At 44.6% G+C, this 144,179-nt stretch overlaps 1 protein-coding gene across 2 annotated transcripts; it reads left to right on the top strand.

Annotated features, from left to right (window-relative positions):
• Positions 1 to 62,570: 62,570 nt before the first annotated feature.
• Positions 62,571 to 142,814, top strand: RFX4 (regulatory factor X4). Of its 2 annotated transcripts, XM_039230450.1 has the most exons (15): positions 62,571 to 62,688; positions 64,178 to 64,391; positions 66,272 to 66,349; positions 72,552 to 72,715; positions 92,235 to 92,335; positions 94,409 to 94,467; positions 98,229 to 98,373; positions 102,778 to 102,872; positions 103,287 to 103,404; positions 115,515 to 115,634; positions 115,978 to 116,139; positions 128,084 to 128,246; positions 130,238 to 130,376; positions 138,835 to 138,980; positions 142,301 to 142,814. In XM_039230450.1, the coding sequence occupies exons 1-15, from the start codon at positions 62,597 to 62,599 to the stop codon at positions 142,521 to 142,523; spliced, it is 2,019 nt and encodes a 672-aa protein (XP_039086381.1). In that variant the 5' UTR covers positions 62,571 to 62,596; the 3' UTR covers positions 142,524 to 142,814. The 2 variants fall into 2 exon arrangements, with proteins under 2 accessions (XP_039086381.1, XP_039086382.1); XM_039230451.1 differs by lacking the exon at positions 142,301 to 142,814 and having other exon boundaries at positions 138,835 to 140,430.
• Positions 142,815 to 144,179: the final 1,365 nt, after the last annotated feature.

The following is a 144,179-nucleotide window of genomic DNA, read 5'->3' as shown; positions in this document are numbered from 1 at the left end:
CCCTTTAAGGACCAACTGAAATGCCACCTCCTACGTGAAGGCCAAGATGGAAGCTCCCTTCTCTGTGATTCCGTGGCACCTTATTATAATTAGATACCCGCCGGCTTCCTGAGGTGTGTGCCCCAGTGAGAGCAAGCCGGCCTCAGGGGCAGACAGACCTGACCCGGCTCCGCCGCCACCTCACCGGCTGGCTTTACCCAGCTCCTCCGAGTCTCTGTTTCCTCCTCACGAATTGGAATCGGTCGAGTCTCTGCTTCAGAGTTGCCGTGAGGAGTAGAGAGGAGGCACGTGGAGCAGGGTGACTGATGTGGGGCAAGATGCTCGTTAAAGGCTGGATATCGCCATTACTGTCTGTCCTTGTTACGCGGCATGAGCGCCTGTGAGGCAGAGACCATGCTTTCCTCATCCGCCTGTGGCCCACAAAGCCAGGAATGCTACGTGCTGCTTCACCTGTAGTATTGCAGTTACTCTCTGGAGAACCTGGAAGGTAGGGCTTTTTTGGAAGGCTCAGGAATCGTTCTGACGTTACACAGCTAGTAAGTGGGACGGCTGGGATTTGAAATCCAGTTGTCTTAACTCCGAACTCCACATTCTTCCCAGCCTGCCTCTGTCTTCTTGTTCATCTGGTTGTGTCTCCCCCTTAGTTACTCCGTCAGCCACTGGGCCTTCTTGCCATCCCTTGACCGGTGATCTTGGGCCTTACCCTTTGTGGTTCCCCTCTCTGTGAGCCTTTGAAAGCCTTACTCCCTCACTGTACTAAGTCTCAGCTCAAATGCTGCCTCTTCTCAGAGGCCTTCCTGGGATGAGGATGCCTTATCCTTCATCCTGTCCTCTCATCCTGCTTTACTTCATTGTGACCCATTGTCACCAGCCGTGAGCCTGACACCATGCCAGGCTCTTGGGGACTAAACATGGAAAAGATAGACACGGTTGTTAGAACTTGTATTTTTAAGGTAGGGAAAATAAAGAATAAAACAAGAATACGTAAAGCAAGATATTTTTGGGTCCTGAGACCCTGGTCCACCAGAGATATCATGCTGTACTATATTGGCTCCCTGTTAAAATATATTTGTCGTCTTCTGTTACAACTCTACATCAAAGGCACTTGATAATTATTTGCAAAATGAATGGATGGATGGATAACCTAAACTTGAATGACTGGTCTGTGCCTAGTATGAGTTAGCGAATAGAGTAAGTGGAGGCTTTGAGGTTGAAAATCTGGGTTTAAATTCTGACTTTGATCCCTCTGACTATGTGTGAAATTGGCCAAACCACTGTCCTGGTCTAGACCCCAGTGTCCTTATGTATAAAGCGGGGTGACTTTCTGTCTCAAGAGATGGACTGTGAAGCTCAGATCAGTTTCTCATGTCAGTGTGCTCTGTAAACTTCAAGGATTAGCTGGCTTTGGACATCCGGCTTGGTTGGCTCCTCCTGCCAGACCGATACTGCTTGGACCCTGGGCATGCTAGGTCCCCGATGCAGATACTTCCTCAGTGTTCTTTGCTGCTGCACAGGGAACCAAGCTTTCTAGGAAATCCAATCTATAGTGGGGAGTCATGAAGATTGCCTTTAAGGAGTGCAGGGTAAACTCCCCCGAAAGTGAAAATCCACAAGGCATGATCGGTGGCGTCCTTCCTGCCTGTGATCCCAGATGAGTCATACGCAGTGATGCTTCACATCCCAGGAGCCAACACTCACAGCCATCGGTACATCCTGTTGGGCACTTAGAGCAAGTTTGGTCCTTACTAAAAGATCAGATGGTTTTTATGGATCAAGAGTGAGGCAGTTGGGAGCAGGGAGATTAGCCAAGTGTGAACAAGCCCTCCTTGTCCTGTGTCCCAGGACCGGGTGCCCATGCTGCTGTGCTGGTCACAGTGCCTTGGTTTAGAACTTCTGCTTCAAGCCTCAGTTTTCCTCTGTATAAATAGAGATATTAATACATACCACATACTATTGTTCTGAGATCCCTTTTAATTTAAACCATGTATGTGAAAATGCCCTGCAGAGTACGTAAGAGCTTAATGTTATTTTTCAGGAAAAAAGTAAGGCGTTCAACGACGCATATTTATTGTGCAATATCTACAGGGATAGGCACAGTGCCAGCTTCTGGATACAAGGTGGACAGAAAGGCCAGGGTCCTTGCGCTCATGAGTTTGGGTAGTAGCATGGGCCTCGCTTTCTAGATGGCAGCTGCAGGGTGGAAGCCAGTCTTCTTCATGTCTGTGTCACTCACAGAAGTGAGTGTATCACTCATAGAAGGCACAACCTAGACATTGGTTGAAATTTGCTTCCTGTATTTGGAAAATCACCTTTGATGTGTTGTATGATTTCATACCTTATCTGGTAAAAAACAAAAGATTAGGAAATTCTGTAGATATGTGGACGTGTCTGCTTATATGCTGTGCATTCTTTGATATCACGTGTGTCAATAATGTAACATTTATTGAGACCATCGTATAGGAAAAACCTCATACCAGGTGCTAGTGAGAGTCAAAAGAAATAGAGTAACATGGACTTCATTCTTAAGATATTTAAGACCTAAACAGAAGGGCCTGTTATGTATAACAAAGGCTGGCAAAGAAATATGTGAATGAATTTAGCAAAAATTGTAATATGGAAGTAGAGTGTTAGCAGAAGTTCAAATGCAAGGCACACTGATCAGTGGTACAGAATTGGTGTTGTGTGTTGGAGACCGTATGGAACATAGGAGGAGGAGAGCTCAGCCCACACTGGGAGAGAGCATACTGGTTATGATCTAAGTCTGAATGCCGGTCTGCATCTTACTAGCTGGGTGACTTTGGACAAGTCACTTAATCTTACTGAGCTTTAATTTTCTTAATACCACCTACCTCAAGGTTGTTTTGAGGATTAAGCATGATGGTATGTGTACTGTATTTGCATAATCCTTGGCCCATAAAGACCCAAGGGATGACAGCCTTTATTATTATTTTTAAATCACATAATCTACAAATAAATTAGTTAGACGAACACAGCACTTTATTAAAAATTCAGTATACCCGTCATTTGGTTTGAGTAACCCTTGATCTTTGCAAGACCAAAATACATTGTTAGTAGCTTTAAAGTATACAAATTTTACTTCATATTACATCTTTTTACCTAAAAAAAGGCCTTCCAATCATATGGAGCAGGCTGACTTAGGGGACATGAGTTGCAGATGCTGTTGCTGAGAGCCCCATGAAGGAAGAGGACAAAGGTCAGAGAGCACCTGTGGATCCAAGGCCTGTGACCTATTTAGATGTTTCACTTTTGTATGTGTGGTCTGGAATGTAAGACCTCTGAATGCTCTAAAAACTCTACATGTCCAGAACAGTAGAGGTGATGGCTCTGCCATATTATATTTGGCACTGCTCAGAATGTGGTCTGGACCCTCAGACTTCATCCTGGATGGCACATGTTCAAATGAATATTGGTTAACTAGAAGCCAGCCAGAGATGCAGGTGAACTAGATGGCAAAGAAGTGAGAACAGTTCTTCCAAGCAAGAGCAAAAACAAGTGAGGTATTTTGACCAGAAAAATGGAGCCATGGTGGCTGTCTTCTTATATCTGCCATGTGCATGACATGACAGACCACGTGTACTCTGTGTTTCCCCCTGGGAGAAGAGCGGGTTGGCAGAGGGGCTACAGGCATCAGCCATGATGTCAGGCCTGAGAGTGTGCAGTGGGTGGAGGAAAGGGTTATTTGGTGACATTTTTTCTCTGTTTCTTTCCTGGTACTTCTGGCCGTCTCTCTCTCCTCATAACCCTGCCCTCATCTCTCTCCAGTGTTGGGCAACATGGAGAGGCACAGCATCTGGAAAGTTCTTCCTTGGCTTGGGCTCTTGTGGCATAGTGTTGCACTGTCTTGACCGTTGGTGTTCAGAGCCAGCTCCCCTCCGGAATGTTACCAGGCGTTCTTCAGAGAGAGAGAGTCCCACCAGTAACTGGGGATTCTCACCTGCAGGAATAGGCCCTTCTGAGGACTCCAAATTTAACAGGCCTCACGTGGCACAGGCAAATGGGTGAGAGGGAGAGTGTTTCTCTTGGTTCCCTGTGTCTGCTGAATAGGGTGTGTGTGTGTGTGTGTGTGTGTGTACGTGCATGTGCATGCGTGTGCGAGTGTGTGCATGCCCGCATGCGTGTGAGAGTGACTAGATGTGAAAACCTCACTGGGAAGACCAGGGTTGGTCCAGAACAATAGCAGTTGCTTTTGGTGGTGTGATTTGGCAGAGGAAGGGGCTGCAGATTTCTGTAGCTGCCGTCCAAAACCAGCCACGGCTGTTGCCAAGGAAATTGTGCCAGAACTCGAGGGGAATAGAAGATCCGAGTGGAGATCTTCTGGGGACTCCTGAAAAGAATTCTGGAGATTTGTATCCAGATGCATCTTTGGATGCAACGTGATGACAGACACTCACCTAGCGCCATCCCAGCTTTGAAACCATCAGAAGCCATTTGCTTCTACGTTGCCCGGTTGGTGTATGGAAGGGGTGATGTTTTCAGATTTTGAATTTCTCTGCTGCTCAGTGTTTCCTTAGAAATGCCAGATTTCCATTTCTTCTGAACAAGCTGGCTCCCGCTCCTCCCCTTGGATTTTCCCCCTTACTTATTTACCATTTAGGGAGCAGCTTTTAAAAGAGCAGTTTGTGGGATGTAAAATATAAAACAACCCAACATGTCTCCCTCCTGTCCCTTCCAGCGCCGCCCCCACCCCCCACCCCCCTCGCCGTAGCTCACCTGTCAGCATCAGCTTGGCTACTTTTGCAAATATGTTCCCTAAGGTGTTAACTCATGATCTTGGCCTTGGCCTTTTGAACTGAGGAGGCACATTACTTAATCTAAGCTTCAGTTGCTTTCTAGGAAAAAATGGGAATGAACATCTTTTCCTCTGGGAGTGGTTGCGCGACTTCCACGGGGATAACATATGTAAAGAGCCTGGCATGGTAGAACAGGTGATCAGTAAATGCCAGCTCCTACATTATAAAGCCACCAATGGGAGACTGCGCCGTTCAGAAGCACATGGCCGTAGGTCTGGTCAGCTCCGCTCTAACACCACATAGGCATTCCTAAAACTCCTAACTGAGCTTGGGCGCTCTCTGCAAAACTGCACGATAAAAACCACAGCATTTACTAGAATAATAAACTAGGGGCATAACACTCAAAAATTTTGTCAGTGACACATTAAAAAAGTAGGAACCTAATGAAGATGATAGCACAGTTTTGCACATGTTAATGGCTAAGCGGTCCACAAATGCAATAAATATGGCACGTCACCTTGGAAAAGCCCTGAAGTTTGCTTTTGGAAGGGGATGTCAGGAAGGCTGCAACTTGTGAGTTACTATGAAGTGGTAAAACGTGGGTTCTCCAGGCAGGTGTGGCTCATAGCACATGTGGCAAACTAAAATAGCTGGTAGTTGGCTGAGGCGTGAGCGCATGTGGATTTTGCATATTCCTCTGGGCTTCCGTGCAGCTTTGTGTGGTTTTCTGCTTTCCCCTGATGCTTCTTAGGGAAGAAATTGAGCGTAAGCAAACACGAAGTTTGCTCTCTGCTCAGATCATTCCCCCGTGTATTACTTGTGCTGGAACACATTCAGATTTTCAAAACACGCATTCTAGCAGAACTGACTGTACTTAGCTGATGTTGTTGAATGAATGAATGAGTGAATGAATGAATGTAGCTAGTCCAGACAATGGAATAAGCATCACGCCACAATGTGGAAAGTACTTCTGTAGACTTTGGAATTAGATTAAAAGAACATAGTCTTAGGATTTTAAAAGTCCTACATAGCTATTGTAGAGTTTATAATATGACCTTCCCCAGTGGCTTTTCGGCCTGTGTTTGGAAGTGCACTTTCGGGGGTCCCCCGGGCAAGGGGAGTGAGCTACGAGGTTCCCTGCCCTCTTTCTCCGCTTCAACCAGAACCCTCAGGGTTTTATCTGCTTTCCTTTTATGTTTTTGTTCAAATAAAGGGTTCTGCTGCTAACTTGCCAATCTGCAAACCCCCACCAGTGATTTAGTTGACCAAGCTTTGCTTTACAAACAACCTCTCAGGAATGTATCTTCTTTGCAAAGAAAGATAATTGTCAATTGGTACTGTTGGGCTGTGAATACTCCAGAAGTAGTGGAATCTGACCGGGAAACACAGAAATACTGTGCTACTGTACTTCTACTTCTCCAGAAGTAGTAGAATCTGACCAGGAAATTCTCAAGTGGGCTTCAATCACCATTTTGTCTCCCAACTCCTCAGCCAAGGCTCATCAACAATGGTGACTGTGGAGCTTCATGGAAAGTCAGATTCCAGTCGGGGCCAGTCTCAGATGATCGCTGATGGGCAGTTAAACCTAATGTGTTTATGATGTTCTTGTCTCTTCACAAACACCAACAGCAATTCTGCAATTCTGTGATCTTCTTTCCCCTTTCTCTCTTTTTTTCTGTTTGTGTTTCTTTTTTGTTTTTTTGTTTTTTGTTTTTTTTTTAGAGAGCTGGATTGAAAGATGTCTCAATGAAAGTGAAAACAAACGTTATTCCAGCCACACATCTCTGGGGAATGTTTCTAATGATGAAAGTAAGTGCTCGAAACTCATTCTTCCACAATGTCCTAGACACTGCCAGTGTCCCCGTGGGAGGGATAGTGCTTCTCGAACGCTAGGCTGGGGCATGTCACCTGGAACGAGAGGCTCTGAAGCCATTTATGGAATACGTTAGGCCCTCCCTGGAATATTCTGTGGTAGGGAGTGCAGCGTAGTCAGGTAGTCATGGAAATGGGGCCACAGCAGACACTTGCTGTTTAAATGTCCATATTGTCTGAGTCCCCAGAGAGACCCCATTGCAGCGATGCTCCATCTGGGCAAAAGTGGACCCTGGGCAAAAGTGGACAACTCTCGGTGTCACTGTTGACATGGGATTAAAGTAGTGTGGCATGGCACTGTTGTTTCAGAGTCATGAATGTCCTTACTCTTTGAAAATAAAGATTTCTTCCAGGTCTTGGACTAGAGAATTGGAGTTAGTGGGAAGATATAAACTGCTGTGTTTACACTTTTCCCTGGGTTATGTTAGATTGGGGCTTCCGGATACCTCATATTAAGAGAGAAGACTAGCTGGGACTTGTATTTGCCCCCTAAACACTAAAAACGGGGGACAGCTCATTGTAAATATAATTTCCAGCAGGGACAGAGTGTCCTTCTCCCTTGGCTGGGAAAGTGCATCTCCTTAGTGCAGGTTTCTCAAAGCATGGCCTGGGGCCACCTGCTCCCTGAGTGTTGGCTAGACACTCTGAACAGCCACCTTCTTTTGGAGCCCCTTCCGCCATTGGCATTCTGTCATCACGATTTTGCTTCATTTTATAAAATTGAGATAAATTGAACATAAAGTACGTAAATCTTATGTGAATGGTCCCATGAATATCTTTTCCCCCATTTTGTCTCTAACCTAAGTAACCACCACCCAGAAGAGGTAGAATGTTTATAGCACCCTGGGAGGTTCCTTCATGTCTCATCCCTGTGAATAACTACTGTCCTAATTTTATCACCATGGTTTGCTTTTGCCTGTTTCTGAAACATTATATAAATGGACTTACAGAGTCTGCATTCGTTAGTCTGTAGCTCTTTTCATTCAGTGTCTGTGCAATATAGCCTTGATGTTCTACATAGTACTTTTTCATTGTTGTTTAGTATTCCATTGTATGTATATATCACAGTTTGCTCATCCATTTAAATGTTGATAGTATTTAAATTGTCTCAAGTTTTCTTTGAAAAATTATTTCTTAACATCTCTGAGCATTCTTTGTTTTGCTTTGCTAATATATGTATAACAGGATTGACCATTTTAACCATTTTAAGTGTACAGCTCGGTGGCATTAAGTACATTCACCTTGTGCAGCCATCACTGCCGTCCATCTCCAAAACTTTTTTCATCTTCCCAAATTGAAGGTTTAAAAATAACTCCCCATTCCCTCCCCCTCTAGTCCCTTGAAATTACTATTCTACTTTCTGCCTCTATGAATTTGACTGTATAAAATAGAGGGGTACCTGGGTGGCTCAGTCGGTTAAGCGCCCGACTTTGGCTCAGGTCACGATCTCACTGTTCATGAGTTTGAGTCCAACATGGGGCTCTGTGCTGATAGGTCAGAACCTGGAACCTGCTTCAGATTCTGTGTCTCTCATTCTCTCTGTCCCTCCCTTGCTTGCACTCTGTCTCTCTATCTCTCAAAAATAAACTTTAAAAAAAAAAAGCAATTAAAAAATAGAATCATGTAGTATTTGTTTTTTTGTAACTGGCTTATTTTACTTATTTCAGGCTTCATCCATACTGCAGCATGTATCAGGAATTTCCTTCCCTTTAAAGGCCGGATAACATTCCATTTTATGTATATTCCCCATTTGGTTTATCCATTCATAGACATTTGGGTTGTTTCCACCTTTTGGCTGTTGCAAATAATACTGCTATGAACATGGGTGTACAAATGTCTGTACAAATGGCTGCTTTCAGTCTTTTGAGTATATACCCAGGAGTAAATTGCTGGAAAATACGGTAATTCTATTTTTAGTATCTTGACTTATCACCATACTGCTTTCCACAGCAGCTGAACCATTTTGTATTACCATTAGAAATGCATAAACTTTCCAGTGTTTCCACATTCTTGGCAATATTTGTGATTTTCTGTGTTTTTTTTTTAAAAAATAATAACCATCCTAATGCATGTAAAGTGTCATCTCATAGTTTTGATTTGTATTTCCCTAGTGGTTAGTGATGTTGAGCATCTTTTCATGTGCTTATTAATCATTTGAATATCTTCTTTGGAGAAATGTCTGTTCAATCCTTTACCCATTTTTTATTTGAATTTTTTACTTTTTGTTGTTACTGAGTTGTTGGAGTTCTTTATATATTTTCCATATTAAACCCTTATCAGATACATGGTTTGCAAATATTTTCCTCCATTCCATGGTTGCCTTTTATTCTGTTGGTTGTGTAACATTGATGCACAGAATTCTTAATTTTGGTGTAGCCCAGCTTATCCAACTTTCTTTTGTTGCCTGTGCTATTGGTGTCAGATCCAAGAAATCATTGCCAAATCCAACACCAGGAAGCTTTTCCTGTATGAGAGTTTTATGGTTTTCTCTCTTATGTTTAGGTCTTTGATCTACTTTGAGTTAATTTTTGTATATGGCATAAGGTAAGGGTCCAAATTCTTTTTTTTTTTTGCATGTGAATATCCAGGTTTCCCAGCACCATTTGTTGAAAAGATTGTTCTTCATTGAATGGTCTTGACACCCTTGCTAAAAATCATTTAACCATATATGTGAGGCTCTCTTCCTGGTCTCTCTATTCTATTCTGTTGGTCTATATATGTTTATCTTTATGCCAGTACCACATTATTTTGATTACTGTAGTTTTGTATTAAGTTGCATGTGTATGTGTGTGTGATTTTCTTGCCTAATTGCTCTAAGTAGGCCTTCCAGGACTGTGTTAAATAGAAGTGGCAAAAGTGAGCATCTTTGTTTTGTTCTTGATCTTAGAGGAAAAGCTTTCAGTCTTACCATTAAATATGATGTTTACCATGAATTGTTCATATAGGCTTTTAGTGTATTAAACTAGTTTTCTTCTATTCCTATTTTGTTGAGTGTTTTTATTATGATGAGGTGTTAAATTCTGCCAAATGCTTGTTTTGTGTCCATTGAGATGATCATGTGGCTATCTTGTCAGCACAGTGTACTCCATTGATTGATTTTTCTATGTTGAACCATCCTTGCATTCAAGGAAAAAAAAACTGCAGCTGGTCATGGTGTACAATCCTTTGACACACTGTCGAATTCTGTTTGCTAGTATTTTGTTGAGGATTTTTGCATTAATATTCATAAGGGCTGTGAATCTGGAGTTTTCTTTTCTTGTAGTATCTTTGCCTGGCCTTGGTATGAGGATAATGCAGGCCTCATAGAATGAGTTTGGAAGTGTTCCCACCTCTTCCATGTTTTGGAAAAGCTTGAGAAGGATTGATAAACATTCCTGTAGATATCCTCTTTTGTGATTTGCCTGTTCACATCATTTGCCTGTTGGTTTCTTTTTAAGTTGTGCTGTTTGTCTTTTCCTTAATGATTTGTAAGAGTTGTTTCTATATTCTTAGAAGGAGATGTTTGTCAAAGAAAAGTATTGCAAACATCTCTCAGTTTGTTGTCTGCCTTTGTCTTTGTGGTATCTTTTGGTGAAAAGAAGTTCTTTGTTCGAATAACATCCAGTTTATCAGTGTTTTTCTTTTGTAGTTAGTGCTTTTTGTTTTGTATTAAGAAATCTTTGCCTACCCTGGGTCATTAAGATATTTTTTCATGTTATTAGCTAAAAGATTTATTGTTTTGCCTTTTATTTTTATGTTAGTGGTCCATCTGGAATTGTTGTATATGGTGTGAGGGAGGACTTCTTGTTTTATTTTTAATTTCTAACTGATAGAGCACCTTTTGTTGAAAAGCAAATCCTTTACCTGCTAGTCACAAATCAAAAGATTGTATACATGTGGATCTGTGTCTTGACCTTTGTTCTGAACCATTGGTCTGCTTTTCTATTTTGGTGTCATAAAATGTCTTCTTTAAGATTGTTTTGATTAACTTAAATTCTTAACATTTCCATTCAGATTTTAGAACCAGCTTTTCAGTTATTAACAAGAATCCTGCAGGGATTTTGACTGGGATCATACTGAATCTACCTACAATCAATTTGGGAAGAATTGGTACCTTACCAACATTAAATTTCCAGTCTATGTATGTGACCCTAGGCTTCCACATATTAAATGGGCTTTAATTTCTTGCAGTAGCAGTTTATAGATTATAGTGTTGAGGTTTTGCACATCTTTCATTAGATTTATTCCTAGATAATTGATGCTTTTCAGTGCTATTATAAATAGTAGTATTTAATTTTTTTCTAATTGTTAGTTGCTAGCATATGAAAATGCAGTTGATTTCTGAGATAATGTCTGTGTCCAGCCCCTTTACTAAATTTGCTTATTAATTATGAGTTTGCCTTAAAAAATGATTTCTGTGAACATAATCATGTCACCTGAGAAAAATGATAGTTTTCCATCTTCTTTTATAGTTTATATATATATATTTTTTCTGTGCTTTTAGAGATCTTACTGCAATGTTGAGTTGAAGTGGTGATAGTAGGCACCCTGTCTTGTTGCTGACCAAGGAGGAAAACGTTTCATGTTTCACCGTGGAGTGTGATGCTTACTGTGGATTTTTTTTTTCTTTTCAGGTATTCATGATCAAATCCCTGGTTTGCTGAAAGGTTTTTCTTGAATGGGAGTTGACCTTTATTAAATGTTTTTCTGCGTCTGTTGAGATGATCATATGTTTTTCTCTTTTATTCTATTGAGGTTGTAAATTACATGGATTGATTTTTGAGTTAGGCCAGTCTTGCATTCCTGGAATAAATGGCACTTGTTTGAAGTAATGTCTTTTTTATGTATTTCCGGGTTAGACTGACTACTGTTAAGAATTTTGGTATCTGTTATTCATAAGACTTTGTTGACTTCTGATTTTCCTTTCAGTGCCATGATTATACTTACATGCCTCCTAAAAAGAAGTGGGAAGTTTCTTCTTTTTTGTTTCTTCAGAAGAGTTTGTGTAAGATGGCATTATTTACTTCTTAGATTCTAGGAAGAACTCAACACCAAAGTTCTTTGGGCTTGGAGTTTTCTTTGAGGAAACTCAAAGTTTTCTCTGAGGATTATTCTATTTCTTGATTTGTTACTTTTAGCAAATTGTTATTTTTAAGGAATTCATTCCATCAAAATTTTCAAATTTATTTATATGACCTTGTTTAAACTTCCTTTTGTTTTTCTCATTTCTCACCCATAGTGATGTCCCCCTTTCATTTCTGATATTGGCAATTGATGTTCTCTCTGTTTCCTCAGTCAATCTTGCCGGAGTTTATTAATTTGATTAGTCTTTTCAAAGATCCAACTTTTGGCCTTGTTTTTTTTCAACTGACATCTTTTTTCTGTTTCTTTTATTTCTGCCTCTCTCCTGTGTATTGTTTTCCTTCCTTCTCTTTTCTTTGGGTTTAATTTTTTGTCTTTTTCTAGCTTTTGAGACAGACTTTTAGATCATTGATTTCAACCTTTTCTGAGATAGGCACTTAAAGTTACACATTTTCCTCTAAGCACTGCTTAGGTGCATCCCATAATTTTTCTGAGGTCACACTTTTGTTATCATTCAGTTAAACTCATGTTCTAATTTCTATTGTGATTTCTTCTTTTTATTCTTGGTTTATTTAGAAATCTACTGCTTATTTTTCCAAACATTTGGTTATTTCCTACTGGTTTCTATTGTAATTCCATTATGGTCAGAGAACATATTCTGCACAATTTCAATATTTGAAATTGTTGAGACTTAGTTTTTGTCCTGACAGATGGTTTATTTTGGCAAATGTCCACATATACTCGTAAAGAATGTGTATTCAATGGATACTGGATGAAGTCAATTAGATCAAGTAGTTAATGGTATATCTTTTTTCATCTTCCTGTTTCCAATCTTTCTGAATTCAGTATTAAGATTTTTAATATGAGTTTGAAAAAATCCTATCTGATAATCTGTATCTTAAATTGGAATATTTAGATCATTTAAATGTAACGCACTTAAATTAAATTACACTTTTGGGCTTAAATCAACAAACTTACTATTTAATTTTGGTTTGTCCCATCTGTCTTTATTTTTTTGTTCCTTCCTTTTTGCTTTTTTGACAGAGATGGTGCAGTTTAAAATTTCTTCTTCGTTGTTTTCCTCTGCTGATTTTCCAATGACATAGTCCTTGTGAGCGGCTGTCTTGGGGATTACAACGTACACCCCCCCTTTCACGTCTGCCCTACATCCCTCCTTCCCCAGTTTCAAGCCCAGGACACAAACACACTCCCCCTTAAACTCCATTTACCTCCCTCCTGCCCTCTGTACTGTTGCCTTAATGTATTTTATTTCTACCTGTTTTAAGCCCCATAAAACATTGTTATTGATTGTTGTTTTAAACAGTCAATATTTGTTTATTTTTATTTATTCACATATTTGCCCTTTCCAGGGCTGTTGATTTCTATCAGCAAGTCTGTGCTTCTACTGGGGATCATTTTTACTTTAAGACAAATAAACTCCTTTCATATTTTGTGTAGTACAGTGTCATGTAGTGTAGAGCATGAAAAATATCTTTATTTCACCTATGTGAAAGAAGTTTTTTAATGTTTATTCATTTTTGAGTGGCAGAAGGAGACAGAGCATGAGTGGGGAGGGACAGAGAGAGAGACACACACACACACAGAATTCAAAGCAGGCTCCAGCTGTTAGCACAGAGCCCAGTGCAGGGCTTGAACTCAAAATCCAAGAGATCATGACCTGAGCCGAAGTCAGATGCTTAACTGAATGAGCCACCCAGGCGCCCCAACCTGCTTTAGATAATGGGCATCCGGTCCATATTCAAGACAGGTGAAGGGAGAAAGGGTTGACACCAGTTAGCTTTCCTCTTATATGTCTTCCTCTTATTAGAAAACAGCAGAGGGGCACCTGGGTGACTCAGTTGGTTAAGTGTCTGACTTCAGCTCAGGTCATGATCTCAACGGTCTGTGGGTTCTGGCCCCATGTCAGGCTCTGTGATGACAGCTCAGAGCCTGGAGCCTGACATGTCTCCCTCTCTCTCTGTCCCTCCCCTGCTCACACTCTGTCTCTTTCTCAAAAATAAACATAAAAAAAAATTTTTTTTTAAAGAAAACAGAATCTTTCCCAAGAGCCCCCAGTAGACTTCCCTTATGTTGTTTATGTTAAGAATTCTACCATCTGTAGCTGAAAGGGAAGATAGGCAAGTGAATATTTGTCAGAGGAATAGAACAAAATATAAGTACTCTTAATGGTTGGACAACCCCAGGCCAAACTCAGCTTGGCTCCTGTTTTTATACAACCCAGGGTCTAAGATTTTTTTTATTTTTGTTTTGTTTTTAATTTTAAAGAGTGAAGAAAAAAATGAAGAAGAATATGTGACCAACATCATATACAGCCTCCAAAAGCCTAAAATGTTTACTGTCTAGCTCTTTACAGAAAAAGTTGCCAAACCTTGGCTTAGACAAATTAGGATTTTCCTCTGGGCTGTCACATCACTGCCCTGAATAAACCAGGGCTTTTATTAGCAAGCAGGAAAAAAAAAAAGAAAGAAAGAAAGAAAGAAAGACTGGCTATTGAGTGGCTAACTAAAGGGGCTGCCATAGAGTTTACCTGTGAGCCAGGCCAAGCGGGTAAAAATGCCTTCCCAGGGTCATGTGAGGAGAGGTTAACATTCCATCTGCAGACAAAGATTTTTTTCCTCTGGCCTGAGTGAGAGCTGGGTATAGTACTGAGAGTCCTGGTTAAAATGAGATGGAGTGGGAGAATAATTGATGTATTAGCCTAGAATAAAAAAGCTAAGGCTCAGAAAAGGGAAATTATTTGTTCAGAATCATATGTAAGTAGTGCTAGAATCAGAACTACTACCCACATCTTCTGATTTCTATGCAGTGCTCTGCCTATTATGCCCCTTTGATCAGGTCAGAAGACAGGGATTTAATTGATTAACAAGAGCTTCAGTGAGCATGAGGAGATGGGACATGAGACATTTTGATGGAATGCATTTGGGAAGAAAACCTTGGATCAGTGAGGTCAAGCCTTAAATGTCCAATGAGTGAGGGTCTGAACAGGAGTGGATGGGTTATTTACCATAATCGAGGTCTCATAAATGCTCATTTCCAACCAGAACAAATTGCATTTTCTCTCAGGCAGATGTCAGTAGATTGTCATGTTTCTGATGGCATGCTTACCAACCAAAGGGAAGACTTTGAATGTAAAGCATTATCAGGTCAGGACTGATTGGAACATGGTGTCCAGGGAGGAGAGCCCAGCAGTGTGGATTGAGCAGAATTGTACTTCCTGCAGAAGATTCCCTGAGCACCTACTACGTACAGGCACCTACTATGTACAGGACTATGTAGAAAACTCAAAAGTTACACAAGGAAGGAAAGAGCAGAAAGCTGATATGAAAATGCAAAATATATTAAATATTACTTATTATTTCCTAATATATTGCATATTATCATATTATATTTATTCAATACCAAATATATTCAGCATCAGGCAGTATGCTAGACATAATCACAGCCACAGTTTTCTTTAATTTTCTGGAAGGGAGGTATTTTTTTATCCTTAGTTTACAGATAAGGACACTGAGATTCAGAGGTTGTAGGATTTATTCAGGTGCCACAGCAAGGAAGTGGTAGAGTTAGACATGAATTTAGTGCTGTCTGATTTTACAGTGGTCTTTCTTCCTACCACATAAGCATTCTCTTCTGTGGATCTGTGCTCTCATGGAATTTTTAATCTAGAAGGGAAGCTCAGGCCCACTGTTGAATAATCATATGAGGCCATATGCAGTCAATTCCATTTGAATGATGCAAGGTGCCTCTACCTTGCCATACCAGGCATGCTCCTGGGTTCTGGCACAACCCCAGTGGAAGCTAGTTAGAAATGCAGAATCCCAGGCCTCCTCCAGACCCACTGAAGCACGCTCTGCATCTTAACATAACCCCCAGGCAGCTAAAATTCATGCTAAAGCTTGGGAGAGGTCACAGGCTGGACAGTGACTAGGGAAGGAATCTTGGAGGAGGTGGCCTTTGTGCTGCAACCTCCATGTGGGTCCTTTAAGTGGTGATGGTAAAGGGCTGGGAGGCAGAAAGCCACAAGGAAGATTTTGTACTTGGAGAGTTTTCCAGACTGGCTTGAGCAGAAGCTGAAGGATCATGAGCTATGAAGATCATGTTACTGAGGGACTTGAATTCCAGACAAGGGGTTTGGAGTCTGATGGCTATGGTGCCTGTGAAGGAGCTGGGTGGAGGAGTAACAAATCAAAGTGGCATTTTCAGAAGATTAATGTGGAGAGAGTCTGTGCAGGTGGATTAGAGCCCAGAGGACACTTCGGGGGCTTCCGCCTAGTCCAGGTTTGAAGGAAAGAGGCTGTAGTCCAGATAGTCCAGTGGGACCAAGAGAGTTGGAGAGATGAGGGCCATAGGATGGGTCCACATAGCCCAGTGAGATTCCTTGGGATTCCTGTTGCACTCCTTGGGAAACAGAGACAAGTTAAATGTGGCCCCGATGTGCCCAAGTCCTCTAGCCTTCAGGTCACTATTTCCTTAACATCCAAGTCAGTGACTCCAGCCTCCATCCTGTATCTTAGGTGGGAGTCCAGAGTGTGCCCTATATCTCTAGTGGTTACCAGACTGTGTATGCTGGGAAGGGGGGGGACTACGGAAAGGGGTTCTGTTTCTCCTGAGATAGTCCACATGGTGTCCTGTTCCCTACTCTCTCTTGGCCATTCCTACCAGCGGCCACTCTGTCTTGTCTGCTCATTCTGAATTCAGCCCTTCTGTTACCCTCCCCGGCCCCTCCCCGACTCATCAGGGCTCTTACCCACTGTCGGGTGATGGAGGATTTTTACAGCACAGGGAAGGGGAAAGTTGGAGTTCAGTGGCAAAAAATGACGTAGAACTTGGGTCTCTGTGGGTCCCAGCTTCATGTGACTCATCATTATCATTTTAAAATCTCATTGCATCTCCAGGCTGTGTGCGTGAAAGCCATGTATCTCCCTCACCCTACTCCACTCCTTGGCCAGGTCAGTGTATTTTCCAGTTTGGGATCTTGTGACCGACCTCCAATGGTGGGTTCCAGAGAAAAAGAAATGTAGCTAAACTTTTTCATGTGTCCACCGAATGGTGGATGAAAGCCCCCTGCCGACAGCAGAACGGTGTTCGACCATCCCAGAGCGAGGAGAAGGACTTGGAGTGGGAAGTCCGGGTCGGGGGCTTCCCCGCAAAGTCTTCCCGGGATGGCTTGCAACAGTCAGACTGCTCATATGGGGCAGTTTTAGTCTTAGCCTGGAACCACAGTGCAAGACTGCTGGCTGGTCATGAGGCCATGGTTAGAGACAACCCCCTAGACTCCTCCCCTTCCGCAGAGAGCCATTCTGCAGTCCCAGGCTGCCCTTCCTGTGTCCCTTGGAGTGTCTGTCTGTCCTCTCCTCTTGTGGAGAAGGCTCTAGTCTGTCCTCTGTGCTTGGAGCTCACTGCCAGGGCCTCTCGGCACCTCCACTCAGCCCCTCAATGGGCCGTGACTCCCTGAGGGGAAGAGAGCGTGTCTTTCTGATTGTGTGTCATTTAATATGATAGGGCCTGGCACATAGGAGGTGCACACTCTGTGTTTATTAGGTAAATGGATATTAGGAAAGCAAAATACTGTAAAGCCGTCACGTTCTAATAAAGACTGGTAATTTGCTTTCGGTTTCTGGCATTCCAGGATCACTTAACCAAGTATGAATAGATTCTTCCTTCAGATGCTCCCTCCCCAACAGAGGAGTTTTTAATTTGTTCAAACTTAGAGTATTTTGGAATAGATAATACATTCATATGGTTCAAAAATCACCAGTGCCTTCAAGGTACTCATTGAGAAGTCTGAGTCCCACCTCAGCTCCCTAGTGGTACGTGCATTTATTTATTGTGTATTCTTCCAGTACTTCTGGTGCCTTTTGTGCATTCTGCCAGTATTTTATTTCTTTATGCAAATAAAAATTCAAATACATGTTCTTTTTTTGCCACTTCTTTCATCAAAGATTTTATTTTTAAGTAATCTCTGCACCCAACATAGGGCTCAAACCTACAACCCAACACCAACAGTCACAAGCTCCACCAAGTGAGCCAGCCAGGCGCCCCCTTTCACGCCCACTTTCTAAGACAAAAAGGCAGCAGCCCTGATGCATTTTGTTGTGACTTGCTTTCTTCACTTAATACTACACCCCGGAATGCTCCAGAGAACGGCCTCATTCTTTTCTCACTTTCAGTCCTTTTTTTTTTTCAGAGTTGTGTAGCATTCTACTGTGAGGATGTAGCATAATTTAGCTAAGCAGGTGAGCTCTGGGCTGTTTCTGAACATTTACCATCCCAGAGAAGATGCGATGTGTGTGGTTGTTTTCCATGTGTCCCACTCGGAGCTGTAGGATCTGTCCCCAGACATGGGACTTCTGGCTACAGAGCATGTGGGATTTCAGTAGATTGGGTCAGATGACCTTCCACATGGGGAGGCACCATGTCACTCTCCTCCCCTCCCCCCGCAAGGTGGGAAGACACCTGCTTCCCACAGCCTCGCGCAGAGTTGTGTGGTCGCGGTTGGGATTTTTGCCAATCTGATTGAGAAATGGTGCTTCAGCGTAGTTTTCCTTTTCACTCATTGAAATTAATCATCTCTTCACATTTCAAGAACATTTGTACTTTTTTCCGTCAACTGTGTGTCATATGCTTTGCCTGGTTTTTATGTTTTGTTTTGTTTGTTTGTTTTTCCTCATGGGTCTTAGTCTTTCTCCTTCTGGTCTTATTGGCACTCTGTCTGGTGGTGGGGAGATGAGATCGTTGTCTGTGGTATGACTGCAGTTTTCCCAAGCATGGTATTATCTTTCTACTTAAGGTGTGGCTCCCCCACCCTCACCCCTATGTAGAAGCTTTGGATTTCTTATGTAGGAAATTTATTAACATTTCCTTTTATGGCTTTTGGGTTTTGTATCAGAGTTAGAAAGGCCTTTTCTTACTCCAGGGTTAGGAAGGAATTCACCCAGAGGAGGTAAAAGGAGGCAGGTGTGGGGCCCCCTCAGAGCAATGCCTGCCAACATCACAGTTTTGTTTGGGGCTTAGCCCTGTTCCCACGGGGAGAAGGGTTTGCTGCCAGGGGCTGATGCCCACTGCCAAAGGCCTGGGTCCAGGCACCCTGATCATCCGCTGGTGTCCTTTGCAGTGGCTGGGAAGAGGTTGGAGAAGGGGAAATGAAATGTTTGGCAGGCGCATGTTCGCAACAGGTGAGGTCTGGCCAGGTGCAGCCAGGTTAGCCTAATGAAAGGAAATAGAATTAGGACTTTGAAGTGAAACTTGAGAATTGCATAAACTTGAACCTTTCCTGGGATTTGAAAAGAAGTAATTAATTTAGAAATGTTCTCTCTTAATATTAAAGTCTGCCACACCGGCTTCAGGCAGGAAATACTCTAAAATAGATCCCCAAATATTGTGAATTAAGTCTGCAGATATTAGGCAGGTACTATGTTCTTTGCCATATTTAGTGCAGTACTAGAGGTTGGAAGAGAGACCGAGGCTCAAAATGTTTGGGTTCAGGAAGTTTGTGGGTCCTCTCCCAGCTCCCCCACTAGCTATGTGACCTCAGATTGCTTTCCACCTCTTTCTCTGAGCCTGTGTCTTTCTCTGTAAGTGGGGATAACACTAGTAATTAGACCTAAAGTTGATTAAGCACTAAGTATACATCAAGCACTATATTTGATGTTTCACATATTGTAAATCATTCACTTTCTTGGGCAGCTGTGAAAATTAAATGCGGTGAAGAGTGCCTGGCACATTATAGGTACTCATCGAGGGTTCTCTGGTAGAATGGGTAGGCTCAGAATTTAATTGTGGTATTATCTTGGTCATTCATCCATTCGTTCCACTAATACTTCTTTTTTTTTAAAAAAAAATTTATTTTATTAGAGAGCAGGGAAGACGGGCAGAGTGAGGGAAGGGGAGAGAGAGAATATTTTTTAAAAAATTTTAATGTTTATTTTTGAGAGAGAGAGAGAGAGAGACAGAGCATGAGCAGGGGAGGGGCAGAGAGAGAGGGAGACACAGAATCTGAAGCAGGCTCCAGGCTTTGAGCTATCAGCACAGAACCATGAGATCATGAACCATGAGATCGTGACGTGAGGTGAAGTCGGACACTTAACCAACTGAGCCACCCAGGAGCCCTGGGGGTGGGGGGCAGAGAGAGCAGAGAGAGAGAGAGAGAGAGAGAATCTTAATCAGGCTCCAAGCCTGATGCAAGGCTTGATCCTCTGACCCTGAGATTATGATCTGAGCTGAAATCGAGAGTGGGATGCTCAACCTACTGAGCCACCCAGGTGCCCCTCCACAAATACTTCTTGAGTCCCCACCTGTGTGGGTCCTGGAGCCACAGTGGTGAGGCAGTCTGTGCTCTACAGAGCTTATAGACTAGCAGGCAGACACACTGGTGGGCAAGCAGTGACCACACCCTGTGATGAGGACTTTCCTAGGGACCAGTCAGGGTGCAGTGGGAGCTCAGCGGAGGAGCAAAGAGCCCTGTCCCAGAGGCTGGGGTTGCCAAACGCAGCCCCAGGGAGAGGATGGAGTTCCAGGTGCCTGGCCTTTCCAGAAGAGTGACAACATTGTAGTAAAAGCGAATACATAAGTAGTATGTATCTTATGCCAGGAGTGGTTAATTAATCCTTACAGTATGTGCCTGATGCCATTATTACCCCTATTTTCAGATAAGGAAACTAAGGCACCCAAAGGTTGTTCGAAGTCGCACAGCTCGCAAGTGGTGGAGCCAGTGTTTGAGCCTGGAAATGTGGCCTCAGAGTTTCTGTCGGAAGGTAGCTCCAGGGAGGGGAACAGAGATGCTCGCCACTGGGAAACTGACTGAAATTCCCTGGAGCGTGTTTGGAGGCGCGACTGCGAAGTGAGAGCAGCACAGAGTGGCTAGTAGGCCAGGCAGCGTGCAGCGTCGCGCTGGGAGGGGTTAGGCAGACGGCTTTGGTGAGATGAACAGGGTGCGCATTGAGAATGGATGGTCCAGTGTGTGCTGTGAGTGCCTCCCGGAGTCTTGCTGGCTTGAAATTCTGCCTTATAGTGTGAATCTCATTCTGTTTGAGGCATTTTTGCCTGTTAAAAAGGAAAAGCATTTGGCAGAACCAGTCCCTAAAGTTTCTGTCAGCGATGGCTATTTCCTTCTGCCTAAAATGTGCTCTCCTTCAGATACCAGGTCTCAACTCACATCCCACATTTGGCGTGGCTGTAACATCCTGGACTTGCCCTTACATTCTATTTGCTGATAATTTGACTTTGATCTTAAAAGAGCAGAGACGGGGCATCTGGGTGGCTCAGCTGGCTAAGCATTCAGCTTTAGCTCAGGTCATGATCTTGTGGTTCATGAGTTAGAGCCCCACATTGGGCTCTGTGCTGACAGCTCAGAGCCTGGAGCCTGGTTCAGATTCTGTCTCTCTCCATCCCTCCCCTACTCCTGTGTCTCTCTGTCAAAAATAAGTAAACATTAAAAAAAATTTTTTTTTTAGAAGAACAGAGACCATATCTGTCTGGTCTCGCCCTTTAGCCCCTGGCCTAGGGCTGGAACCTAGCAGACAATCAGTATTTGATGAATGAATAAATGAGTAACCAGCACTTCTGGTGAATTAGGCCCGACAGCCGTCAAATAGGAAGAGCCTGGCTATGACACACACCTGCTTTGGGGAGAAAGAGTCTGGGCTTTGAGACCCTGGGCACAGAGTCACCAGGGGTGTAGCAGGGGCCCTGCAAGGGTGGAAGGCACCTGTTTAGTGACCAAGCTGGAGAGTCGAATTGGCTCCGGCACAGACCATTTGTTGTCCAGGAACCATCCGAAGCCACCACATGCTAAGCACGGATGGAAGTCCAGTCTCCACTCATTGGCTGCAGGGCCTGGTGCACGTTATTGAGACCCTCCAAAGTTCAGTTTCCTTCTTTATGAAACCAGACCTAAAACTTCTTCATGGCATCCTCAGGAGGAATCCAGTGAGAGAGCATATGAAAACCGACGCACAATGCCTGGCTTAAGTACTTGGCCAATAAATGCTATTATTGTCATGGTGGTATTCTTTTTTAATGTGTCTAGTTTTGAACATAGTATATTTAATTTTCAAACCGTCCTTGGGGTATAAGTTTTGACTCTCACGTTTAAGGTAAAGGACCCCCACGCCTTTAGTGGAGTAGCTGCTCAGGGTTCCAACCAGAGTTAAGGGGAAAGCTTCCACTCGAACCCCCGTCTGCCTTGCTCTCAAAGCCAGGTCTCTTTCCATTTGCTGGTACCAGAAATGGGCCATCACAGAGCTCCGCTGAGGAGAAACATCTGATACAATAGAGACAGGTATGACCTGAGTGAGGGCACGCTGGGATGGAGTCCCAGAACAAGGGGTTCTAGAGGCGCCATTGGCCAAGTGGGTGGTGTGCGTTCTCCCCTGTGCCCCAGGGTTTGTCCCCCAGGACTTCACATGCCGCTTCCTCTCCTGGAACGCCCCCTCCCTCCGTGTCCTCCTCTCTGCATCTGACCTGTCCTTGTAAAGGCAAAGGGGACAGGCTGCAAGCCAAAGTGAACTGTATGGCCCCCACTTGTTTTAAGCTCGGAGTGTGTGTGTCCCTGAGTGTGAAAGAGAACATTGAAAGCAGACTGGAGGTAAATAAGAGGAAAACAATAGTTCACTGTGTTGAGAGGGGCTTAGATGTCCAGAGACTTCTATTTTCTCTATATTTTCCAAAATCAAAAATGGACATGGATTACTTCTGCGAACAGAAAACAGAGTTATTTTAAAAACCCTGACTGTCTCTTCAAGGCGCAGCTCAAATACCACCTCCTGTTTGGAGCCGTGATGTCACCCAGTGTGTGTTTGCCTGGGCGGGGGTGGGAAGGACGTCCTCCATCCACGCATCTGTCTTTGCCTCTGGAAGTCTTTCCGAGCAGAAGCTCGACCTCCCTGGCCTGCTTCCCACAGTAGCCACGGCTGAACAGAACTGCTCTGGGCAACCCCCACCCCGGCTTCCAGAGAAGCCAAGGGTGGTCTTTGCCATGCAGCCCTGGAAATGAGATTTGGGAGCTCTTCACCTGTGTTGGGTTCATTTCACTAATTCCGCCAGCAGCCTTTCAAGGCAGGCGTGATTAATATCCTGAGTTTAAGAAACTGTCTTGAAGCTTAAACAGAGTTATTAGTTGTCAGAAGAGTCCCTTGCACCACACCCAACCCATGCTGTAGCCATCTTACTCCTGGGAGGGTGGCGTGAGCTTACAGGTCCCCATGTCTTGGTCTGTCCCATACCTTCTCTACCTTCTTTTCCCTTGGCTTGGTTCCCACGTCCTTGCCATCTGGTTCCCATCTCTGGCACACTCGGCGATGTAGCTCACTTATCACTGCTTTCTCTGGTAAGCCTTCCATGATGGGCTCTGCTTTTTCAGGCAGTCTGTGTCGGCGGGCTCTTCCTTGCCTACCCATGTTGTAGCATTTATCACTTCTCACTGAACTTGGCCTTTTCTCTCCACTATTTGTCTTTCTATTTCTCCAACCAGACTGAAGGACAGGAATTTAATTTCTTTATCCTCGGTGTGTCTAGCTGGCATAAATTAGCTATTCAGTAAATATTTTTTGAATTAATATAATCCTTTCACTGTCCCTATAAAATGACCATTTACAAATGAAGAAATGTGAAGCTCAAAGGTTGAAGGGTTTGCTCAGTCATGGCCAGTTAAGTTTTGGCATTGATTCTAGAACACAGGTCTTTTGATATCTAGTCCAGTTTGGCTGAAATGCTAAAATTTAAAGAAGCAGAGGAGGTGGAAGAGATTCTGCCAGTTCTAATGGGAATGGAAATGTTAATCATGTTCCAGCAGAAGCCAGGAGGTGTGTTTAGGCCATTTATGTACTTTTCCTTGTTTGAGAAGAAACTCAATTAATCCTGTTTTTCTTAACATAGTCTTTTATTTGTTTTCAGTTATTTGCTTAGTATCATTTCTAGGAGTTGGGTTATGAGGTCAAGTGACGGGACATTTTAGATGGCTCTCACTATTACCGCCAGTTTGCTTGCCAAAACTTTGTACCAGTTCACACTCCCTTTAGTAAAATATGTGACTGTCAGTTTTACCATTTACACACCAGCACTAGGGATTATCATTATTTAAAATTTTTGTTACTCTCAGACATGTAAAATTGTGCCTCGTTATTATTTTCTCCGTGTTTCTTTGTGAACAACTGAGTTCGCATATTTTTTTGGTGTGTCTGTATTCTTGTGAGACCCATGGGTTCGTGCTCCTTATTGTGCTATTTATTTTTTTTTTAAGATTGTTGAAGACATTTGTGGAAGGCAGACTCAACTGTTAAGTGCCAGATGGAAGGCACTAGTGAGAGGAAACACAAAGATGACTAAGATATCATCCCTGCCTTCTTAAGTAGGAGCTTCTTAAGTAGGATACTGAAGTTGGAGAGATGGATGTGGCTGTGTACAGAAATAACAATCCTGGTGGCTAAACTGTCCAACCGAGAGACAAGTAATGGGTTGTAGAAGAATAGTTGGGATCAGTGATGCCTGACTTGGAGAGTATCAGGGAAGGCTTCAAAGAAGTGGTGTCGTTTCTTCTACGCTGGAAAGGATGAGAAGCATTTAGAAGGAGCTCTAGGTTGACAAAGCACTGTGAGCAGGTGTTGAACCCATGATGTACTGGGACACTTTGTCCCTGAGAACAGTTGGTGTGAGTGTTTGTATCAGTTAGGATGGTTTTGGTGGTAGGGAAGAGAATATCCAATGAAAAGAGGTTTTATTAACTAAGGAAATTTTATCATCTGACAAAACAAAGAGGCAGCCATTTGGGGGGTCAGCTGATTGGGCACAACATGGCATTCAGAGCCCCCAGTCTTTCCTCCTTTCCTCTCTGCTACCTCAGTGTGGACAGACTTTATCCCCGGTTGAAAGCTTGCTGCCTCGCTCTCGTGTCAAAACCTGGACAGGCCAGATTCTCTCACCTATTTGCTTGCTTGCTTGCTTGCTTTTGCATAAAACAATAGATACTTGTTTTTTTTACAGCTTTGGAGGCCAGAAGTTCAAAACCAAGGCCTTCCATCTCTTTTTATTAGGGTAAAAATATCTTCCCCCAAAGCCCCCAGAGAGTGTCTGTGTAAGTCCGAAGGGCCAGCAAGCACCATGTCACCCGTCACACCTACCCCATCAGTGGCTTGCCGGTAGATAAAATTACCGTGGTAGATTGAAATTAATCAGGATTTCCCTCTCTAGGGTTTGAGAGGGAATCACCCCCCTTGGACACATGGTCCCCGCTAAATTGCAGTTCTGTTCAATAAGGAAGAAGCTGTATACATACACTTGTTGAATAAGTGACAGCAGTGTCTGCCATGGTGTTTATGAATACACATTTTATTTTATTTTTTTTATTTTTATTTTTTTATAAATTTTTTTAATGTTTTATTTATTTCTAGGAGAGAGAGAGAGAGAGAGAGAGACAGCTGAGCAGGGGAGGGTCAGAGAGAGAGGGAGTCACAGACTCTGAAACAGGCTTCAGGCTCTGAGCTGGCAGTCAGCACAGAGCCCAACGCGGGGCTCGAACCCACAAACTGCGAGATCATGACCTAAGCGAAAGTCGGACGCTTAACCGACTAAGCCACCCAGGCGCCCCAATGAATACACATTTTAATCGGAATTACACCAATCTTGATACATTTCATCAAGAAAATATTTTCTGAATTCAATTTTATTAAGCTAATTTATTTACTTCTTTTTTTTTCTACAAATAGTTTATTGTCAAGTTGGTTTCCATATAACACCCAGTGCTCATCCCCACAAGTGCCCCCCTCCGTGCCCATCCCCTCTCCCCACCAACATCCATCAGTCCTCAGTTTTTGTCAGCATTCAAGAGTCTCTCATGATTTGCCTCTCTCCCTTTCCCCCACCATTTCCCCCCTTCTTCCCCATGGTTCTCCGTTAACTTCCTCCTAATCCTCCTATATGTGCAAACATATGATACTTGTCCTTCTCTGCCTGACTTATTTCGCTCAGCATAACACCCTCAAGGTCCATCCATGTTGCTCCACATGGCCAGATTTCATTCTTTCTCATTGCCATGTAGTATTCCATTGTATCGATAAACCACAACTTCTTGATCCATTCGTCCGTTGATGGACACTTAGGCTCTTTCCATGTTTTGGCTATTGTTGAGAGTGCTGCTATGAACATTGGGGTACATGTGCTCCTTTGCTTCAGCATTTTTTTATCCCTTGGGTAAATTCCTAGCAGTGCTATTGCTGGGTCATAGGGGAGTTCTATTGTTAATTTTTTGAGGAACCTCCACACTGTTTTCCAGAGGGGCTGTACCAGTTTACATTCCCCCCAACAGTGTAGGAGGGTGCCCGTTTCTCCACATCCTCACCAGCATCTCGCGTTCTCTGATTTGCTCATTTTAGCTACTCTGACTGGCGTGAGGTGGTATCTGTGTGGTTTTGATTTGTGGTTCCGTGATGAAGAGGGGCGCTGAGCATCGTTCCGTGTGTCTGTTGGTCATCTGGATGTCCTCTTTGGAGAAGTGTCTGTTCATATCTTCTGCCCATTTCTTTACTGGGTTGTTTGTTTTTCGGGTGTGGAGTTTGGTGAGTTCCTTATAGATTTTGGATATTAACCCTTTATCTGATATGTCATTTGCAACTATCTTTTCCCATTCCGTTGGTTGCCTATTAGTATTTATTTTGAGAGAGTGGGAGAGTGTGAATGGGGGAGGGGCTAAAAAAGAGGGAGATAGAGAACCCGAAGCAGGTTCCACACAGTCAGCGTGGAGCCCGATGGGGGCTTGAACCCACAACCCTTGAGATCGTGACCTCAGCCGAAATCAAGAGTCAGAAGCTTAACTGACTGAGCCAACCAGGTGCCCCTAAGATAACTTATTTCAAAAAAATATTTTTTCCTACATCATATTTCATTTTCTTCCATGTTCATTTTTGTTTTACTTAAAATATTTTTATGGATATACAGATTCTTTTCCATATAAGTTTTACACCACAGATTTATTTCTTTGACCATTTGACATGTTCTTTGTAAATTTTGTTGGTTATACTTGTAGGTCTTGATGTGATTAATTTTCTCTTGAGATTGTTATGCATAGCGGTCTTCTTGGGTCAAACTCTGTGGATCAAGACTTTTTATGTTGACTATTTGTATTAATGATCTTTATTAGGAACTGGATGAGGCTAATTACATGTATTTCTCAGTTAATCCATGATGAAATTGTGAGTAGTTCTTCTTTGATTCTTAGTAGTACTTCAAAGATTGATGTATTGCTCAGATTGCTGTGTTGTAGAAATCAGCAAACCAGAACCTCACAGTCCAAATCTAGCCTGATGCCTGTTTTCATAGGGCTCTAAGTTAAGAATGGTTTTTACAGATGAGTATTTATAATCTGTTCAATGATAGAGATGTGAACTTTGAATTCCAGTTAAGAAAAATGTTGCCTCTTACCCCCAAACAGTTCCATTATTCTTATTAATAGACCTATATTACAAAAACTGTACTTAATTACTGTTATTACATTTTGAATTTCATCAATAAAAGTTTTGTGGAAATTTTTTTCTCTTGTTATATAAATACTACATAATATTTTTTTATTTTGTCTCTTGGTCCCTAAGCCCTAAAATATTTGCTATCTGGCTGGCCCTCTACAGGAAAGAATTGCCAATCTCTGCTCTGTTCTATTGCTATTCTAATTCTCCTGAACCCTTAAACTCCCCCTCCCTTACCCAACAATGCCTGTTCTCCGGCTGTTACCAGGAGCAAATGGTCAGTGAGGTCAGTATGTTCTTAGGGTCAGAATCTAGAGTCAGATGTCCGGCTACAGTTGGGAAAATAGCAAGTTGGGTGAATGCAGTCATAACGGCTCAGCGATAGAGACAGATCTTCAACTCTTAAAGTGTTACGTCAAATAAAAATGCAAAGTGATGTAAGAGTTTCCCTGTATAAGTCAGTTTCCCCTTTTTTTCTCATTCAAGAAGAAGTCTAACAAGTTGGAGAGGCCGAAGTATGGTCGCTTTCAAAAGCAATAATATTTGAGGGAACTTTGGGAGAGCTGCGAAGCCTTTTGCTTTTCCTACTGAAGGTAGCTCCTTTTTCTTTCCTTTAACAGATGAGGAAAAAGAAAACAATAGAGCATCCAAGCCCCACTCCACTCCTGCTACTCTGCAATGGTAAGTTCATTTTCAGCAAGTTCTCTCTTGATGGGGTGCTCACGTACCTGCAGCTTCCTGCTGGTAGAATAGAGCATCACTGGAAAGTTTGACATCAATGTGAGGACTTGACATCCAATTGCCTAATGTACAGTCGATTTAATTTGCAGCTGTGTGTAAAATACTCAGCTTAGGTCCAGCCTGGAGATTTGGATTTTCATATTTATTTTATTTGGGGGAAGGTATTGTTTTCCATCGTCAAGACCCTGGCAAGGACTAGATGCCACATGGGTGTTGTTAACTGACTTAATGGAATCCATTTTTACAATTAATAAGGATGCAGCAGATTACACACGTGTAGGTCTGTTCACCCCCTGCTGATGATCCCTTACTGAATTAATACTCAGTTGCAACTATACTACAATTATTTTAACACTAGTAACATTAACAAGCATTATCTCCTTTAGTGGCTTTACATTTACTATTTGGAATTCCTGGACTTGGTGAAATATTTAATGGATGTTGTGTAAGTGGTTGCTTTCATGTTTGAGGTTTCCAGGTGAATTTTCCTCTAAGAGCTTTACTTAGAAGTTATGTTGTAGCTTTGAGCACCAGAGCTGTCTACACTTGAGACTCATTCCTCAAAACTCCATGTCAGTTATTAGGGCTATGATTCCCCTGGCAGTGCAGCCCAGTAAACCTGAGGGGATTAAGGAAGGAAGGGGAGGGAAGGAGAAGTGGGGAGGGGAAGACCCTAAGAGCGATTGAATATGCCAGCCTCCATGCCAGGCACTTCAGGTGCCCTGAATTCTCATAATTCTCTGAAGTTGGCATCATTATGCCCGTTTCACAGATGAGGAAAATAAAGCTTAGACAGTTAAATCATTTGCCTGAATGTACACAGAGCCATGAAGTGGCACAGGCTGGGCCTCTTTAACTGCAAAGCCTCTGCTTTGGAAGAAAGAAAGAGAAGATTCAGGATGGATGGAGAGGAGAGAACAAATGAGAAAAGGGAGCAGATGGCTTTAAGGAGCAAATCACATTAGATTCTCCTGACTAATCCACGCACAGGTGAGAGGAAGGTGCATCGGGAGAAAGCATTCAGGAGCGTAACTCAATCTTCTTTAACCAGAGTCTCCACAGTCAGCTTGCCTCAAGGGCAGCAAAGGTTGTTTTCAAGAGCTTGATTTCCAGACTTTGGCTTGTTTCCATCATTTTGTCTCTATAGTCTTTTTCTCATTGCATTTGCTGCTTTTGTTTTCTTTAAAATTCGACTCTATATCCCTGGTCAAACCTGTGCCTGCACCCTTCTCCCCAAATCATGGTCACACAAATTTCCATAATGCCAGGACATCTAATGAGGCATCAATAGAAAGGACTTTTGGACATGAGAATTTCTAGAAATGCAAGGAATTGGCAGACACACTGACTTTAAAAACCCGAACACCTTGCACATTTCAGAATAAAAAATTTGAGAGTGAGTAGAAGAAAATCACCGTGTTCGTTCCTATTTTTCTGTGATTGTCTGATATCTGCCTGGAAACAGTGAGGTGATAGACCGTGCAGCTTAACCCCCAGCTGTGTAGCCTTGGGTGAGGTCTTTAACTTCTCTGTACCCCAGTCTCCTCAGCTGTAAAATGGGGACAGCAGTGGTATCTAACTCCTAGGGTAGTCGTTAAGAGGAGACTGAGGTAGGACAAAGAAAGTGCATGAAGCATCTGATGTAGAGCCAGTTACTCGGCATACCTTGCCTTCTGAGCCCCCCAGGGCATCCCAGAGCAGGGTTTCTCTCCTTCCTGATGTGTGTAGCCAGTTCACCCCTCCTGTACCTAACTCTGTACAGAATATCTTTTTCTACATAAAGAGTCGCATAGATCATTCCAGAAGAAATGTCATCGTCCAGTTCACAAAGCCAGGCAGGGGAGGGGATTTTTTTTTTTTAACTAAATTTGCTTTCAAGGCCAAATCAGATTCAAGAATTTGTAAATTTTTGTTTTATTAAATTATCAAAAGACATTAAGTTGTTCAAAGAACATCAACTTGTCCTCCAATCCCTTTATATGTATAAGATAGAATTTCAGCCACTGACTAATTCACGAAGTGTTGACTGGGCACCTACTCTGACTAATTCACGAAGCTCTTGGCTCTGAGAATGCAATGGTGAGTAAGCTAGACCAGGAGCGATGAGGGGGAAAGTTTTATAATATAAAAGTATCATATTAATGATAAATAAATAAGGAATGCATTAGATACTTACACGTGTTGTGCAGAGAGTTAGAGCTGGCTGACAGGGTAGTGTCTCAGAGGGTATTTTCAGGTGGAGTGGTGTGGGAAAGCTTCCCGGAGGAGGTGACATTTAAACGCACATTTGTATGACAAGAAACCTTCAACATGACCCTGTGAAAATCAGGGGCAGGGAACATTCTAGGCAGAGGAACCGTTTCTAAAAAGGCTGAACTATTGTAGGCTAGCCTTTCCCAGAGGCAGACTGAGCAGATATGGGTGTGCAGGTGGTTTATTCAGGTGTGTGTCCGATATCGGCACATGGGGGTGTCAGGGACACTGGGAGATGCAGAGGAGGTGCCCGCAGACAGGATGCTGCAGCAGAGTGTTCAGTAATCCCGTGTGTGTCTGTGTGTCTGTGTGTGTGTGTGTGTGTGTGTTGGGGGGAGGTTCTAAGGTCTGGTTGGCCCTTCAGAGAGACCAGAGTCTCTTGGGCACACACTGTAGCATCGGCCGCTCCCTCCAGGATGGGAGGCAGGCTGAGCTTGTTGGAGGAGCCCCAGAAGGTGGCCAGTGACAGGAGAATGATACAGATGAGGTGGGAGATGGAGGCAGAGGAGAAGGTCTGTGAAGAGCAGGGAAGAAGGAGGACTTTTCTCTCAAGAACAGAGTCATGCCTAAAACCATGATGGAGGACATGTGACCTCCTATATAAAGTTCCACGCAAGTAAAGTTTTTAGAATGTAGTTTTGGTGTAAATACTTTGTCTCTCAGGAGGAACTAGGTGTACCCCCCCCTCCCCTCCGCACACCATTTTGCAAGGGAAAGTGACATAAGTTATACCATGTCTCCCTTTTGCTCTGTTCACCGGCGAGTTCAGATGTTTATGCACTTTTCCATCTCTTGCTTTTGTTTGACTTTCTTCTTTTTTCTTTTGTTAGCCTCTTAGAAAAAGGCAAGATACAAACACATTCAATACATCCTTATTTTGTTTTTATTTTATTTTATTTACACAGTGATAGGTTTCCTCGCTTGAAAACTAAAACATCCTAGATAAGGCTATCGTCCGTTCTTTCTTGTAGTTTGGGGCTCCTGCTCCAGAGAGACCCTGTGACTGTGAGAAGTGTGTACATGTGTGCATTTACATGTCTTGCCTGTGCGTTTACACACATGTGTGCCAACAGAAGTTTCTGACGGGTGGAGTTTTAAGTTTGGGATTTTCTCCTTTCCAAGAGAAATGCAGATGTATTGCAGTCAGGACTGTCTAACAGCCCGCCACACTGTATTGACCCACGAGTTGCCCTTTCCTCACTGGAATGTCCTGAAGCCATACTCACCTTAGTCCATAAAGAACAGCCTCATTTTAACTGTTGTGCACGAGTCCACGTAAGACCACCACAGATCCATTTCACCACTTTCCTCCTGATGGACGTTTATGCCGTGTCCAAATCTCCTCTTTGCCCTTACGGACAAGGGCCGCAAAGAGCATCTTGCTACTCTGCCCCCGTGCACACCTGGGGGAGTGTTCTCTGTGTTGGCGTTGAGAAGAAGAAGAGCTGGGTGGCCGGAAAATATTAATGGGACTAGTATTTGCCCACTCAAATGGCTTTGCCATTTAGTATCTTCACCCACAGTATAAAATACTTTAAAAAAGGAGGGGGGACCCTAGCCCCACACCGCGGCACCTCATTCTCTGAGACACGTGCATCCTTCATGTTGTCCGCTTTCTGCAGTGGCATCATGTGGTCCCTCAGACAGAGGTCCCTCAGGGTGCAGAGGACACTTGTCCCCCGACAGTGCCGAGCTCTCCTGGGTCCCTTGGACCATTTTGGGAATTGGGCTCCTGGCTATTTGCACCTCCCTCCTCGCCACAAGCCCCCTCCCCATTGCCCCGGAGACCATCCCCACTCAAAACAGTGGCCGAGCCGCCTAAAATAATTGGGGCCACGTGACCTGGAGGCAGCTCCCAGCAGAAAACAGGCAAATATTGTCAAATGCCTTCTGCCAAACACTTTCTAGCATCCTCGGTCCCAAGGGTTAGTAAAGCCCAAGCCGCTGGGGACGGGGAGCGCTGCTGGAGTCCCGGCCACACAATAACCCCTGTTCAGGCTGAGGATTTTGGACTCGAAAGCGGCCTGTTCCAGCATCCTGGCCTGCTTGCTGCCAGCACATCCCCGCCTCTCCCACACCTCCCGTGTCGCCTGTGTCACTTCTGGCTCCCTGTACGCCAGTCGGGTGGAGGCATCTCCCCTTTCAGCAGTTTATGGGGTGTGGGGAGGATGGGGAGAGGAGAGTAGAAGACCAAATCGTCACTTTCTTGGGGGAGGCATTTTTTTTTCTTTCTTTCTTTCAAAAAAAATTAAAAGGAGGTCTTGGGTGATTGGTGACCTTTCAATCCTTCAAATTAGTATGAAACAAAAAAAATTTCGTGTTTCTCTTTAACATGTTCTTGGAGGCCGGGGGTTGAGAGCTGGGCTTCCAGAAGACGTGTGTTGAAGTTTCAGAACAGGTCACAGCAGCTCCTGGACCAGAGTCATGGAGTAGTCGGTACCCGATGTTTGGTACCCATCTCTGATTTGAGCCTTTATTTCAACAGTGACAGAACATTATTTGCTTCCATTATATGAGTTAGGCCACCTTGTTCCAGAAAGGGAGACTGAATATTTTTAGCACTGAAAACAGCCGGAGATGTCAGATAACGCCCGTAGGTGTGACCGGTGCCCTGGTAGAAACCCTACACCCCAGAGGCAGAAAGGTAACTGAGCAGGACAGCGGGAAGGGCGTGTCTCAAAGAATGAGATGCTAGGGTGTGGAGCTAGGATCCTATTCTTTTCTTAAAGTATTTTGTGCTGTGGCTGAGGTATAATACTAAGGTCTGATGGGAAAGCCATTTGACGGGGCAGTTTTGTAGTCCCACTAACATTTTGCCATGAACACCCAGAACTTCTTTTTTTTTAATTTTTTTATTTTTTTACAAAGAGTTTATTGTCAAATTAGTTACCACATAACACTCAGTGCTCATCCCCACGAGTGCCCTCCTCCATGCCCATCCCTCCTCCCCTCCACATCCATCAGTTCTCAGTTTTTGTCAGCATTCAAGAGTCTCTCATGGTTTGCCTCTCTCCCTTTCCCCCACCATTTCCCCCCTTCTTCTCCCCCTTGTTCCTCCATCAAGTTCCTCCTAATCCTCCTATACATGCAAACATATGATATTTGTCCTTCTCTGCCTGACTTCTTTCGCTCAGCATAACACCCTCAAGGTCCATCCATGTTGCTACACATGGCCAGATTTCATTCTTTCTCATTGCCATGTAGTATTCCATGGTATAGATAAACCACATCTTCTTGATCCATTCGTCCGTTGATGGACACTTAGGCTCCATGTTTTAGCTATTGTGGAGAGTGCTGCTGTGAACATTGGGGTACATGTGCCCCTATGCCTCAGCATTTCTGTATCCCTTGGGTAAATTCCTAGCAGTGCTATTGCTGGGTCATAGGGGAGTTCTTCTTGACACCAGTACAGAGAACACCCCCACAGGTGTGCAAGGGGGCGTGTGAGGATGTTCTTTGCGGTCTTGTTTGAATGGTGAAGTAGAGCTGAGTAGAGACGGGAAGGGATGGAAAGAGAATGTTGAGGAGGATGGTTTATGATAAAGAATGGTACTCAAATCACCCCAGCTGTCATTGGTAGCCACCAGAGCTCTGGGCTGCCGACCCCTGGCTCAGACAGAAGCATTGCTAACAGTCGAACTTGTGACACTGTGCTATTATCTAGAGCCTAGTTTTTGTCAAAAAAAAAAAAAAAAAAAGGAAGGGGGTGACTTTAACAAAAAAAAACTGAGCATAGGGATTCTGGAAGCTGGCTAATCCCAGGCCTTTCTGGGATACCAGCCCAGTAGCTTGTGGGCCAACCACAGGATATGGATTAGATGACTCCAGGTTCGGGTCCGCTTCCATCACCACAATGGCGGCACTAAATCCCCGATTCAGTCCATCGCTCCGCATCAGCCATACCTACAGGTGAAGCAGACGCCAGCGGCAAACTAGGCCAGGCGACTTCACCAGCCAAGCTCTTCGGCTCCTCCTGAAAACCCTGTCAAGTCGGCAGGACCGTCACCCCTGTTTAAAGAGGAAGAAACCAAGGCAGACAGCTGAACACAGCAGAGCATCACAGTCTCACTCCATCCGAGGGGAGATTGCCTGATTCCCAAGAAGGCCCTCAAAGGGGAGGGAGAGCCAGCTGAGGCTCTGGGAGAAAGAAATACCAGGTCCACCTGAACTCGTGTTTCTGGTTGGCGTGTCTACCCCGCAGCAAATCGTGGGCTTAAGGGCTGTTTAAATCAAAATGGATTGGTTTTGTTTCTTTATTTGTTTTGGCTCTTTATAGGTTCAGCCTCAGACCTAGCCAGAGCCAGTGCCCACCATTTCTTGTCCGGTGATGTTCTCTCCTTGGTTCCCATTTTCTTCTGATCAGTTGTCAGCTTCCTAAAGGCAACAGCAAGGATTGTATATTGTTGCTCACTGCTGTATTATGCAGTGCCCGGCACGCAGTAGGTGCTCAGTAAATGTGTGCTGGCTCACTGAACAAATGAATGTCAGTCCGTAGCACACAGTGAGAGCTGTAGGAGCCTCGTACCGGAGTTCATACTCCACACCTGGCTTTTCCCAGCAGAGTGGCTTTGGGCAAGTCGCTCTGCCTGGCCCTCCCTTTTCTTCCTCCAGGTCATGGAGATGATGTCTCCCATCTTGTGTGAGTAGTGATAGCCAATGTGAATATCCCTGGCACAGAAAAGATAAATCAAATATGTTCATAGTACTCAGGGGTTTTCTTCAATTATCCGGGTCTTAAGGTTAAAAAAAGAACTTTTCTGATCTGTGCAAAAGTCTGATCTGTACCAAAGTCTGGTCTGTGCAGGAGTCTGATCTGTGCAAAAATCTGCTTTCCTTCCTTCCCACCTCCTCCTCTCTTCCTTCTGCAGTGTTGACTGACTGTGTTCAAGGCACAGTACTAGGACGTGTGCTAACATAAATAGGGATACAGTTTGGTACCTGCCTTCAAAGGACTTTCAGTCTAAGAGGTAAAGTGTTACCGGGACGTTCCACAGTAACCTAGAATACTACTGACAGGTGCCCCTTATCCAGTGTCCCCTCTGCCAGCTAGAGGGCTGCAGGGTGTGCGTGGATTCTTGTTTAGTCCCCTCAGCAGCCTAGGGGGATGGGTATTAGGTATCCTTTGCATCATGTTCCCAATGAAGGAGGCAAGAATCTGAGGGTTCAAGCAATACATCCAAGCCTGTAGTGCCTTGCAGGTGGTGTGGGCAGGGTTTAACCTCAGTGACCCCTGTCTCTGAACCTAGTGCTGCTTCTCAACGGGGGCGGTTGGAGCCGCAGACAGATGTGAGGAGCTGTGGGAACCCCCAGCAAGTGGTGAGAGCTTTGGGGGCAGAGACTGCGCTTCCTGTCAAAACTTTCTCCGCAGACGCAACTCCGTGCCTGTGGGTGCCCATCGCAGCACTCTGCACGCTCTCGAGGGAATGAATCTGTGAATCTGGCAAGGATGAAGATCCAACTAAGAGGCCATTAACAGATGGGGCCAAGTGGGAATTAAACATAGTGTCAGGGGAGAGAAATTTGAGCTGAGCCTTAGAGGACAAGGCACAGCAGGAGGCTCACCTCCAGTGGTTGGAACATCCTGGGACATACTGGGTGGGGAGGGCGCGTGCAAGATCAATGGCCCGACTGACTGGAGAGAAGTGCATGTGTAGAGGAATGGGTCGAGAGAAGCCTGGAGAAATAGTCAGGGGTCAAATGGTGGGGGCGTTACATGCCACGGGAGGGAATTAGAACTTCTCCACAGAGGCAAAGGGGAGCCACTGATGGGTTTAGACTACTGTTCAGCCTCTGATTGCTTAGCAAGTTTGTTTTCACGTATTTTTCAATCTCTGGGACAACCTCAGAGACTATGTTCTGCAAAGATTTTAAAAATCCTGCTGTCTGATCTAGAAGAGAAAGCTTCTGTTGTAGACATGTCTGCAAAGACCCAGGAAGTGGAGATTCTGAACTGAAAGCTCATACGTACAGAGAAGAGGACAGGTTTCAAAGGAGAGCAGCGGGAACAATTCTGCTGGGCGCTGAAACATTTACTCTTCATTGTCAAGTGCTGATTCGGAGCTGCCTCCCTGCCCTGGGTTGCCACAGGCCAAAGCCTCGTGAGGAGATCTTTTTCAAAATGTATACCGCAGATAATGACTCCCGTTGGCTAGTAGACGGAGTTCATTATCTCCCCATAATAGGATAGGTTCAATTCGAATATGATCAAGTTATTAAACAGAAGATCAGAAAAATGGAAGACGTGGGGAATTTTTTGGTGGTCATTAAAAATATCCAGGTATAATGGAGTATTGTTCAGCATGTCAGACTAATGATGTCCTCTACAAGTGAGGAAGAGAAGGGGAAATTTCATCAGATATGAAGAGAAATAATTAACTGCCTTTCTTTCTGCCATGCCTTGGTCAGCGAAGCGGACATTCCAATTAGCAACTTCAGTACACACGCGGACCCTCTGGATTTTGTAAGGAGGTTTGCGGAAAGGTATCATGATGCTATTTCTGCAGAAACTCATCAAGCATCAAAGTTGTCCTTAATGCCAGTTACATCTATTCATTCGTAGAGCTTATTAAAATGCTTCATAGTCATAAGCCACCTAGATACCTTGAGGTGAAGAAGCTCTGGGAAGAGGAATAAATGTGGATGGAATTGTAGTTATTTAGAAGGCTCTGGCCTTTGGCAGGTAACTGCTTAATTAACTCAGCCTGTGTGAACTGTGACTTACACTCATCTGGATTCAGACACAGTTTGTTGCTGCTATGAGCTCATTTAATGGGATGTATTTAATGGGATTCTATTTTAATGCTGATACCTTGGCTGTACTTAGTGAGCAAACAAGCCACAAGAATATCAAATATAAACTCAGGCACAGGGGAGCTTAAGCAAAGTAGCGAATGGGAAGGGGAGCCAGGAATCTACCTGGGAGACTGTGCTCTGTAACACCACATTATTCCCGCCCTCCATAACTCCCTTGCAGTTCTTCACTGTGAGCAATGGTGCCTCCGGTCAGCCAGTCAGTCCAGTTAGGAACTGAAGAGCTTGCCCTGGTTGGTCCCGTCCATCTCACATTGGGCAGCGCGAGAAACAACACGCACTGAGTCTTATCTCTGCCCCCACGGCTGCTCCTCCAGTTCACACCCATCACTTCTTGCTTGAAGTCTTATAGTAGCTCCTAACTGGTCTCATTTGTTCATCCATTCGTTCAACAGATATGATTTAGTCAGTGATCATGTGCCAGGTCTCACTAGTCAGCCCTGCCCTCCTACCATAGAAGTGCCAGAATGACCTTCCCATAGAATCTGATCATGCTGCAGCCATGCCTAAGAAAACTTAACTGGCCCTCTACGGGTGACTGGGTGGCTCAGCCAGGTAAGTGTCCCACTCTTGGTTTTGGCTAAGGTCATGGTCTCATGGTTCATGGGTTCAAGCCCATGCTGACAGTGTAGAGACTGCTTGGGATCTTTCTCTCTTCCTCTCTTTCTGCCCCCCGCCCCCCAAATAAATGAACATTTAAAAGAAAACTTAACTGGCCCCCTAGGGGCACTGGGTGGCCCAGTTGGTTAAGTGTGCCACTCTTGGTTTCAGCTCAGGTCATGGTCTTATGGTTCATGGGTTCGAGTCCTACATCAAGCTCTGCGCTGACAGTAAGGAGTCTGTTTGGGATTCTTTCTCTCTGCACCTCCCCCACTCTTGGTTTCTGTCTTTCTCTCAGAATAAAGAAATAAACTTGAAAAAAAAGAAAAATGGCCCCCTATCATTTTAAAGGATCATATGCCTTTTGTAAGACGAACTCTGAATGGCTTGAAATGCATGCATATTGAATGTACCTAAGAATTTTTCTGGCCGAAGTTAATTTTGGGAAATGATTAGCAAGGATAAGCAAAAAGGGATACTTTCTCTCTCCCCATAGCTTGTCCTACACAAAGTTGCAGCCACCCAAGTTGTTCGTGTGTGTGTGTGTGTGTGTGTGTGTGTGTGTATTAGACTGGAAAATGTTCCACCATAGTCTACAGAGTTGAAATCAAAACTTTGAAAGAAATTGCTTTTTCTTTAAGTTTATTTATTTATTTTGGGGGCAGGGAGGGGCAGAGAGAGGGAGACAGAGAATCCCAAGCAAGCTCCTCACTGACAGTGTGGAGCCCAATATGGGGCTCGAACCCATGAACTGTGAGATCATGACCTGAGCTAAAGTCAAGAGTCAGACGCTTAACTGACTGAGCCACCCAGGCACCCTGAGAGGAAGCTGCTTAATGGGACTCTCAGTTGCCTAAGATGAAACCACGGTAACTTGGATGTCTCTTGTTTTTATTGTTAAATTCATTTACAATCAATTCGTTGTTGTCTAATAGAACATAGTGAACTTTAAATTCATCTTAGTGACTGTTGTTACCGATGACATTATTATCATTTCTACAGCATCCCAGAAACACTCTGGTCTTCCTGTCTCTCAGTCTTTACTTTTTCAGCTCGCTGAGTACTGCTCCATCGCCTCCCATCAGTAACACTTCTGTAGTAATTCTTGAACTCCGAGGGTTGCCAGACGTCTGTGCCAGGCCATATTCTCTTGTGGGCATTGAAAGATCCTCCATAGCCACTCCCCCTTTGATTCTTTAGAGGTTCCTTTGCAAGCCCTTTCTCCACTCAGACCATTGTCTCCATCACCCGAAGCACGTTGTCTCTCACCCTTGCTCTTCTCCTTGGCCTGGAATCCCCTCCATCTGCCATAGCAGGACACTGCAGTGGTTTAGAGGAAGACTCTCCCATTTACTGGCTGCACAGCTGTGGGCACATGAGCTCCACTCCCTGAGCCATAGAAACCTACCATTTGAGGTAGGTTTTATACCCATGTATCCAGTTTCCTCATTGGCTACAAGGGTATAAAACCTACCTTATATGGTTCTCACAAGGATGGAAGGAGATACCAGATACTCAGTGCCTCACACCTGCCTCGCAACCAATGCTAGCTGTCACAAAGTTCAACTCCCAGTTCATCCATGAAACCTTAATTACCTCTTCTCATCTACACAGGAATCTCTCTGTTCTCCCAGCTTTGACTGCTCTTGTAGTAGTTAATTTTTCATATTTTGATGGCATTATTCTTCCCAGATAGACTGCAAAGTGAACCAGCAGGGCACAGATCATACCTCACATAAACACAAGAAGCTACAGGATCCAGACAAGGAACAGAAACTAGATTAGGTGTCAGAAAAGTAGGGAGGAGTGAGAACTCTGGCCAACTTGAGGCCAGCACTTACCTCTGGCCAATTATTGTCATGCGGGAATAAGGTTCCAGCATTGCCAGATCTCAGCCTTTTCAAAAGAAGCCAGATTCTTATGTGAAATGTCCTGAATTTTAAAAATTGGGCCAACAGTGTTCAGGCCAAGCAAAGCATGTCTGTGAGACCCCAGTTTGTGAAAGCTCCCGTATTCAGATGGTCCATACAACTTTGTGCATAAGCTGGTTATTTGGACCTCTGAACTCACTTCTATAGAGACAGAGTGCTGTGAATGGCATTTAGGGGTCCAGGCTAAGCTGGAAGGCCTATTTCCATTCATACCAGACCTGAAGCTTAGGAGAGTCCCAAGAAATCTAATCTCAATGTGAAAGCATTTTCCCACAGGGAACCACATCTGGGGTTCTAATTTCCATGTAAGGGACATGTGTACTAGAACGTACGCCCTTACAGGACAGGGCCTTTGTTTTGCTCTGTGCTGTTTCCTTGCTGTCGGAAGCACTGGCTGGAATGCAATAAATATTTGTTGAATTTTAAAGATTACCTGTATCTTTATCCATCTTCCCCACCATCTAATCTGTTCCCTATGTGCAAACAAGGACTATCTTGCTCACCAAGTGCTCCCCAGCACTTGGCAGGTGGTAGGAGATCAGTAAATATTTGTTGAATGAATATATGACCGCAACAATCCCTCCACCAAACACGTATTGAGGACCTGCTGTGTGCAAAGGAATATGCTGGGCTTCAAGGATGCAGAAGTGACTCAGACACCATGCCAGTCTCAAGGAATTAGGTCACCCAGAAAGGATTGCATAAACTGCTTCCCGGAACCCTTCTAAAAACGGTCAAGAGTTACTCAGTGCTCTCCTTCCCAGAAGAGAGGGTCTAGGTGAGGTGATGAGACCACTCAGCATCAGGCTTCTTCAGTTATCTGGGCATGCCTAGGGTCATCTTCACTGGTAGGGTTCAATATTAAATGACTGAATTGATTTTCTTTCAACCACATGTTGGAATGAGCAGAGTGAGCACTGCCCTTTCAGTGGCCACCTCAGGAGGCCGGGTCCTCAGTCTGCTTCACAGTCACGGCAGGACTGGACCACTTCTTTGGCAAGTGCCCCTGAGAAGTTAGAAGCCATTTGAGGATATTTATTTCAATGCTCCAGAATCCTGCCTTATTCTTGTCTCTCTCCCCACCCCCCACCCCGCAACAAATGTTTGGGATGAAAGGGCTATTCCAGTCACTTTATCCTTCAAACTTGGTTCCAAATGACTTTGGGTTGTTTCCTAAAATCTGATTTGTGATCCAAAGAGAACCATCTTCTGTTCGTGAGTTAATTGGACAGCGTGTGCCCCAGGCTCTGAAAGTGGGCAGAGGCTCAAAGAGACGTCCCCAAATTGTCACGTGTCCCAGCATTTCTGTTGGAAGAAGCGTTAAACCTTCCAATGCGTCTAATCAAAAAGGAGGCAGGATTCTTTTTGATGCCCACACTCTGGTGTTTGGGTGAAAGAGGGGGGAAATAGGATAAACTGTATCTAGTTTGTTTTTATATCCCAAGATCTAGCACAGATTCGGGACCTATGGGCACCCCAAGATGTTTTATGGAGAGGATGATAAGTGTATGACGAGGAGGTATGTTTATCACGTGCCAGGCACCATGCCTGCACATGTCACACGTCCCATCTGATTGTCACAACAGCCTAGGAGGCCATCACAGCCAGCACCTCCAAAAGGAAACTGAGGCCTAAGGTGAAATAACTTGCTCAAGGTCACCAACCCAGCAAGTGACAACACTGGGATTTGAATCCCCATGGAAAGTCCCTACCCTATACCCTTAACCTAGAGTCATTAAGAAGGTGACAGGTACAGAATCGTAATTCCAGCACCACAGAGGTGATCCGGAGGAAACCAGGGGCTTCGGCTCCCACTGTGGTCCTAAAACCTCCTTTGAATCAGTGGATTACAGGCTTTCCCGCTGTCTGGTTTCTCCTTGGGCATTTGTTTCCCCAGGACCATCCCACCACACTGTTAGCAAAGATGCTCTGACACTGTGACACCTATTAGAAATGGCTACACAAGTGAGTGTGTGGTTCGAAGCTCAGCTGACTGGGGCACCTACAGGATCTTGTATATCATTTTGGGAGTTTTGGGGAAACTGATCCACCCAGAACATGGCCAGCCCAATGGCAACGTGGAAGAGAGGGACCGGGAATTTGAGCTGAAAGTGATCCGAGGTCACACCCACAGGGGCCAGAAGTCCCATCCTGCTGACCTAGCAACTCCAGTCATGACCGTGTTGCTTTGTCCTCTGGGGCCTCAGTTTCCCCATCTGTAGGAAGTGTTCTCTCCAAGCCCTCCTCTGGAGCCAGGCTAGAAAGAACATGCCCTTCTTGCTTGAGGCTTGCTCATTGGACATTCATTCCGCAGGCTGGAGGAGAACTATGAGATCGCCGAGGGGGTCTGCATCCCCCGCAGCGCCCTCTACATGCATTACCTGGACTTCTGCGAGAAGAATGACACCCAGCCTGTCAACGCGGCCAGCTTTGGAAAGGTGAGTCCAGCCTCCCCAGGCTTATTCCTTTCCTTCCCCTCTTCCCAGTAATTTATGCACAGTTCTTCATCATTTTGAGCACCTTAATTGCTTTTTTTTTAAGTTACCAAGATAAATACTTTGGTAACTTTGCTGTAAAAAGTTCAAAGGCTTATTGGCAAGGTAATACCAAGTCAAATACCGAAACAAAGTAATACCAAAGTATGAAAAATTCCAAAGGATTCAGACAGGTCATAAAGTGAAAAGCGAACACCTAACAGGACTTTCTTCAGTACTTAATTTGCAGGCAGTGACTTCTTTCCTTCCAAGAGGCAAACATGAGACTCCCAAGTGTGTTACATGTGTGTCAGTGAGTCTGGGGCAGGCAAACTGCTTGCTTCTGTGAGGTGAAAGCCTTGGAGAAACTGGAAAATAGCCTTATATCATTAGCTTAGAGATTTGACAGTCCTCTACTGGGGGTGATCCTATTTGCGACATTACAGCAGATTTGGCTGTTGTCTGTCTCTCTGTCTCATGATGAAAACGTATTCCTCACTTGGGACTATGCCCACAAAAACTCATTATCACTGATCATTCACATTTAACAGACCAAGGAAAGCTGTTGGAACACTGTTGTTGTTGTTTTTTAATGTTTATTTTTGAGATAGAGAGACAGAGAGAAGCAGAGTGTGAGCAGGAGAGGGTCAGAGAGAGAGGGAGACACAAAATCCAAAGGAGGCTCCAGGCTCCGAGCTATCAGCAAAGAGCCTGACGTGGAACTTGAACTCACGAACTGTGAGATTAGGCCCTGAGCCGAATTCGGACACTTAACCGACTGAGCCATCCAGGCGCCACAGAGCACTTTTTTAAAAGACTGATCATTTGTCTATTTGAGAGTTAAAAATATAGATTTTTACACCTGCCAAATACCCGATTTGATTTGAGACAGCACATCCAAACTCTTTCTCCTTAGATTAGCTTCTTTTAGCCGTGTATAGTTTTTACTGCATCCACCAACAAAAATTAGGCAATCTGGCATAAATAAGTCCATGTCTAAGTTTTGGGAATTCCCTTTTCCCAACAGATAAATCATCAGCAGGGAAAAGAGAAAAGAGAGCAGGTCAGGTCTGAGCCAACCCCCCTGGAGACTTTAAAACCGAGGGGCTGGGAATTGGCTCCACTCATAAGCGGAAAGATGCTGTGTGGTGACTTAGGGATAGTCATGTGTTTTTGTGATGCATTAATGCTGTGTTTCATACGTGAAAATAATTTTTGTAAAAGTCAGTGGAGAAACCACCTTTGCTGTTTCTTTTGTTCATGTCTTCAGGCCATCAGTGTTGGCCAAGATGGGCTGCACTGCATTCTGTGGAGACCCAGAAGGGAATCCAGTATGGGTCCCAAGCTCATGGTCTAGGGAGGGGGGCGGTGAGCCCCTTAGCAGGTGGGAGACGGAAGAGCACACCCGGAATCCAGGGGATACTGGAGCTTCGTCACATGTCTGGGGTCCTGGGACATTGACTCGCATTCACACTTCCTCAAAGCAGCTGCAGTGGAGAGTCCAGATAGGGCCTCAGATGGAGGGTCAGGTGGGGTGAAGCAAGAGATTAGTCTCCTGGACTAATCACTTAACTTCTCTGAACCTCAGCCCTCTCCACTGTGAACTGGGAATCAACCCCTCTCTTCCCCATGGGGAGGCTGCAGGATTCAAGGGAGAGGATTGTCAGTGGACGATGTGTGGTGTGTGTATGTTCCTGTCCGGCTCAGGCAAATGGCTTGGCTCCGTAATGAGAAAGCCTTGGAGCAAACAGGAAATGAATCTTAAGGTACTATTCCCTTGGTCGTCTGATAGGTCAGGTGCAGTGAAACCCACACGTTTCACTGCCATTGCAGCTGTCGTTATGAATTCCCCAGGAGCTGTTTGTGCACAGATTCTGGGGTGAGGGAAAGAAAAATAAAAACACAAATCCTCGCCATATCTAGAAATTCCAGTTTGCCCATATAAAGACCGTTTCTTCCCCTTTTCTCACTTCTGTAACCCTCTTGTCAACTCTGGGTTTCCTTGACCTTGTGATCTAGGTAAAATCGATTTAACTTGGCCCCTCCTCTCCACTCCCTAGGTGTTCGCATCCTCTGAGCCACCTTGACCTGAGACTCTTCCTTCTGTCTACACCACTTCTCTCTACTTGTGCTGTTCAGGATTTTAGCTGTGAGCCACATACGGTTGTTTAACTTAAACAGAATTAAAAATTCAGTTCCTCAGTCACATTAGCCATATTTCAGATGTTCACTGTCCATGTATCACTAGAGGCTCTCGTATTGGACAGTGCAGATAGAACATTTGCATCATCATAGAAAGTATTCTTGGACGGCCTTGTTCTGAACCACCATGAGCCAGGGATAAAACTCAGAGTCCTCTTTGATTTGCACAAGACAGGCCACGGAAAGCATCTGTGGCCCCAGTAGACTGAAGTTTGTAGGAGGGATTTACGTCCCAAACAGCATCTAATGGAACAGACATCCCCATCTCAGGGAGCACTCCCGCCTCCGTACCACACTGGGGGCTCCCTGGGCCTCCCCCTGCCGTTTTCCCACAGCTAGTCCCAGCCCCCTCTGCTCTGCCACCCCTTCCCTCCCCTTCTGCCACCTCCCACTGCTCAGCCCCCCATCCTCCTTGGGACAACCTCCACCAAATCACCTCTGTTCTCTGATCCTTGGTTCTGCTGACATCCGTGTCCACGGGTCTTTTACAATAATGTTTCCAAATGATAACTTTTGTAAGAATGATAGTGCCAGCTGCTTCCAAAATAGTCTTTAAAAAGAGACATCCACACTCAGACCAAAAGCAAGGACATACTCTAATGGTATTAAAAGCACAAATGCAAAAGCGCTTTGCCGGTACCTTGCCCTTGATTTCAAATGCACTGGAAACCGGGGCTGTCCTTCCAGCCACAGAGGACAGAAGGAGCCCGCTGAGGGTTTCCACACTGAGCTTGTTGAACTGAAATCCCGGCCATGCTCGCCCTTCCGAAGGGCTCCCAGCTGCAGCTGCCATCCACCCGGAGAGAAAGGCACCGGTTGTTCTGTGAAGCCTGGGGTGTAATTGTGAGCAGCCTTCTTTAGAGCAGATCCATCCGAACTTACTATTCATCTATGAACTTTTAACTCTGAGTAGGCAAGGTGCAATATTTCGGGTTCATTTTTAGAGAAAAATTTGACTGGTGGTAGTTACCCCCCCTGCCCCCGTCAGCCATCCCCACAAACCCCCCACTCACCTCCCCCGCTTGCAAGTGGGGTGAGGTGCAACAGGCATCAGCAGCGAGCCTCCCCACCCCCACCCCCGTGTTGCCTGGTGGGGATACCGTCCTTGATAAAGCGAGTGGACGGCAGCAATTGTTTGCTTCAGAGAAGGTTTGAAGGAGATCCTCTTTCCAGCACTGCAGCCAAGCCCCAGAAGCACTGGCTTCCAGTAAGACTGTATTGATTTTGGGTCCCAGAATTGATCCAGGCATCAAAGAGAACACTGAAGCTTCAAGCCGTACTGGGCTAGTGCCTGCTTGTCTGTTGGCTGGGGTAACGAAAGGTCACCCAGCTTGGAGTCACTTCACTTTCCTAAGCTCCTGTTTCCTTACCTCTAGCCGAGAATAATCCCTCACAAATGACTCTAGGGATAAAATGAGATAGTGCTTATGAGAGCATTTTTAACATTGTAAGGCATTCTACTAATGGAAGAAGCCACCATTATCCAAAACTGGCCTCACTGTATCCTGTCTCCTCTGTTTCCTACCATGCTTTATTTTTCTTTGTAGCACTTATAACTGTCTGAACTGTTACATATATGATATAACTAATATATTACATGTTATGTGTATAATTATCTATATGGCATCATTGCCTGTTATTCTACCACTTTATATTACAGATAATATTCATATGACATAATATATACACACATGTTAATCATATACGTATATACATATATGTTATTTGCTTGTGTTTCATTTGCCTCCTTCTCTAGAATGGAAGCTCTGTGAGGACTTTTTTTGCTCACTGTGCATCCCCAACTCCCATAATAGTGCCCTGCACATAATAGACTCTCAGATATTTATTGAAGATTAAATGACTTGTGTTGTTGCTATTTGCCAAGGACGCTGGAATCGTTTGACACACGTGAATGGTTTAGCCTGTATGATGCTCATATGAAACAGACATTGTATCCATTTTCCATTAGCCCATTTGCTGAGCAGGGATGAACTTGTCCAGGTGCCGATAGATACTGGTTGTATTTTCACTTACTCTGAAGGGCCACCTTCAAAGTCCTCTGCTCAACCTTCCTGCTCTGCCCTCTGATGACATCACAGGGAAGCCCCTCAGCATCCAGTCGTGTTCAGCTATCATATTGGTGTCAGTTGGAAGATTAACTCATTTTCAGCTATGAAAAAGTGCCGCTCGGCACAGTTTAAAATGTCCATCTCACATACAAGGCAGAGCCTCTCCCTTCCTGAGGCTCAGAATTTGCTCTGTCAAAGAGGGGCAGGGTGGACACTTCCTTCCTCTCTCTTTCTTCTGATTTCTCCAGGGCCAGAGCAGAGGGGCATCGAGGAGGCTGGGAGGCGGAGTCAGCGGGACCGTTTTGAGGGCTCCTCCTGCCAGCGCCCTCTGCTGGAATGGCCGTGCACCCGGCTGTGGGAAGGAGTCCAGTGGTGGGTTTGGGGGAGCCCTGTGGATCTGCATCCACAGTGGCTGAAGTGTTGGTCTCCGTCTGACCTTCCATCACCCATTCACAGGCTGCCCTTTCTTCTCCGCTGAGGATCCTCCATCTGGCTCCATTCTTGTGCTGTAGGATTTTGACCAGCTCCCTGCATACCTACTCCTACACCCTGATTCTCAGAGATGCCCAGATGAGCCCCCACAAATGTAACTGGTGTGTGGAACAGGCTGAACTCAGCAGTGTACACACAAAGAGTGACTTTGCTCATGTTACAGCCAAACCTCCTTCCGTGACCCCACCCCCCCATGGCTTCATGACGGGATTAATTGTTCTTTGGTTATTGATTATAAAAGCAAGCCACTTTTCAGTAAGTTAGACTGTCCTTTAGACATTAAAGTCCAGTCCAGGGCTCCAGTAGAAACCGGCAGCCTCACACCCGGAAACTCCTCCCAGACTCGCAGCTCAGCCCCGACCACGTGTGGCCTGAGGACCTGCAGTGGGGAAGCAGGGCTCCTCCCTGACCTTTTCCTTCTGCTGCTGGTGCTGGCAGGCTTGTCAGGTTGAGGGAAAAAAAAAAGTACTTCCAAAATGGTAACCCCCGTTCTCTAGTAAAAAGCAGTAAAATAAATTTTTAGAGAACAATGAATGGAACTGTAAATTGAAACAAACACAAAATCATGGGAATCAGAATTGGCCTACACGTGACATCATACCCAGATAAATTGTCCAAGCTTATTTTTTCTAATTTTTATTTATTTTTGAGAGAGAGAGAGAGAAAGGGAGAGAGGAAGAGGGTATTAGTGGGGGAGGGGCAGAGAGAGAGAGAGAGAGAGAGAGAGAGAGAGAGAGAGAATCTGAAGCAGGCTCCAGGTTCTAAGCTGTTAGCACAGAGTGGAGCTTAAACTCATTAACCGCGATATCATGACCTGAGCTGAAGTTGGACACTTAACTGACTGAGCCACCCAGGCGCCCCTAGATTGCCCAAGCTTATTAATAGACCATTCTTTTTAACAGATGTCAGAAAAGTTTTTATAAAATTAATTTAAAAAAGCAAACACCTAAGGCTTCCTATGACCTGGCACCGTTCTAAGCATTTTACATATATCCGCTTCCTCCAAACTACTCTATGAGGTAGGAACTATCGTTATCCCCATTTTATAGATGGGTAAACTGAGTCCCAGAGAGGTAAGGTAATTTGCCCAAGGCCACACAGCCAGTAAATGGATGTGAACCTGGGTATATGTGGAGAACAAAACAGTGGGCCTTTTGACCTTCGTGTGGTCATTAGCCATCACCTGGCAACCTGTTGGATGATGGAATCTGGGACTGAAGTCTCAGCCTCTCAGTCTCAGAGGCATGAGTGCTGGTCAGCACAGGTGAGAAGTGCACCCTCAAATCTTTGCCCACCCAGGTGTTCTGGGCACTGTGAACCCCACAGCCAGTATTTCCCATGCTGGTTCCCCCTCGACACTTGGGTTTGCCCGTTTATTAGATACTCATTTATCTCGATCTCTTGTGGCCCTAGCTCTGTGCTGGCAAATGGGAAGTGGGGTGAAGGAGACAGTCTGTCCTCGAGGGGAGCAGGCTGCAGAAGGGACCCGTGCCCACGAGAAACCACAGAACAAGATGGCAGATGTGCCCCTGAGCTGGAATAGCCATGACTGGAGGGACCCAGGGAGGAGACTGATGCCTCATTGGGGATGGGAGGCGGCCAGTGGCCTGAGATCCAGGTCAGTGTGGGAAGAGCCCCGGGGACGCAGTACTGTCCTCTCTAGACCTGCAGCCTTGTCAGATCCACGGAAGCTGAGGAAGGTGTTTTGATTTCACCGATACTTTTTTCTCCTGCGTCTCCACTGGTGTTTTTAGAAACTCTGAGAAAAAACTCTGCCTGCACAAAGATGGAGTATCTCTGTGTTTCGCAGCAATCTAAGCTCTTTCAGAGAGAAAACCTGGGCCTTAGATTTCTGAGCCAAGAGCACATCTCTGACTTACACCCGGAAGGCTTTCCACGTATCTGTCACGTGCATTGCAGAGGTGGCAAGGCAACACGTGTCCCCTTCAGCAGACCTTTATGAGGCTCCACCATGCATACAGGCCAGGAGTTTCCAGTAATGCCACGTTGCCCTTACTCTCTCTGTAACCATGGACAGGCCCCCTTCCCTCTCTGAACCTCAGTCCCTCCATCTGTCAAATGGGGAAGTCAGTTTACAAACATATGGGGATCTTTCCCACATTAGTTGGAAATACTTTTCAGTTAGAAGCTGTGATGGGCGGGAAGGGCAATTCTGTGCCAGGCCCTTTGCACACACGGTCTCATGTACTCCTCGCATAGCCTGTGAACTAGGTGCTTGCTTCGTTCCCTTTTAACAAGGGACAAAGATGAGATGGCCAACTCCATGGCTACTGGAACCTTCACTGCAAAGTTAATTCAGGGTGGAAATCAGAAGGTGGATCAGTTGGGAATTGCATTGTGGGGCTGTGGGTGAAAACTGCCCTCTCCAAACAGTGACTGAAATAAATGAGTGGTTTTACTATCCTTCACGTTAAGTGTAAAAGATGATAACCCAGCACCAGCATAATAGCCCTTTAAGAACACTGGGGACCTGGGCTCCTCTTCTGTCTGTGCCCTGCCATTTGTAGCAGATGCCTTCCAACTTCTACATCACCTCATGGTCCATAGTGGCTGCTGGACAACAAAGGTTTATATTCCAAGCAAGAAGTGGGAAAAAGGGGGTAAGAAGAGACAGGTCAAAACTCCAGCCAAATCGGCCATCTTCAAGGGCCTTCCAGAGGCCTGCCCAGAGATCTCCCCTACACTTCACTGACTGCCCTTGACTATCACAGAAGCAGGAAAATGTAGACCATCGCCTCCTGGAATAAAAAATTAGAGTTTGGTTAGCAAGGAAAAGGGCAAACAATGAACCATTTTATCTACACACGAGCATTTTATTTTTTTTATTTTTATTTTTTTTATTTTTATTTATTTCCAGGAGAGAGAGAGACAGCGTGAGCAGGGGAGGGTCAGAGAGAGAGGGAGTCACAGACTCTGAAATAGGCTCCAGACTCTGAGCTGGCAGTCAGCACAGAGCCCGACGCGGGGCTCGAACCCACGAACCGCGAGATCATGACCTAAGCGAAAGTCGGACGCTTAACCGACTAAGCCACCCAGGCGCCCCTACACACGAGCATTTTAGAAATCCATGTATTCTTTTTTTTTTTTTTTAAACGTTGAGCTATAATTGACATATAACATTGTATTCGTTTTAGGCATATGACATAATGGTTTGATATATGTGTATAATGCAAAACAACCACTAGATAAGTTTAGCGAATATCTGTTGCTACCTAGAGTTGCATTTTTTTTAGTTGCATGTTTAATTTTTCAGTTAGAAGAGTAGGAAAAGTCATTAATACATATCTGTTACTAACACCTCAATATAAAGGAGTTGAATCTATTTAAGGGACTTAGAGATTGGTTGGTGAGGCCTCATCATTTTTTAGAGCTGAGGAATTAAGGGAGGAATTGGATGGTTTCCCCCAGGTCACACATGGAGGGGTAGGACTGGGTGTAAGGGGTGGGGGAGCGCGGGACGCCCACTGTGGAGCAGGGACACCAGGAAGTGGCAGGGAGACCAGAGAAGGGGAGGCTGGGGTGACAGATGTATGAATTGAATGTACTTATATGCTGCCTTTTCCTCATGAGAACTTGAGGCAGTTGGGGCTGTGGGTTGCTCTTCCTTGAATGTTTGGCTCCTTCTTCACCGCCAGCCATGCTCAAGCAATGCCAAAAAATGCCAAGAGTGTTCTGGGGAACTGTGCTTTGGGCAGCTATGTATACCTGGAGTAGGAGCCAAAGATCCTTCTCGCTTTCTGTGGCTGCCCTCTTTCCTTGAGAGTCCTTACAGTCCCCTTGCTGACCCCGAGTCACGTGCAGGGCCGTGCAGGGGCGCGCAGGAAGGTAAAGGTGCTCTTGAGATGTCAGGATCCTTCCGGAGTGCTCTGTTTCCAATTTTCAGAGGAAAACATTGAGTCCCTTGATGGAGTTTCCTTCAACTTTGAATTCTTGCATGTGTTTTTCTTCACCTCGTGGGGCGTCCATATCAGAAGGTCTGCTTTCACATCTGACCCCATAGGGTGTGATTTCAGGGGTGTCTAAGTGTCATGCAGTGTACGAGCTCAGAAGTCAGACTGTCTGGGCTCGAGGCCCATCTCTACCAGTTACCAGCCAGGTGAGCTCAAATGATTTCTGAATCGCTCTGGGCCTCAGTTTCTTTGTCCAGAAAATGGGAACATGGCAGCAACCACATGAAGAGTTGTCATAATGGCTGTTGGCGGTGGGGGCGGGGTGCTCCCTCAGCTCAGTGCCTGGTAAATATAAACACTCCATGCACGTTAGCTGTGATTACGATTTCGGTTCACCATGGCAACATTCCGTGACTTTGATACATCATGTTTTTAATCTATCACCATGAACATCGATGTTTTAGCTCTTCCAGCTGCTCTTCCTTCTGAACAATTTTGAGAACAATTGTTCTAAAAATTTCCTGCCTCGCACACATGCTGCCATTACCACCCTCACCCGCTCCTGTTATCGCCTTCGGAGTTATTCCAGTCTTGACTTAACCTGTAGCTTATGTAACTCACCTCATTCCAGCTAAACCCGTGTGTGATGACTGCCTTTTCTTATACTCACACACGTGACCTAACATCTAGGCAGCCTAAGAACAAGACTGGGCTCACGTATGGGTTTGGGGCTTCTCGGAATTGTCATCCGTGGTACCTACCTCTCAAGGTGCCAGAGATTAGCTGTTCCCTTTGTGGCTCCGGGAGTTTTCACAGAAACTCCTTCATCAACCCATGCACACAATTTTGAAATTCCATTTCTGTCTCATCGCACTAGATAGGAATTTCTTGTAAATGTGTAAAATTTCTCTTGGGGTAATTTCCTGCGGACTCCCCAGCGCCTGGTGCCTAATAGGAGTTCCTGAAAACTGTTGAATGGCCAGAGGTGCATCAGGATAGCGTAATCGCTCCAGCAACGCCCTTTTCAAAAGGAAAGCAAGGAGGCAGGCTGTTTAAAAATCCTTATTGATGCTACCAGACTTAATTCTATTTTCTTCTCTGCTAAAGGGGTAACTTTCTTGTCAACAAAGTGAGTATGTGTCTCACTTTCACACTTGAAGTTGTGACAATTAGAATCCCTTTAACCAACCTCTTTCCCTAACCGTTTCTTTCTTGTGTTCCAAAGAACTGTATGTGTGTGTTTTCAAGAGAATGCACAGGACTTTTGCAATACATGGTTACAAAACCAGCTTGCCCTTATACTGAATTTCTCACGTCTTGCTGTTTGAAAAGCCCCTCATCTTTTCCCACACCCAAGAAAATCCTCTGAACTCAGATCCCAGCTCTTAGTTTTCAACTGTTCCGAGCGTACTTGACTCCTTACATACCTATGAGTTTGTCTCCTTCAAAGTGTGGGAGGATGTGCACTTATCCCATTACCTTGGAACTTCTTCTGGATCAGTCCTTTTTGGTGGCAAATTGTTGCCTCCTGAGGGTGCATTGAATTTTTGGAAACAACCGAAGCCTTTTTTCAGAGCCGTCCCCGATGACTGAGTTTGGAGATGAAGCTGGATCAAGATCGTTCAGTTGGAGGTCAGAATCAAACAAAGCCCATCTGTAAGAGTAACAAGATAGAGTGGCTTTCTGGAGTGGCTCTAAAGGTGTCCCTCGAGGCAACATCTAGAGAGGACATGAGGGGTTTCACACACCGTTTAGTGGACCCCTTGCTGGCTCCCGTGGGTACCAGCCAAAGTGAAGAACAGAAGAGACAGTCGAGCTGGAGTCTGTGAGTCTAAGGAGCCTTGAACAGACATAGATCCCTGTATCTCATCTGTGAAATGGGCATCACCATATTTTTTCCCTCCAGCACCCTTTATAGGATAAAATCAATGTTGCGTGTCAAACACCTCATCTAGTGCCTGGTTCTGGCTGATGTTCAGGGTGGAGGCACCCCTCTTTCCCTTCCTTCTCCTCGAAGGAGGCTGTGGTTTGAATATGCCATTTCAGAAACGTGTGCCTAAAACTCACATTTCTTAAAAGACTGCACCCACAAAATTATGTCAGGAGAGCCTACATGTGGAACTTCCTTCAGCCTGGAGCCACGTGTGGTTGACCGGGGAGAAGAGCAGACAGGAGAGATGGAGAGCCTGGCCACCACCACCTGGAAGAGATCGGCGGCTGCAGGGAGGGGAGTTGTGCAGAGCTGCTCTGCTTCCCACCCCTGGCCCCATGGAGCCCCCGGCCCTGGCTAACTCGGCTGAAAGGGAGAAGGGTGGGATTCCCGAGTAATTAAAGGGAATTTGGAAGGCTGGGATGTTGCGGAATGTTAGATCAGTAGCTAGAACAGCATGTGGTGTTCTTTAGGCAGGCTTCATTGAATCCATACAAAAAGAGAAAGAGGGGCTGCCTGCCGTCTGCTCATTTATCAAACAGCGAAACTCAGCTTTCACAGCTCCACAAAAGTGTTTGACTGTTTGCTGAGTCTTGCTGCAGAAATTAAAAGCTGAACAGCCTTAGTGGGGCTGAACCGACCCTGCATTTTGAGACTCCAACTAAATTGTGCTGGGCTTTCAGATTCCGGGACCAGCCGATTATTTGGTGACAAGAGAGAAGAATAATTTGTAATTTGCAGCCCGTAAGAAACACTTTAAAAAACAAAAAAAGAAAAAGCAGCAAACCCCCTTCCCACAGGTTTTTGTTGCGGCTGGAAGAGGGGGGTGCAATCCGTAACAGCTCTTTCTTTGCCCAGAGTGGGAAAAGTCTCGACCTCCGTTTGGGAGGAACGCGATGGGGTACGGCGGCATGGCCCACCCCCACCCCACCCCTCACCCCCAACTCACCAGACGTCCCTTCCTCTTAGTTCTCTATTTGAAATCACCTCTCTCGGAGGAGGAAGAGGAGAGGATTTGTCTTCCAAGATTTCTAGATAAAATATCTTTGCACAAAGAGAACTAAATATTCTAACTGCACAAATACTATTGCTTGGGAGACCAGAATTACCACAGCAGTCTGAAAAAAAAAAAAATGAGTTCAGTGAGGATCCCCTCTGCAAATCCGTCAAAGGATCTTACTAGAGGGTGCTAACTCTGTCCACGAAGGGAATGGGCTGCAAGAGTATGAGGGTGCTGGAGACAGACAGGGGTGTTAACACACGCGGCCCCTCTGCTCTGGCGCCCCCCCCCCCTGCCCCCGGGCCCCGGCAGCTGGTCACTGCCCTGTGCAGTCAGGAAAACGCGCTGAGGCAGAGCTCTTACTCTCCCAGGAGGCAGGGCTGGGCATCTGTTCCCTGCCTCCTTTGTCACCCCTGCAAGCCTGTGACATTAGCTGAGCAAGTGTTTTATCTGCATTTTGTAGACAAGAAACCTGATGCTCAAATAGAAGGTCTCTTTTGGTTCTTCAGTTTAGCACATTTTTTTTAAAGGTGATAATAGCCTTCTGCACTTCACGGAAAGCAATTGACGGTGTCTCTTACAAACCTTGAAATATTTCTCCCCTTTAATCAGGCAGCTCCACACTTGAGAAGCTATTATAAGGGGGGGAAAACCCAAAATATTGGCCAAAAAAAAATATATCAGGGCACCTGAATGGCTCGGTCAGTGAAGCGTCCGACTCTTGGTTTTGGCAGGTCATGATGTCATAGTTGGTGAGATCGAGCTCTGTATTAGGCTCTGTGCTGACAGCGTGGAGCTGGCTTGGGATTCTCTCTCTCTCTTCCTCTCTTTGCCCCTCCCCTGCTGTCTCTCTCTCAAAATAAATAAGTTAAATAAGTAAAAAAGAAAAATCATTATCCAAAAGGTACTGCTTATAGCATTATTTACATTAACACGATATTGGAAACAACTTCTGTGGCCTTATTCTTTGATTTATTGAATCAGTGGATTAAGGTACTGAGCCATAATGCCTCCTGCTTGGACTACTCAGTGGCCTTTTGATGGTCTCCCTGTTTCCACCCCTGCCCCCTGAGGTCATTTTTCCATCCAGAAGCCAGGGCTATCCTTTGGAAAGATGAGTCAGAGGGGCGCCTGGGTGGCTTAGTCGGTTAAGCGTCCGACTTTCGCTTAGGTCATGATCTCGTGGTTCGTGGGTTTGAGCCCCGCGTCGGGCTCTGTGCTGACTGCCAGCTCAGAGCCTGGAGCCTGCTTCAGAGTCTGGGTCTCCCTCTCTCTCTGACCCTCCCCTGCTCATGCTATCTCTCTCTCTCTCTCCTAGAAATTTGAAAAAAAAAAAAAAATATATATATATATATGTATACATATATATAAGGAAAGGTGAGTCAGACTCAGTCCCTACTTTCCTGCTTGGAGCCCTCTAAGGTTTCCCCATCTCATGCAGGGTAAAAGCAGAAGTGCTCACAAAGACCTACAAGGCCCCACATGAACTGTGCTCCATCACCCCCCCTCCCGGCCTCCTGACCTCCTCTCCTACTGCTCTCCTGAGCACTTACTGTGCTCCAGCCACACTGGCCTCCTTGTTCCTCCTGACACGCATCAAACAAGCTCCTACCCCCAAGGCCTTTGCACTGTCTATTCTCTGGGCTTGCACCCTTGCCCCATATCCATGAGGTTCATTCCCTCACTTCCCTCAGGTCACTACTCAAATGCCACTTGCCTCTTAGCCCTTATCACCCTAAAAAAAAAAAAACAACCCACCCCTACTCCTGCCTTCCCTATTGTGTTCACACTGCTCTTTTTGTTCCTCTCTGTAGCACTTACCTGATATAAGGTATACAGACATTTTAATTATTTATTAATATTTTATTTATCTTCTCTCACTAGATGTAAGTTTCCTAACCAAAGGCTGTTTCTGTTCAGCCCAGTGTTGTGTCCCTCAGTGCCTAGCAAGGTGTCTGACGTATGGGAGGAGCTCAGTAAACACCTGTCGTTGAGTGAATCCGAACTGTGTATCATCAGGCAACCTATGTGGCTGTTGGGGCTGCAGCTCAGTGTAGGCGGTGAGCAGGTACCCAGTCTTTCCAACGAGGAAATGGAGTGATCGTATTTGGATTGTAGAGAGGTGGCGCCAGCCCGACAGCAAGCCTGGAGGTGGGCAGCAGGTTAGGAGGGTGTGTCTGTGGTGCGGGTCAGGCCCCAGTAGGGGTAGAGCCCAGGTGGGGGACAGAGAGAAGTGGCTGGGCTCAGTGGGTGTCTTCGTCAGAATCAGTAGGACATGGGGATGTGCATGGTGGGGAAGAGAGAGCACAGTGTCTCCTGCTTCCGTCTTGGGTGCTTCAGTGGAGTGTGGTGCTGGCCACGGGAGGGTAAAACTGCACCTGTTGATTCACACATTATTCCAAAGGAATAAGTAAAACCCATCAACTATGGAGGAAATCATAGGATGGTTGGATGTGTGCATTTATAGGCCCCCTTCCACAGCCTGATAATTCCTCAAAGTCAGAGCACAGAGAATTACAAACACACTGATTGTATGTTTTATTGCCTCGCAGAGGTAGAACAGCTCCCGAAGGCTTTGTTTCCCTGAGGTTTTTAGAACATCCTTGACCAGAGTCTGTGGCACTGGTACCTAGCCTGGGGCCAGGGCGTTATGTAGGATGCCATTTGGATAAATACTTAGAAAGAGTCAGAACTTAATCCATTCCCTTAAGTCACATACAGATAAGGCTCAGCAACCCCGTACCCAAATGCTGCTTTTTAAAATTACCTACATATTGTTTGCAGGGAATAGGGAATGATTTATTCACTTTTTGAAAGAAAAGAAAAAGAAAAAGAGCCACTATAACATTCTGGAAGATTTTTTGGTGTTTCCTTCAAGGTTATAGTGAATGTCTTTTGTGAATTAGAAATATTTCTAATGAGAAAACCCTTTTCCATTTACAAAAAATGTGGCCCTTGTCACAAATGTTATACAAAAATGTTTTTGTCCTCATCACAATCCTACTACTGTAACAAGCATCCATTTTTACTTTTCCATGTTCCCTTTCCATTCCTATATTTGTAAAAAACAAATTATAAGCATAGTATCAACATAGTTTGAGGTACACTGTTTTATTTAACATTATGTCCCATAAATTTTCTGTGCGGTGACATAGTTTTTGTTACCGTCATTTTTAACACCCGCATAGTGGCCTGCTGGGTGTATATATAATCATTTATTTAGTCAGCTTCCTGTCACTGGACGCTTATGCTGTTTCCAATTTTTCTCTGTTATTAGCAGCGCTGCACATAGCTTCTTCACATTTCAGAGTATTTCCTTGGAATTCATAGATCAAAAAGTATGAATATTTTGTGGCCCGTGATGTGTATCATAGAAATGTTTGGGGAAGGGTAGTACTAATGATAAACAATGCCATCAGCAATCTATGGGACTCTCGTTTTTGCCCCACCTTTGACAGCACTCGATAGTATCACTTTCCAAATGTCTGCTAATATCAGAGCATTAAACAGGGTTCCTCACTGTCGTGCCTGTTGTATGGGAGCAACGTCCCAGACCACAATGAAGAAAAATCCCTGCTCTTCCTAGGAGCTAGGATATGTTTATCTTGTGGGTGCTGGGACTCTTGTGACTCTGTTGTATTGACTGGGCAGGAATCTCTGACACCAAATCATAACCCACTTTTAACCCGGGCTCCATCTTCATGCTTTCTATTATTTCCCCATGATCTGTGTTGGCGTATCTGTAGCCGTTCAGGACTGTACCATTGTGAAAAGCTGCTTCATGTCTTGGCTGTGAAATCAGCTCCGTGATGAAAGTCTGGAGGGTGTACTTGGCCGGAGGTGGTGAGGCCACGAAAACCGTGGTGTGCACCACGGGGCAGAGTGCTGTCGCCGACCCTGCTCAGACCCCACCCCACATATCACATTTTCTTCAGGTGGCAGAATTTTGAGAGGGATGTAGTCCAAGCGAGTACCCATGTCCTCAGCTCACGGGAGTTAGGGTGAAAGAAAGCAGGGCTGTGTCAGCTACAGAAAGATCTCAGAGAATTCTGAAACAATGCAGTTATCATTGGTGTGAGAGAACATTTTAGAAGGTCTTCTTTATTTCCCAAAGAGGTATTGTCATGTTATCTTATTAGATTTTCTAAACATCCTTGTAAGGAATGCATCTTTTCTACCCATTTTCAGATAAAGAAATGCCGTCCCATTATTTATACTGGAGGTAGCTTCCCAATGTACAGAAATGGTCAATCCTTACTTCACCCATTGCAGATTCTCTAATCGGTCCACTTCCTTCCATCCCACTGATGCCAATTTAGTTGAGGCCACCAGCACCTATCCCTCTAATCTGGGGACGAGTATATAATTTTTTAAAGAGGTTTATTCATTTTTGAGAGAGAGAGAGACAGAGCATGAGCAGGGGAGGGGCAGAGAGAGAGAGGGAGACACACAGTCCAAAGCAGGCTTTAGGCTCCGGCTGTCAGCACAGAGGCCAACACGGGGCGTGAACTCACAAACTGTGAGATCATGACTTGAGCTAAAGTCAAATGCTTAACCAACTGAGCCACCCAGGCGCCTGTGCAGATGAATATATAACCCCCCGAGTCCCCACATGTCAGACAGGTCAAACAGCACCTCCACGTTCAGGTAACTAACAGGGTCACAGTAAATGTCAGTTGAATGACCGATCAGTCAATGAGAATATCAATGTGGATGGGAGAGGGTGTGGATGGGCCAGGAGAGACTCAGCCCCATCTCTGAGAAGGCGCTGGATGTTCAAGCCTCGCCCATGGGAAGCCAGCAGTCGCATCTCATCTCACGAAGGGCCACTTGCAGGCGGGCTCTCCCTGGCCATGCCTACCCCCTTGGTGCTGCGCTAGAAGGGGAGGGGGCTGGAAGAATTTGCTGCGACTTAAGAGAAAGTCTAATGAAGTAAAATGGAATGAATTATCAGGACCATCAGTGGTAATAATGAGTAAAGTTTATTGAGCCCTTACTAAGCGTGAGGCATTGTTGCAAATTATCCACATACATTTACTTCTAGATTTTATAAGAATTCTCTAAGGTAGGGCTTATCATTCCCATTTAACAGATGAGGAAACTGAGCCATTTGAATGCCTAACTAAGGGTCCCCAGCTAACATGGCTAAGTTTGGATCTATCTAATCCAGGGCGCTGAGTTGCAAAGCCCTCATACAGCACCCCTGCATTATCCTGTCTGTCCACAAACATCATCTCTGCAGCACCAAGGATGAGGCCTGACGGTTGTGCCTTTATTTGGCCGACGGCCTCCCCTCCCAGGTTCCTTGCAAACCGCTGTGGATATCCTGGGCAGCATTGCCCACGAGTCAAAGATATACCCTCAGGGCAGAGGTCGGGCTTCATTCCTCCATTCTGCAACATAGGTTGAGCTCCTCGCCCGTGCCAAGCCCCGGGCCAGGTGCCTGTTCCCGGGAGCTCACACTGAGGTAGAGGAGACATCAAATAGGCAGCAGAGAGTAAGCAAATAAGGTAATTTCAGAGGGTGCGGAGTGAGAAGAAGATGATGGAAAGCAGGGCCACAGGATGGCAAAGGATTGCTTGTGCTACTCCCTGCTGGCTTGTCAGAGGAGGCCTCTGGGCAGAGGCCCGGATGTCGGATGTCGTAAGGAAAGGAGCCGATTCTGTGAGGTGATGAAGTTGCATTCCTGGCAGAGGGAGCTGCCCTCCAAAGGCCCCCAATGAGGAGCGAGCCTGGTGTTTTTCAGGAATAGTAAAAAAGAAGAAGAAGGAAAAAAAAAAAAAAAGCCAGCGTGGCTGGAGCCTGGTGACTAAGGGTGAGTCATAGGAGAGAAAGACCAGGCTCAGGGTGGGTCTTCATCCCAGGCGGTGGAGTCCATTGGAAGGCTCTAAGCAGGGGGTGGGGGGGACGCAACACGTTCTGGATCAGCTGGTACTCCCCCTACGTTGTGAGTGGGAGGGGGAAGCACAGAACGGCCAAGTGAGACCCCTTCAGAGTCCAGGGCCCCACAATCACTGACCTGCTCCCCTCCCAGCTCCCAACACCCATATCTTCTCCAGGGTCCAATGGCCCCTTAATGCCCTGTTGCAATCAAGGACGTGTGTGCTCTCCCTTTCTTTGGATTGCTGTTCATAAAGCTCAGTTGCTGTGCTCCTCACTTTTCCCAACAGGTAACCGATTCTTGTGTTGACTTACAGATCATAAGGCAGCAGTTTCCTCAGCTGACCACGAGAAGACTTGGGACCCGAGGGCAGTCCAAGTAAGCACCGGCAGCCACTCCTGCGGAGCACACGCCTCTGACACAGGCTCGGACCCCGGTCTTTTATCCTGAGCTCAGCTCATAGGCCTGGCGGGAAGTCTGTGCCTGGCACCGAAGAGCTTTAGACAAAGGGCCCCATCTCCCAGGGCCCCCGAGAGAGGCTGTCCAAAACCTAGAGCTGTCTGGCCCAGCTGTTTTAAGGAATCTGACTTAGTGCCCACCCTGCCTTTAGATGTTTTTGTCAAATGGTCTAGGGTATCACTTAAAAGAGCACTTTGTGGCTTCTTGGACAAGTTCCAGGTTGCTTGGATTGTTTCACTGAGTGAATTCTTTGCTCTGATAGTATCCATTGGGCTAGAGAAGCAACCTGTACCAATCCCTGTAAGATGGGGCGGAGAGGTCCGGCCGTGCCCTGGTACACAGGGTGCACTGCGTGCCAGCCAGCAGTCCTGGGGGCCAGCCAACCCATCCTTGCTTCACACTTTGTGTGTCAGATGCATGGCACTAGGCGTACGTCTCCTGTCCTCACAGAGCATATACTCTGGTGGGGAAGACAGATCAAAAAAAGGTAATCAGACTGTGACAAAGAGACTGGTCATAGAGAGTAACAGAAGGAGGGTCACCTAGTTTAGAAAGGGTAGCCCAGGAAGTCCTTCCTGGAGGAGTCCTGAGAAGTGAGAAGGATTTGTGGACTCCTTCTCTTAGGTGTGAGTTGGTGGGAAGGGAATCTCCATCTTCACTACACAAAATTCACTAAAATATGGATTATAAGACTTGCCTTAAAGGGTATTTCAAAAATCATTGGCCGTTAACAGGTGTTCTATGGCCACATAAGTTTGGGGAACACTGAGTTCAACAGATTCCTTCATGCAGGACTTCTCAGGACCTTTATTATGTTGATGCCCTTGGTGACTCCACTAGAGGGTGCCTTATTATGCAGCATTTCTAAACATTTTGACCACGTTGCATAGCAGATCAGCACATAGTGACAAAAAAATACAGACACTTAAACAAACAAACAACCATATAGGACTTGTAAAACTTGAAACTAAGGGTACTTCAAAAGCAGCAGGTTCCATGCTGTTACCTCACCCCCTTCTCCTGCCATCCCTGGGCAGCATTCTTCTTGTTTGTTTGTTTAATGTTTATTAATTTCAAAAGGGGGGAGGGGTGGAGAGAGAGGGAGGAGAATCCCAAGCTGGCCTGAGCTGTCAGCACAGAGCCATGATGCAGGGCTCCATCTCACACACTGTGAGATCATGACCTGAGACAAAATCAAGTCCGATGCTTGACTGATGGAGCTAACCCGGTGTCCACCCTGGGTAGCATTCTTTTTTTATTTTTTTATTTTTTTTAACATTTATTTATTTTGAGAGAGAGAGAGAGAGACAGAGCATGAGTGGGGGAGAGGCAGAGAGAAAGGGAGACACAGAATCCGAAGCAGGGTCCAGGCTCTGAGCTGCCAGCGCAGAGTTCTATGTGGGGTTCGAACCCATGAGTGAGATCATGACCTGAGCCGAAGTCAGACGCTCAACCGACTGAGCCACCCAGGCGCCCCAGTAGCATTCTTATCTTCCGAGGCTGGATTTAACTTTGGAGTCAAGTTAGGTAAAGAAAGTGGGTGATCACACTGGGAGAAACCCTTTTCGGTAAAGCTCTGAAAATAACGATACTCATTGTGTGTGTGGTTGGGGGGCTTAGGAGCTCTGGGGGCAATTTTCAAAGAAATTTACAGAAAATTTTGAACAGAGGACATTTTGGAATAAATTTCTAATAGTTTTCCAAGGTGACTGCATGGAAGAATAAACCTCGTCCATAAAGAAAAACTCTAGTTTATAACATTTAAAACTTAAAAATGAGGTGTCAGCTTAGTAAGAGTACAGAGTACAAAACCAGATGCTGCCTTACTTATTTGCTGGTAAGCACAGTGGCTGGTCCGCAGTGGGCCATTCAGTCCACACATTAAGTGGATGGTTGGAAGAGTGTTGAATGAACAGAAATGAGTGTGTCTTTGAAGAGATACATTGTTGCCCATCTCTAAAATAGAAGAGTAGAAATAGACTGTAGAAATACATAGTAGAGACAGGGAAGAAAGGATAGAACAGAAGTGTTTCCTATCCAACAGAAACTTGGAGAAAGTTTCCCTCTGTCTACATGTTTTTTTTAAAAATTTTATAATTTATTGTTTTTGTTTTTGTCTTCTTTAACCCAGAAGCTAGTGAATTTAGCAGTATCTTCTGTAAACATTTGGTGGTGTCAAATTCATTGTATCCACGCAGTCAGGAACCAGTTGAAAGGTGACAAGAAGGTTTAGTCTCCAACTTGACCTTCTAGAGAAAAATCTCTCAGCACATTCACCTTGACAGAATCCATCTGGGTGACTGTGGAGTGTGTTGACATGTCTATAGAACTGAAATAGAAAAACTGAGAAGTGATCAGAGCAGTAGCTTTGCTGCAGTTGCTGTTATCAGCAACATACACACATGCTCCAGGGAAAATTCAAGAAGTGGTCTAATCTGAATGTGTCATCACTATCTTGATCTTAAGATATTATCAAGGGGGAACTTTGTTAAGGTGAAGGAGGTGAATCCTAACTGCCTGGCCACCTGGAGGGCGCTCCTGGAGCAGCGGAACCTCCCCCTCCCCCGCCCAGAGGGCTTCTCTCCAGGACGGGGAGGCAGTTATAACAGTTGGGAAGTAGAAGGCGCAGAAGACAGAGAGCAGCTCAACACAAAGAAGAACTTTCTGATCACGATCCCGACCCAAAATGAACTGGGCTGCCATCGGAGAGCCTGAGTTCATCCCAGGAGGCATTCAGATAGAGGCGAGATGCCCACTAAGCAGAAATATCACAGAATGGTATCAGGAGTCAGGGGGTGGGGAGAAGGGGAGGTTATGTGTGCTCATCTCCCCTCCCCGGGCAGCCTCTCCTGTAACTCAGAATGCACCACCAACGACATCTCCACGAGCAGAAAAGAGTAATTAATGTGTTGTACAGGGTTTCTGAAAGCGAGGTCCATGAGTTACTTACATTAGTGTTGCTGTGCAGTCATAGAAATCTGGACATACTAAGTCAGAATCTTTGGGGGTGGAGCCCTGGAGTCGGTCTTTTAATGTTTTGTCGGTGATTCTTAGTAGTAGTAAAGTTTGAGAATCACTGGCTTAGTGGTTCAAGCACTTTAGAGGTTGAAGTCCTGCCTCCACTCACTGGGTGATCTTGGGTGTGTTACCTGGGCCTTCGTTTCCTAGTCTGCAAAATAGGGATAATAGTTAATTCCAGCCGTACAGGGGCTTTATGGGATTAAATAGGGTAATATGTGTAAAGCACTTTGTACCACACTGACTGCTGTGAGGAGCATTGATTTACAAGAGTAAATGATGACGGTCTCTCGAACCCCTGGGGATCATAGAGCCTCTCAGCTTATGCAGACGCTCGGCCTAATGGGCTTGTCAACCTTAAATTGATGTGCGTCTGACTGAACTTGTGGTGCTTGTGTCGGTGCTGATTCTTGGGCCCCAGTCCCACTTTCTGAATCAGTACGTGTAGGAAGGGAGAGCCTAGGAATCTGTATTTTTATTGAAGTTTTGGTCTTTTACATTCAGTGCCAACTGAGACACTGGGTCCGTCTTTTTATTTTTATTTATTTATTTATTTTAAAATGTTTTATCTATTTCCGAGAGAGAGACAGCATGAGCAGGGGAGGGTCAGAGAGAGAGGGAGACACAGAATCTGAAGCAGGCTCCAGGCTCTGAGCTGTCAGCACAGAGCCTGATGTGGGGCTCGAACCCACCAACTGTGAGATCATTACCTGAGCCGAAGTCGGACACTTAACTGACTGAGCCACTCAGGCGCCCCTGGGTCCGTGTTTTTAAAGAGACCGTTCTTTAAGGCTGCCATTTATTGATTAAGAAAACACGGGCCAAATGAGTTTTTGTCTCTGGTACAGTTGGCAGAAAAGTCTCCACAGAAAAGGACACTCAGGTTCTGTACTTCTGGGACCGCATTTGGGGCGAGATATAAGAGATTACATACAAATGGAAATTTTTTTCCTTCCCTTTTCTGCTTTGCAAAGTATTTGACTTAACATTTTCTGTAGGAGGCAATTTTGGTTATTTTTACCTGCCTGATTGATGGCTGCAACATGGAACTTTGGTTTAATTCTAGATTTCTGAGATGTCAAGTCTCACAGGAGAATTAACTCTTTTAGCCCAGGGAGGATGGGCCCAGCCATCGTTGGCCTTGGGCACCCCTGCCCAGGAAATGCCACCTGATAACAGTGCATATGGGTTTCTCTCTCTCTCTCTCTCTCTCTCTCTCTCTTCCCTCCCCCCACCCCCTCTGGCCCAGGTACCATTACTATGGCATCGCGGTGAAGGAAAGCTCCCAGTATTATGATGTGATGTATTCCAAGAAAGGAGCCGCCTGGGTGAGCGAGACGGGCAAGAAAGAAGTGAGCAAACAGACGGTGGCATATTCACCCCGGTCCAAACTTGGAACGTTGCTGCCAGAGTTTCCAAATGTCAAAGATCTAAATCTGCCAGCCAGTCTGCCTGAGGAGAAGGTGACCACATCTGAGGTGTTGCTGGGAGTGGGTGGCTTTCCCTTTCTCTCTCCTCTCACACAACGCACACAACCCCTCTCCCCCTCTTTCTCTCTTTTAGTGCAAAATGGTGAGTTTAAAAATATAAAGATAGAAATCTGAGTAAAACCATGGACTTTAGTTAATGATAATGTATCAGTATTTATCCATTAGTTGTGAGAAATGCACCATACTAATGTAAGATGTTATCAGTAGAGGTAAGCAGTGTGGAGCATATGGGAACTTCACCACACTTATCTTCAAAACTCTTCTATAAATTCAATAAATACTATCCTAAAATAAACAGTTTTATCTATCTACCCATCTAACCAGCCCACCTACCTATCTATAATGCTACACTGTCTCATTTCATGAAGGAAGGACTTCTTAGCTCTAGACTGTTTTGTTTTATTTTATTAATTTTTATTTAAAATTTTTTTTAAGGTTTATTTATTCTTGACAGAGTGAGAGTGTGTGTGTTAGCAGGGGAGAGTCAGAGAGAGGGGGAGACACAAAATCCAAAGCAGGCTGCAGGCTCTGAGCTGTCAGCACAAAGCCCGATGCGGGGATTGAACTCACCAGCCGTGAGATCATGACCTGAGCTGAAGTCAGACACATAGCCGACTGACCACCCAGGCACCCCTAGATTGTTTTTTTAAATATCTTTTTAAAGTATGTTTACTTATTTTTGAGGGTGGAGGAACACTTGAGCAGGAGAGGGGCAGAGAGAGGGTAGCAGAGTCTTCGAAGCGGGCTCCACGCTGATAGTAGCAAGCCCGATGTGGGGCTCAAACTCACGAACCATGAGATCATGACCTAAGCCAAAGTCGGACTCTTAAGCCACTGAGCCACCAAGGCGCCCCAGTTGTTACTTTATAGGAGAAAGTTTCCCATGTGCTACAGAGGATGTGGTGAAACCTTAGTCCAGTAGACAAAGAAGACTTTACAGGTACAGTGAATCAGATAGTTTGGGTCATAGGGTATTTGGAGGAAATTCTGACTTGCATCTCTAGGTCATCTATCTAGATGCAGCTGTTGAGCTCCTGCTGTCTACCTGTCACCCTCGGAGCTGGGATGCAGAGGGAGCAGAGAGGTGTCCTGCTCACAGAAATCTCACAGCCAAGGGGGGAGATGGATGCTTATGTAGAAGCAAACTAAGTGTATACAAAATGAATGCATGCCTGTGTTCTGAAACAAAAAGATTATCTGTAAATAATGCTTTAAATCTAAGAACCAGTAAGTATTTTTTTCTCAAAGTTGCTTTCTTTTTCCCTTCCTTTCAACAAACTTGCTATACTATAGCTTTAACATTCTTGGATAAATGGAGCTGGAGATGAAGTTCTTTTGCTGGACAGACTCCAGGAAATTTCTGAATGTCTTTTTGTGATTTTTGGCAAACACCTCTTCTTACAAGTAGTCACTGGGTTTTAACTTTTCAGTATCTTAGCTGATGAGGAGAATTTTATTAATATGCTCCACTGAACTCTGCTACATACCAGGCGCTGTACAAAGTGCTGGATACAGAAGCCTGAATAATAGGCCATTTTTAATTTTCCCAGAGCCCATAGTCTCAGGGGTGAAGAATGGGGGAGAGAGAAACCTGTACTTTCCTCTATAGCAAAGGACAGGTGCTCATTAGAGAAATGACAGGCAGTTGCCATGGGGGCACAGAGGAGGGGGCCCAGGGCCAGAGAGCACCACTGATGAAAGCTAGACTTACCTGAGTCTTACGGGATGAGTGAATGTGAAGTGAATTCCATCTCCTCAACAGGGAATAAATGACTTGAAAACTGAAATTCCAAAGGCAGCAGTCATGTGTATTAATTATGCTTTTATTATTGATCCTCCCCGACTCCCCACAGGTTTCTACCTTTATTATGATGTACAGAACACACTGTCAGAGAATACTGGACACTGTAATAAGAGCCAACTTTGATGAGGTAGGTCAACAAGCATTAAAATATTATAGTAGCCACAGCTCCTACCGCACTGGCTCCTACTAGGTGCCAGGCCTTGGGAAAAGCCCTGATGTGCATGAGCTCCCGTAACCTTTACAGTGATCCCAGGAAGCAGGCTCTGTTGTTACCCCATTTTGCAGACCTTCTGTGAGAACAAGCAGTTCTTGACCACACCAGTGAACTGCATCCTGTCCCACTGGCCTACGAGGAAGAGTTTGCAAGGATAACATATACCTCATATTGGAGATTTAGAGAAACTGAGGAAAGGCTTTCCTATATTTTGGATTTGATCTCTTCCTGGGGCCCCATTTGATTTTTGTTTTAAAATATTACAGTTAAAGAACAGGGAGGAGAAACGAGAAGGGATGAAGTACCCATTACGTAACCAGAGAGACAATACAATCTTCTTGCCTAAAATGCCATCCAACAGAGCCTTCCCGAGGGATGGCAAGAAGCCACACATTTCACCCCATAAACCTGAGGCCTTTCTGTTTACAGAAAATGCTTTTAGGCCAAGACAAAAACAAAAACAAAAACCCACATCTTGGCATAGGTTGTGACATTGCAAGAGAGAGAGGGCAGGGCAGGCTACAAAGGGGCTATAAAAAACCAGTAGCTATTGGTGGAAAAGATCCCAGAGGTTCCCCAGTGTGTGTGTTTCAGGGGCTGTGCACTGTGGGGGATGGAAGGGTAAAAACTGATGTGAGGCACAAAATGCTCTCTCCCGCGTCTTCCTTTGCCTTTCCGCCTCTGTCTCACAGCAGCGAACGTTTGTTGAGCACCCCGCTTACTTGAGTTCGCTCCCAGACTGTTCCCTCAGTAACCTGGGCAGTGGTGGTCTGGTCGCCCGCGTGCTGGCACTCTGCCCGCAGACAGAGCCCCGGGAGAGATAGCAGTGTGCTCGTGGGGAAGGACCACCCTTCCTGCTCCTGGCTTCTGTTCACGAGATTGTTCAAATCTCCCAATTCCTTTAGCAACCATTTAAGTGGATTTTTTTTTTTTTAAAGAAAGAAAAACCACTGGTTTCTCTCACGTTGTGGTTTGGCTATGTCTTACATCCCAGAGATCACTGACATGAGGCCAAATAAAGGTTCATGCTCAGTGAAGACGACCCTGGCTTCTATAACAAATAAGCCCAAGTCTTAATGCACGATCAGTATATTTCTCATTGATGTCATGACCCAGTGTGGATGCTCACAGGGGAAGGCTGGTTGCTGGGGGTTGTTCAGAGATCCAGGCTCCTTCCACCTTGTGGCCATACCTGCCCTAGAGCCTCGGCGTCCTCTTTGTTCAGTGGACGGACAGACGGTTGGAGAAGAGGAATACAGGGAAGACACACCCCCTCCTTAATCTTGTCATCCCAGAAATAAAATGCATTGCTTTTGCCCATATTCCATCGGCAAGAGCCGGTCTCATGGCCCCACCCTGATGCAAAAAGGATATCTGCCTCCTCACTGGGCAGCAGTTTGCTACCACGGAAGAGGAGCTCTGAGCTCTAGAGGCCAGCTGTCCCTCTCCGCCACACATCTAAGCACAGAACAAGTGACAGTCCTCCCTTACATTCATATGTACTTTATTCATCTCAAAACTCACTCTCATCATCTCATTATACTTAATTCCATTCATTAATCCCAACACTTATCAGGTGTCTAATGGTACCACTCAGTGCTATAGGTCTCAAGAATGGGGTGAGAAGTAAGACACAGCCTAAAGGCAGGGCTGGGGGGGGTGGGGTGGAGAAGGAATGTACACCAGAAATTAGGATGCAGAATATATGGTGAGGACTGAGTGCTCCTGTGGGGAAAGCACCAGACTCGGAGTCCAAGCTTTGCCAACAGAGCCTGTATTGTTTATTCTAGAGATAAAGATAAAAATATCATCCCTGCCTGTCTAATTCATAAGAGTATTAGGAGGAGGAGATGAGACAATGCCTAGCAAAAGCCCTTTGTAAACTATAACACAGGTCCTAAAAACGCTTGCTGTTAATGGATATGTCAACCAGAAAGTTCAAAGATTTGTCACACATTTGGTTAGGGCCAAAGTCATGGCTGCATCTTGTGTCACCAGACACCACTAGTCCAATGTTCTTTCCACTCCCTTGGCAGGGATATTTGGTGGCTGTTTTCAAAATGGCTAATGAAGATGTGGCTCATTCTACTCAACCACAGAAGAATGAAGGGGGGATATTACCCCTTTGAGGGGATGTGGCTTTCTCCCACAGCTGAGAAAAGTCATAAGTAAATGGATGATGTTGCAGCTGGCAGACCTTGACATTGTAGTTTGTTTCCAGTCCTCATGATCTTTAAGGGTTGAGGTTATAACTAATGCTGGCATCCCATTCTTAAATTTTCTTACTTGATTGCTGGTACATTGTTTCCTATCATCAAAGTGTAAGCCCTTTAGGGCAGTGACCTTGTCTGGCTTCTTTACTACACTATCCAGGTCAGCCATACTCTTCGGGTCCCAGTAAATATTTATTGGGTAGATGAGTGTATGGAAGGATGGATGGATGGATATATGGATATAAAGATATCATAGATTTGTAGCATTGTCAGGAAAGTACAGAGAGCCCCAGTCTGCATGTAAGGGACTCCCTGCAAAGCCTTCTCCAGACTGCATTGCATGAAGGGCTGTAAAGTCAGATAGTCTTGTGTTTGAGTCCCAAATCCACCACTTACCAGCCTGTGACCTTGAGCAAGGTACTTAATCCCTCTGAGCCTCAATTTCTTTTGCTATAAATTGGAGATAATAATTATAGCTACGTAAGAATTCATGTAAGTGTCTGATTTTGAAATCAGAACATGATAAATGGTAGGTATTTTGGTGGATAATATTTTGTTGAGATCCTTTCAATACTGTAGCAATTAAGTGCCCCTGATTGGAAGCTATCAGATTCCACAAGGTGCCAATATATTCATAATGAAGTAAGTATGGATATGGAAAAGAAATAGAAAATTTACATAGGTATTCTTAAACACGTCTCTTGATGCGTCACTGAGCCCAGAGAGAGAGGGCTGAGCATTCAGGGGACTGAGGCAGATAATCCAGGAAACTTTAAATAATGCTTTCCCATCATTTGCCTCTAATGATTTCACCACTTAGGCTTACAAGGAGTAAGAAAACCTCACTTTTGGCTGATAATGAGTTTCCATTTGTTAGATGCTTTCACGCTGCCAGGCATTTTGCCTCAGTGACCTTATTGCATCCTAGTACTGGGTAGCATCATTATCTCCATATTATAAAAGCTGATAGCTCTCACATTTATATATTTAGGCCTGAGCAGCAGATTCAGTTGACTTGACATCCAACCTAACATGGCCAAATCAGAGCTCTGATTTTCCACCTGAGTTTGTTTTTCCCATCTCAGATTGCCACAACCACATATCTGTTTGCTCAAGCCATGAGGCTTGTTTGCTTCTCTGTCCCTCACCCTTCACATCCAGCCCCTTGGGAGGTCCCACAAGCCCTACCTCCTGCTATAACACTGTGTCTGTCCATTTCATACCCAACTTCCAAGCCTTTGCTCTTGGGCTTTCCACTCTTCTCCCTCCTTCCTTTTCCTTCCCACTCCAAGGAACCAATACCTTTGGACATTAAATGGCCTGAAATACGGAGAATAGAAAAGGAGGTCAAAACTGGTTAATACCCACCTCTCAATAGGCTGCTCAGGAGATTGAAGACTGATCAGGGCTCCCTCTGCAACTTGAAACAGACAGATGCCTGCTAAAGAAGGATTTTCCACAGATTTGTTTTAACCTACACAGCTGCTGATCTTTTCCAGAATTTCTGTTTGAAATTGACTGCTCACACATAAAAAAGGAGTCGGGCTGCATGCAAGGAGAGCTAAGAAAGACAACCGGATCTAGAATCTACCAAATCGTAGGACTCAACTGGGCAGGGGTTCTTAGATAGTGTTGGAAGGGCAGGCAGGAAGGCCCAGGACTCAGCCTGAGGATGATGCTCAGGGACAAGCTGGGACCAGGGAACAGTAGAGAGGGTCCTCTAGAGGTAAAGCACCTTATCCAAGAGCCCTGGCCATTTCCTGGCCCAGGCCAAACCAGTAGTCAGTCACCAGGTGTCCCAATGACAGAACAAGAGCCTTGACAGATGAGCAGAGGCACAGTGGGAATCCTGGCTGGGTGACACTTAGACAAGGGGTCATAAATGCTTCGGGTGGTCCATGGACTTCTTGGGCCTGGGAGTGGCAGTGTCTTCATGATGTAATAACAACCACTACCACGAACCTTTACTAAGCATCTGCTGTGTGTCAAGCACTAAAATAAGTACTGTTGGGGAATCTTTACCAAAACCTATGAAGCAAATACTACTTTTATTGTCATTTCACGGGTAAGGAAGCTTATCTCTTTCTGAACTTAGAGATATTATAATACCCCGGTTGGTAGCAGGGCCAGAGTTGGAACTCTGGAACCAGACAGTCTTCATTCATCTGGATTTTCTGTTTTAGTTTTTGATCTGGCTGAATACTTTGCAGTATTTTCACTGTTGCAGAATAAATAGAACTGTGACTTAAGTTTCACAGTTTACAAACCTGACCTGCATTCACCACTTTGATCATGATTTTGATCATCAACTACCATTTGCCCCCCAGTAAATCAAGGTCGTGCATTTTCACCCTATTCCTTATCCCCTAAGCCTCCCTCCATCCGGCACAGGCCATGAATGTCAGAGAAGTCTGTTCCCAGAAAGCTGAGCTCAGGTCACCAGGCTGGAGTCTGGGGTAGGCTGGTCAGAGGAAAGCAAGACCCTACTCCTGTGGGCCTGAAGGACCCTGCAAGCCACCAGGGCAAGGGTAGAAAGTGGGGGAGTACGCAGCAGTCCAAGGATAGAGGTAAGTCTCGGGAATGGAGTAGGAGGACAGTAAGCATGAGAGGAACAAACTGGCCATGAGACAGGTTGGTGGGAAGACTGAGGCAGATGTGGGCTCCACCCCATCCATTCCCTAACTTGCTGTCTGCATTTGGACAAATAAGTTAATATCTCTGCAAAATGAGAGTAAGGATTCTCAGCTGTAGTAGAATTACAAGTATTAAATGAGAGAACCAATGCAAAGTACCTGGCATATAGTAGTCACTCAGTAAATAAAGCGAAGGAATATCATCTCCAAAATATTAGACTAAATTGCCTTTTTCATTGAATCTGGGCTGATTTAGGGAACCGGGAATGTGGGTAATGCTACATGTGGGGCCTCAAGAGTCCCCATCCACAAAGGAAAGAAGGACACATCATCCAGGAACCAAGTTGAGCCTATGAGAGTTCATAAAAATTCAGTAATTTGTTTCCTGTCTTCAAGATGAGCCACTCCTCAGTGTTAGTTAAACTCTAGGTATTTTTAATGTTATCATATACACCAGTTAACCATCTTTGCTGTTTCCCTTCACTTCCCTTCTCTTGTCCCACACCTCAGGCCCCTGCCCTGCTCTCTACCTGACATCTGGCTCACATACTAAAAGGCAGAGAGGTATAGAGGCCACCAAAGAGTTCTCTGCCTTAGACATTGACTGCTGCTTGCTCACCGAAGAGCACAGCAGGAGCACCTGCTGTTGTCGTGTTAATAATGCATCCTTTAAGTGCCTACTGTATTTCTGTTCTGTGCTAGTGTTTTGGGCTGGGTGTTACACACCACCACATACCACCATCTAGCATCCCATAGTGGCAGCAGCTGGCCAGGGTTCTTTGGAGAAGTGGAGTAGTTTGGATAGGAAGAGCCTCTGGCATTTTATTCCATTTTTGGTGCACAAATTTGAATCAGGAGTCTTGTTTATGGCGCCCATTTTCCTCCCTTCCAGATGCATTCCTTTTACCAGCAATCCCACATCATCCCCTTCTTTGTGAGAACCCCCAGGGGTCACCCACTGGCCCAAAGAATAGCGAGTACAGTGCTCTGAGCTCCTTAAGAGCAATACCCCTTCAGCTTTTCCTAGACCAAGTGAGCAGGAAGGGGCCGATGGGTTAAGGCAGAGTAGCCCCCAGGCTGCCAGGCCAGGTGGTTCTGCGGCAGTGGGCATGGCCCACAGGGGGGCCGGTGGGGGAGCCTATGGACAGGGCCTCCTATGCCACAGCAGGGGACGCAGAGGACCTCACTGCAGATGGGAGGGGTCTCATCCCAGGCTCTGTCGGGAGGGCCCTTTGTAACCTCATGATTTTGTCTGTGGACTGATTGCAGGTTCAAAGTTTCCTCCTGCACTTTTGGCAAGGAATGCCGCCCCACATGCTGCCGGTGCTGGGCTCCTCCACGGTGGTGAACATTGTCGGCGTGTGTGACTCCATCCTCTACAAAGCTATCTCGGGGGTGCTGATGCCCACCGTGCTGCAGGCATTACCTGACAGGTGGGCACGCTTCTGCTTGTCTCCCCTCGTAGCTGGTCCACAGCACTCACTGTTCTGCCTCTCTTTTACTGAACATGATCCCGTACTGCCTGGGAGTCCCCCTTTAAAGACCATTAACATTGGACTCTTAAAAATTCAATTTTATTTACAATTTTTAAAATAAACAAATTTTAATATTTTGAACCATTCGTATGGTTCAAAATTCAAAAAGTATAATACAGCATGTAGTGAAAAGTCTTCCTCCACAGACTCCTGTTCCCCAGGCACCCTGGGGCCTCTCTATATAGCATCAATTATAGTCATTTTCTTGGGGAATGGGGTCCGTCCAGATGTGCTATGCACATATAACCAATGCATATGACATGCTCTATTTCTCTTTTTTCACGGAAATGGCGATATACTATATTATACAAAACAGTATAATATAGTCTTGGAGTAAAATATAGAACAGTAAAGGCAGTCCTTGGAGAGGAGGCTTCCAGGCCCCTCTGGATCACTCCCCATGCTGCCTCCTGCCCTGGGGCTGGACCAAATGCAGTGCCTCCCACAGTGGATTCCAGCTGGGCTCAGCCAATGGGGAGATCAGAGGGAGGGAGGGAGGGTGAGAAATGGACTCTGTCTCCATCCCCATGAGGTCACCTCAGGCTGGCTGTATCCATCCATAGGCCTCTGGGGCCTTCCAGGGTACCACCAGATTCAAATTCTTCCGGAGTACCTTGTGCTGAGGTTTGGAGGTTTGTCCTTTGGACATGGGGTGGGTGAGAGCCTGCTGCCCCTAAGCGCCAATAGCAGCAGTCTCCCGTCTGGGCTCCTACATGCCTGTCACCACCTGCGTGACTTGTCCCTTGTAAATAAACTCTCCGATTTTTCAATGGCATCTATTTCTTGTTGGGACTGTTCGAGAACATTTCCAATCAGTCGGTAAAGAGATTTCATTCTTTTTTATGCCTGCGTCCTGTTCCACTGTACTGAATTTAATCAGTTGTCTTCGTGTTTTCAGTCTCGTTACACTACAGATTAACGCTGTGGTGAATGATGTTTGAAGTACAGTCTTTTCCTTGGTGGAGTGTGTTAGCTTCCCAGGGCTGCGGCAGCAAAGTAGCATAAACTGGGTGGCTTAAAACAGCACTGAGGAATTCACGCATGGTTTTGGAGGCCAGGAGTCTGAAATGAAGGCAGGGGTGGTTCCTTCCAGGGACTGTGAGGGAAGATCTCCTCTATGCCTTTCTCCCAGCCTCTAGCAGCTGCTGGAAGTCTTTGGTGTTCCTTGGCTTACAGATGCATCCCTCCAGTCTCTGCCTCCGTCTTCACATTGACGCCCTCTCTTGTGTTTCTGTGTCCCTTATAAGGACACTTGTCTTCGTATTTAAGGCCCACTCAGTTAATCCAAGATGTCATCTCAAGATCCTTAATTGAATCACATCTGCAAAAAAGGTCATCTTTACAGGTTCCAGGTGGACATATAGTGGGGAGACACCCCTTATACCAGTATGTGAACTATAGGTGCAGAATAAATGCCCTCAGGGCTGAAGTTCTAGCTTGAAGATACCATTGTCTTCACTTCAAAAGTGATTTAACTTTTCTCAGTGAAGTTATGTGCATTTCTCTTGTTATGAGTGAAATGGAATATCACTTCGTATCTTTAAGAGCATATTTTCTTTCCTACAAACTCTCAGTTCTTTTTCTTTTTCGTTTCTTTTTTTTTTTTTTCAAGTTAGTTAGCATACAGTATAGTCTTGGCTTCAGGAGTAGAAATAACCTAGTGATTCATCTCTTACATGTGACACCTAGTGCTCATCCCCAAAAGTGCTGTCCTTAATGCCCATCACCCGTGTAACCCACCCAACCCCCTCCAGCAACCCTCAGTTTGTTCTCTGTATTTAAGAATCTTTTTTGTTTGTTTATTTTTGAGAGAGAGATAGACAGACAGACAGACAGAGACAGAGCACAGGTGGGGAAGGGACAGAGAGAGAAGGAGACACAGTATCTGAAGCAGGCTCCAGGTTCTGAGCCCTTAGCACAGAGCCCGTGAGGGGCTCAAACCCACAAACCGTGATATCATGACCTGAGCCAAAGTCGGACACTTAACCAACTGAGCCACCCAGGCGCCCCTAAGAATCCTTTATGGTTTGCCTCCCTCTCTGTTTTTATCTTACTTTTCCTTCCCTTCCCCTATATTCATCTGTTGAGTTTCTCAAATTCCACAAATGAATGAAATCTTTCTCTGACTTATTTCACTTAGCACAATACCCTCTAGGTCCATCTACATCGTTGCAAATAGCAAGATTTCATTCTTTTTTTTCGCTGAGTAGTATTCCATATCTTCTTTATCCATTCTTCAGTCGATGGACACTTGGGCTCTTTCTATAATTTGGCGATTATTGATAGCACTGCTATAAACATTGGGGTGCTTGTGCCCCTTCGAATCAACATTTTTGTATCCTTTGGATAAATTCCTAGTAGTATAGTAGCTATTTTCAATTTTTTGAGAAACCTCCATACTCTTTCCCAGAGTGGCTACACCGATTCAAACTTTCAGTTCTTATCTTTTGATTATTTTTCTAGTTGGTGGTTGATGTTCTTCTCATTGATTTTTAGGAGCTCTTTATTTATTAGGTGTAATAACCATTTCTCTGTATGAAGAGCCGCAAATTTTTGTCATTTTGTTGTCATTCCTTTGCCTCACAGAAATGTAGTTATATGTATCAGCCTTTGTTTTTATGGCTTCTGGATTTTATATCATAGTTTTAAAAGTCCTCCCCACTCCAGTGATTAAATAATTTTCCCCTGGTTTATCCCACTAACTTTATGGTTTAATTTTGTACTTTTGAATTTTTGTTCAATTTGGAATTCATCTGGGTCTAAGATGTGAAGTGTGGCTTTATTTTCTCTTCAGGAGCTATCCTGTTCACTCCCAACATCATATGTTAATTATTCCATCTTTTCTTCACAGATTTGAGATGTCTCTTTTTTATATAATAAATTCGGTATGTGTTAGGGGCTATTTCCAGACTTCCTATCCTATGCCATTGATATTTCTATACATTCATGTCCCAGGGTCACTCTGTTTTAAGTTTGTGCTTTTAAACATATTTAATATTTAGTAGGACTAGCTCCTCATGCTTACTTTCCTTTTTTAAAAAATTTTCCTGTTACTATCACTTATTTTTCCATATAAACTATTTTGCCATCAGTTTGTCTATTTCAGTAAATAGACATACATAGCACTTATACATGTATTCTTACTGAGATTGCATTGCATTTAGAAATCAATTTAGGGAAAAGTATATATTAGTGATATTGAGAATTCCTAATAAGAGGCATAGTTTGTCTTGACGTTTATTCTGATCTTTAATTTTGTGACTGCAGGAGCGTTGCAGATGTTTTTTCATATAAATTTGTTATATTTTAAAAATTTATTCTTAGATATTTATCTTTTTGTTCTTATTGTAAACGTAGTCTTTTCCTCCATAGCTCTTGACAGAGGGTGGGGGTTGGGGTGCCTGGGTGGCTTAGTTGGTTAAGCGTCTGACTTCAGCTCAGGTCATGATCTCACGGTTCATGGGTTCGAGCCCCACATCAGGCTCTGTGCTGACAGCCAGTTCAGAGCCTGGAGACTGCTTTGGATTCTGTGTCTCCTTCTCTCTATGACCCTCCCCTGCTTACACTCTCTCTCTCTCTCTCTCTCTCTCTCTCTCTCAGAAATAAATAAAACATTGACAGATGGTGGGTTGTATATATGAAAGCTATTGGCATCTGTGTGTTCTATTTTGAGCTGGCCGTGTCAAGCTTATCTTGTCATATTTATTTTTTTGAGGTTCTCTTAGACTTCTCATGTTTAGAATCCTTTTATCTACAAATGCAGATGCTTTTACCTTTGTTTTTCTAATTTTTATACCTTTCATTTATTGCTCTTGTCTAATTACATGTTGACATTCTTGACTTTAATGAAAATGCATGTAGTATTTCTCCATTAAACATCATGCCGGCTTTTGGATTAAGATTGATATATTTTATCCTATTAAGGAATGCCTATCTTTTTTAAATTCATTAAACATTTCATGAAGAAGGGTTGTTGAATATTTCCAATGTTTTTCATCATCTCTGGAAATTATTACTTTATTTCTAATATTGAACCATTCTTGCATTCCTAGAGTAAACCCCACTTACTTACAGTATATATTCTTTAATGTGCGACGGGGTTTTATTTGCTAATGTTTTATGTAGAGTCTCTGCATCAAAATCATAAAGTAAGATTGGTCTGCAATTTTCTTTTTGTGTTTGATCTTCATTAGTTGTTGGTATCAATGTTATTCTTGCTTCATGAAAGAAGTATGGAAGCTTCTCCCCACTCCCTTTTTTCTCTAAGCTCTGACACACTTTAAATAGCATTGAAATTATTTGCTCTTGGAGACACGTAGAATTAATTCCCCTCTGAAGGCATCTGGGTGTGGTGTATTGTGGAAGTAAATCTTTAATTTTTTTCCCCTATAGTAATTGGTTAGTTTCAATTTTCTATCTTCTTTGAGGTAAGTTTTGTTAAATTATATCTTCCTAGAAAATATCCACTCCTAGATCTTTACATTTATTTGCTTAGGGTTGAACAAAGGGAGTTTATAGACTCATTGAGTTTCCTCTGTGCCTGTGATTATTTCTGCTTTACTATATTTTAGGTTGTAGAGTTATGCTTTCTGCTGCTACTTTGTGATTAAGTAACCTGTTTGGTTTTTTTTTTCAAGGAACATGCCCTTGGGTATATTTATTTGTGCTCTTACTCTTTCTTTTTTCCAATACATTGATTTCTTTTATTTAACTCATTTCTTTTACTTTCCTAAGTTTACTCTGTTCTTCATTTATTCAACAAATATTTTATTGAGTGCCCACTACATAGTTTGTTGTTTTATCAGTGACCAAAAACAATTGACAAAAAAATAGATGCTTGATTTACTTACTTTCATTCTTGTTTAATAACAGATATTTCAGGATTGGGTTTTTCTTTGAACACTATTTTACCTGTATCCCATAGGTTTTGAGATGTAATATTTTAACATTATTATTTTCTAGATATTTTACAACTTTGGTTTGGAGTTCCTTTATGTTCTAAGAATTTTAAAATAGTACTTTAAAACTTCCAATTGTTAGGAGCAATCTTATACTTATGCTATTCATTATAGCCTTTATTGAATAGGGACTGTTTTCTGAACTATTTCTTCTTTTGAGATTTTAATTAGATTTTATTTGTTGTCTAATATATGGCTACTTCTGTGACACTTGGAAAGAAGAAGCACTGTCTGCATTCAAAGTACAGACATTGACATATATGTATTTGGGTCAACATCGTTGTCACTAAGGTCTCCTTTGTCTTAGGGCTGTCCACTTAGACTGTTACAGACCAAGACCGCTAAATAAGTTTAAGACTTATTACTAATGTGTGTTAATTTCACCTTGTATCGCCTATAATTTTTGTTTTTGAAAATTGATGCTATGTTATATGACACTTTGATACTTCTAGCTGCTTTATCTTCAATGTGAGCAATACCTTCATTATGAACTGTAACATCTTCATTGAACATTGCACTCTTGGCGTTATCAAGGCTAACTGAAATTTTTTTTTGGCCAAGAATTTAGCTTCTATGATATTAACATCATTACCTCTATTTTCTCTTTGTTTACATCTGTCCCAAATACATTTGCCCATCTTTTTATTTTTAACCCTTATAACTTGCTTATATGCAGAACCATTTAGACTTTGCTTTATAATTCAATCAGATTTTTTTCTCTTACTAGAAGAGAAAAAATTACACTTATTGATACAATAGATACTTTTGTTCTTCCATCATTTCATTTTATATTATTATCTATATGTTTATAGCTGTTTATTTAATTTTATTTTTGAAATTGAGGTTTATTTGGAGTATACTTATGTATATAGTAACATTCACCATTTTTAGTGTATACAGCTGACCTTTGAACAAAACAGGGATTAGAGGTGCCAAACTCCCGTGCAGTCAAAAATTTGCATATAACTTTTTGACATTTCTGAAGCTTAAGTACTAATAGTCTACTGCTGACCAGAGGCCTTACCAGTAATACAAACAAGCAATTAACACATATTTTTGTCTGTTTCGTGTATTAAATACTATATTCTTACAACAAATTAAGCCATAGAGAAGAAAATGCTGTTAAGAAAATCATAAGAAAGGGGCACTTGGGTAACTCAGTTGGTTAAGCCTCTGACTCTTGGTTTCAGCTCAGGTCATGATCTGGCAGCTTTGTGGGTTTGAGCCCTGCACTAGGCTCTGTGATGGCAGCATGGAGCCTGCTTGGGATTCTCTCTCTCTCTCTCTCTCTCTCTCTCTCTCTCTCTCCTTCTCTCTCTCTCGCCCCCCCAACTTGTGCTGTGGCTGTCTCTCAAAATAAATAAATAAACTTAAAAAAAAGAAAATCATAAGAAAGAGAAAACAAGTTTACTGTATGTATTGAAAATTAATTCATGTGTAAGTGTGTTCACATAGTTCACAATCATGTTCAAGGGTCAACTGTACGACTGAAACATAGAATAGTTTCATCGCTTTAAAAACTTTTCTCAGGGGAGCCTGGGTGGTTCAGTCAGTTAAGCATCCAACTTCGGCTCCAGTCATGATCTCACAGTTCGTGGGTTCGAGCCCCACATCGGGCTCTGTGTTGACAGCATAGAGCCTGGGGCTGTGTGTGGATTTTGTGTCTTCCTCTCTCTTTGCCCCTTCCCCACTCATGCTTTCTCTGTCTCTCAAAAAATAAATGTAAAAAAAAAAACAAAAACAAAAACAAAAACCCTTTTCTCATACCCCTCTTATTCCCACTGCCATCCCCTGGCAATCACTTATCATTCAGTGTTTGCATGGTATATCTTTTTCCACCCTGTTACTCTGTGTCTTCATATTTAGAGTAGATCTTATGTAGCCAGTGTATAGTGAGCTCTTCTTTTTCACCCCGTCTGACAATTTCCGGATTTAGTTGCTGTGTCTAGACCTTCAGATTTAATGTGAAAATTGTATTTAATGTTATTAATGATATAGTTGATAAAAATTTTCCATCTCATGAGTTGTTTTCTAGTAGTTCCTTTAGTTTTTATCCTTTTTTCCCTCTTTGTGTGCCTAGTTTTAGGTTCCTTTTTTAAATCATTGTATTTTATCCTAGAATTTAACTGTTTCTTATACCTCTTTTATAAATTGTTTTAGTGGGAGCCTCTGGGTGTATAGATCTCTGTTATTCACAGCCTGCCTTCAGATAATGTCATCCTGCGCCTCACAGACTGCAGGGACCTTACAACAGTCTACTCCCAGTCCATTCTCTCATTTTTTAAGCTGTTGCTGTCACACATTTTGGTTTTATAGATGCTCTGCATCCACTGGTGTTACAGTTTTTGCTTTAGATAATTTACCTTTGGAGTGATTAAAGATTCAGAAAACAATCTTTTACATTTACTGTCAACCTAGTGATTTCTGAGCCTCATTTCTTTATATAAAATCCTGGTTTCTGTGTTTGATCACGTTATCATATCCTCCTGCCTGAAGAATTGTGTCTAGAACTGCAGGTTTGGTGCTAATGAACCATCTCAGCTTTGGCTGGTCTGAAAAAGTTGTTATTTCTCTTTCATTTTTGAAAGATGCTTTCAGTGGGTGTGGTGTTCTGGATTCACACATTTTCTGTTTGGTTTTGTGCTCAGCACTTTAAAGATTTCAACCTGTCGTTTTCTGGCTCGCATGTTTATCTGTGTACGTCTTTTCTGCTTTGCATACAATATGTGTTTTCTCCTCTGGCTTCCTTTGAGATTTTCTCTACCTTTGGTTGTAGCTGTTTGAATATGATGTGTCTAGTTAACCCTGCTTGAGATTTCCTGAGCTTCTTGGATCTGTGTACTTTTTTTTTTTTTTAATGTTTTATTCACCTCCAGGAGAGAGAGAGAGAGAGACAGTGTGAGCAGGGGAGGGTCAGAGAGAGAGGGAGTCACAGACTGAAACAGGCTCCAGGCTCCGAGCTGGCAGTCAGCACAGAGCCCGACGCGGCCTGAACCCACGAACCGCGAGACCATGACCCAAGCGAAAGTTGGACGCCCAACCAACCAAGCCACCCAGGCGCCCCTGGATCTGTGTACTTTGATATGCTTCATTATTATTTTTGGAAAACTCCCTGCCATTATCTTCTGACCTGTGTTTTCTCTCCTTTCTCCTTCCGTGATTTCAGTTACATACATATCAGATCATTTGACGCTGTCGCACAACTGTCTTGGATGTTCTGTTTTTTTCACTCGTTTTGTGTCTTTGTTAGATTCATTTTTATTGGCCTCTCTTCGGGCTCACTGATTTTTTGTCTAGCATATATCGACTTTACTAATGAGATTGTTGAAGGCATTCTTTACCTGTGTTGCCGTATTTTGTTCTTATTTTGTAACATTTCATTTGATGGCTTTTTTTATTTCTGTCCTCATCTGTTCATACTTACTGTTTAACCTTTCCAAGGAAACCTTTAACATATTAATCATAGTTATTTTATTAAAAAATTAGTGTTTAGTTTTGATAGAGAGTGGGGGGAGGGGCAGAGAGAGAGAGAGGTTCAGAGGATCTGAAGCGGACTCTGTGATGACAGCAGAAAGCCTGATGTAGGATTCGAAGTCACGAACCTTGAGATCATGACGTGAACTGAAGTCAGATGCTCAACTGTCTGAACCACCCAGCTACCCCAATGATACTTATTTTAAATTCCCTGTTTGATAGTCAGGTTCTCTTGATGGCTTTATCTCTTGAGAGTGGATTCCTTTTCTTTTTAAAATTTTTATTATTCGAGTATAGTTGACATACAATGTTATATTAGTTTCAGGCATATAACACAGTGATTGGACAGTGCTCTACATTATTCAGTGCTCACCACAGTAGGTGTAGTTACCATCTGTCACTATACAACATTATTATAATATGGACTATATTCCTTATGCAGTGCTGTTCGCCCCTGTGACTTACTTGCTTTATAACTGGAAGTTTGTATGTGTTAATTCCCTTCACCTATTTTGCCCACCCTCCCCATGCCACTCCCCTCTAGCAACCACCAATTTGTTCTCTGTATTTATGAATCTGTTTCTGTTTTTTTATGTTTGTTTTCTTTTTTAGATTCCACGTATAAGTGAAATCATACAGTATTTGTCTTTTACTGTCTGACCTATTTCACCTAACATAATATTCTCTAGGGTCATGCATTTTGTTGCAATTGGCCAAATCTCATTCTTTTTTATGGCTAAGCAATACTCCATTGTGTATATATAACACATCTTCTTTATTTGTTTATTTATTGATGGACACTTGGGTTGCTTCCATATCTTGGCTAATGTAAATATGCTGCAGTGAACATAGAATTAGTGTTTTCATTTTGGGTAAACACCCAGCAGTGGAATTTTTTTTACTGAATTGTATGGTACTTCTATTTGTAATTTTCCATGGAACCTCCATGCTGCTTTCCACAGTGGTTGCATTAATTTATACTCCCACCAACAGTGCAGAAGGTTCCTTTTGCTACATATCTTCAACACTTTTTATTTTTTACCTTTTTGATACTAGCCATTGTGACTGGTATGAGGTAATATCTCATCGTGGTTTTGATTTGCGTTTCCTTGATGATTAGTGATGTTGACATCTTTTCTTCTATCTGTTGCCATCTGTATATTTCCTTTGAAAAATGTCTGTTCAGGCCCTCTGCTTATTTTTAATTGGATTATCTGCTTTTTGGTGTTGAGTTGGATGTGTTCTTCATATATTTTGGATATTAACCCCTTATTGGATATATCATTTGCAAATATCTTCCTCCACTAAGTAAGTTGCCTTTTTGTTTTGTTGATGGTTTCCTTTGCTGTGCAGAAGCTTTTTATTTTGGTGTGGTCTCAATAGTTTATTTTTGCTTTTGTTTCCCTTGCCTGAGGAGACATACCCATAAACGTATTGATAAGGTCAATGTCTAAGAGATTACTACCTAGGTTTTCTTTTAGTAGTAGTTTAGGTCTCATATTTAGGTCTTTAATCCATTTTGAGTTTATTTTTGAGTGTATGTAGTAAAAAAGTGGTCCAGTTTCATTCTTTTGCATGTAGCTGTCTTGTATTCCCAGCACCATTTTTTAAAAAACTGTGTTTTACCCATTATATATTCTTGCCTCCTCTGTCATAGATAGATTGACCATATGAGTGTGGGTTTATTTCCAACTCTCCATCCTGTTCCATTGATCTATATGTCTGTTTTGTGCCGGTATCTTACTGTTTTGATTACTTTAGCTTTGTGTAATATATCTTAACATCTGGAATTGTGGTATCTCCAGCTTTGTTCTTCTTTCTCAAGATTGCTTTGGCTATTTGGGATCTTTTGTGTTTCTATGCAAATTTTAGGATTATTTGTTTGAGTTCTCTGAAGATTTCTATTGGGCTTTTCATAAGACATTGCACTGAATCTATAGATTGCTTTGGGTAGTATAGACATTTTAAAAACAATACTAATTCTTCTAGCCCATGAGCATGTATTTCTTTATATTTGTTTATATTATGTTCTGTTTCTTTCATCATTGTCTTTCATCATAGTTTTCAGAGTACAGGTCTTTCACTTCCTTGGTTAAGTTTGTTCCTAGGTAGTTTATTCTTTTCGGTGCAGTTGTAAATGGGATTGTTTTCTTAGTTTCTTTTTCTGCTACTTCATTATTAATGTATAGAAATGCAACAGATATCTGTATATTGATTTTGTGTCCTATAACTTTACTGAATTCATTTATTCTAAGTTTTATGGTGGAATCTTTAGGGTTTTCTGTATGTAGTATCATGTCATCTGCAAATAGGGACAGTTTAACTTCTACTTTACAATTTGGATGCCTTTTTCCCCCCTCTTGTCTGATTGCTATGGCTAGGATTTCCTGTACTTTGTTGAATAAAGTTAGTGAGAGTGAACATCCTTATCTTGTTCCTGATCTTAGAGGAAAAGCTTTCAGTTTTTCACTATTGAGCATGATGTTAGCTTTGGATTGGTCATATGGCCCTTATTATGTTAATGTATGTTTCGTCCAAACCTACTTTGTTGAGAGTTCTTTTTACTATGAATGAATGTTGAATTTTGTCAAATGCTTTTTCTGCATCTGTTCAGATGTTCATATCATTTTTATCCTTCATTTTGTTAATGTGATGTATCACTTTGATTTGTGTATATGGAACCACCCTTGCATCTTGGCAATAAATCCTCTTTGATCATGGTGAATGATGCTTTTGATGTATTGTTGAATATAGTTTGCTAATATTTTGTTGAGGATTTTTGCATTTGTGTTCCTCAAAGATACTGGCCTGTAGTTTTCTTTTGTGGCAGTGTCTGTGGTTTTGGTATAAGGGTAATACTGGCCTTGTAGAATAAATTTGGAAGCTTTCCTTTCTTTTCTATTTTTTGGAAAGTTTGAGAATAGTAAATATTAACTCTCTTTAAATGATTGTAAAATTCACCTGTGAAGCTGTCTTTGAACTTAATGTTTACTGGGAGGTTTTGTTTTTTTTTTTTATTACTGATAAATTTCATTACTAGTAATCAGTCTGTTTAAATTTTCTGTTTCTTCCTGATCCAGTTTGGGAATATTGTATATATTTCTAGGAACTTATCCATTTCTTCTAGGTTGTCCAATTTGTTGTTGTATAATTTTTTTGTAATAGTTTCTCATAATCATTTGTTGTTCTATGATGTGTCAGTTGTTATTTTTCTTCTTTCATTTCTGATTTTCTTGAGTCCTTTATCTTTTTTCTTGCTGAGTCTGGCTAAAAGTTTCTCATTTTTGTTTATCTTTTTTAAAAAGCACCTCTTTGTTTTATTGATCTATTGTGTTATAAGTTTCTGTTTCATTTATTTCAAGTCTGATCTTTATTCCTTCCTTCCTTCTACTCACTTTGGGCTTTCACTATTCTTTTTCTAGTTTCTTTAAACATAAAGGTTAATTGTTTGAGATTTTTTTGTTTCTTGAGGTAGAACTTTCCTCTTAGAACTGCTTTGCTGTATCCCAAAGATTTTGGACCATTGTATTTTCGGTTTCATTTATCTCCATGTTTTTTTTTCTAGTTCCCTCTTTGATTTCTTCATTGGCTCATTGGTTGTTTAGTAGTATTGTGTTTAGCTTCCTTGTGTTTGTGGTTTTTTCAGGTTTTTTTCTTGTAATTGATTTCTAGTTTCATAATTTCGTGATCAGAAAAGATGCTTAATATGATTTAAATATTAAATTTATTGAGACTTGTTTTGTGACCTAACCTGTGATCTGTCCTGGAGAATGTTCCCTGTGCACTTGGAAAGAATATGTGTTCTGCTGGTTTTAGATGGAATGTTTTGAATATATCTGTTAAGTCCAACTTGTCTAATGTATTATTCAAAGCCACTGTTTCCTTATTGATTTTTTGCCTGGATGATCTCTCCATTGATGTAAATGGGATGTTAAAGTCCCCTACTATTGTCATTTTCTCCTTTTATGTCTGTTAATATTTGCTTTATGTATTTAGGTGCTTCTGTGTTGGGTGCATAGATATTTACAATTATTTTATCTTCGTATTGAATTGATTCCTTTATCATTATGTAACGTCCTTGTCTCTTGTTACAGTCTTTAAAGTAAAGTCTTTTTTTCTGATATAAGTATTGGTACCTTATTTTATTTTTCTTTTTTTCCACTCTCATTTGCATGGAATATCTTTTTGCATTCCTTCACTTTCAGTTTGTATGTGCCTATAAGGTCTCAACTGAGTCTCTTATAGGCAGTGTATAGATGGGTCTTTTTTTTTTTTTAATCCATTCAGTCATAGTAGATTCTTTTTATTAATTTTCTGTGTGTCTTATAATTTTTTATTGACTTCCAAACAGTGCTTAGAAGAGGAGAGACTGAATGAAGTAAATAGTTTTTATGCCTGGAAATAAACGTGCCTTTTCCTCTCCTAGCTCTTGATGTAAGGAGTTGAATCAGCTTATTTAGGAGTTGATTGGGTTTGGGTTTTGTTGTTGCTGTGGGTACCTTCAGTGGATTCTTCTGGGTACTCTGTGCTTACTTAGGTTGAAAGTTTGTTGTTGGGGGGTGGGAATGGGTCCTCATCCTCAGCTGTAGGCCCTCCATGTGTACCTCTCCTACCCTTATTGGCCTGTTTGGGGCTGGAATGGAGGTGGGAGGGGGGTTTCCCTGCTGTCCTGGTTTTAGTCCCCAGCAAGCACTATGTTGTTGGCTCTAAGAGCCAGACATTCTCTGTGATCCTATCCTGCCCCAGAGAGAAATCTCTAACAGTCTGAGCCCATGATGGTTTCTACCAAGGTTAGAGAGCTTTCTCTTTTTACTTCCCTTGGGTCTCTTTCTACACCCACAGTCACTAGTGTCTCTGTCCTTCCCCTGGCCACTTGAGGCTTTTGTTCCATAGAGGAGGGACCGCTGGCTTGCTAGGACTTCACGCTTCCCCTGCAGCAGTGGTTGCTCCCCTCCTCTAAGCAGGCATCCCAGAGATAGGCTTCCTCCATTCTCAGGGATTCCTCATGAGCCCCTGGTGAGGCCTGTGGGGAAGATCTTGTGAACAGATAGATGTAAACTTCCTTTGCATCTGTGGTTTCCAGAGTTCTGTGCTCTCATGCTAGCTCACACTTGGCCTTTAGCAGTTTGTCTTAAAAATTGAACTGAATTCTTTTTTACCTAGAGATCCTGCTTTCCTCCCTCAGACACAGAGGAACCAGTTCCAAAGTCCTTCTCTCTGTGGAGCTGCCTGTCTTACTGTGTATTCCACCAGCTGTCTGGCGGGTTCAAGAAAAGTTAGGATTCTGTGGATTATCTGGCTTTCTCTTGTTATGGTGGGAGTGTTGCTTTTTTTATTTTCCATATTCTAGGTGGAATAGACACATACCTAGATAGGAGCCAAAATTACCTTCCAGTGAGATTATAGTCAGGTTTTAGTCTCATGCTTTTTTGCATTTTTCTGCTGTTCTAGTTAAGACTGGATTATTTTTATAATCATGTGTATATGCATATATGACTTTAAAATATGCGTAGGATTGTAAAAATTATATATATAAAATATGGGGGGAGAGAGAGAGGAAGACCCCTTTATGCTTTGAGTTATTCTTTCTTGTGCATTGTTCAAGTGAACTAGATAGTGGCCAAATGTGTACCTTCAGTCCATCGTGAGAAGGTACTGCCAGGAGGGGAGGGGGTCGAAGTATACTCACTGTTATATAAACCGTTCACATATTTCTAGACTGCTTAATAGGTGTTACACACATGAAGGGCATCTGTAGTTTGTTAGAAAGCATTTTGTGGGGTGCTAATGAAATGCTAACCCCTGCCTCCTTCTCTATAATTGGCTTGTTTTTATAGATGTGAAAATGGGAGCTTAAGAGCTGAAATCCCTTTAGTCACTTTAGTAACTGAAATGACTTTAGTCACCTGCAAATAAATGAAACAACCATGAGTCAACTATTCATTCTTCATTAAACAATGTCTGTTGGTGACTACGACATGCTGGACACTGTGCTGCGTCCTGAATGTGTTAAAGGAGATAAGCATGCTCCTTGCCTTCACTGAGCTTCCAGTCTGCCAGGAGATACCTTTTTTTTTTTTTTAATTACATTGTTAACTAGTTCCCAAAGTGACCTTTGGCTTATAAATCCAATGCCTTTCCCATTAAATCAGGAAGAAGAACTTATTCAAAAGAACAGACTTCCTCAGACAGCTGATTTTTCACAATTTTAAGGATTCATTCACCCCTGAAACCTGTTTGAGTGCCTTCTGTATGCCCAGTCCTGTGTGTGGCCAGGGTAGAAGTGAGAATTGACTCTAGAAGTTCTCACTAGCTGACTAGCTCAGACCCACCCCTTACCTTCTTCTATCAGTAAAGCATATTGAAATTCAGGTGAACAAGTGATAATATAGAGATAACCATGAACTGTATGCTCTGTTTTTAAAAAATTTTAATGTGTGTTTATTTTTGAGAGAGAGAGTCAGAGTCAGCATGTGGGGGAGGGGCAGATAGAGAAGGAGACACAGAATCCAAAGCAGGCTCCAGGCTCTGAGCTGTCAGCACAAAGCCCGATGTGGGGCCCAAACTCATGAGCTGTAAGATCATGACCTGAGTCAAAGTCATACGCTTAACCAACTGAGCCACCCGGGTGCCCTGATATGTTCTTTATCTATAAGAAATGTAGATCTTTCTCAAACTTGGGCTTTTCACCTCTTATGACCTCCCAGGTGATCCTGGCTTAGTGGTTGTTAGTAATGGTTGGTTTAGCAGAGGTAAGGAAGTGTGTGTTGTGTGTGTGTGTTGTGTGTGTGTGTGGGGGGGTGTGTTTAGGGGTGCTGGACCAGGCAGGGAAGATGAGATATCAGAGAAGCAAAGAGAAGACTGAGATACTAGAGCTTTGGAGCCAGACACCTCTGAGCTTCAGTCTTGGTGTGTCCACACACTTGTTGCATCTCCCTGGACAGATAAAATAACTTCTGTGAGCCTCGATTTCTCCCCTCTCTGCTGGGGCTAACAGTAGTACCTGCTTCGTAGGGTGGATGTGAGGATTAAGTAGGAAATATGTGTGAAATGTTTAGCACTTGGCACACTGCACCCGTTACACGGCAGCCGCTAGTAGCCCAGATGCTGTTGTGCCAGCATCACGGCTGGAGGCCGTTCAGAGTTACAAGTGTGGGATTCAGATGCAGGCGAAGGGCTGAAGCTGCAGTTATAGATGTGGGAGCCACCTGCACAAAAGGGGCGACACTAGAGGAGCAGGGCGACCCTCGGAGTGCCAGCCTCGGGAGTGAGGCGGAGGAAGGAGACGCGGGAAGCGGGCCCCGCGCAAAGGCCAGCTCCTCTTCTCCAGCCGCAGGCAGTGTCTCCTGCGAAAGGGGCCACGGGCGGAGAATGGCACGCCACCCTCTTTGATGGTCCAGCAGCCATAGGATGATCAGACACTTAACCTAAAGTTCACCTCTGTCAAGAGTGGCCAGATGTTCTGAGAAGTCTTCTCAGTTAGAAGTGGGATCCAATGCGCTGATCACTGACAGTGGCTTTGAACTTTGGCTTTATTATAAGTGCAGTACTTTTGGTTCACTCAGTAGTCAACGTGTATTAAGCACCTCCTGGGTATCAGGCACTCTGCTAGGCACAGGGGGGTGCATATACCACTTCGCTTTCATGAAGGCATCCTTGGCAACAGTCTTTCCTCATACACCTGTATCCACCTACCAGGGCATCCTGGCTGGCTCTGCCTTCAAAACAATTTAATCAGACTCTATTGCATTATTTCCACAGTTACCGCCCTCATCCAGGTCACCCTCTTGCCTGGATTATTGCTATAGTTTTCGAATAGCTCTCCCTGCTCTGTCCTTGCCTTTCTATACTCAGTTTTCATCCCAGGAGCCAACTGCTCTTTTCAAAACACATGGCAGGTTTAAGAGTGTTGAAATAGTTGGTAGAGCTGGGAGTGTGGGGAGACTGGCAGTTTCAAACCCTGTGGTCGACACTTGAACCAGCCTTTGAAGTTAAGGGAGGGAGGGAGCAGGCTGCAGTCTGGGGCAGGAGCTTTCCAGGTTGAGGGAAAGGAAGGGGGCTGGTGCTGTGGGAACTGAGTAAGCTGGTGAGGTGGGGCAGGGCGGAGTGGGAGGAGCTGAAGTCACAGAAATAAAGGTGGGGACAGTGTGGATAGGGTCCTGTGGGGAATATATCTAAGGTCTGCCCAGCTGGGGATTGGGGGCCATTGACTCATTCATTTCATTTAACAAACACCTCTTCTGTGCCTACTCGGTGTCAGGCACTATGCCAATTGCTGAACAGACAGTGATAAGCGAAATAGACACAGTCCCTGCTCTCTCTGCTGGAGGATGCAGTCTAGTGGGAAAGATGGACATTATCCAGATAATCGCACCAATTAGTGTATTGTTACCAACTGCCACAACCGCAGGATCCTTCAAGGGGAGTAACCAGGGACTCTGATTTAGCTTAGAGGGCCTCAGAGAAGGTTTTCCTGAGGAGGAGTTGAGTAGGTGAGGAAGGATGGAATGCTCTTGGAATGGAAGGACACCCAGGTCAAAGGCCCTGAGGTGTTGAAAATAACAGGATGGAGGCAAGTGGGGCTGAAATGTAGACAAAGAGAGAAAATTTAAGGTGAAGCTGGAAAGGAAAACCTTGGGGATCACAGTGAGGATTTGGGTTTTTATCCAAAGAATAATGTGAGGGGCACCTGAGTGGCTCAGTCAGTTAAGTGTCTGACTCTTGGCTTCGGGTCAGGTCATGAGTTTGAGCCCCGCATTGGACTCAATGCTGCTGCTGCTGTGGACCTTGCTTGGGATTCTCTCTTCCTCTCTCTGTGCCCCTCCCCTGCTTGCACTCTTTCAAAACTAATCAAACAAACAAAAAAGAATGTGAAAGCATGTGGGGTGGGGGTGGGGGGGTAGGGGGCTATGTTTAACCAGAAGGTGAAACAGACAAAAATTGCAAGTGTTTTAGAGAAGTCTCTCTCACAATGTGGAAGATGGGGTCGAGGTGGGAAGGTGAGCAGAGCAGGGTAGGCTCGTGTACTGACTGTTGTAGAAGCTGCTGCAGTGGCCCAGGTGAGAGGTGAGGATAGATGGAAGTAGAGAGAAAAGGGGAAAACTGGATGACATTGAGAGGCAACTTGGAGAACAGGGAAGAGAGACTAAGTCTCAAAACTAGATACACTAAAAGAGGAACAACCAGCCATTATAAGTCTCATGGTGTGATGCAGTGGGCAGCACAGGGCCACCTATGAAGTTTTCGTGTCTCAAAAAAAAAATTGTAGGGGTGCCTGGGTGGCTCAGTCAGTTAAGCATCTGACTCACGCTGAGGTCACAATCTCATGGTTTGTGAGTTCGAGCCCTGTGTCAGGCTCCGTGCTGACAGCTCAGAGCCTGGAGCCTGCTTCGGATTCTATGTCTCATTCTCTCTCTGCTCCTCCCCAACTTGTGCTTTCTCTCTGTCTCTCAAAAATAAATAAATGTACAAAAAAATAAATTAAAAATGGTAACTTAATTTGATCCCCTCTTTAGACCTAAGTGCCAGTTTATAAGAAGTATGCAGGATAGATGAACGGGTTAAATGGCACCACAAGGAAGACATGGACCAAGTCGAGTGCAGGACATGACAAGGAACAAATAGCATGATGTTGCTAACAAGCCAATGCATGAAACAGGATTTTTTAAAAATCTTCAGGAGTAGAACAAAGCAGTGTGTTTGCACAGTGTATAGACCTTGGTTGGATCCTGATTCAAAGAAACTAAGAGATATCTCTAGAGAAATAGAGAAATTTGAGTACCAACTGGGCTTTAGATAATAGGAATTGCTGTTCATTGTGTAGGTATACGAATGGCATGGGGATTTTAAATGTGTGTGTACATACATACATATTTAAGGGCATATTAGAAACGCATGTGGAGTTTTTGAAATGATACATCTTGAATTTGCTCACAGCATTCCAGAAAAGCAAGAGTGGCATGTGAGAAATTGAACTGGCAAAATGTTGCTGGTTATTGAAGCTGGGCCACAGATCCTTGGAGGTTTATTACACTGTTCTATCTTGGGGTATATTTAAACGTTTTCATAATGAAAAAGTTAAAACCTTTATGAAAAGTAGAGTTCCCAATGAAAGAGAGAACCTAAGAAAAGAAAACAGTCTGACAGAGAAGTGGGGAGTTCAGTTTGGACGTGTTGAGGTTGGTGTGCCTTTGGGACACTTAAATGGAGGGGACCTGTGTGTGGCTGGTCTGGAGTTCTGGAGAGCTCCACTCCAGAGCTGTGAGAGTAAGTATGGATGGTGACTGAAGCCGTGGACTGCCTGAAGAAGGATGTCTGTGAAGTGGAAGACAGAGGGTGGTACGCTGAAGACAGAGTATGAAGAAATAAGAGGGTTTATTTTCAAGGCGGGGCATGCGTGGTGAGAGGAAGAGGCGGGATATCCTGGAGAAGCAGTTGTCAGTGCAGGGGGTGAAGGGTTCCTGAGGAGGCAGGAGGGGATGACAAGGGGTTGGCCCTGGACTCTGGGAAGGTGGTGGGGGAGGAGAGCTGTGTTGCTTCACCCCCTTCCCAAGAACAGGCCTTGACTCTCCAAATCAGATGTGGTTTCAAGGTCAGGGATGTTTGTCAGTGCAAAGTCAGGCTGCCGCTCCCCAGTTCTCAGGGGCAGCCTGAGCCGCGCTGGGTGGGCGGCGCTTGGGCGAGACTGTCAGCAAAACAGTGCTCTCAGGGGGCCCACCGCCCACTGTCTGCACCGTTTTGCTCAGAGTCCGGGCACCATGTCCCCCGGCGACCATTGTGGGCACCAGAAGCACATTCTATGCGTGCGCCATCAGACCCACCAGTGCTCTGTGGGGCTGGGGCCACCTGCCCCGCACCTGAGGTTGCGGCTCCGAGTGACACTGGTGAAGCCAAAACACGACCAGAGGAAACCAAACCCTGTCCGGGCCTATCAGGAGGACTGGGCAACCACAAAGGCACTTAAAATGGATCATTTCTCTTTCTAGCTTAACTCAGGTGATCCGAAAGTTTGCCAAGCAGCTGGACGAGTGGCTAAAAGTGGCTCTCCACGATCTTCCAGAAAATTTGCGAAACATTAAGTTTGAATGTAAGTACGGACTTTGGCAGCTGAGGGAAGGGAGAACAACGTTTTAGTGCCAAACACTTTACATAGGTTGTTAACAAAATAATAATAACAACAGCTATCATTTACTGTTTGCAAAGCACCATGTATTAAGCCTAGCGCGTTTCATACATTAAGTTACCGGATCCTCACAAAAGGTTTAGTACAAGTGGCTTCTCCTTTTGTGGAAAATGAAACCGGCTTAGAGAGGTAGTAAGTAGCAAAGGCAGGATTTGCTCCTGGGTCTGTTGACACCAAAGTCTCTGCTCATCACCACCATCTCCTCTCATTTATTCTTCATGCGTCCTCTGTGGTGTAGGGAACAGCATCCCTATCCTGCAGTCGAGGCTCCAAGATGCAAAGAAACCTCCCCAAAGCCACAGGGCTGCACAGCTGGTAAGAAGTGGCCAGGAGTCACACTCAAGTCTGTCTGGCCCCAGCACTCGGGGATTTCCCCGAATCCCCTGCCCCCAAAATGGTTGGAACAAGAGACAGAAAACCGCTCCAGGGCTTCTCATATTCAGTTCTCTGCCTAATGAGAAAGCCAAATTAATATTTCTCCTACGGGGATTAGGACTGTGATTTTTTTTTTTCTGTTGAGCATCACTAGCCATTCTGTATCATTAGTTTTGCCTGGAAAAACTGGTCCTATTTCGCCATCTCAATGTTTCTGTCCTGTGAGAAGACTAATGTGCTAGTTAAACAAAGATGATCTGATTTTAAGCAAAACAAAGTTTGAAGATATGTTTCTTAAAGTACCATTTGAATACAGCCTGCCATTCTTGCCCAGAATAAGTGCCAGCAAGGAAAATGAAGGAGATCAAATTACCCTCTCTCTGCAGGCAAAGGGAGCCCTTTCAGACGCGCTTTGAGGCCGCCTGCAGTGCCCATCACCTATTGATAAAGCCTGCTTTATTTCACAGCCCTCAGTTCTTTTCTCTTCGCGAGCACTAAATTCCACATCACAAAGTTAAAGAAAAAGTAATTAAGGAGAAGGATTAACGATTGATCGGTCTGGAAAATTAGAAGTTCATCTGTACCCCCAGCCCCCCCCCCGCCCACTCCATTCCTCCACCCCACGCCCTATTTTTCAAACCAAGCTGGCTCTGAGTACAAATTAGAATAATCCCAGGGAAATTTCTGTTTCTTGACCAGTTCAGAAATTAATGAGAAGAATGCCCTGCACCCATTTTAATTGTACTGACCAAACAAACCTGTTGTTAAGTTGGCAGCCTGGATTTCTGTTGGGCCTTCCACCTGTGGGTGCCCGCAGGCACCCGTTCTGCCCAGGGAGCCTCGGGTGCACTTGGAGAGTGTGCAAGGAGTGGAAACACACCCCACTCCAGACAGCTCTGCAGGAATGAAGAAGACCTGGGGCTGGGACATGGCTTGTCTGCTGTCCTGAAATCTGCAGATTTAAGATCACCCCACTTCAAACCATCAGCTATAGACACTCTCTCTCTCTCTCTCTCTCTCTCTGTATATACTATACCACCCAAAGTAAACAGGATCATCAAAACATGCAAGTAGATCACGGAAATCATTTGATAAAAATGGCCAATCATGAATGCAAAGCCACATTCAAGGTGCAGCCCAGGGTTTCATCCTAAAAGCAGCCCCGAGCGCCACACACCACTGAGGCGCAATCAAGTTTCCCTATTAGATATACTACTTTTAAAGGGCCCTCTTCAAAGCTTCCACTTGATTCCAGCAATTATTTATGGGGAGAAGTGATGGAGCTTGCAATTAGCGAAATGAAAGACAAGTAAATAATTGCTTTTACTCACGGTTGATTGACGCCACTGTTTCTCACACCTGCCAGTGTGGCAGGCTGGTGACTTTGAAATATGTACCCCAAATATCACCATTTTAGGGAAGAGTTGTCCACATGGGAGAACAAAGAATCAAATGCAGGGTTTTGCCAGTGGGTGCATAAAATGGGGTTGGACATTGAGGCAATTTAGGCAAATAAGCTACTTTTTAAAATCTGTCCCCGGAGAATCCATGGTAGGACCGTACGGGAAGCCAGTATTTCAAACTAATGCTTTCTTCTTGCAGTGTCAAGAAGGTTTTCCCAAATTCTGAGACGGCAGACGTCACTGAATCATCTCTGCCAGGTACGTATCCTGTGTCACGTGTTCTAATGACCACGAAGTCATTGCATTTGGGGGGCAAATCACAAGTACAGCTCCCGAGAGGATCTGTCAGGGTGTGGCTGTTTAATAGTTCAATACAGTTCAGTAGGTGGTTGATACACTCCTAGTGTTACCTGTAATTTCTGCTGATAAAGAATAAAAACATTAGGCAGTCGCTAAATTGTTTAGACTAATACACAAAATAATTTCTGATGGTAAATTCCCTTTACCTTTCAGACATGTTCTCTGGTGCCCAAGTTTATGTTTCCCTTCAGTTAATCAGGATTTCTCAGCCGCTGTTCACATTTGAGGCTGGATACTTCTTTGCTGTGGGGGGTTGTTTTGTGCACTGTAGATATTTAGCAGCCTCCCTGGCCTCTGCCTGCACGCAAGCACCCAGATGCCAACAGCACCACCCACTCCAGGTACCACCTTGGTCATGACAATCAGGAATGTCTCCAAACCCTGCCAAGTGTAGCCTGGGGGCTTAGTGACCACCCAGTTGTGAGCCACAGAGAGACATGATTTAAACAGATAAAGAGCACGATTTGTTCATTATGTATGTGTCATCCAGAAGGGTTCAAAGCCACACAGTATGTTATGTATTTACCCACTTTTATTTTTTCCAGATTTTTGTTCTGTTTAGCACAGAAGTGACATATGCATACTATAAAAAATAACAAAAACGTGTACAGTGAAAGGTGGCAGAGCCCACTCTAACTCCTTAGTTGTAACTTAATGACATAAAGCTTTGTGTTTCCATTAAGTTTGTACCTTAAGGAAGGGAATCTTAGTCTATTAAGGCAGCCTATAAACAAATTCATTAAAATATCAATGATCTCAGGGTACCTGGGTGGCTCAGCCAGTTAAGCTTCCAACTTTGCTCATGATCTCACAATTCCATGGTTTTGAGCCCTGCATCAGGCTCTCTGCTGTCAGCATGGAGGCTGCTTGGGATTCTCTACCCCCCCCCCCTCACTCTGCCCCTCCCCTGCTCAGGCTCGCTCTCTCAAAAGTAAATAAACATTAAGATAATTTAAAGAGAAATATCAACAATCTTAAAGCAGAAGGGGCAAACTGGTGGCCGCAGATGAGCCCTCAGATGGGTGGAGCTACTTTTGTTTGATTTGCATGTGTTCTAAAGTTGTTTTTACTTCGTTGTTAAAAGCTGAAACTGGGAGATGACAGCTAAACAGCTCCAGAGCCCCATTTCCCAGGTCAGGGATCAAGTGGATGGGCTGAGCTCTCTCTGCCCAGCTGGCATTGTGCTCCCTGTCAGCCCCACTTCCTCTTATGCTTGGCTGGCCCATCTCGCTCACATTATCACCCGCTTACCCTCTCTGTGTTAGGTTTGCCTTCTCTCCCTTATACTGCTGTCTCTGGGTTGGTGCCAGTTATTCAAGGTCAAGGTTGAAGGAAGGGGTTTCTGCTTAGAGTGGCCTGAAGGAGGCCTCCAGGCCACACTCACATATGCTCACTGTTCCTGCCCTGCCCCTGGTGCAAATGGCACAGGGAGATTGGGAAACCAGAGGGAAGGCCTTCTGTGTTCATGCTGGCTGGGAGAGAGGCCCTAGCTGGGCACTGTTCAGGATGGGGCAGAGGCTGACAGATTAGTGGGATTTGAGGGAGAAAACAAAAAACATTGGCAAAATAGAGGAACACTGCCCTATTTCCAAGTATGCATGCTATCTGGTTCCTTCCCCAGCTTGGAAGAGCTGGGCTTGGGTTGTATCAGAGAACTAGGGCTGGCTTTGGTGCTGCCCTCCTCAGCTCAGACAGTCTAGGAAACCTTTTAACCTTTAATGCACACGTAGGTAAAAGCATCCATATCCATACCTACAGCCATCTGCACATGCACGTGCGCTTTCTCTGCTTCCCACACAGACGGTACCTGTTCTGATTAGTATACACTACCTTTCTGTCCTCACAGGACAGCTCTCAGACACATTTCTGAATCACCCGAAGGAACTGGGGTTGGTGATAGGAATGAAACCATGGAACATCTTAACTAGTATGCCGGCGAGCTTTCCTAAACACATAGAAGTCACACTTAAACCCCGGCTCTCGATACCCCGGACTTTTCAGATACACTAAGCAAGCAACTTGGCAGTCCTAGGTCAACTGTTCATTCCAAAATATCTTTTGAGTTCTCCTGTATGTTTAGTGGTACTTGCCCTCAGCAGAAAAAAGAAAGAAAAAAAAAACATGTAAACCCAAAAACAAAAGTGGTGAGTGTTGTGAAGGAAACAAAATGGAAATGGAGAGTAATGGGGCATGTAAGTCCGATTTAGTGGTTTGAGAAGGCCTGTCCATGGGTGTGACATTTCAGTTGTGACGTGATGGCCGGGTGAGCTGGCAGGGACTACATGTGCCACGGCCCTGCCTTGTCCCTGTCTCACCTCAAAGAGAACAGATCTGAGTAACAGCAGCTCATTTATTGAGCTCTTACCCCCCTAAATGGTGCCCTTTTCAAACGTTATCTCAAGGAAGGTTCCCTGGTGGTCTGGTGGTTAGGAATTGGTGCTGTCTCAAACATTATCTCAAGGAGTCCTCAAACAGCAGCCCTTCTTAAGAGGGAGACACTATTACATCTCCATTGTATAGATCAGGAAACTGAGATTAATCTGTTAGCCTGCCCCAAATCAGTCAGTTGTTTAGCAGCAAAGCCAGGAGTTGAACTAAGTATATTCGAGTCCAGGATTCCAGACCTTTACATTTGGTAAGGTTTTGATTATCATTACAGACTAACCCAACTCATATATTCATATATTTTAGGCCTCTGACCTTTGAAGAGTTCTGCAGTTATTTAAGCAAGAATTTACTTGTCTTCGGACAGTTTGGGGATAAAATGGGGTTGCCACTGTTTACCTTTGCCTGGAAATTCACAAGCATTAAGAGACTTGTAATGTCCATTGTGTATTGGAAATCTTTTTTTTTTTTTAATATGCAGGTAAAGGAAAGATCCTAGAAATGTTTTTCTTGGCTTTTACCAACGTCGTTCCAACTTGGTGTCTCCAAATATTGTCCCAACTTGCAAATTTAAGTTTTCTAGTCATGAGGGTTTGCTGAGGAAGCCACAGGTTAAGTGTGCGTGTGAGCCTGCGCACATACACGCACATCACACGCACATTCATAAGCTTCCGAGTCTTAAGGTGTTGGTTGTCTCCCTTTCCTTCCCTCCATTATTCATATTTGTTTTCGTGACTGTAGTTACCTTAAAACCAAAAAGCAGATATGGAAAGCTAGACCATAAACTGCCTCAGAATGCATTTATAGGAAAAATACACACTGTAAGATCTCTGGGATTAAAGCTACCACAGGCCCATGGGGAGCAGGCCCATTCCCCCCTCTGAGCCCTTTGTTTCTCAGCCACTAGAGACACATTACTAAGCACAGAGCTCCCATCCCACGAGCTGACCTCAGAAGGCTGACGGGTCTCTGGGCTTCATCCCATTGCTCCCCAGGAGTCAAGACCAAAGGGATTGGGAACAGAAGGGTTTGGTCTACCCTAGGCCACCCTGGAGTAATTTTTTATAAAGACAAGAAGAGAGCCGCAAGAGAAAAGAGTGTATATAGGCCTGAGTGATAGGCTCATCTGCTGATTCCCTGAAATTGAGTTTTCCTTAATTCATTTCAAAGTAGTTTACAAAATACCATATGCAGGTTCATTAAAAAGAAAATAACTTGCAGGGGTTTTAACCTAACAGCCCATGAGCTAATGAGTTGATGGGATTGGATTACAGGCATCTCGGACAGTGATCCACAGTGCAGACATCACATTCCAAATGCTGGAAGACTGGAGGAACGTGGACCTCAACAGCATCACCAAGCAAACCCTCTACACCATGGAAGACTCCCGCGATGAGCACCGGAAACTCATCATCCAGTGTAAGATGTTCCACCGAGGATTGTTGTCTTTTCTGTTTTTGTTTTTAAAAGAAAGAAAGAAAATGTATCTTGGTAAATATTTAAGTGACATTCCCACCCTGTGCTTTCCCCCCAGGATTCCTTCCGTCTTATTGTTCCTGTTAAATGGGTCAGCCCAGATGGGAGGGCTAATTGATTTAAAAGTACATGTGTCAACATTGCTGGGGAAAAGGGGGCCTGGTGCAGTGGGCGGCACACAGTGTTATGCAAAAGGCTCCAGATGTGACCCCTCAGTGCCAGAAATAGTTCCATAGGTGGCATAAAAAATGAGAACAAAAGCTTGTTGCCTGTCCGAGTGTAGGTCAGCCTGGCGTCAGCCGGACAGGCTGCCTGGTTTTCAGCGGAGGGTCACGCGAGTCAGCCCACCTATTGGCAGGTGAACCTTTCAATCACGGTAAATGTTGGAGAAGGAATGGATGGTGGTTTGCATCTGCGCGTACATGTTCATGTCCCTGTGGACAACGACTGTAGGGATACTGCTCCTCGTGTTCTCTGGATGAGGTCAGGTTAGTTGTTCATGGTAGCCAAGGACTTGAGGAGGCCAGAGAACATGACCACTGTCAGCACTTCTCCGCTGTGCCCCCCACAGCCCCCTGCCCAGGGCATCCCACACCCGGCCACCCCAGACGCCGGTCTACTGGCAACCTCCTCACGGCTCAGCCTTCCTTTCTTGTGCCTCTGGAGGGGAGGAGTATGGAACGGTGAGTCCACACTTCTCCCGCCGGCTCTCAGAAAGGTGGGTGCTGAGTATGGCTGGAGGTGGGGGGATGTGACAGCTGGGGCACTCTTACCTTCTGAGTGGGGTGAGGCCTCAGATCCTGATAGTACATTATTCAGGAAGCTGCACAGCGGCTGTGCCTCAAGAAGAGGGGTCTGTTCTCCCAAAAGCCCCAGGCCCCTCAGATTTCCAGTATGTGCCTTCTGTATGTCCTCCTGAGGGGACTTACTTCAGCCAGCCTAAGCATGTGGTGTTTATAAACAAGAAAGTTCCTATTAGGGGCCTCTTTCCCACTGAGTCCTTTTCAAAAGCAATTGGAACAGCTGAGACCTGAACCCCGTGGACCTTTCCTGGGGCTTCTTCCCCAGAGCTCCGTGGACACTGTTCCTTCCTCCGCAGCAGCCCCCAGCCTGCTTTCCCCTGGTAAGAGCTTTAGAGATGGTCCCGAAAATAATGATTGAGCTCATGGACTGCCTAGTCTGTGCAGGGTCTTGAGTCAGACCTACCACACACGTGATCTCACTAATTTTCTACACCAGCCCATGGGGAAGATACACGGCACCCCCATTTTACAGAGGACTAGACTCAGCCCAGGCGGCAGGGCTGTGCTCACACCTGCGCCTCACCACCACGTACTGGTGCTGCTCACTGGGAGGAGCAGAGGAGACAAAACTGATGAGATGTGGGCAAGTTCCAGAGGCTGCAGGGCCTTTCCAAGTTCTTGCACTCACGCCTCCTATTCTGTCTGTCCCTACTCCCGGTTGTAAGGCCAACAGAAAGCGTGGGTGTCAGCCCCCTAACAGCACTCACCGTACCTCTGATCACTGTGTCCCCAGGATCTCATCCCAGGCCAGCCATGGACAGGTGCCAGTAATGTCTATGCAGGACCAAACAGATGAGTGGAAACCCAGAATGATACAACTTCCAGTTCTGCTAACTCCCAACAGCATGAGACCCTGCTCTCTTCCCCTCAGCACCTTTTGTGGAGGAAAACAAAGGGGAAATGCAGAAGGGGAAATGCAGTCACCATCACTTGCTTTAGGGACCAGGCTCCGAGCCTTTGCTGGAGTCCCCCGGAGGTTACTGCGGCCTCTCCAAGAAGGAACTTTTGGGAGTTTTCTCTTCAAGTTCTCTCAGGCCCGGGACAGAACAGCACCTTTTAGAGCTGTGATCATACTTTTCTTCTAGTGGAAGGGAGTGACAAGGTCAGTTCAGCCCAGCCGGCACTTACTGAATGCCTGTCCTGGGCCAGGCACTGTGTTAGAAGCTGGGCAAAAAAGCAGTGAATAATATGGACACTGCCCTTCCCATGTGGATCTTAGAGCTAATGGCAAATCAGAAACAGAACAAGTAATTTACAAATGGCTGAATGTTTCCAAGGAGGACATACTTTATGATGCAACGCCTGGAACAGGAGGGCTGAGCAAGCACACAAGCCCTTAAGGCAGGTGGCCCGGCACACGAGTGTCATCCTGCATCTCCCACCAGACAGCTGAGAAGTAAGTTCCTGAACACAACTGTGTGCTGCACCGACCATGTGTGCATCAATCTTTCCTTATAACTAGTTGTCAAGCCTACACAGTCCTGTTTGGGGGGGGGGGGTTCCATCTCCTCTGTGAAATAGGTCCTGCCTGGAAAGACCCCCCCCCCCACTTAATTAAAAAGTGCACATCAGGACTTGAGCAGACTGATTAGTTCCTTATAACTAGTTGTCAAGCCTACACAGTCCTGTTTGGGGGGGGGGTTCCATCTCCTCTGTGAAATAGGTCCTGCCTGGAAAGACCCCCCCCCCACTTAATTAAAAAGTGCACATCAGGACTTGAGCAGACTGATTAGTTCCTTATAACTAGTTGTCAAGCCTACACAGTCCTGTTTGGGGGGGGGGGTTCCATCTCCTCTGTGAAATAGGTCCTGCCTGGAAAGACCCCCCCCCACTTAATTAAAAAGTGCACATCAGGACTTGAGCAGACTGATTAGAATAACTATGGTAAGAGCAGAGGGTTGGGGTGTCCAACTGACCTTGATTCATACCCCGGCTCCAATGTACTGTGACCTTGGCTTCCAGGTCTCTGACATGGGGACAATGTGGAGGGATTAAATGGGGCAGCATGCACACTGTGTGCCCGGCACAGTGCCGTGGTTAGGAGGTGAGCGTCGAGTCAGGCTGTGTTTGAAACCTGCCTATTCAGTAGCTGTGAGACCTTCAGAAAGTCACTCATCTCTGAGTGCCTCTGCTGCCTCATCTGTAAAATGGGGAGTAGAAAATCATACCAGCCTCCTTGGGTTGCTCATTTGTTCATTCAACAAACATTTGAGTGACTGCTGTGTCACATTCTCGAGGTTGCTGTAGGGTGGGGTGAGAGTGTCCACATCATTAGGGAAGTGCCTGGCACAAAGAAAGAACCTAGTAAATGTCAGCTGCAAGCATTTGCCTCGCCACCTGCGAGGCAACAGTGCTATCAGGAGAACGGGAACACCAGAGAAGTCAGGCGTGGACTCCAGTCCCTGCTCTGGCCCTCACTCACCCTTTGACTTTGGGGGGGTCACTTAATCTCATTTGGACATAGCTTCCTCATCTATAAGAGGATGCAATACCAAGTCAGCAGACTTCTCATTCAGCCCCTTCTCATTCTGAACTGTCCGGATCTCCTGGCCCCGGCAGCTGACCTCCATGGCAGTCATCGGCTCAGGAAAATGGAACGGGTTGGCCAGACTGGTGGAACGGGATGACGGAAACCACTCAGGCAAATGAAAGCTACAGAAACATGTGGGTCTGAAGGCGTGGTTTGGTTTACTTAGCTCCACATGCAAACCCCCCACAAATATGGCAATCAGGAGAGATGTTACAAACCACAGCGGTGTTTGTTTTCTGTTCACTTCAACAATCACACAGCCCTTCCAGATTCAGTTACCTGACATGCAGCTGAAGACAGGTTATCAATGGTATGACAGCCCTCCCATTACTAATGCGGAGGTTGTTTCCTTGCTGCGATGAACAGTGAGTAAGCATCTGCTACATGCTGAGCTCTGAGAGGCTGGTTAGGGCTATTTGCCCAATATAGCTGTGGTTTAGAAGCTCTACCATGAGGCAGAGAGCAAGGGAGCTGCGATGTCTGTGCCCATTTGTGCAAGGAAGCACGTCCTGGATAACACCTGTATACAGGGAAGGCCTCAGCTAAGAAAGATCCAGATGGAGAGCTGGCATGGGAGACACACACACCCCCCACCTCAAACATAGCACAGCATTAGTGATGCAGGAAAGGTGAAATACAGAAAATAAAGTGCTGTGGAAGCAGAGGACAAGCTATCAGTTCTGCTGGCGAGGGGCCTGGGGAGAGAAAAAAGGATTTCACAAGAAGGGTCATTTCGGCTGGTCCAAGCAAAGGGAACTAACTGCCTGAGAAAAGCAGGGTTTGTTGGGGGCAGGGCGCATGGCAAGCTATATGGGGTAGTAGCCAGGCTTTCCGGTGCTCACGGCTGTGAAGATGAGCCTGGAAAGGTAAGTTGGGGCATGCTTTCTAAAGTCTGAGTGCTCCGCTGAGGCTGGAGTTTTATTTTTATTCAGTTTTATTCCTTTGTTCTTTTAAGATGTGGCTCTGTGTAGACACAGCTGCAGTGATGTGTGGGGGCTCTCCTTTGTTTGACAGTGTACCAGGAGTTTGACCACCTCCTGGAGGAGCAGTCTCCCATCGAGTCCTACATCGAGTGGCTAGACACCATGGTGGACCGGTGTGTTGTGAAGGTTGGTAAGCTGGAGCGGAAGGAGCAGCCCTGGTACTGCAGCCCACCACTCACCTGTGTGGCACTTCGCAGACGCAGAGCCCCACACTGAGCTGTCTGAGTGTTCCTCAGCCCCAGGGTTCCGGGGAGAGGCCTGGGCCCCCTCCCGAGGCGGGGGTTGCAGGAGGCAGGACCGTGAGTCTCCTTCCCTTGATTCAGCCCGGTCAGCGTCTCTTTTATCTGCGGTGTACATTGGTTCCCGACATAAGATTTCATTTTTTAAAGTGTATTTTTGCTGGTAGAAACAGAAAGTCAAAAAGCCATTGTTCCATAGCATTGAACTTGGAGATCCATAAGCCTTCCTATCATTTTTCAGACAGACAGTAATAAAGGAAAGGTTAAGTGATCACTGTGTAAGCCGTTCATTTTCTTGTAGGTGGCTGCCAAGAGACAAGGGTCCCTGAAGAAAGTGGCCCAGCAGTTCCTCCTGATGTGGTCCTGTTTCGGCACAAGGGTGATCCGGGACATGACCTTGCATAGTGCCCCCAGCTTCGGTAAGGCTGCCCCAGCCCTCCCCATACCCAAACCCTGTTTCTCCGGGCTTCATGCATGAAGTCCACCTCTCCAGACCCAGCCGTGATCTCACTTGCTGTCCCTGAGCTCACAAGGACATCACCCTGAAACGTGTGTGTTCTGGAAGGACACAGCATCATCAGGATTTCTGGGGATTGTGTGCTAAAGCATATAAAAATGCAGGTCCTCACAAGAGAGTGCTGTCTGAGTTGAAAGAGGAACAGATAGCACTAGGTGTGTGCCTCTGTTGCCCGGTGTCCCCAGTGAATACTGCTTCCGGGGACTATTTTGCAGAATTCCGTTGTGTGCACTTCCCAAGAGTGGGAAGTAGAAGAATCCTCTGATTCTTTGATTCTTTGATTCTCTGGTTCTTTGAACGTTTGCACATGGCTTGTTTGACACTCCAGTAGTGGAGTGGCTAAAGCTTTCTTTAACAGTGTGTGCCAGTCTGATAACTAGAAGAGGACTTTTATGTTCATTATCCCTTGGGTCCTCCTCACCTCCCTACCCAAGTGCTGCTCCCAGTGTAAACGGGCCTTGAAATCTCTGCCCAGGAGCACTTATCATGGTCTGCAGGCAGGAACCTAACACTGACTTGGGGTGAATGCTATGCTGCATCGTGAGATGGTTTTCTACTTTTCACTGGGAAGAATGGAGTATGCATTGGGTCCTGGTCATCATTAGCAAAGTGAAGGGAAACTTTAAGGCATCATCCAGACATTTGAAACCTCAAAATGCTTTGGCCTCACATTTCTAGGCATTTCGGCAAAGGGCTGTTGGTACATTTTCTGGGTAATTGCTTCTGCTCACTATTTTACTTTGCAAGCAGAGGTGTGGTTTCATTTCTCATTATCTCCAATTAAGCCAATCAGCTCGGGGTTTCACTCTGGGTTTAATTTGACACTTTTCCATCCAGCTTTTTATGGTCTTGTCACCATTTTCCAGTTGTGCTATACAACGGAGCAAGTATGTAGTGAAACAAAGGCAGCACTATTTTTTCTAAACAGCTCTGTCCATGAAAGACTGTGTTTCCCCAGTTGGAGGAGGGTTTTGTTGTAGATTTCTTTAATCTCTGCTTTGGGAAGTTCTCTGCTCTGGCTTGCGCCATAGCTACAAATGCGGGGCGTCCTCTTTGAGTCATGGATGGAAGTGTTCTGGTGACTTCTACCTGGGCAGTGCCATCAGGCATGGCATTGTGATGACTTCCAACTTGGCCTAGTTAGTGTTAGCACATGTTACCTCTGGTTCTGGGCAAGTCACTCGTGCATAACTGCTTTCAGTTAAGCAAACGGTTGAAAAATATTTGAGATTTTTTTTCTTTGCTTCAAAATCAAAGAATTGACAGGATCACACCTGTTGAAATGCATACCCGCATCCACAAAGGAAGCATCCCTTTTCGGTTTATCCCTTATTCTTCAGTTTGCTGATTCTTAAACTGATTATGTATATTACTGAGTATCCTTCGTTCAACAGGGAAAGTAATTCACTTGGCAGTATTCTTTGAAATTCATTTGTTTATATTAAGTTAATGTGATAAAAGAAGTTGGGACAGTAAAACAGTCAGGGTTCTATGAAAGGGTTGCATTTATCACTAAGAAAAACTTGAAGTGTGTTTATTTCTTTTTGAGCCATGTGCTATTTGGGGACACACCGAAAGCTTGGACACATGGCAGAAATGGCCACAAATCTTTTGAAAATAAAAGAAGGAGATACTAACCCAATTTCACTTTTACAGTATTTTCCAACCTTAAGTGGGGTGAAATAATACCTGTTTTCAAGTCCATTTAGCAAACTGTCTGCAACGGTCCTGCTCATCCGACTCATTGTTGGGTTTTGCAGCTTGGGGTGACGGGCAAGTTGAAAGAATTTGCGGCAGACAAAAGCCCAGCTCCCCCTTTCTGCCTGTATATGTCAAAGACACAGTTGGTGGTTGTGTTTGGGTCATGTGTTCCCTGTATAAAAACAGCTAATTAGGAAAAAGAGCCCTCTGTTCACGGGCCCCCTCCCCCAACCGCAGGGGCCAGCTCCATCTATCTTATAACTCCCACACGATCCTTGCCACCATGAATGGTGCGGGCTGACCACTACGTGACGGTGGGGATTGTCACCATGACCCCGGCGGGTCTCTACCACCTCTTCCCAGAACGGCCTCTTTCAAAGGTAGTTGACTCCTTTCTTCTCCTTAATTCCTTTTCACTCTTTTCTTCCTAATTCCTTCTCACTGAAAGAGCCTATGCTGTGAACCAAAGTAGCCAGACGTTCTTTCTTTGCTGTAAGCAGAAGTTTCTAGCAAAATTAGACCCCTAAGGTAGGCTGGCAGGCAATGAACTTTGAATCCTAATGGAGCTGAGGAAAATAGGGTTTCTACTTTTAAAACACATACACGCCCCGTGTTTTCCGTTGACTGCTGTGATTTCAGTTCACAGGACACCTGGACCCCAAGCCAGTGCAGGTGCCTTTACCCTCTCTCTCTGGGTTTTCACCAAATGCCTCTGATTTCACTGTTAGGAACATCTGGAAGTAAGAGTAGTTTCTGGAAGGACTGGGGCATCAAACGGTTTGAAAAGTGACCCGGTGTTTGCCGGCCAAGGAGGCAGGACTGCAGACTGCCCAAGTTTTCACCTGCTTATACACTTGTTTGCTGGCTGAGCGTCACAGCTGACCCACTCGGGGAGGCCATACAGGAGCAGCCCTCTCAGGGATTGGCTCCCACGCCACGTGGCCATGACCAAGCCTTCCAGACGGCTTCTCCGGGTTTAGAGGGCTGGGCTGGCTCTCTTACACAGAACCTGCCAAATGTTGCACATGTCAGCCAGGCCCCCACCAAGCACTAGGAGGCAGGAATTGCTTTTCCTGGATTCAGGGGCAAGCAGAGCAGAAAGGAGAGGGGTCTTGCCCATGTGAGTACCACAGGCTACGCTGAGTGCCCCACTCCCTCCCCTGGAATCTTTTCCATGCTAGAGCTCCTGTTCTCTCTGCTAAGCCACCACCTCATCTAACTTTCTTCTATTGGATACTACTCATAAAAACAAGGTAACATTTATTGAAGGCCTAGTATGCACCAGACATAATATTGGGCATGTTCTCATTTAATTCTTGCAACAACCTGTGAGGCCTGAGGTAGAGCGTAAAGCAAAGGCAGGATAATGACGCTGGTTATAACAGACACCTAGGAGGCACGTGCCACTGCTGGTGTCTCACATTAACTCTGCAAGGCAGATAATAATAGGTGGAAAGGAAGCTTGGAGAATTTTCTTGCCCAAGATCAATATGGCAAAGGAGTGAGGGGCAGAGCTCTGTTTCAAAATCAGATCTGCCTGACCACAAAACCCATGCTTCTTCAGTTACCATGACTCAAGCGCATGCCCTGGGCGCAGATGCATTGCACCAGAAGGCTAGACAAATTTGTTTAATCCTTCCTGGTGGACTTTTAAAAATCCATATTGATAGATTTAAAATATTTTTTCAGGGGCGCCTGGGTGGCTTAGTCGGTTAAGCGTCCGACTTTCACTTAGGTCATGATCTCGCGGTTCGTGGGTTCAGGCCCTGCGTCGGGCTCTGTGCCGACTGCCAGCTCAGAGCCTGGAGCCTGTTTCAGAGTCTGTGACTCCCTCTCTCTCTGACCCTCCCCTGCTCACGCTGTCTCTCTCTCTCTCTCCTAGAAATAAATAAAACATTTAAAAAAAATTTTTTTTTAAAATAAAAATAAAAATAAAATATTTTTTCAAGCCAAAAATAGTATCTTTCAACTGTTGATAACAAAGAACTGTCAACCATTATTCAAGAGTGAGGGCAAAGTAAAGACATACTCAGTTCTACAAAGACTAAGAGAATCTGACCCCATAGAACGTCACTTTAAAAGGCACTTAAAGGATGCATTTCAGCAAGAAGAAAAAGCCATAGCTAAGGCCTGGGTGACAAGAAACAACCATGTTTTTAGTTGTTATTGTGTGACAAATTATCCCAAAGCATAGTGGCTGAAAACAGCCCTTTCATTATGCTTATGGATTCTGGTGGGTCAGGAATTTGGAACACAGCACAGCAAGGATGGCTCGTCTTTGCCCTATGACCTCTGACCTCTTGTCTCTGCACCTCAGATGGGAACACTCAAAGACAGTAGGACATCAACAACTGGAGGATAGAATCAGCTGGAGGCTTCTTCCCTCACATGTCTGTGCTTGAGTTTGGATGACTTGGATAGGACTGTGCTCAGGATGCCTTCCATGACCATTTCATATGGCTCAGTGTCTACACCACATGGTGGCCCCTGAACAGTTAAAACTTCTCACATCGTGGGTCACTATTCCAGGGGGAAACCACGTTGCCTTTTATGACCCAGTTCCAGAAGTTAAAGTGTCCCTTCCCCCCATACTGTGTTGGTCAGAGAAGTCACAAACCTACCAAGATGGAAGGGGGTTCCATAGACGCACCCCATTCTCCAGGGAAGGAAGGTCAAACCATTTGGAGGCCCTGTTTTAAGATGAGAGAAACTAAGTTTGTAAGCACATTTAGTTACTGATTATAATTTAAAAAATAAATGTGTGTTTAAAAAAAGTCAAAGCAAATTTTAGGCTACAATATAATGTGAGGTGATAGGAAGAGAATCTTCAAAGACTGGTCATAGCATAAAGGTTTTTATCTCAGAATATTAAATAACTTTAGGCTTCGCTGAAAAAATGTAGTTTGGATTTAATAAATATGTGGGATTTATGTTAATAAATTAACAGATCATCACTAAGTCATTAAAATTTACCAAGGAAAGTGTAAAATTAGGAAAAAATGGCAAGATAAAAGAAGCATAGATAAAGGATGGTAAACAAAAACAAAATTAGGATGCTAGAAGTAAGATCAAATGATAATCACAATAGATGAAAAAGTCTCTTCCTTCAAAAAACATCTGGCACAAATGTTTTTACACTTTTTCAAACTTTTACTAAACTCATAAGAAACATAAAATATTTAATGAAGATGAATATGAAAATTGGTGTTTCAGGAAATAATATCAAAGGAAAGCTATACAACTCATGAAGCTAATATCATCTCAGCTATGAAGCTAATATAACCTCAATCTCAAAATCTTGGAAGAATGGTAGAGGAAAAAAACAAATTCTGACCTAACCACACATAAATATAGATGAAAAGTTCTAAATAAAATACTAGCAGATCAAATCCAGCAGCAAAAATCTTGAAATCATGATTATTAAGGTTTATGACAAGAACCATTCAAAGTCATAAAAGAAACTAATAGTATTAACAGATGAGAAAAATCATATGATCATCCCTATAGATATAGAGGGAAAAAAGCATTTAATATAATTCAGCTCCCAACTATTATTAAAAACAAAACAAAACTCTTAGCAAACTGGGAATTCACGGGAAATTTCTTAAAGTGTTAAAGGGCAACCAAAAATCTACAGTGAACATCATACTAACTGGTAAAACTTTAAACGTTTTCTTTTTTTTTTAATGTTTGTTTATTTTTGAGAGAGAGAGAGAGAGCGAGGGAGGGACAAAGGAGGAGGAGGACAGAGGATCCGTGCTCCCTGCTGACAGCAGAGAGCCTGACACAGGGACTGAAAACTCACAAATGGTGAGATCATGACCTGAGCCCAAGTTGGACGCTTAACCGACTGAGCCACCCAAGTGCCCCAAGTTTAGAAGTTTTCTCATTCAAATCATGAAGACAAGAATGCCTTTTAACACTATTTCTAATAAATACTGACTGGATACAATAACTAACGGTAATGAAATATAAGAATTGGAAAGGAAAACACAAAATTGCCTTTAGTTATAGATGTCGTGATGGTTGACAAAAGACAATCTACCAAATAATGGAACAAATAAGAATTCAACAGTATTATTCAATTCAGTTTTTTTTTTTTTAAAAATCACTGGCATTCTTAGCACTACCCAGAACATAATTAGAAAATATAATTGTGTGTGTATATAAAGTATATATTAAGTACATAGTAATCTATAGTATATTATATACTATACGTATACACACATATACCATTCAAAATAGCGACGGAAACTAGGTATCTATAAAATAATTCCAACAAAAATTGTCTGAAGATCTTTAAGGAGAATATTTTAAACTATTATTGATATACCATGTTCATGTTTGTAAAGAGTCAACATCAAGGAGATGTTATCAGTCTTATCAATTAATACATAAATTCAATAGCATTCCAATCCAGTCCTTTTTTTCCTTTGCTTTTGACAATCTGATGTTAAAATTCATGTGGAAAAGCAAAAGTCCAACAGTAGTAAAGACATTTTGAAGGGAAAGAACAAGACATAAGGACTTGCTTACCTGATACTCAGGTTTGTTATGGAATAAGACAGTGTGGGCTTGTAACACAGTTAGACCAGTAGAGCAGTGAAACAGAGCAGAGGTGCCCAAGACAGATGGACACGTAACTTGCCTTTACTTCATCAGATGCTTTTTCCCTTGTCTACTAAACAAGAGGGTTGTATGTATGACAGAAATGGCATTAAAAGTCAGTGGATTAGGCAAATTTCTGGACAAGCATTTTAGGGTACATAAATATCAGACTCCTACATCTGAAAAGAAACATTAAATGGGGGGAGGGGGGAAGACCTTAAACCTTTTGGAAGAAAATAGGAATGATATTTTTATGATCTTGAAATAGTACTTTATTTATTTAAAAAGATACAAAAAAGGACCAGTCATAAAAATGTTGAAAAAAATGAACTACATTTGGATTTCAAACTTGTGATTAATAACCATACCACTAACAAAGTTAAAAGATAAAAGTCGCAGAGGAGAAAATACTTTGCAGTGCATATAACAAAGGGTTAATATCCAGAATATATAATAAACCCCTCTAAATAAATTATTTCAGTATCCCCGAAGAAATTCACACAACCCAATATTATTCAGATATCCCACTAGAAAAATGAGCAAAGAATATGAATAGGTAATTCACAGAAGGGGAGATATAGATGGACAATCATCATATGAAAAGATGTGCACCTTTCTAGTAATTAGAGTAATGCAAATTATAAATACAATAAGATAACATTTCATACCCTTCAGACTGGCAAATATTATATTTCATATACTACCAATAGGAATGTAAAAAAAAAATTGTTGAACAGTCTGACATTTCATGAGACTGAAAATGCGGGCACTCTTGGACCCAGCAGACCCAAGAAACAGGAACAGAAAATACCCATTAGAGCCAGTTTCCAATAGTGGAAAATTATAAACAACCTGAATTCTATCAACAGGAGAATGGATAAATAAATTGTGGCGTATTCAAACGGTGGCCATCAAATTAGAGCTACATGCATCCATCGTGGATAGATTGGCTAAAGCAACTTGTGGGAAGCTGTATGATACCATTTATATCAAGTTTGAAATAGAAAACAATATCATATGTTGTTTATGGATACATAAGTATATATAATAAGAGTAGAAAAACGCATGTGAACAAAGTATCAGATTCAAGTCAGTGATTACCCCAGAGGTTGAACACAAGAAAGCAGAGAAATACAATTAAGAAAGAGAACACAGAGGTTTCATCTTTATCTTCAATTAAAAAACAAATCTGGGGCCTCTGGGTGGCTCTGTCAGTGAAGTATCTGACTCTTGATCTCAGTTCAGATCTTAAACTCAGGGTTGTGAGTTCAAGCCCAGCACTGGGCTCTGCCCTGGGCTTGGAACCTACCTAAACAAACAAACAAAAAACAAAAAAAACCCAAATGTGATCCAAATATAGTAAAAATATTAAGATATTATAAAACTAGGATCTGAATACACTGCTGTTCATTTAAAAATTCTTTGTACTTTTCTATATGTTTGAAATTTTTCATAAGAAAAGAGAAATACTTTGATTTTATGAATCAACTATATTAACCTGTAGCAACAACAACAAAAATCTCCTTTGTCTGTATCCTGATACGTTTTTCCATGACAGGCTCTAATGTTAACTCTGACTTGAGGCCAGTTGTTTAAACCCTCTGAGCCTTCATTTCCCCATGTATTTGTTGAAGACGATAGTAATCTCTCTTCATGGTGGTGTTGGAAAGAGGGCTCAGTACAGTGCAGATGGTAAGCAGTGCTTGGACACTGACTGGTTGATCTAACCAACAGTCACTGAGCCTCTACTCTGTGCCTGACACTGTGGTAGACACTGGGTATAGAGAACTGTGGAAAAAAATGAATGTCTGCATTTATGGAACTTACAGTCTAGTGTAGGGAGGCACATGATAAAGATACATAGGTTATATAGTATATATAATGGTAATAAGTGCTAGGGAGAGAAATGAAGCAGGGGATGTTAGCTGTAACTGCCTCTCACCTGTCTCTGATATCTCTCTCTTAGTCCCCTCCCCATCCTGTCCCCCTCTTCCTTCCCCCCCACCTCAGTCTTTCTGTCTTTCTGTATCCCCTTTTTAGCTTTGCTGTCCTCTTCTCCTGGCATCCTGGCACTACTCCAGTGGCCATGACACACACACACACACGCACGCACGCACGCACACACGCACACACCCCCAGCGGCACTGAACTGTTTGTTTCCCAGTTGTCTTAATGACTGACTTCTGCCATAAAGGACCCTGTAGCTTTTGTGGAGTCAGGAACTGAGCTTCGAGTTTCTTCTGTACTTGGAGCACTTAGCACAGTACTAGGCAGGTAGCAGTAGCTCTACGAAGTCTGTGTTCAGAAGTGATTGAAAATGATCAGACAGTTGGGTTACTGACCACAGCCATTAAGGAAGAGAGCTTGAAGCCAGAAATCAAGACTCGCCTCAACGTACTGGCCTCCAAGCCCCAGTCTAGTGTTTCTAACTGTGTGGTCTTAGGCAAATTTCTTCACCGTATCAGATCTTTGTTTCCTTGTCTGTAAAAGAGGAGGGTGGATAGATGATTTCCAGGTGCTTGCCTGTGATACAACTACTAAAGCCATTTTCATTATCCAGGGTTTTCCACTCTAATTCATTGTTTCACAGCGTGTTTTTATCTTTCTATCCTTATTGACCTAATTAAACACTGTAGCAAATATTTCTTCATTTTGAAGGCCCTTTCAAGTATTTGATGTTATCTTTTGACTTCTTTGACTATATGGACAAAGCAATCATATTATGATTTGATATCCTATGAAATCTTAGAACATTAGTTAGCAAAAGGGACTTTACAGATAACAAGCAGTTATCATTCATTAAGCATCTAGTGTGTCCTTTTCCTCATAGTTAGTATTTCTGTAACCAAAACAAGGGGTTTTACTGTCCCCCTTTTAGAGAGCTGTGCTGTATAATGGTGGAAGAACAACTCCAGAATCAGACAGTTATGGCTTCAAGTCCCAGTTCTGTCAGTTAAGAATTATGTAACATTGGGGGCGCCTGGGTGGCTTAGTCGGTTAAGCGTCCGACTTTCGCTTAGGTCATGATCTCGCGGTTCGTGGGTTCGAGCCCCGCGTCGGGCTCTTTGCCGACTGCCAGCTCAGAGCCTGGAGCCTGTTTAAGTCTGTGTCTCCCTCTCTCTCTCTGACCCTCCCCTGCTTACGCTGTCTCTCTCTCTCTCCTAGAAATAAATAAAAATATTAAAAAAAAAAAAAGAATTATGTAACATTGGACACTTACTTTCCTTCCGTAAGTCTGTGTCCTCCTTTGCAAAAAGGAGAGTATCCCTCCTCTCTTACAGTTGTGATGAGGGTAAACTGTGCTAATAAATCTGCACATTTACACAGATCTACATGGACAATGAATCTGCCACAGAGCAAGGACTCAAGAAATGGCTGATTTTGTTAACATTTACTAAGAGTAACTCATCCAGGGTCTTAGTGGTAAAGTGGCAGAGCTGGAGCTCAATCTGGGCAGAGTGACCCAGTGCCCACACAGTTGCCCACAGTGCTACCTCCTCAGTGAACCCATTTTGGGGAAGTGGATGGAAAGCAGAGTTTTGGAGACTGCATCTTACAGTGACTTAGCACAACCTGAATCTTTGTGAATTCCAAATGGATGCAGCACCCTGGGGGTGAGGGAAGAATGTGGAGAAAGTGCAAGATGGGGGACCCTGGACTTGGGCTTCGTGGATACCAGGCTGCAGGCGTGGCAGACTCTGAAGAGAGGGAGTATAGGTGCTAGTGTGTGTGACCCACTGGGCATCCACTGGCTTCAGCAAGGATTTTCTTCTGTGGCCTTTCTGGACCAAAGAAATCAATCTATCTAAAATGAAGGGTGTGATGGTGGGGTGCCTGAGTGGCTCAGTCAGTTAAACATCCGACCTCCGCTCCGGTCAAGATCTCATGGTTCGTGGGTTTGAGCCCCACATCGGGCTCTGTGCTAACAGCTAGCTCAGAGCCTGGAGACTGTCTTCGGATTCTGTGTCTCCCTCTCTCTCTGACCCTCCCCTGCTCACTGTCTCTATCTCTCCCTCAAAAATATATAAAATATTTTTAAAAATTTTAAATGAAATGAAGTGTGTGTGTGTGTGTGTGTGTGTGTGTGTGTGTGTGTGAGAGAGAGAGAGAGAGTCAGGTACAATTAAAAGGAAAATGGATAAATTTCACCAAGAAGGTAGAATTAAAAAGAAAATTGGTAGTAAATTCCACCAAGAAGGCCCCATCCAGTCACCCCCAGCAGACCCCTGTCACCTATTTCTTGCAAGTATCACACACTAACCAGTTGTGCAGCTGGAGCTATAGCCCCTTCACCTTCTGAGACTTGAAAAAGGCACAGCTCCCAACTCAAAAGGCCCTTCTAGGACCAAGTCCTTTATTTTCCCATCTGTGCCGTGAGCAGCCTGGACTGGATGACCTGTAAGGGAATGGGAACCGACTTTGGAGCCAGATCAAACTGAGGCAAATCCCTACCTACTTCTAATGGAGACATTCCTCTCCTGCTCAGTAAGGGAGGACAGTACCGCCTACCCCACTGTTTGCAGTAAGGTGGAGACCTGTGTTAAGTGCTTAGCAGAGTTTTGGCACATAGTAAGCACTGAGCAGATGATGACTGTGATGACATAGATAATGGTAATAGTGGTGGTGATGGTGATGGAATCATAGTATAAGTAATACCAGAGAGTCTCAGAGGTCCTCTAAAAAGCAAACTGGAGGGAAATGGGGAGAGGAGGTTAGCTTGTAGGATAGGTGGGTGAGAAGTTTCCTATTTCATGGGAAGTAGAATATCCACAGGGAGATGTCCCCTTGGGAGTTGGAAGCCCGAGACTAGAGGTGAAGATTTGGTCCCTGTGGCCCTGGCATTCCTGAGGCTGGATTACAGCAGACATTAATTAAGCCCCTTCCATATGTGGATCATTCCACTGTCCAATGTGGCAGCATGACATGCCAAAAAAGATGGTTTTGAAATAATGTATTACAATAAGAATAAAAGTAAGAAAATAAGAATCTTACAGGGTGGTGGTAGAGATTAAATTAGAGAATATAAGACTTTGAACACAGAGACTGGCCCATTGGAAAAATCTCTCAAGATGATTGTTCACATCCCTTTTTATGAAACAGTCTACTCTAAATTAAGAATGAAGAGTACTCTTTGAGAATACCATATTTTTCCATCTAATACCTCTTCTAAGAACCACGTTGCAGGTTTTAATTTTCAGTTCTGTTTCTAGAATCATGTCAGGTACATTGGCACAGTGAAGTAGAAGGCAAAATCCCTGCCATGGACATCCTTAAAGTCCAGTCAGGGAAATAAGACATACTTGTGGAAGAGATAAAATGAAAGACACCATGTCAATACACGCTGAACACAGTAAGTGGTGCTCAAATGAGGATGAGTAAGGCCAGTGGGTCTGTGAGGGCTCACACATTTGGATGGATGGCTCAACTGGCGCCATTTTTGATAAGTTAGATTGAGCAAGGAAAAGACTCACTTGCTACAAAGTGTTAGTGACATTTACCTTACTTATGTCAAGCACTAGGCTAGGCTGAGGACACAGCAAAGAAGAGCAACTTTTGACCATATGGAGATGATAATGGAGTGGGGAATGAGAGTCTTGAACAGAGCATTAGAGTACAAGCCCAGCTACACGGGCTGTTGACCAGATGGAGAGGCATATGTGTGCAGCCATGACTTACCTTTCTGTTTGGATCTTCTTTCACCAGGGTCTTTTCACTTAATTCACTTGATGTTCGATGACTACGTGCTCTACTTATTAGAATCCCTGCACTGTCAGGAGCGGGCCAATGAGCTCATGCGAGCTATGAAGGGAGAAGGAAGCACTGGTAAGCCAGCATTTCACTGGGAATTGCCCTAGTTGGCAGTCTAATTTTGCATTCTTACTTCTATGCTCTGTGTTTCTTTAGCTCTCTGTTTGAAAGAATTTAGTTGTAGTGGACAGGCCAAGTGGTGTGAAACCAGTGATGTCTTTTTCTTCTTTAGAGTGGGGCATGGGTGTGTAAGGGAACTGCTTGCATGTCTTAATGGTGATACAAAACCATCAAAGGGCTTTAAGTAGAGGGGTGACATGACACACAGATTGGAAAGAATATTTCAATTTTTAAAGTCTTTTAAAGACAACTTGCCTTGATCTTTGGCTCTGAGAATCCACCCTTTCTCTACCCATAGCAGAAGTCCGAGAAGAGATTATCTTGACAGAGGCTACCCCGCCAACCCCTTCACCAGTGCCATCATTTTCGCCAGCAAAATCTGCCACATCTGTGGAAGTGCCACCTCCATCCTCCCCCGTCAGCAACCCATCCCCTGAGTACACTGGCCTCAGCACTACAGGTAATGAAAGGCTCCTAAATACTTTGAGTGGGGAGTTGACTTTTACAGCAATAGCTTTCCGGAAAAACATTCTAACCAAAACAATGCTAAAACCATAGTATTTTCATGGATTTATAGATGCCTAGCAGTTATTCATTACTCATATGTATAAACTCCACATGCTTCTGTTTTCAAGTTGGCCAATTAAGTACATGATAAAATCTCCACCTTCCCCAAAACTAATCTACTGAAATGGTTACATGATATAAAACATAAATTAATACACAGCCATTCTTTCTTGAAAATGAGAAAAGGAACTCTCTGGGAACCAGAAATTGAGAGGCATCTCAGGAAAGGGAGGCAGCCAGAAAGCCATTTGCTAGGACATGGTGACCATATTGAGATGGGGTGATCAACAAGGTGCAGACTAATGCTATAGGGTCTCCAAGGAAGGGGAGACTCCCTCTGGTTGGAGGCAGTAGGAAGACCTCACAAAGGAATGGGTCTGAGCTGGAACTTCATTTTAATTGAGGAAGGTGGAGCAGAAGGGGCTTCTGGGAAGAGGGCGGTATGAACAGATGCATAGGGGTAGAGACACGTGGGGCCTTCTTGGGCCATGTGAAACTTGGTAGGAGGTTCATGAAGAGTCTTATGAGGCTAGACAAGTAAATTGCAGTCACATCCTGGGGGATCTTGAATGCCAAGACAGGGTTTAGAAATGGAAAAGAGGTAATACAAGGATGGTGATAGCTAGTCACTGATGTCCATTATCACTTTGCGTAATTATCTCACAATAACACTGCAAGGTTGTGGAGGAAAAGTAAAGGGCAAGAAAGCTTCAATTCCTTGTTCTGGGCACCACAGTCATTTAGCCATTCAACAAATGTCCTGAAGACTTGTGAAAATGATAAGGTGTATATGGAATATTCAGGAAGTGTTAGCTAATCTATGATAACTGTGCGTGTGTGTGTGTGTGTGTGTGTGTGTGCAGAACAGCTCACATGGTTACCGTGGGCATGAGATGATGTAAGAGAGACCCAAGTGCTTTGCCTTTCTGAGGTGCTATCCAGATAGAAAGAGGGGTCATTGTGATTAATGAGGGCTACACCTGAGTCTCTAGGGGATCAGAGGGAGAAACAATCCCCTTCCTTCCCACCTGAACTCTGGCAGGAAGGAAAGACGCCTGAAGGAGAGAGGGGAGACTCAAAAGATGTTCCTTAAAAGATGAGGAGGAACAAACAGGAGAGGAACCAAAGGCAGAAACACCCTTTGCTAGATGGGCTTTGGGTGGGGTTGGGCCCGCTGAACAGAGCGGTGTTTGTGGAGCATAATGGTCATGAGACCATGATCATTAATTCATTATCTTTCTTTCCAAACCTGCTTAACCATTCTCCCAGTTACCCAACTCCAAATCTGGGAGTCAGCTTCATCTTTCCTCTCCCTCAGCATTTATATAGTTAAGGTAGGCTAAGCTACTGCAACAATAGATCCAAAATGTATGGAGTTGACACCAGAGAAATCTATTCTGTGCTTGCAAACAGTCCTGGCAGTGTGCTTAGGTCTGAGAGGAGTCTCTGTTCAACACAACCATTTGGAAACACTTGCTCTTTCCGTATTAGGTGGCACCATACTCCAGGGCTATGGTTCTCAAAGTGTGGTCCGTGGACCAGCATTGTCAGCACCCCCTGGGAGCCTGTTAGGAATGCTCATCATCAGGTCCCATCACGGACCTACTGAATCAGAAGCCCCAGGGGCAAGGCCCAGAGACTTGCTCAACAAGCCTCCCATTGATTCGGATGCACACTAGCTTGAGGACCACTGCCCTGGGCTTTGTCAAGTCTGCAACCAGCTGGCAGAAGTGGACGATGCCACTGGGGAAAGTCCATTCTCTCAAAGGCTCTGGCTGGAAGGTAGCACATGTCACTTCCACTTCTGTTCCACCAGTGAGGACTTAGTCACTTGGCCTCATGTAACTGCACAGAGAGGCTGGGAGATGTAGGATAGCATGTCCCCAGATAGGGAAGGGGGTGAATAGATTCGGGGAGGCAGCCAGCATTCTCCACCATGCCTCCCAAGCCAGTCGTTCTAATCCAAATCTTGGTGGACCCCCACTCCTTGCCATGGCACCACTGCTGTCTGTTTGGGCCTTCCCCACATCTCGGACATCCCCGACCCTCAAACTGGCTACCTGCCTCCGCTCTCCTCTGTCCACTTTCTCATTGCCCACTGGGCTTATTTCCCCTGAATCTGTGCCTCCTCAAAGTGCTGGGACAGAGTCCACTGCTTCACATTTGAGCCTGCAAGCACTTTCATTCTCCAAATCGCTTCACACACTGCTCCACCTCTGGGGTCTCCTCCTTCCACCCCCACCTGATGAAATCCTACTCATCTTCATTTCCCTCACCCTCTAGGTTAGAATCTTCCTCCAGGGGTGCCTGGGTGGGTGGCTCAGTCACGTGAGCACCCGATTCTTGATTTCAGCTCAGGTCATGACCCTAGGGTTGTGGGATCAAGCCCTGTGTCTGGCTCCACACTGAACATGTGGAGCCTGCTTGAGATTCTCTCTCTCCCTTTGCCCCTCTCTTCCGCACTCTCTCTTTCAAAAAAAAAAAAATCTTCCTCCAGACCCTCACAGCATGAGCCTACTTATATCCTAGTTCTACTTAGAATAATTTTCAGAATATACTAGGGACTGAATTGGATATTTTTGAAGACCAAATAAACAGGGTGAGATTACCCTATTTAGGATGTTGTCTTTTATCCGTTCATTCACTCACATGTCCACCCATTATCTATCCATTTATCCAAAAAATATTTCTTGAGTGACTTCTGTGTACTGAACACTTCAGGTTTTCACCCTCTGGCAGTTTATGATTTAGAGGTTAGGGTTCTTATAGGCAAGCTGGCAGTCACAAAAAATCTGATGAGTGCTAAGTTGGGCTAAGGAGGAGCAGAAAAGGAGGCCATGGTATCTGGAGGGTCTGGGAAGGCTGAATAATGGGAGAGAAGGCAGCCTGGCAGAGGAAGTAAGTGGTACAAAGGCCTGGAGGCAGGAGAGAGCATGTCGTTTTCAGAGAGCATAAAGTACGCATCCTAAGAATCTTTGATTAATTCCTTCCTTCAAGTTTCCTTTCTCTCTAGAACGAGCACTACTCAGAGCAGGTGTTGAAGAGCCTATAAGGCCTGCCCTCTTCTGTACTTTGCCAAGGGCAGAAACTTGCCAACAGACGCAGTGGTCCTTTGTCAGGGACTATTAAGGAGACTGGATTCTTCACAGTATTGAAACGTAGGGTTGTCAGTAACTGGCATTAGATGGAGCTTTGATTTCACTTTGGGTACGCAGCTGGAAAGAGTCCTCCTTTTTTGTGGAAATTGAGATTTTGGCATCACATTTGTTGACATGGATGCACCTGAAATCATATTTTGTGTCCACTTTGAGGAGGAAGAACACGACCCCCTCCTTGGTTCCTCCCATTTTCTCTCCGCAAAATGGGTCATTGTAGTCAATGCTTAGGAGGCTTGAGAAGAAGAGCCGTAAAGAAAAGAACAGTCTTAGCCCCTGAAAATGAAAAGGGAAGAGAACTTGAGCACTGTCCACAGCTCTTCGGCTTCTCAGGGGGCCTTCCAAGGCTGGAATATGGGGCAGCAGCCCCCAGTCTCCTGCCTCAGGAAGAAACCCAGGCAGTAAGAACAGTTCTCAGCCAGTCATCTGAATAATCCTGCCTGCCCTCACCCTCCACCCCCCACTCTCCTGGGAGACACCTAGGTGAGCCAGGTAGTGATAACATCCTTGGATGTTACGCAAATAAATAAACAGGGAAATTATGCAAATAAGACAGTTCTGCATTGTGAAGCAGAAGTGGTTCAAGGGGGACCTTTCCTGCAGCATAGCAGGAGGAAGTCTACCTCTCCTTAGAGGAGACTCTAAGGGCATAGGGCATAGGGGATGGGGAGGGTGGGAAGGCAAGATTTCTAGGATCTCTTCATAATTCTCATCCAGCTAGTGAGTCTGCCTGGCTTTCCTCACTGCACTTTGGAGGCCCCAAGGTGTGGCAGGTGTGATAGTCAGAGCCACAGGAATACCATAAATATGTTCAGAGATTTCTGCACAATGTGTTCAAGAGTCATAAAAGTAGCTTCTTAGAAATACAAATGTGAAACAGGTTCTCTTCAGATGATTGTAACCTTTGAAGATTTTGGCACATTCCTGCTTTGTTCTCAGATATCTCCAGGGGGCATTAAAAATGTCATCCTAGATAAAACTATGTGTAATATTTTTCTCAAGTACCACTTTTGAAATACTCCATTGTGAAATTAGAGTGGATCTTGGCATGCATGTGGGTCATGGTCTTGGAGGAGACATAAACGTAATTTCCTAACAACATGTATGGTTTTATAGACATTGCATTATAAAGCACATTTGTCCATGATATACACCTAGGTATTACAAAATCTGTTATAGTAGATTTCTTAAATTTGGGGATTTGTGCAAATATTTCATTGACCACTATTGCAAATTTGAAAACAATTATTGTGTATCTTATAAAATGCATTTGCTATCTTTCTTTCTTTTTTTTTTTTTAAGTTAACATATGGTCTTTATGCCCAGTTAATTTTTATTTCCATCTTTAAATTACTGGTTGATTTATATACCATTACTTTCCAAAAAGTATCTGAAGTGGTTAACAATTTTTTTAAAAAAAAGCAATTTTTAAAAAGGACCCAAACCAGAAAGCAAGAAATAAAGGAGTGGGGAATATTAAATAAAACAAAACAGCTCCTGGCTAAAACAGTTCATTAACACATTGAATGAAATTTTATGTGACTCAGTTAATTTTGTTGGGTCTCTAGCATACTCTGAATATCACTGCTCGGATGATGTATATATTGTCAAGTTCGATTTAGAGTCAAGGCCAATCAGGTGTCTGCAGCCCTTCCACATTATCAGTGTCTCACTTTTGATGGACACTTCCCCATTTTTCAGCTGTGAAAAAGAGAACAGTATTATGTCTGCTTGGTGAGCACAAAGAGAAAATTAATTCATTGCACATAATCTTTTGGCATCCTTTAGCACAAGGACTAGTGGATACAAAGTAGTATATTATAGATAATGAGTTATGACTCACTAGGGAAACCATTCTGCTCATCTATCTCATTCTATGCCCATACTTAACATGTATTTCTAAGTATGTTTTCTTAGGATTGTCTTTATTAAAACAGTTTTTAAAAGCGGGGGAGGGAGAGCGGGGGTTGGAAGAAAGTGAAAGGAAAGGAATATCAGGCACCTAAAATTGAACGTGCTATGTGGCTGATTTTGACTGGACACGTTCAAGTCTATGGCAAGGCCATGAAAAGAGACTGGGTAAAGGATTCCATTTCAACAGATTTCCACAAGATAAAATCTAGCCCATTTCTCCCTTTTCTTCCCTAACTTTGTGAGCTTGCCACCTCACTCTTGGCCCAGCAAAATTCAGAAACTTCGATTTTCATTAAGGTAAAGTGGTTCTTTTCCTCCTCAGGAGCGTGGCAGGTGGTGCCAAACTGACCAGCCCACTTAACGTGACATTGGGCTGCAATTCTTTACTGTCATTTAACACAAACTGTAAAGCTCCCACTCTGTCCTGGTGAGGCCTCCGAAGGGCGCTAAGACCTGGTTTATGATGGCATTTGAAGTATTCCCTCCTTTAGCAATGACAATAAAAGTTAACTATTAAACTCATGTTTTCACCTTCCCACCATGTGTTCCCTGCAACACAAAACGAGCAAATTAAATCATTGAGATGCTAGGATGCCTAAAGAAATAAAGGCAAATTCCTTATAAATGGCCCTAAGTGTAGAACATCTGGCCTGCCCAGCTGCATTTTCTCTACATCACTTGAGGATGTAACAAAGATAACTGGCCCCTACTCTTTCCGAATAACAAAAGCTCAGTTATCTGAGGGCAGCGAATATGAGTGGGACAGGGTGGACACAGCAGCCCTGCCCCAGAGCCCACGATGACTCATTTACAGAACCTCCTCCTCTATCCCTGCTGCTTCCTTTTCTCTAAAGAAGTGGAATTAGGAAATGTAAGCTGGGATTGAAAATAGATTGCTTAATCTTTCCTTGACTTCACATCATCAAGGTCTTGGGTTGGTGTTGGGGGCCTTTGGACTTGCTCATTCATTCTTTTGTTCACCCCATGTATTCTGTGTCAAATCTGGGCCATGTCCTGGGGGTACAGAAGTGAAAACAACAGGCATAGTCATGGCCCCTGTGATACCTATATTCTAGTGGGTAGAAGAGTCGATACAGAAGTAAACTGGGGCACCTGGGTGGCTCAGTCCATTAAGCGTCCAACTTCGGCTCAGGTCATGAACTCATGGTTCGTGGGTTCGAGCCCCGCGTCGGGCTCTGTGCTGACAGTTCAGAGCCTGGAGCCTGCTTCAGATTCTGTATCTCCCTCTCTCTCTCTGACCCTCCCCTGCTTACGCTGTCTCTCTCTCTCTCTCTGTCAGAAATAACTAAAACATTAAAAAGTCAGCTACCAGCTAAATAAACCATTTCAAATGGTCATAAAGAGAATAATAATAGTGTGCTGTGAAATAGTCAGAGAGGGCCTCCCTGAGGAGGAAACATTTATCCAAGACCTGGAGTATGAGGAAGAGTCAGCCACATCAAGTTTAGGGAGAGGAAAAGAACATTTTAGGTAGTGGGGAACAGCATGTGCACAGGCCTAAGGCAGAGATGGGCCTGGCGTATTGAGGACTGACTAATGGACATACATAAGGGGAAAGTGGCAGTGGGGCAGTTGCAGAGGTGGGTGGTGGACAGATATTGAATCCCCATCTCTCTCTGGGAACAGATCCATTTGCTGCTCCTGGTCATGGGGCTACTGGTAAAGTGTAATGCAAACAGATGAGGTTTTCAAATTCAGCAAGTATTCTCCTTAAGCCCTACTGCCTTGAGGATGGATGGTAGCCGACAGGGCAAAGAGTCATGGATAGCCAATGGTTCAAGTTCACTTTTCTATGTTGATGGCAACTTTTTTTTTTAATCTGAGCTATCCACAATAGTAGACACTAACCACATGGGGCTACAGAGTACTTGAAATGTAGCTAGTGTAATGAAGGAACTGAATTTTTAGTTGTATTTTGTTTTAATTACTTTAATTTTTTTCATGTTTATTTATTTTTGAGAGAAAGAGACAGAGATAGGATGCAAGCAGAGGAGGGGTGGAGAGAGAGGGAGACACAAAATCTGAACCAGGATCCAGGCTCTGAGCTGTCAGCACAGGGCCTGACGTGGGGCTTGAACTCAGGAACTGCTAGATCATGACCTGAGCCAAAGTCTGATGCTTAACCGACTGAGCCATCCAGGTGCCCCTTGTTTTAATTAATTTAAATTTAAAGAGCCATCTGTGGCTAGTGGCTACTATATAGGCAGTTCCAGAATCTAGACATACTCAAAGGAGCTTATTTCTCAGGAAGGTACTAACAAAAGGCTTAGGTTAGATCAAAACCTGAGCAACATCTGTGATGGTTCATAGAATCCTAGTGGAGAAAAGGTTCAAATGGTTTAGTTCAAGATCTGAAGGAAGGGCATGCCCAGATAGACTAGAAAGTAGCCTGAATTTTCACAAGTCTATACCAGACCCTTACAACTTCTGATCTTTAATGGCCCTCAACATGCAGCATGAGTGACCAGAGGCGATGGGTTGTTTATGGAGCCTTGCTGCTCAAAGTGTGGTCTACGGACCAACAGCATTATCATCGTTTAGAAACTTGTTCTAAATGCAGACTTGCTGGCTCAGCTCCCAACCTACTGAATCAGCATCTGCATTTTAACAAGATCTCCTGTGACTCAAATGCACGTTCAAGTGTGAGAAGCAGTTGTCGTTTTGGAAAGGCTCTGGAGTTGTGCAGATCTGGGTTCAAATCCCAACTCAGCCACTCACCTGAGCAAGTCCTAGGCTTCAGTTTTCTCACCTGAAAGAAGGAGGTAATACCACCGACCTCAAAAGGTTACTGGGAGGTTCAGTGAGCCAATGTATAAAAAGAAAATAGCATGAGGTCTGGTTTGTGTTGGATGATGTATCATTCATTCCTTCATTTATTCAACAAGTCATTACTGACTGTTATGTTTCAAGCGTCCTTCCTATCTTGAGTTGAAAACCCCCTCCAAGAAAACAACAACAAAAGCTCAGGAACAAAAAACATTTTCTTGGGGATAGAAAAGAAAGAAAATCTTCCTCTCCTGCAGTTTTCATACTAGAACATGAACGACAATTATCTTTATAGGATTTTCAGATCTTTGGGGATCTTTATCATATTCTCAGAGATCAGGGGGCTTTCTCCACTATTCTCAGACTTTGAAGTAAGGGTGGGCGTACGGGTCAGGGAGAAAAAGAGAAAGATGGGGGAATTAGGCAAATAGGGAAGGCTTGTTATTGTTTTACCAATACATGAAAAGCATTAGAGTTGTCTTAAAAATTAAGCACAAACTGTGAACTGCACACATTTCCTTTTATTAGTTTCCTTAAAAAAGAAGCAGCGGCAATTCTCACTGGAGGTCCCACTGATAGGAAAGGGAATGTAAGGGGTGTTCTTTTCTGGTCCCCAGGCAAAAAGGGTTTCTCACCCAAGCCAGTAGGTGTTAATCTGCTTAAGCCTGCCTGAGTGGATCTGTTAGATTGCTGGCACATGGCCATTTAGGGGTTTTGTTTCCCAGACCACAGGAGCCCATTTTTCCAAGGGTTCCACCAGCTTTTTGTTTGATAACGTCTGTTTCTAGCAGCATTTACTCCTCCAACAACAAATTCAATGAAACAAAAATTTACTGAACACCTACTTTTTGGCAGACCCTCTGTTGGGGATACAGAGATGAATAAGGAACAGTTGCTGTGCTCCAGGAGCTCATACAAAAGTAACTTCTACTTCATTCTCTCAGGTGATGGCTATTATCACTCTGTCTTCCTACTGCCTGGGGAAAAAGAGAAAATCATTTGGCTTCCTGAGCTGCCTCCTTTAAATACCCACTGACCTTGCTGTGCTCTCCTGAGGTCCCAGGGGCGTGAAGGGTTAATTACTTGCTTGCCGTGGCTGGTTCATTGTTCTCCCATATTACCCACTTCCCTCCAATTCCATCTCCAATTATAAAGTTTGTTTCATATATTTAAATAATGTGTTTCTGTTCACAGAGACAATGCACATTCATTATAGAAAAATACAGATAAGCAAAATGAAGAAACGCTTTAAAGGCCTCCTTAACCCCACCACCTAGAGATAACCTGTTTGAATAAAAAGGATACTTTAAAAAAAACTATGACAGTAATATAACTTCAGATGAAGTGCAAATATAGAGGAGTGCAGTCATGCATAATCCAATCACCTGGGGCATGACCATTTTGGAATTTTTTCTTTCCAGTCTTCTTGCAGTTACTATAAATGATGCCTAACAAATAGCCTGCCAAAGTCATTATCTTTTCGTATATGATGTACATGTAGCAAACCAGGAAAGGGTACTTTTAGCCATACTGGTGAATAAGGACACCTATGATTTTATGGAAAAACACATTGAGAATTTTGCGGCAATTGGCTGAATTTTGTTGCAATTCAAACGTTTCATCCCTGGTGATAGAATCTGACCAAAGAAACTTGTCTTTCTTCCCTGCCATCTGAAATGGAACGTATAGAAATGTTTACTTTAAGAACGTGTCATATAAGAATACCTGAATTCACAGCGAAGGGTGCATGAATACCATTAACTATGGTTAATGGTCCCACGTCCCAGGCTCATATCAATTAACCCTCACAACGGTTCTCCAAGATACGTATTATCATGCTTGCTTTGCAGTCGATGAGAGAAAACCTCCTAAAGTATAAGAGGCTTGCCCACGATGTTACAGCCAGTACATGTCAGGACGAGGAGCCAAAGCAAAGAAGCAATATGGTAGAGAGAATAGAAAGCACGAGGGCAGACTGGAGTTCAGAGCCCTAACGGTCCCACCCACGGGGACCTTCGGCAAGTTAACATTCGAAATTTCTCTGAACTGGACTTGAGTGAGACGCCACTAGCCTGAAGTGTTGACATAAGGAACCCTGAGAATCCAAACTTGGAGCCCATTGTAAGGGTGTGGTTGAGGACGCTGTGGAGCACTTCACAGTTGCCTTTTATGCGGCATTTGAAAGAAATTCTTGTTTGATCTTAATTATAAGGACAGTTTACTCCTGAGCAATTTGTTTACTATCTTACGGCTCCTGACCTGTCAGGTTCCCCTTGTGGCAGTTTCCTGGAAAATCAGTCAAGTTTAAGGCCCACCTCTAGGAAGAATGTTTAGCCTCATTCCTTGTTGCACTTTTTGCTCCAATTTTAATTTCTTCTTTCACTCCCACATTCATATTGTCTTCTTGAATCTTCTGTATTCTTATGCACTCCCTTAAGTTCTTTCAGATTTAACCTTCAGTTTCCTCATCTGTGAAGTGGGCATGATATTTATCTTAAGGGCATCTGTAAAGCACTTAGCATAGTGCCTGGGCTTTATCAAATGCTCAATAAATAGTGTCTCTTTCAGGCTCTTGGAATGAACCTTTGTCATGTCATTAAAAAAGGGCATTATTTGCATTCCAAAGGATTCTCCCAATTTACAAAAGAGTTCAATACAGAGTTCTTTTAATAGTAAACAAATGTGTTCAAAGTAGGATTCCATTTTTACATGCCTTTCAGAGTACCCCTTACTGAATTTCTGCCATGTAATTGGCATAGTGCTGGTCCACCAACTCTTTCTTCTACCTGCAGCATATCAGTGCAGCTACTCATGTGCTATTTGCAAAGTCCTTGGGATGGAATGGACTGCATTTTTAGATGAGGAATGTTCCTCTCTCTTCCCCCAGAAATGTTGAGGTAGGAAAGATCTGCTGCAGGACACACAGAAATGGAGCACCAAGTTTTACTTCGCTTTAAAAAGGGCCTCCCTTAACTAATTCTTCAGTTTTCCTTGCATCTGCAAGGGGGTGTTGAAGCCTATTCCCCCCACCTCCTAAAATAGGTTTAATTATCTCCACTATATCAACATTCTAAAATTTATCAGAAATCAATGAGTGTATCACTTAATGATTTCTTAAATTACCATCTTTATATTCTAACCATCTCATAAAATTCTTAAGCATCTTGAGGATTTTACCTTTTGTCAGTTTCTCTTCCCAATCCCTAGCATGTTCAACGTATCCGATTAAAAAGTAAATTAATGGAATTAGCAATATATATGGAATAGGTCACTGCTCAGGTCACTGTCTAATAATCTTCAAAAAGACCTGGGTAGGCAGAGCCCAATAATCTACTTAGGGCTGCTTAGAGCAGTTTCGTTGAGTGTTGAGAAATTACTTAGCTGTGCCTTCCTGAGCTTTCTTTTGTCCTCTCTCCTTCCCTCTCTCTTTCTATCTTTCCTTTCCCTTTTCTTCCTTTTAAAGTTTTTATTAAAAAGCTTTTGGTCACCAGGCTCTGCACTAGTTAAGCACTGGGGGTCCAATAGTGGGCAAAGCAGACAAGGCACCTACCCTCATGGTGCTTCTAGTCTGGAGGAGGGGGAGGTGGTAATTCATTCATTAATGGGTGTAAGATTACAGATTGTGGTAGGCACCATGAAGGACTGTAGTGCAGTAGGGGATCTGACTTAGTCCAGGGCTAAGAAACAGGGGACACTAAGGGAAGAATGAGGTTTCAGACAGCAGAAACAGCATGTGCAAAGGCCCCGGGGTGCTGGGAATTGTGGTTCCCTGGAAAAAATGAAAGAAAGATATTGTGTCTGGATCAGGGAACAAAGGCAGGGGTGAGGGGTGCTTCTTGTGAGGTCAGCAAGGACCAGACACATGCTTTGTATAGATTGTGACATTCAGCTTAAAGAGCATGGGAGGCCAGCAAAGTGTTCTAAGAATGGGGCATGGAAGAGCTGTGTGAGTGATTTATGCATCTTAATTTGTCTCTGCAGGAGCAATGCAGTCATACACGTGGTCTCTGACCTATACGGTGACCACGGCAGCAGGGTCCCCAGCTGAACACTCCCAGCAGCTGCCCTGCATGAGGAGTACCCATGTGCCTTCTTCCTCCGTCACACACCGGATACCAGTTTATCCGCACAGAGAGGAGCACGGGTAGGTGGCCTTCCTGGAATGCATGCCACTGCCATACTTTTAAGTTTGTTTTTAAACAGCAGGGTTCACTTGCAGCTGTTTTCTCAAAGGGCAGGAAGAGTGGTGCCCATGGCAGAGATGTCAGTGTGCTCGGCACTGTAGGATACCACGGCGAGCGGTCTCTTGCAGTCCCCACGAGACCAGAGGGGTGGGCGTTAGCGAGCCTATTTCACAGATGAGGAAACTGAGACCTGTTCAGGTTCCATTCCATAGGGTCCCACAGCTGGTCAATGCAGGACCCAGGCTGAGCATCTGTCTGACTCCACCCACAGCCTGTGTCTTCCTTCTTTTCTGCTTTAGAGCCTCAGCAGAGAACTCCCTTCCAGCAGTTCCCCCAGGTGGGAAAACTTCATGGCGGGTCTGGGTCTCCTACAGCTGGATTAGAGGAAGACTTCCCCACCCGAGAGCTGAGGGTCCCTGGAGGGTAGCACTTATTAGCAGGGTTCAGAAATCCCTGTGGGTTCTAGTGGTGCTTTCTGCCACAAAGAAAGAAATCCTTCATTTTGCCCATTTTTTCCTAAATCTATGTGGTGCTGCTGCAAAGAATAAAACTGCAAATCCATTTAAAAGTGTTATCTGAATCATAATAGCTTATTGCCATCATGCATTGTCTTCATTAGAAGACACTGATCTCATAATGTCTTCCGTGCAGTAATCCGAAAACCACTTATGACGTTAAAATAGGGCCCTTATGCTTAAGAAGGGAAGACTGTGCCCTGCGGGCGCTGTGAGTGGGTTCCAGCGGACCACGGGCAGAGGCCCTCTCAGGTTCTGCCACACAGCGGCCCGGCAGCACACAGCCGGGCGACAACCTGAGGCTGCACATGGGCCTGGCTGTTGCCCGGGTTCAGGTGCCCCTGGCCAGTGAATAGGGCAGCCATTATTTCCCAGGTTACCTCTTAGAGTGTCTTCCCACACATTTAGAACAGACTGAAAACGGTTTCAGGAAGCTTTTTGATTCTGGAGCAATGGCAGCATAGACACCCACGCGGTCTTATGTCAGCATTTTTGCTGTAAAGATGTTATTAAGAAGAACAGTGATAAGAATATCCCGTGTTTTGCAGGAATTTCTGTTTTGTAGAGTGTCGTCCCATATGTGACCCTCAGAATAACGAGGGGCAGCGTTTTTACAGGTGTGAGAAACAAGGCTGTGGGCAGCCCGTGGGCAGCCTGTGCTCCCACAGCTGGAGGGAGGTGGAGCCAGGCTCAGCACGGGAGTCTCTGAAAGCTGGGGGACCGTGCGTGGTGTCTCCCGCTGGAAACAGCACCTCAAAACACACTACATCCTTCCCCCTCGTGGGCCAGCAAAGGCCTGAACAATACGAAACATAAATCCCAAAGTAACATCTTTCTTTCCTGTTTGACTTGGGGCTGTAATATGGGGCTTTTCAGCAGAGCAGGAGTAGAGGTTTCCATCACTAATTATGTTTTGCTCGGAGCTGGCTTTTCATTCCCTGAGCGCTATCTGCGTGGTAAGGGAGGTGTGCTGAGGAGAGAAGGAAAATCACCTTGGGAGTTCAAACTCACCACAACAAGGTGGAGGTGGTAAGAACCAAAAAGGAGCAAAATGGAAAATAAGAAAGAAGAACTAAAAGAGAAAGGAAAGGGGGTGCCTGGGTGGCTTAGTCGGTTGAGCGTCCGACTTTCGCTTAGGTCATGATCTCGCGGTTCGTGGGTTCGAGCCCTGCGTCGGGCTCTGTGCTGACTGCCAGCTCAGAGCCTGGAGCCTGTTTCGGTCTGTGACTCCCTCTCTCTCTGACCCTCCCCTGCTCACGCTGTCTCTCTCTCTCTCCTAGAAATAAATAAAACATTAAAAATACTTTTTTCCTTAAAAAAAAATAAATCAATAAAATAAAAGAGAAAGGAAAGATGAGGTTGATTTTTGAGGGTGTCAAAGTGACTTGCTGTCCCTGCCGTGACTCACAATATTCAATGTGCTTGCTGTGGTTTAGGTACACGGGGAGCTATAACTATGGGAGCTATGGCAACCAGCATCCTCCCCCGATGCAGAGCCAGTACCCGGCCCTCCCCCACGACACAGCCATCTCTGGGCCGCTGCACTACTCCCCTTACCACAGGAGCTCCGCGCAGGTGAGTGGTCGGGACCCCTGGTTTGTCCAGGCCTTGGTATGCTTGGCGGCAGGTCTAGTTAACTTAACACAGCTAATAAGTACCTTCTGGACACTGTGTGCAGCCTGGGCGTCACCAAGGAGAGGATGGTCTTCTCCTCGGGGCTCCTCCATCCTTCAGCGGCTGCCCACGGTGGGTGCTCGGCCAGTGGTCGTGCTCCGCTCTCTCTCACGCGCGTGGGTGCGCACCAGTGGTCTTGAGTTCCGCTCTCCCTTTGGTCTCTGTCATCCCAGAATCCAGTCAGCTGCGATGTCTGCTGCCCTTTCTCAGGCAGCCCCCCCTCACACGGGATCTTTTTGTCTCCCATCCTCCCGGTGCTGGCCTCGTCGAGGCCCGTCAGGACTATTACCTCGGTGTCATTGTAACCAGCCCCTGGGTCTCACGTCTCTTGCCCTCCAGTCCAGTCCACACGCACAACCTCACCAGAAGAATCTTCCTGAAATGGGCCCTTTATCAGATTGTTCTCAGGCCACACGTTTCCTTTGGCTCTTCCCTTGTCTAACAAACCAAATCAACTCCCTGCAGCCTGTGGCGAATGGAAAGTGTGGTTGTACCTATCATGCCAGTGTTGGGTCCTCGGCTTGTCTCAGGCGCTTCCTCCCGCTCTGGCCTCAAAGTAGGCTGGTCACCAGTTCTATTCAGTTCTACGTCCTCAACGCCTCTGAACCCCCCACTGTCCTTGTCTTAGCTCAGGTCTAACCTAGACGGTGGCAAAATCCTTCCCACTGGACTCTGTATCACTAAACTTGCCCCATTTCTGGTCCATCCTCTCTGCTGCAGCTGGAGGAATCTTTTGGAAAAAACCTGACTGGCCATTAACACTCTCCTTCTTTTCATGTCATCGCATTCAGAGTCAAGTTCAATTCCTTGGCATGGCTCCTATGACTTGTAACCATCTGGCTTCTGGCCTACCAACCACCCTACCACCATTTGCTCCAGCCTTGCCAACCCCTGTGCAATTTGCAGATACTGTTCTCTCAGGCTGGGACTTTCTTTCCAACCTTCTGCTTGTTCAGGACACCAACCCTTCCTTCTTCCAGGACCTTATGAGGTACCATTGCCCTAGACTTGCACAGCGCCTCTGTTGGTGACCCTCCTCACACCCCGTTACCGTCACACACCCTGACTCCTACAGGAGACCCCAGAGCTCTTTGAAAGCAAACCTGAAGTCTAGTATTCCTGGGTCCCAGCCCACGGCACCTGTCAAAAGCAATAGCTAACTTTTACTGAACACCTGTATGTGCCGGCTCTGTGCCGAGCACGTGACACATCGTCAAGGTAATACTTGCAGAAAGGAAGTGAGTGTCACCTGCTTGAGGAATTGAACCCAGGCAGTGTGACCCCCGTGTGTCCAAGCTCATGCACACGGCCCTCTGCCACCTCTCCTGTGTCGGCATTCACTAAGGGTATCTTGAACAGAGGAGGAGACAGGAAGTGAGGCAACACAAAGGTGTGCAGAGGATACTCACTCCATCGCACTGGGGGGGGATGGGAGCCTGGGAGGTAAGTGCTTGAGGAAGGCACTCAGGATAAACTGGAAAGGGGCCCACTCGAGGCAGGGAGCTCTGCTGCAGAGCGCTTGCAGACATCTGGAATAGAGATAGCAGGACTTGAGGGAGGGTGGAGGCCACGATTGCATCAGCTGTCAGCACAGGGACAGGCCTCCGAGGGAAGGCACTAAGGAGAGTGTATCCACAAGACAAGGGCACACGGGGCAAACAAGCGTCTGTTTTGATTTCCATGTGCAGTACCAGGGGGAGCCCCGGTATAATCCCCAAACAAGCCGAGAAGTTGATTCCACTAAACCGTCACCTGGGGCATTCATTATAGGTCTCCAACTGCGTCACACAGAGAAGCTGGCTCCTTAGGTCCTGCTTCCCTCAGGAGCAGAGTCTGTGCTCCTCACTGTGATCTGCAAAATGACTCAGAGCTGCTGCTGGAGCCTGGGTCACACTTAATAGCAGTCGTACAGATCATGCATGCATTCATGCGTTCATTCACTCATTCATTTACTCCTAAAATGATGGTCGGGTGCTGACTGTGTGGCAAGTGCACTCTAGCCTCTGATAACAGGGGAGAAGGGGACAGAATCACGCTTGCTCTTGGAGAACTTACATTCCTGTAGGAGATAGTCATCTAAGCAGCAGTGGCAAGATCAAGCTGGTCTCAAGCCACAATGCCCGGCATTGTGGTCCCTCTTTCTTCCCTCCCTTGTCCCTCCTCATGAGAGTTCTGGGGTGATATTTTTATTTTTATTTTTTTTTAATGTTTATTTATTTTGAAAGAGAGAATATGTGAGCAGGAGAGGGACAGAAGAGGTGGGGAGAGAGAGAGACAGAGAGAATTCCAAACAGGCTCTGCACTGACAGTGCAGCTCACCGTGGGGCTCAGTCTCATGAACCATGAGATCATGACCTGAGCCAAAATCAAGAGTCAGATGCTTAACTGACTGAGACACCCAGGGGCTCTGGGGTGATATTTTCAAAGATATTGCCATAAAAAGAAACCAGGGTCTCCTAAAGGCCCGTGTTGTCCCTGGTGATCAGGTCTGCAGCCTCCGCTCTGGAAGCCACAACAGGCCCCGAATGGAGCATTATCATTTGATAGCAGTTCTTAATTGAAGGGCCAAGGACTAATTGAAAGCCCACGGGGGAAGGGGCGACAGGGTCAGTCAGCCTCTTCAGCACCATGCCCAGTGGTCCTTCAACAAAGTCTTTTGACAACTGCTGATCCCACCATGCACTCACCCTCTGTGCTTAAAGGGTTATGCCTTAGCGGGGTCAGAAGTTATTTACAGCACCTCTCTACCTAGGTTGATGGGGTGGGGGGCAGCGCTTCTGGAGGAGGTAGGGTCTAAAGACAAAGAGTCCTTTGTTTTGTTTTTCATTAACATTTATGCATCAAGCTCTGTTTTAGGCACTTTTAAATACACGGACTCAATTCCCGTAGCAACCGTAGGAAGAAGGCATTTTTCTCCAGTTTTTAAAAATGAGGAAACAGCCTCATAAGGTAATTTGCCCCAGCTTATGTATCCATTAAGTAGCTAAGTAGACTCCCATGCAAATTCTCCAGCCTTGAACCCCAAGCCCAGGGCAGTGAACACTGCACCCAGTTATGTTTTGGAGGGTGGGATGCGAACTCAAGAAGTTACTGCAACTATTCTCAATCAGTTTCAAGTTACCAAAAAGAAGAATCACACACCCTAGACTCACTTTCTCTCCTCTTGTGGCACTTTGGTTTCATGCTGAGTGGATGGGGGAAAACCCGTTGCAGGGCTAATTAGTTTTTTTAGCTTTCCAGAGCAGAGGTCAAGCTGTTCCAATCCTGAGTTCTGAATATCACACTTCATTGTATCAGACTCACTGGAGAAAAGATGAGTCTGAATTGAAGAAAAACCACAGTTATAGAATATGGGTAAGGAATGCAAGTGGTCATCAGCCTAAGGGTAACTAAAACTAACTTCTGCAGATAAATACCTGTCTTAAAGATGGATACAGCACACCTGCGAGGGGCAGTGATTGCATGCATCCGAGCATTTATATGCTCAAAATAATTTGAAGTCATTTGGTTTTTGAAATAGCGTATGTGTGTGCTCTTATTTACACTAGCTATTTGCACAGCACATGCTTTCCTCTTGGCTAACAACAAAGGTAAACCTCCAGTCCTGCTTGAATTCTAGTAATTTCTGAATTAGTGAGTCCAGGTGGAGGAGGTTTCACACTGTAAGGCTTGAATTATTTCAGAAAAACACCCTTCTTGCAACTCTGCTACACTTGTTCACGTCAAACTAAGTGAACAAGGGATGGTCTCAGCTGCCTCTTCCCAGGTGTCCCGTTCTTACATTCGACCAAAAAGAGAAAACAAACCAGACCAAATACATGGCTACAAATTATTCCTGAACCTCCTTCAACACGCATTTGTGGAACTTCCACCCTGTCAGGAGCCATGAATGTGAACTGGACCCCTGAGCTCAAAAGCCATTTGACCAACTATGGCTAGAAATTCACATACAGTAGACTAGAAAGCTTTTCTTTGTTCCTCATCTGTATGGTCAAGGCCCGACCTTGCCAGCCAATCGCATAATTCTCACAGAATCTCTCGTGGCCCAGCACAGGCCCAGGGCCAGTTTGCTTAGGTGTTCTGCTCTGGGACAGCATCTTGAGCCAAAGAGGACAAAACTCAATCAACCATAGTTGTAGAAGATCTGTGACTATAGAGCCAGGCTTCCTGGGTTCAAATCCCAGCTTTCCCTTTAGTTAGCTCTGTGCCTCAATTTCCTTATCTAAAAAATGGGGAGAATTATAGTACACATTTCTTAGGGTTGTGAAGGTTAAGTGAGCTAATAAAGGTTAGAACAGGGCCAGGCTCATAGTTAACACTGTTTGTGCTTTTTATTATTAGTAGTATCTTTCATATCACCACAGTTGTTATGTTTTGCATAATATCTCTTGCTACACTACCTCTATGAATATAGGGACCAGGTCATTTTTTTTTCCTGATTGTTATATCCCCAGGACCCAGAATAGATGTGGCTTGCAATAGATACTCGATTAAATTCTTGTCAGTGAAATGGATGGATCCTTGTCAGTGAATGGATGGACCCTAGCTCTGGCACTAAGCTGCCGTGTCACCTCAAGCAGATCATTTCACCTCTCTTGACTTTAGTTCCCTCATCTGTGAAATGAGAGGTCGGACCAGATGGTCAGTCACTTAGGCTCTTCCTTTCTTTTAATGGGCCATGATCCTATGAAGCAAAGAAGAAGAATATTAATAATAGCTAACCCATTTTGAAAAGTTACTATGTGGGAATTCTAACAGTTTCAGATGTATTAACTCAGTCCAGCCCCTAGAAGCTCAGTAGATATGGACTGTCCGGCAAATATTTGGGGGGAGCTATATCCCCTTCCAGAAGAGGCTAAGAGGAAGCCTGCCTGGGGGCAGGCCCACTGGCAGAACTTTGGCACACTGGCAGTGTGAGAGCCGCCTTTCATAGGAAAACAGTTTGCACTCCTGACTGGGCCACCTTTCACCCCTTGCTCAAGTAGCAGCCCATTTGGTGAGGGTCAGGGATAAAGGGCTCATTCTTCCCATCTCCATGTGCAGGAGAGTCAGCCTTGGTGTGGGGAGTTGTTTCTCAAAATAGAACTTCCTCATATGATTCTAGAGAGGCCCAGAGTCCATCACAGCTGACATGGCCATCTGACAGAAACTTTGACTCCTCATGCACACACGCACGCACGCGCGCACACACACACACACACACGCACGCACACACGTCTGTGTGTGCCCACAAGCACCCCTCACACACCTCTTTCAAAGGGTGGGAACTGGGGACTTCTCTCCAGTTTAACATCAGTAGCAACAGCTTGTGATTTAACCCAGAAAATGGTAACTTCCTGTTATGGGCCCGCAACAAAAAGCGCCTTTATTCTGCGCAGAGCTCTCTGGACCCCAGAGTTTGTGCCCAGCATGCTTAAGGACCCTGCATGCAACCGGATGTAAAGTGTGAAAGGTGAGGCTGGTGCCACAGGCCAGCCTCAGCCGCTCCCACCACACTAAATAGAAGCTTCATTGGTGGCGTTAATCACCAGGCTGAGGCAGCGGGTACTTCAGCCTCTTGTCTTTCAATGGTCTCTTCACCACGGGGGAAAACGAGTCACTGACTCATTTGCAATTAGCTGACCTAACGGGACAGATTTTTCCATGCTGGATTCTGTGGTAACAGGATTTTATTGTCCCATTAGGGATATTTTGAGCCAGTCTCATTTCCAGGCAATTACTCTTTTGAGTCTGTGACACAACCCCTGGGCACAGCTGCATCTAGGGCCCTTGATTAGGCACAGAAGCCACTCTCTCTGGGGTTCTATGAGAAAGAGGCTCCAAGTCCCTCTACACTGGCCACGGCAAGTGAGGCTCTGTCCGAGCCAGCAAGATGAGGCCTGGTCAGGGCCTGTAAGACCCTGTGGGGTGTAGGGGAGGAAGGGGCTTAAGGAAAGAGTCACAGAGACATGAAAGCATAATTCCTCTCTTGTGCGAATCTGTTGTGGCAGGCTATGCTTAGTTTGCACCAGAGCGAAGTAGGGGAAAGTGCTACCCCAGCACCAGGTTTGACACCCGCCCTTGCACTAGCCCGCGGTGTGACTTTGGGCAGGATGCTCCTCCTTGTGAGTCCCTAGTTTTCTCATCTGTATTCACAAGGTTGAATTATATGATCCCTAAGCTTCTTTCTAGGGGTAACACCCTGGTGTTCAGTCACCAGATGGTTACTGGGGTGCCAGGCATCGGTCCAGGTGTTGGGAATATGATAGCGAACATGACAAAGCCCTGCCAGGAGCTTAGGAATAGAAGCCAGAGGAAGGAAACAGCTAACAAGCAGGATGCTGAGCTCCTGACCTGAGTGGCAGAGGGTGGAGCTTCTTGAGATAGGAGGGCCAAGATAGGAGGTCCTCTCTGAGGAGGTGGCATTTGAGCTGAGATCTGAAGAAGGATGACAAGGCAGGTATGCAAGGAGTGTGGGGGTAGCTGTGGGAGACAAGTGTTCTAGGCAGAGGGAGCAGGTGGGACAAATTCTCTGAGAAGGGAACCAGCTTGGCATGCCGTAGGATGGGAGAGGAGGCCTGTGCCAGGGAGACCGCCCTGAGGCGAGGTGACGCGTGCAGGGAGCTTACCTGAGAGTGTATCAGGAGGGGGAGCAGTCTTTTGGAAAAAATTAAAGACTGTTTCATAATAACATTTCTTAATATGACCTTTTTGATACCTGGGATCTTGTTTTCTTGGACAGAGCCCAGGGCCACCACGGTCTCAGGCTGAGGGTTCACCATGGCTGCCATACACACAGCATTCTGGAGAGTCTCACGTGGGCACATGGACACGCTTAAGCATTTCTGATGTGATTTGGGGGTATGCTGTCCACAGTCTCCTTGGCAACCGCCCTGGGTGCCTTCTCCTTTGCGTTCCCAGACACCACCTACACGCTTCCCCCTCTTCCCTACCTGTTCTTTTCACTGTGAAGTGGCTGCCGTTTGCATGTAAGGTGTGCCATCCTGTGTAAGAGAAAGCCCTCCCGAGAAAAGCTGGAGCCCTCTTTCTTGACCTGTGAATACCTGTTTCTCTTGGCCTGCTTTGGGCCTCACGGCCTTCCCCTGCTTCCTTCGGGCTCCTAGGCAAAGGCAGAATGGTTCCCTTTGGCCCCCTCGACTATGGGGAACAGCCATTGTTGTCATAACCCCTTCTCTCAGCTGTCTAGGCTTCAGCCTGTCCGTCTCCCTCACAGGAGGCAGCCTCCCACCTCATCCCTCGGGGCTCCACTCTCCAACTGTCAGGGAAGACAGATGGGGAGCAGAAGAATTCATACGTTCACACACACACCCTCTCTCCCCTACTCGCTGCCCTTGCCATCCTTGTTGACTGGCTCCTGTCCTTGTTGGGGTGGCCCTAACGTAGGCCAGCAAGGAAATCTTTGTGTCCTGGGAGCTCTCAGAGTCCGGAGCTCCTCCCCTTCCTCCCCTGTGATTGTATTAAAAGGGGCTTATTTGCATAGCTGTCTTGGAAACAGAGAAGAATGTAGAAGAAGCACTTCAGAGGCACTTCTCTTATTCCTAATTCTCTCCAGAACTGCTTCCCCTCTTCTGTCCTATACAAAAGCACCCCTCCCATCCCTCTCAATTGGCTTATCTCGACTCCTTCCTCCACATTCACACCAAGCCCAACAATTTACCATTTCCTACTTGTGCATCTTTCAGAACTTCAGCGAATGTGAACCCAAAAGAGAGATGTTCTCTAAATGATAGGCACTAATAATAAGCTTTGAAGCTGTTGGCTTGCTTCCTCTTCAAATGCCTGCTTTTAGGCTGCAGTTCATAATTGAATTCAACTGTAAAATGCTATTTTTAATAGTGTCACTGTGTTTTACTTGGTACTATTGCTCTCTTGGGTTGATGGAGGTAGGACCTATCGCATCTCATAACTAATGGTAAAATTCACAACCATACATCCATATATCCGTATCTATTTGGACATGCTGTTGTTCTCTCTCTCTCTCTCTCTCTCTCTCTCTCTCTCTCTCTCTCTCCCTCCCTCCCTCCCCCCCCCTCCCTCTCTCTCTCTCCTGTATTCCCAGTGAGGCTCTTCCTTCTGTTAGATTTGACTTCCCCAAATATTCCAGATTAAGAGCACAAAATCAATATGACTACTTGAGTGAACCCCAGCCCTACTCTGAATTTGAAATCCTTTGCCTGTCTCCTGTTGGTTACTTCCTAGGCCAAGGTTCCGTCTTTCGGAAGCTCACTGATTCCTTCCTGTCAACTTCCATTAATAGCACCTTAAGAAATTTAACTTAAACTGTGAACATGACCCATATTGTGTGTATGTAACTTCTAAGCTAATTTTAACTTTGTGGAATTTCTTTCCCCTCAACAAGTACCCTTTCAATAGCCCCACTTCCCGGATGGAACCCTGTTTGATGAGCAGTACTCCCAGACTGCATCCTACCCCAGTCACCCCCCGATGGCCAGAGGTGCCCACAGCCAACACGTGCTACACAAGCCCGTCTGTGCATTCCACGAGGTATGGAAACTCTAGTGACATGTACACACCCCTGACCACGCGCAGGAATTCTGAGTACGAGCACATGCAACACTTTCCTGGCTTTGCTTACATCAACGGAGAGGCCTCCACAGGATGGGCTAAATGACTGCTATCCCAGGAATCCATATTTAATATTAATAATAATTATTAATAACAATAAACCCAACAACCCACCCCCAGAAGACTTTATCTCTATACATCATAACTCGTGGACTATTCCTAAGTGTCCATATTCCTAATGAATGTGAGTCTGGGATTCAGTGTGGGATGAATAAACTTTAGTTCAGAAACAGGACTCACTAAAAGCCAGTGAGATTGGGTTCTGTAGCCAAGCCAGACTTGACTGTTTCTATAGAGCACTATTTTGGGCAGGCCAATCTGTGCCTTTTCCCTCTGTTCCACGACTTTGCTTTGTGTTGGCAAACACTCCCTGTAAGCTACTTATTTTCCTGTTGACAAAAGCTCATTAGTCTTGATAGATACTAGAGACAGAGTCTGGTTTGTGTTCTTGGATGGGCACGTAATTTACCAAGAGCATTCACCTTGCCATCTGTCATCTTGCTATACAATGAACAGCCCTCAGGTATGTTCTACACGTCCCTTCTTCCTGGTGGTGCCATCACTGCTTCCTGGAGCACCAGGGCTAAATGCTGGTGTCTGGAAGACTCTAGATTCCCTGTTTTTACACTCATGTCATTCACAGTACCTGCATTGTCTTGGAACGTAAGCACTGTCTAGAGGGAAGGAAGAGGCCTGTTCTGTATGCCTTAAGTTGACTGAGGTTTGTAGGGGACCGGTTCTTCTACATACAAGTATTTGTCCTAAGTTTGCACAATGGCTAGTGTCAGCAAAAGGCAAGAGAGGGGCTTTTAAAATTCTGTGAGAATGTGGATATATGGTATTGAGTATCACACTCAGCTCTGCTGTATTAACTTTGTGAAACCAGATGGACCAAACAGTAACTTACCAAGCACCAAGTGTGAAAATGACTTTCATGGTTCCTTCATAAGACCAGAATAATTTCCGACACTTTGATAGAAAAAAAAATTTTTTTTCAAAGCTGTGCCTTTGAGCCTATACTATACTGTGTATGTGTGGAAATAAAAATGTATTGTACTTTTGGAAAATTTTTTCGTAGGCATTTTTCTGTCAGATTTGTAGCAATTTGTGAGGTTTGTTAGAGATTAACATAGGTTTTCTTTCTGTATTATAAAATGCACCAAGCAATTATGGTGGACCTATTACCCTATGGGTAAGAAATAAATGGAGATATGACATCGGATGTTTTAGCAGTTGTTCTGTAAATAAAATCTTTGATCACACCACTCAGTGTGATAATCATGTCTACAGCTAAAATGGAAATAGTTTTTTCTGTACAGTTGTGCAAGATATGAATGGTTTCACACTCAAATAAAAAGTATTGAAATGACCTGCTTTCTTCATTTTCATTCTGCTTTTGACGTGACATTGTGTGTGTGTGTGTGTGTGTGTGTGAGAGAGAGAGAGAGAGAGAGAGAGAGAGGGAGAGATAGCATTCTGAATACTCAGGGTGTAAGCAGGCAAAACAAAACTAAGTGGTCTTATCTGGTTGTTCTCATCCACTTCTCCCAGCATCTTGTCATAAAGCAGTCATTAAAATTTGGATAGGCCACACATCCAGTCCTTGGATGATTTAGTATCTACCGCCTAACTGAGGTTTGTAGGGGACCAGTTCTACACACGAGGATTTGTCTTAAGTTTGCACAATGGCTAGTGTCAGCAAAGGACAGGAACCTTTCGGCTCTTACAGGGAATGTTATTCTTCAATACCAGCATCATTAAGAGGTCCCCCGGTACTTAGTTCATTATGCTTTAATGATCTATGGGTGTAAAGATATTTCAAGTGCAGTGCTTTAAATACTACTAAACTTCTGGAACAGAACGGTAACATTACTGAATACTCAATCAGTATCAAAAAGTCCTTCTCCAGCACTGCATTTTGATTCTAGGGCTGAGAAGTGAGGATACAGAGGCAAGATGACTGTTTTGTCCAAACATTAAAGAGTAGGATCTATGAGACATTCAGAGCCACAGATTTCCAGAAATGGCAGCAGTGACTATTTTAACTAAAAGGCAAGAGAATTTGACAACTCAATTTGCATGTTGAAAGATTTATTTTTAAAGCAAGCTCTTACTTGCTATTACATAACATATTTATACCTAAAAATGACTTTAGAATTAAAATGATATATTTTACATAGAATCCCCTTAAAAATATTTCACTATGTTGGGGCACCTGGGTGGCTCAGTTGGTTAGGTGTCCGACTTCAGCTCGGTCATGATCTCGTGGCCCGTGGGTTCAAGCCCCACGTCAGGCTCTATGCTGACAGCTCAGAGCCTGGAGCCTGCTTCAGATTCTGTCTCCGTCTCTCTGTAACCCTCCCCTCTTGCACTCTGTCTCCCTTCTTCCTCACCCCGCCCCCCAATAAAGTAAAACATTAAAATTTTTTTTAAAAATATTTCACTATGTTGTTCAACCAAAAGAAAGTAGATATTGGATTTCCCTCCCGGAAGGTAAATTAGTTTGATCTCTTGGCCACAGTGCATTAGTTGGCCCTGAATGAGGAAAGAAGTGGGGGGAAGAAGAGGGAAGTGTCAGATTCAGTCACCGCATAACATGAAACATACCTGTGGCTCTCATACAATTCAAAGCTAGTGCTTCACAAAGGATGTAGTAAGTCTTTTTTTTTTTTTTTATGTTTATATTTGAGAGATAGAGACAGTGGGGAACAGGGTAGGGGCAGGGAGAGAGGGAGACAGAATCTGAAGCAGGCTCCAGGCTCTGAGCTGTCAGGGGCTTGAACTCGGGAACCGGGAGATCATGATCTGAGCCAAAGTCAGACACTTAACCGACTGAGCCACCCAGGCGCCCCTGACTTTTGACTTACCAGCACACAAAAGCAGCAGCAATTGCCAAATCGTCTAGCCAGGTAGCAGCAGCACATAATAAACAACATTCCTGTGCAAATAACAGCCACAAGGTCATTAAATGTACAGATCTTTAAGCAAAAATAGTCCCGATCAACAAGAGCCCGAGTCCCAGAGAATAGAGTGGTCATTGCAACGACTTTGCAGGGGAGAGAATGTGTGCCTCCTCCTCACAGCAGAGCAGAGAACTGGGGGTCATCGCTGTAGGGAGAGGGCAGCTTTCGATGAGGACAAGTAGTCCCTGAGCACCCTCTCCAGAGCACACGGTGCCCATGTCTTGGGAGCTGAGTGTGCTCCTTGCGTTCCCAATTGTTCTAAACCTTCCATTTCAGAACGGAGAAGGATCCGATTAGGAAAAGAAAACAGCTGCTGCGAACTCATGACTCCAATGCACCTTCTCGGATGGTTCCTCGCCAGTCACCAGAGTGGGAATGGGCAAGGTTGGCAGCTGGGAGTGGGGCCAGTCACTTGTCAGAGGAAGAACAGAGGAGTCTTGGCAATAAAGGGACACTCTGCTCCTTAGGACTCTTTCTGAAAAGGACTCTGCCAGCTTGAAACTGGCTGAAGCTGTGAACAGCAGCCAGGATGGCTCACCCACGTCGCAGGCCTGTGGCGTCCTAGGCATCCATCCTGCTGTGTCCTTTTGTCAGGCCGCTAGTATAGCCCAGGTCTGGGAAGAAAGGGAATCTGTGGCCCCTCTGACACTGCAGCCCAGTCAGAGACCAATCAAACATGTGTGGCATTGGGGACGCCCAACCCAGAAGGGGAGAGGGACTGAAATCGTGGAAAGAGAACTGAAAGGGAGTCTTGGTTTCACCACCACGTGACCTCGGAGGAGCCACCTCTTCACTCTGGACCTCAGGCGGCAGCCATGTTCTAGAACTAGGACATCCCAAACTGTGGCCTGTGTGCTGCTGCTGGACCAGGGCCGGCAGATCTGGGTGAGGAGGGTGGACAGCTTCGGGAAAACGAAGAACGGGCTGGCAGCTGGGCAGTGATTCAGAGGCAGCCACAGGAGAGGACTACGGCTCCACCAGCTGGTGCTCAGAAACAGCCCCACGTCTATGCCCGTGAACCCACCCGTACACCTGACCCCCGGCCACCAAGCAAGCCCTGTCCCCTTCCTCAGAGCCAGGCCCACCCTCTCACATGACTCTGGATAGTGGTCTTCTGCTTTTTCCCTTGCCTCCAGCTTTGTCCTTCACATTTGCTTTCAAGTGACATCGATCACAATGTCCGAAGTGAGTCTGGCCGTAGAAAGAGCAAAAACAACAGGCTGTTTGTCCCAACTACTCACATCTCTTAAAGGCAGAATCACAAGATTAAAAAAAAATTAAATGCTGGGAAGGGATGGTATAAATACTCCCTTTTTATATAGGGAAAAGAAAGAGTGGGGAGTGGGTCGACGTAGGTTTCCTGAGGCACAGAGTTCAGACTTAGACAAGGACCAGAAGCAGGCAAATCATCATCACTGGGGAGCTTAAGAGAACAAGATGGATACACTCATTGGCTTCAAAGTGAGGTAGCACTGAATCTTGGTTCCACCAAAGATGTTGTGGAAGGGACATTCCTGCTCTCAGTAAGATTGGACTTCAGTGGTTCTCAACTCTGGCTGCCCATTAGAGTTACCTTGTCAAGTTTTTAAAAATACTAACGTATAGGTCCCACCGCAGTAAATACTGGGCCTGGAATGTGACCCGCCCCCAGCATCAGTAGCGGTCAAGCTCCCCAGGTGATTCTAATATGCAGTCAAGGTGGAGAAACACAGCCACTTTCCACCTTGACGTTCTAAGATCCAGGGGCCGCTATTCCCTGGGTACGCACCCCGAGTTTCTTTTGCCCAGGGATCCAGTCTGTCCAGAGTGGAGAAGAGTGCCACTCCCCCTTCCCTGGAATCTGTGCTGTTTGGTTTCCCCCCCACAGCTGACAAAGCTTTCCCTGAGGGCACTGTTTTGTTTGCCCTTCAGCCCAGCCCACCTCCCTACCACTCTGCCGCCTGCCCTCCTAACCTGGACCTTCTCTGCTTCAGTTCCTTGGCAGCCTCCCAAGCTGAGCCAGCTTGGACACAGCCCCTGTGGTTTCCTCTTCTTCCAAGGAGGTCAGAACCTTTTGTGCTCCGTCAGCCTCCTCCCTGAAGCTCTTCCCCCCGCCCCGTGCCTCCCCCTGCATCTCACCCCCCCCTTCAGCCTTCTCACCCCCATATTTTGCTGC

This window comes from Hyaena hyaena, unplaced genomic scaffold (genome assembly GCF_003009895.1).
Source record: "Hyaena hyaena isolate Hyena2069 unplaced genomic scaffold, ASM300989v1 scaffold_46, whole genome shotgun sequence".
NCBI classification, from domain to species: domain Eukaryota; kingdom Metazoa; phylum Chordata; class Mammalia; order Carnivora; family Hyaenidae; genus Hyaena; species Hyaena hyaena.
This window is presented reverse-complemented; position numbering and strand designations above follow the sequence as displayed.

Bases quoted from the DNA above. Each gene is read 5' to 3' on its own strand.
- RFX4 (XM_039230450.1), top strand. From the start codon at position 62,597: ATGAACTGGGCTGCCATCGGAGAGCCTGAGTTCATCCCAGGAGGCATT. The intron at 128,247-130,237 runs GTAGGTGGCCTT...GCTGTGGTTTAG, and splicing joins CCGCACAGAGAGGAGCACGG to GTACACGGGGAGCTATAACT. The intron at 130,377-138,834 runs GTGAGTGGTCGG...CCCCTCAACAAG, and splicing joins ACCACAGGAGCTCCGCGCAG to TACCCTTTCAATAGCCCCAC.